Source organism: Tachysurus fulvidraco, chromosome 15, assembly GCF_022655615.1.
Source record: "Tachysurus fulvidraco isolate hzauxx_2018 chromosome 15, HZAU_PFXX_2.0, whole genome shotgun sequence".
In the NCBI taxonomy this organism is placed as follows: domain Eukaryota; kingdom Metazoa; phylum Chordata; class Actinopteri; order Siluriformes; family Bagridae; genus Tachysurus; species Tachysurus fulvidraco.
This window is the reverse complement of record NC_062532.1, coordinates 18299763-18405553: the sequence shown is the minus strand read 5'-3', so window position 1 is coordinate 18405553 and position 105791 is coordinate 18299763. Positions and strand designations below refer to the sequence as shown.

General features: G+C 38.6%; 2 protein-coding genes across 13 annotated transcripts in view; both read right to left on the bottom strand.

The window, feature by feature from the left end:
* The window catches only part of plcd3a (phospholipase C, delta 3a), a 34343-nt gene extending 18175 nt beyond the window's left edge, over window positions 1-16168 (bottom strand). Inside the window, exons 1-2 of the mRNA XM_027161074.2 lie at window positions 15686-16168; window positions 5024-5191 (exon numbers count right to left, since the gene is read on the bottom strand). Of these exons, the coding sequence (XP_027016875.2) occupies window positions 5024-5191; window positions 15686-15773 (256 nt within the window). The 5' untranslated portion in view covers window positions 15774-16168. The remainder of the gene's footprint in view (window positions 1-5023; window positions 5192-15685) is intronic.
* A 4842-nt stretch (window positions 16169-21010) lies between these two features.
* On the bottom strand, window positions 21011-91361 carry arhgap23a (Rho GTPase activating protein 23a). 12 transcript variants are annotated; one of them, XM_047800700.1, is made up of 25 exons: window positions 77946-78067; window positions 77761-77846; window positions 51308-51505; window positions 47278-47302; window positions 45952-46044; window positions 44761-44839; window positions 44414-44468; window positions 39921-41484; window positions 31343-31501; window positions 30797-30908; window positions 30444-30483; window positions 30002-30139; window positions 29378-29686; window positions 29160-29221; window positions 28737-28849; window positions 28510-28628; window positions 28207-28359; window positions 27868-27946; window positions 27702-27775; window positions 27329-27418; window positions 27109-27234; window positions 26958-26999; window positions 25927-26020; window positions 24426-24457; window positions 21011-24084 (listed from the first exon to the last, which is right to left on the bottom strand). In XM_047800700.1, the coding sequence occupies exons 2-25, from the start codon at window positions 77812-77814 to the stop codon at window positions 22588-22590; spliced, it is 5307 nt and encodes a 1768-aa protein (XP_047656656.1). In that variant the 5' UTR covers window positions 77815-77846; window positions 77946-78067; the 3' UTR covers window positions 21011-22587. The 12 variants fall into 12 exon arrangements, with proteins under 12 accessions (XP_047656656.1, XP_047656657.1, XP_047656655.1 ...); XM_047800701.1 differs by lacking the exons at window positions 77761-77846; window positions 77946-78067 and adding an exon at window positions 90959-91361; XM_047800699.1 differs by having other exon boundaries at window positions 77761-78064.
* Window positions 91362-105791: the final 14430 nt, after the last annotated feature.

The following is a 105791-nucleotide window of genomic DNA, read 5'->3' as shown; positions in this document are numbered from 1 at the left end:
CAGGGGCGGTTCTAGGATTTCATCTTTAGGGGTTTTAGCCCTTAGTGAGAATTTAAAACAAGAAGAGTTTTTTATTATATATTATATGACTACATAGTAAGCCAAAAGTTATGCTATTATTAAATGCCAAAAGTGGACACCAAAATGTTATGCATGATGTAATGATGCCAGTCTTGAATCAAATCAGTTCATGTATGTGTGCATTCTCTACGAACCGTGTGTCCAATGAATGCAGTCATTAATAAACAAATATTCACAAGACAAAGACCAAATCAATAAATGTTATTTTTATTTAGTATTGATGTTGCATTAATATTTTGTTTGTGCTATCAACTCTGGTAATAAGAATAGTGACATTTCACTGCTTTTGGTTGCCGCCGTTACAGATAAATGCCTCCAGCTCTGACTGCGCGTGCACGCTGCGTGTACCTGTGTTTCTCCGTAGAGCGTGCGGAGCGTAATGCGATCTAGGAGCAGTGATTCGCCAAACCTCCCTTATTACAGTCACACACATTTCTTATGCTTTTATTTTGTAGTAACTAGTAACGAAGATGCTTATTGGAAATATAACGGAGAAAAAGTCTACATTTTATCTAGGAAATGTAGTGGAGTGAAAGTTGACATAAATTAAAGTACAGATATGTGAAATTTTTACTTAAGTACAGTAACAAAGTATTTTAACTTCGTTACATTACAACACTGCAAAAAACACAATGTTATAATAATAAATTGGATAAAATATTTACCAATTACAAGGATAAAATAACCCAAAATAACACATTAAAAGTCAAGTAAAAGAGCATTAAGTTTTCTTCCCCAAAAGGCTTAAAAATAAAATGTATACCTGTTTTGTTGTGTTCATGTTCATCATTATATGTCTTTGACATGCCATACTCCATAATGGTGGTTAATATGAAGCTCATAAGAAAGTAGAAAGTAGAAAGAAAGTTTTCATAAATATTTCTGTTTTTGCCTACTATGGACAACTTAAATAGTAACATTAAACCCAAAGTAAACAAAATAAATGGTGATACCAAACCCATTTCTGCTCTCTGAGATGTTATTAAGCATCTAAAATAGGAAGGCATTATCCCCAACCACTACTATTGTGTGAAAGGTTATCCCAATAGTGATAAAAACATATCTCACACTGAAATCCAAAAAAAACTTGCAGCCAAAAAATATTTCGTTTATTTATCTTTTTGGAAGATGTCCCACAATGTAGTTGAATTTGACATAGGAGCCTATAGAAGAGTTTCTAATAGCATTGTATCTGAGGCTACAAGAAAAAAAATGTATTCAGTTTAAGTAAATACAGCCGCTAGCGACCACCATGAGGTCGATCTGTCAGCTCCATGCGGATGACACGTCATGATCAATCCTTCACGTGGTCAGTGCTGCAGAAAAGAAGTATTGGCTAACACATGTGAAATGACTGGGTAATGCTTGTCGGATCTGGTTTTCATTATGTCAGCGTAGTCAAAATCACCTGACTGCTGTGAAACGAATTCTGTAAACCACCCAAATAGAGTCTATCAGTTAAATACCTAGCCTTGTTTAACCCCTTATTTCACAGCATGATTCACAGGGTTGCATAAATGCAGTGGATTAAAATTAGAACTTGGAAAACCATCTGACCCCATCGTTCCATCCTAGGTGATGCAGACGTGTGTTGGGTTGCTATGAACTGGCAATGAGGTCAGATAAAAGTATGAAAAGCATGTGTGTGTGTGTGTGTGTGTGTGTGTGTGTGTGTGTGTGTGTGTGTGTGTGTGTGTGTGTGTGTGTGTTTGTGTGTGTGTGTGTGTGTCTGTGTGTCTGTGCAAAAGCCATCGGTATAATGTTACTCCTAACTTGTATATTTATTTTCATGCATTAGACGCCTCTAGATGTTTCAAGATTATCTACAGCAGAAGAGGAATTCTCTAATTAGTAATGACAAGGCCTTCACCCATCCTGTGTGTGTGTGGGCGTGTGTGTGTGTGTGTGTGTGTGTGTGTGTGTGTGTGTGTGTGTGTGTGTAAGAGACATAGAGATAGAGAGAGAGAGAGAGAGAGAGAGAGAGAGAGAGATATTGCCAAAACAAACAAACAAAGATCCTGTCTAAGAACGACTATGTCTATGATCTATAGTTTTTTTTTGCTTTACTTTTTTCCAAACCACAAGCTGTTCTCAGAATTTTATTTCCACAGTGTATGGTGCACAGCTGAAAGCTGTGGGTGAGAAGGTCTGATCTATGCCATACTGTAGCATTCCTGTGCTCATGTGAGGCGGCCTTCTTTACATGACTTGTAGAAGGTATTCGGGTTTTTCCTCTCTCTAATAATCACCTGAGTAAATAAGCTAACAAAAGACACTCAGAGCAATCGACTTAGAAAATCTGTGTAATCAAACTAACCACTGCTTTATACAATACTTTATACAATACCTGACTATATTTAGACGGCTTATCAGTCTGAGTAGAATTACAGCTAGATTTAATCATTTCAGTGTTTTTCTGGAAACACCTTTTTTGCCTTCCTATTTTCCCCAAATTTGGACACCTGCCAAGTCTTACTCCAGCAGTTAAGTATTTAAATGTCATGCAAATACACTGTGACACTGTTAGTGGTTGTGAGTTCATATCCTGGTAGCACCAAAGCTTCCACAATGGAGAACTTCATAAAAAATATTAACCTTCGATTGCTCAGTTGTTGTGTTGTCTATCCTGATTGTAACCTCATGCCATCTTTATACCCTTCTCTTAAACAGTTACTGCAATCTATAGTGATAGCTTTCAGCATGTTTCATATTATTAGCCCAAAATAGTGATTGTTCTGACAAACAAACAGATGCTTTGTAAACAAGCAGCAATATAGCAAAAACATGAGTCAGAGTAATAATATAACTTTTTATTTCAAATAATGGTCACTTATCACGTATAGCTTTTTAATGGCTCTTTTCAAACAGGTGAAAATATATAAATTTGCACCAAAATAATCATTGTCAAATCCAACATGTCTAATTAATAATTAGCCTAATATTAGCTAGTCATTAAGTGACACTGGCCACAGACTTACCCAGCATTGTCCACAAGTTTAAACATCAAAACGTCCTAATAGCAGCTAGTTTTCTTGATAAATTAGCCACCACTTTAGTACAATAACTGAACTAACATTAGCTAGTTTGATTTTAGCTAGTTTATAAGCTAATAACTTTACACAGCATAAAAGTTATCCCTGTATTAGCAAATGTTTTCTAAAAACATTAACCACTGGTTTAGCACAAACAAACATCTGGTTTATTAGCAGTATTGGTCACAGGTTTACACATCATAATAGCCAGCCCATTATTATTTACTTTTCTAGCAACATTGACTAATAGTGTACCTAGCATAATAATTAACCTAGTGTAAGCTACCGTGCTGGCCAAATTGGCTAATCATTTTATTGACATAATCGTTAGCAATGTTAACTATTCCTGTCAAACTGACTATTGGTTTACTCAATATATTATGCTAATAGATTTTTAGCTGGCTACCATTTACATGACATAATTTTTCTAGTGATATAAACAGTAGCCAAGCAAACCAAACTAGCTAGCTAATTTATAGCTAATTTTTTTGACAGGTAGCAGTCAAATGAAATTAGGTCTCTGGCAACAGGAAACTAATTGATTCTGTACCAGTTATGTTGCTCTGCAGCCAAACCTTTGCAGCTTTTTGTCAAGATTATTAATCAGGGCTAAGTTTGAAAATGTTTCACAGCTCGGGATCATCATGTACACTAGCCATCAAACTGATGCTCTTCTCTTCACAGTTCATTGGTTACTCTGAAGACGTGAGATATGTGAGATATCTACTCTTATATATTTATGGTATTAGCAAAATATTATAAGTTCAAAATATTGCTTGTTTGCTTTTCGTGGGCTGTTGAAAGACATTGTTATATAATCTGTGTGTTATAGAATTTTCCTTCAGTCTTAGAGCTTATGATGTGGCACTACAGTGTGGTTCAAAAAACTCATAATGTGTCTATTACATTCTCCATACACAGGACTTCATCTCTCTAGGTTTATTCGATCTAAAGTGTGCATAACTCTGTAAAGTAAATAAGAACCACTCAGTCCTGTTTACCGCACAAACCTAAGCCCTAATTTACTACACAAAGCTCCAAAAGGATTCCTAACATCAAAACATTTCCTCTCTGGTTTTAGCGAAATGGAACAAAGCATCAATACAACAGGATGAGATGGACAGTAAACAGTGATCATTATCTGCAGGCAAATGTAGGAATGTAATTATATTTTTCATGGTTAATAAAACACTTTATAATGTGATATCATAGATCTAATGGATTATAGGGAAGGGAAGGGGCAGCTTAGTGACTAAGCCGTTGGATTACTGATCTGATCACGAGTTCAGATCCTGTTAACACTGGGTGCTTAAGCAAGACATTTCACCCTTGTTTATATAAATATGATAAATGTGAGTCTTTCTGGATAAGGCCATATCGATTTACACTTATTGTGGAGCAATCGAACAAGTATTTAATGTGTTAAACACCCTGTGTGATATTTTGTTTTCAGTTAGTATACTTTCACTTTCAGAATTTTGAGGAGGTTTGAGATAAGCCAGAAACAAACCCAGTCAAACACAGTATGTTGGAATGAAGTCTGAATGCCTCCTTCATCTGATAAGAAAGTTTTTTGTTTCCTTACTGCGTGAATGTAAATTCCACTCTCCAGCTCTGAAATGTCGCTTTCTCTCTCAAACATTACAAGCCAAGAATGTAAAAACAGTCACACAACGACACGGCTCATTTTCCACTGTGGATGTATGTACAGGCATGTGTGTGTATGGTGTGTGTATGTATGCATGCATGAGCGTGTGTGTATATGTGTGTATGTATGAGTGTGTGTGCATGTGTGCGCACGTGCATAAGTGCATGTGAGTGTATGTGTGTGTGTGTGTGTGTGTGTGTGTGTGTGTGTGTGTGTGTGTGTGTGTTTGTGTGTGTGTGTGTGTGCGTGTGTGTACACTCACATAACTGGCGTCTCTTGTCATTGTGGAGGGTCTTGCTGGACTCACACCACACAGTCACACAGTCCTCCAGTAGCCGGAAGCTGCGGTGTTTCTGCCAGCGTGGGGAGCGCACCTTCACCATCCTGGAACCCTTCAGCATCACACGCACGTCCTCATCTTCCAGCAGGTCTGCAGACAGACCACACATACAAAGAAACTTTGAGGAAAGAATCTATGGCAAATAAACCTTAAATCTTGAAAAAAATGTGTCTAATAAATCTTTGTGCCTAAAAAACCTTTAACATTTTTTCCCCACACTTTTGTATGATTTTTTGGCAAATCCTGTGGCTCCTGTGAGCATTAACAAAACCGATAAAGTGCAAATAATAATAATAATAATAATAATAATAATAATAATAATAAAAGAACATTAATTGAGTTAAATTGTAGGTTGAACTTAGGGGATGGGGGGGGGGGGCTTGATATGTACAGCTTCAGAACGATTAACACAACCAAAAATGAACAAATATTTTAAAGCCCACATTTTCATTTCCCACAATTTGTCATTATTACACAAAAAAAGAACCTTGTGGTTACTTCTTCTGATAAACTGTCTTTCTAAGTTTCACCATAAACTGTCTTTCTTACAGGAGACAATACCACACACACACACACACACACACACACACACACACACACACACACACACACACACACACACACACACACACACACTCCTCCTTTCCCAACAGGGACCTGCAATTATGTGCTGCTGTGTCAGTAATTAGTGCTCTTCCTAACACTGACTCATACACTATTACCACAGTACTAACAGCTGGGTTTCTAAACAGACGCACATATTAGTAGGAGTACGATCAAGTCAGTGGTCAGCATGGGTGCTTTAATAGGACTGAGATGAGGTATAAGTCAAAATATGGGTGTGTGGTGTGTGTCAAAAGAAAATAAAACAATCCTATAAGAAAAGAGTGAAATAGAGGTTTAACAATAAAGTGAAATAAAAAGAACACATATCCTTTGTGTGTGTGTGTGTGTGTGAGTGAGTGAGAGAGAGAAAGAGATAGAGAGAGAGAGAGAGAGAGAGAGAGAGAGGGAGAGATAGAGAGAGAGAGAGAGAGAGAGAGAGAGAGAGAGAGACAGAGAGAGAGAGAGAGACTATAATTAGATTTCCAGTGGTCTAAAAATAACTACTATTTGTCAGAGGAGAAAAGGTGTGTGTGTGTGTGTGTGTGTGTGTGTGTGTGTGTGTGTGTGTGTGTGTGTGTGTGTGTATGTGGGTTTGAAAAGTTGTCACATTAGTATTGTAGTTATGTGTAAAGAAAAGAAACTTCTATTCAGTACGGGAAGACAAGGAGACGGACTGCGCCTGGCAGGTCAAGTGGAACTTCCATTAGTTCTCCGAGACAGGAAGACTACACTGTGATTGATGGATTAGATACAGTGATGACTTTCACAGAAAAGTGAATTCTGCCTGATTCTGTCAGAGCAAAATCAAATCAAATCAATTTGGTTAATTTTCTTGTAGATATAAAATTGCTAGCTCCGCCCCTTATCTGTAACTACGGTAACATCTCATATGATTTGAGTCATGTGATTTGGTTAAGGGTTGCAATGGCTTGGAACAGTGTAAAAAAAACAACAACAGACATACAGTAAAGAAAAACAGCAAAATGAATTACATACATGCTGATTGGAAAGATATATTTCAGATCACATAAACACAATTCTAAATTCAAAGTCACTGGAAAAAGCCTTTTCTCTCTTTCTGATCAAACGCTGGTCATTCTTGCATGAAGCCGTGGGATATACTGAATAAACCGAAGAAAAAAAAGAACTTCTTTTGCTGTTATTTATGCTGTTATAAAGATGATTAATAAAGAAAAAGAAATAAAATCCTTGGACCACATGTGAAATCATGAGCCACGGGATGCACATCGCTATCCTGTCCTGCTCGGTTTAGAGTCCGTTCACTGGTGCGTGTCAGCTCTATAAGGCTGATTTAGAAAGGTTTTTTCATGCTACAAAGGCAGGAGGAGACATGGCGTTAAAACCTCCCAGATGCTGCTGTAGACATTGGATCAGCCATCCATCTATCCATCCATCATTAAGCTCAAAGGAGTCTCTGAGTCTTGCTGAACACTCTTGCTTATAAGAATCCATAAACTGTAAGTCTATATTTATGGATTTATTAAGAAAGTGCACTCCTTAACTGACCAGAGATGCCTCTCAAATTCTTTGCTTCTCATTCTTTGGTGTGGAAAACAGTGTTTTGCTTCTCAAAACAGTGTGGAAAACATGGCACATGGCAAGATGTAGTGCATAATTAATACCCAGTTGATTGTATAAACCCCATAAAAAATGAACTGTGGACTTTTACATTCTTTGGTCGCTGCAGCTTTTACCAAACTGACAAGTAAGAACTTTGTGTCCACAGACACAAATCAGTAGGGAAAAAAAAAGTTTAAATAGAACATTTACCAAAATCACCATCATCACCATTTGTCATTTCAATTCTGTGTAAAATGTTAGTGATTAAATGGAAGCTTTACCACTCTACACACACTAAACTGCATAAATACTTAATTACAGTGTAATAATACAGTGCAGGGAACAGAGTATACCAATTGAGACACATCTCCTGGACTCTGGGACTGGATATACAAAAGTTCCTGGATACCAAAAAGCGTTTGCTGACTTCTTTCTCCCACTCCATCTGTCTACTCACATCACAGTCTTCTCCCTCATCCTGACTCAGCAGTGGTGTGGGTTTCATTTCAGCATTGGAGGGATATTTTTAACCAGTTTATACTGCGTTAAAAATGTGTAGGGAATTGAATATACCAAATAATTCTACACTGAACAGAGAGCACATAATTGTTGAATATGTTTATTACCAATACTACTAAGAGAATTAATTTGAATTATAATGGGGCATCAAGGTAGTGTTGTTAGCCATCAAATGTAATACAACCTTTGCACCAAATTCAACTTAATGAGCCATTAACAAATGGGGGATATTCACACATAGAGACCACTTTAACTACAAAATAAATTCCAATGATCCCGTGAGTACGGCTTTATTTCAAGAACGTTATTTTGATTTTTAAAACAATAGATTTTGGAGCCACAGAGATTTTCATTCCTAAACACAAAGAACAGGCATTTGGGACACACATGGCCTGAGCTGGCTTTAGTGCTTTCACTCCTACATATAATATCTTTAATAATGCAGGTTGTTATTACCACCAGTATAACACAATAAAAATAAAAATCATAGACACCCTGGCTAAGCTTCACAGAAGCCCAAAAGCCACTTTGAGAACTGCTGCTTTAGGAGACATGAGGTTATAGGTTTTATTGCAAAAGAACTTAGAAAGCTATCAGTAAACTGCATTTTCAAGATGTTCAAACTGTCAAAGAAATCAAGATGAGGGGAACAATCAAGACGGAAAATGCAGTAAAACACTCAGGAAACTGTCTCCATCTGAGGGACAACTGTTAAAGGTCATTCCTTATGGGATGGAAAGAAATCTTGACAAATCCTTGCTGAGCATCTGGTGGATTCATCTGGCACCAATGGTCATGCAGCTAAAAGTTCACTTTCTTCAGAAAGTGGCAGAAAGTCTTATGGAACCGCAATGTGCGGTTTTGGACTCACAGAGCGACGTGTATTTCAGGAAAAAGAACTGAACAAAGTACGACGTAAAGTCTATTGTCATTTTGTCAGATTTCTGTGAAGCAGTGAGGAAAATTCAAGAGTTCAGTTTTGATGATTCATCGTGCTGTACCTCTGGGAAAATAAACAAGTAGTTAAAAACACAGTTTTAACTGAGTACTGACTTCCAGAAAACGCTGCAATCACAATTAAGATCTGGGGTGGACGTCTATTTGGAGATTAGACAACTGCAGTATCAAATCAGCTACTTCGGACCACTGACATAAACGTAACAGACACTTGATTTTATCATTTACAACGTAAACACAGGCAAAGTCAAATGAGCTCCATTATGTTTGGAAGTAATTACTGCAAGGATGCGGATATCAAAGTCTGAAAATCTGTATTAGTGTCAGATATCAGACAACATTTGAAATATTTTCTAATCTAAACCACTGATGTGTTTTATTTTGATTATGAGCCATTATATTGACTGCTTTACAGATGGCTAAACGTGAACAAGTGACAAGAACTATTACAGCAATTAACACATAATCAAGTGAAATACATCATCAGTCGTATAGAAAAAAAAAACATAAATGCCTCCAGAAATTTAACCATAATCTTTGTGTAATAGCAATGGACATGACAGTATGGCAACAGCAGGTAACCTTTAATGGTTAAACATCAGTTAATAGTTATGCCTATAAATAATGTGCAACAATTTCAAGAGAGGTTATATTTTGTTTCATAGTAGTGCTTCATGTTACCTAGTTCACTAGTGCGACTGCCTGAATAGATAAAGACTTCTCTGTAAAATGTGCTTTAAATATATTTTTATCAGGAGGGCTAATATTTAGGGTAATAAATTCCACACTATTTTGTTTCAAGATCTAATAAAACTTCTTCATTCCATTCTTATTGTCAATTCAACAAACAAAATGTAAAATACTTACAAAAATGGCTTATTTCACATTCTGTCTTTTCTGTCTTCTCTTAGTGAAGACAGATATGCAGACAAATATGCTGAAAGACAGCACAGAAAGCATTGCCTTCTGGTTATTTAGTGCAGATGTGAAAAGCAGCTCCTCAGGCAGTCTGAGCTAAAGGGCAGTGAATATAAACATGCCTCGCCTCTCATGTCTATAACAAAGCAGCAGAGAAGAATGAGACAGCGGGAAAAGACCCAGAGTTAAGGATTAAGGACAAGAGTGCGATAGGTGGACAGGTATGAAGCTGAGTCTGAAAAAGAAAGGAAAGGCTCTCTGAAGTCATGAAATCCTAAACTAACAAAAGTACAGAAAAAGATCACACTAAACACAAATTCTCTTAATGTAAATCTAATGATAGTTGTTTTGGACATACTACATAATAAAAATTTGCACCATAAATTACAGCATACAGTACGTTACAGTAACTCCATGCGTCACAGATGCAGCGGATAGAGAATTAAAAAAAGTGCTGAACTATTTCTGTGAAAGATTGCAAGAAAAGAAAGAGATGCACACGGAGGTCCTCGTCTCTCTCAGCACTGTTGGAAAACAGCCAGTGGTATCTCAGAGAAATTGGCACTCACCACAGAAACCACAGAATGGACTCGAATAACGTTTCCCGGACATCTAGGCCATCGCATGTGTGTAGCATATGAGCTTGTGTGTTTGTGGTTAAGAAGTTCTTACTTGGCATGCTTTGTTACATTAAGGCAGTTTGTCTGATTAATGAAAACAGAAAGTGCCAAATAAAAGGCAGAAAGACTGAGAGAGAGCAAGAGAGAGAGAGAAAAAAAGACAGACAGACAGTCAGAGAGAGAGAGAGAAAGATAGTTTGTGCTCTAGCCAGAAGTTGTTCCTAGCTTCACCAGAGTAACCGCTCTATTCAGTGTGAACATTCAAGCAATAGAGATCTTCATTTCTAGTCTGTGGATGATCTCTCCTCTCCCTCGCTCTTGCTCTCTCTCTCTCTCCCTCTCTCTCTCTCTCTCTCTCTCTTCATCCTTGAAATGTTATATTTCACTACAGCGACATTATGTCATACTTCTAAAAAGAGCAACTTGCATAATCACTTAATGCCATGTTCCACATTGTAGCAACAGAAACATAACTAAGAGGCTTTAAACTCCCAGAACTCAGAAAAAAACAACGACACATCTATGAGTACATCTAGAGTAAAAGACCACAATCGCCATTCACTTGAATTGCACTACACTGAATGATTGTCAGCTTGAATGCAAGTGCAATTTTAACAAAACCAGAAAAGTTTGTTTCTGGAATCGAATTTTATCACTGAATCTGGTGTTAATTCCACGGATGGAAAAAAAAAATAAAAGCTTCAATGATACCAATAAATATGATGATATCACATAAAGCAAATATGCACATGATATGCACAGATGAATTCTTTTTTTTTTTTTTTTTTTTTTACAGTCAAAGTGTTCGTAGGCTGCAAAAAACGTTTGTGCTCCCCATCATACTAAACTCCTCCACAAGAAAAAAAAGAGAAGTCTGGAGAAAGCTGAAAAGGTTAATCAACAAAAGAAAGGCAGTGTTTAGCTTATTCCTTTGTTTCACAGACCCCAATGAAAAATTCAGCAGATCTTGATCATGGGTTAGAGTTTTACAGTTAGAGCCAAAAATATATATATCATCTGATGAGATGATCTATATATATATCAGATATATATATATATCAGAACAATGGGATTGAAATTCCGATTTCCCGATTCTCTGATGGTCAGAGGTGATAAACAGAAGAAAAGAACTATAATAAGTTCGAATAAAATCCTGTTACATTTATGGGTAGGAATTTTGTGTCTCAGACAATACAAATCAATACAAATCATGCGATCCAGGTGAACTAATCGTAAACTGAAAAAATCTATCATATAGCATTATTTTATATTATGTACTATATTATTAATATAAATATATGAATTTTAAATATAAAGGGTTTTTAAGGAATTAACAGAGCATCTGCTTTTTTTGCAATTTGGGACAAACACTAAAAACGACACTGAATTTGCCTGCCATGAGACAGCATTTCTCCCTCCAACCAGTTTAAAAACACCAGAAATAAGATGGGAGAATTCATGACCATTCATTAGGATCTCTTCCTGACAATCTTCTTTTAAACTATGAATTTAATGTCTCTGTTCCTCACCCTCGTGTGGCTCATTTAGTTCCTGGACGTTGTTCTTCTGAGACAGAAAACAGGTCATTAATGCTAAAAATAAGGACAGTTCACTTGTAACCAGATACAGCTGCGGAAATGTGTGGTAATTCTTGTTGTTGTTTTTTTATGTTAATCATATAAAAAAAACACTACTGCAAATAAACAGGTGAAAAAGATAATTTCCTAAATTAAATACATTTCCTGTGTGCTGTGTTCTGTGTGCTGGATATAATCCCATCCTCGTTGCTGATCTGTGTTAAGGCATGTGCTAAATGGGAGCTGTGTTAAATGGGAACTCTATTATCTGGTGGCCCATTTAAGTTGAAATGATGTATGTTGAGTTTCGGCCTCAGAGGTTGCCAGGTTTTTAAAAAAGAAAACTCTAGCAGTATGGATTTCTCAACTGTATTTAGAAAAAAAGTTATACCTATATAGATAAGACCTATATTTTTTAACATTTAAAACCTTGATCTGTTAACAAAGTCTAAAAAGTGCTTATAAATGAGTAGAAAAAAGAGTAAAAATTGAAATCTGAGTAAGCAGCTTGCATGTTATAATGCAATACAGTTTATAAGTTTCTGTCATAAATACAGCAACCAATATTAGCCTGAAAATGGGGCATGCTGTGAGAATTACATTCATTTGATTCTTATGTTTTATTGTAAACGTGTCTAAATGCGTCTTGAAAATCAGTCTATGTATTTAATTTGAAGACTGATAGTAAGAGTAGCGATACTGTTGTGATTTCCTGATTTGAACTTCTGATGATGTGTTTTAAAATTAAAAACACATTGTGATAAATCACAATCACTCTGATGTGGAAATTTGTCAGTGCCGGGACTTAAAGTAGGCTTTAAAACAAAAGCTAGCAGGCAGAGTTGCCTAATCACAGGTTTCACAATTGGTTTAATAATCTATTGGAATAATGCATGCTGGGTATAATAGAAGCATGAATTATCTTTTATGGATAAAACCATAACAACACATTATATTGGATTCTGTTAAAATGTTGAGGCAGAGAGAAAATACATACTATGTATAACGTACATCAGATGCTGTTTTCTACTGACACTTTTCGAGTCAGTGAGCTACTAATCGTGGTGGGTGGCTGAAGAGCTCAGAAGTGAAGAGAGTGATTGAGAGAGAGAGAGAGAGAGAGAGAGAGAGAGAGAGAGAGAGAGAGAGAGAGAGAGAGAGAGAGAGAGAGAGAAACAGAGACAGAGAGACAGAGAGGGAGGTCAAAGTGAAAAGGGCAAAAAACGTAGGAGTAAATGAGCTGTGAGTTAGAATGAGAGATGAGGGATTGAAAGGTTCGAGAGGGTGTAAGCGTCACACATACGTGACCACACACACACAAACAGAAAAAAACAGTGCCAAATATCGTGACATTAGATGACCACAGCCACAGCCCACAAATACTCAGTGCAGGAGAAGTGGAAGAAAGTGGAAATTAAAACCTACACTGAAAGCTACACTGTACAAATAAGGCTTAAATTAAATACATAAAACATGACAGTAAAGAACTTTAAACTATATTTACATAGTAAAGTACACTAATATTTTAAATACTGTAGTATGTCACATTACTCAGTGTCTTCTGAGTAAGAATACAAGTAAAATAACGGGAGGGTATGAGATTCAACGATCTAACCTGGGCAGGTCATCAGTGCTGGGATCTGAATCCTTCAGTCTTCAGGTCTGTAACTCAAACCCTTAACTACTGAGCCACAACAAATGCAACAACAAGACAACACCGATTCATACAATCTTTTGGCGTAATTGATTCAGGGACTGAAGTGGTTAAATCAATGGGAACTAAGAGCACTTATTGTTATGATTCAGCAGTTATGGCTTTGAGTCTTATTTCAAAAGATTGTGAGTACAAATCCCTACCAAAATTCCTTGGTTGAATTCCTGAGTAAGACCTTTGGCATTCTCAGTTGTATCCTCCCTCAGCCAAATGAGTAAAATATATATCAGATGATATTAATTGTTTATACAAGGGCGTTGCTCATTAACGTCATTTTTATTGCACTCAACACAAGACTCTTTTAATTGTCAATTTTATTATCATCTGCACTATAGACAGAAATATTATGTATTATTATTGTACATATTATGCATCGGTCAGAATAAAAGGGCAATTTTTTAGGAGAGTTTAAACAAAACTCTTTAAACTCCACAACTTTGTTAGGAATATTTGTTTATAAACCTGGGTCAGGATCCGGATCACCAGAACATATTGGGAGCTTTTATTCCAGATATTAACTAAATAAGTAACACATGGGCAGACAAACAAATCAGCAACTCTGAAACATACTTTGTCTTTCCACTTCACCTTCTCCATCTTAGCTAATCCATCTCTATTCAGTTATTAAGCTACTTCCACTTTACTTAATGTAATATCACCAAACCAAATACCTGTGGTGTCATCTATATTATTACAGTTACATAAAATCCAAAGTGATTAAACACTACAATCTCTGGGTTGCCATGTTAGCTTGGTAAATCTTATTAAAACTGCTTTAAATAAACAGATAAAATTGAAAATTTTGCGATCTGTTTGCTGTGTAAGTTGACATACAGGAGTGTTTAACCACATTACGTACAACTATGAAATAAAGCAAACATTCAAAAAAGATAGTGTTTCCCATGATCTCATACTGTTAGGGTAATGGTGTTTCAAATCTTGTCTAAATAGAAGAAAATTATACGTGTTTTGTCTTGACACTTTATTACTTTTAACATTTACCTGTGTGCTTAGAACTACATCATTTTAACACAGACTAGGAATGCTCTTGTCTTTTAATTTTTTTTTTTTTTTCAATTAAGATGCCAAAATTTTTCAACCCACACTTTAAGCTTCAGTGGAGGTTAATGATGGGTTTGAAATTATTACATCCTATCAGAAGACTCACATATATTGACATGTCTGCACTTCAGTATGTCAGCTTGTGCATTATATGTTGTGTATGTACAATGTTGTGAGTTCAAATCTCAATACGACCAAGCTCTCTTGGGTAAGACATTCACCTGCTCGGGTGTATCATGTCTCAGTCGTAAGTCACTTTGGACAAAAGCATCAGAAAAAAATAATAATATAAAGACATTAAAACACGCTTCTGTGGTTTGTCTAATACTGTAAATTAATTTATTCCAACTATATAGATGCTCTGAAAAAAAAGGAAAAATATTTCTTTCTAATCACCAAGTAAAAGTTGTGTTAAAACTTAAAAACAATTACAGAAATGAATCAAGAAAATTATGATTATTATAAATTTGAATCAATAAATCAATTATTATTAATAAAATATATATATATAAATATTTTCTAATAAAAAAATTAATACATTTAAAAAAAGATGCAAAATCTAATTTATATTTTAAATATTTTTAAAATACTACTAAAGTGATTTGCTTGTAATGCTGATACTGAAAATTGTCTTTCTTCAGCAAACACAAATAAAAGGGACTATGACAGATTCTGAACTTGTTTGGTCACAAATTGATTCAAATATACTAAATCGTATCGTATCGTATCGTATGCAATGATATCTACAATTATCGAACCGTTGGCTTCAGACTCGTGCGACTTCATAGCAGATTAATTTGTATGATTAAATTCTGAATCGTACCGTTATGAATCTGAATCGTTTCGTATCGAATCGTAGCAGTTACGAACCCTGAATATTACAACTTAATGTAGAGAATAAAACTGCTAATGAACACTGCACACGTATGAGGTATTCTACCGGACTCAAACGCGTAGCCATGGCGACCCGTTTTTTTGTGACGTTTGATTGTTGTGTATAGCTGTTGCTTTCGAAACTTTTTCTGCTTACCGAGTCTCCTCAGAGGATCCGAGCTCTTCGACTCGGCTTTGGGCTGTTCGTTCTGCGACTCCGCTGCTTTCTTGCTCCGCCCAAGCATGCTTCTTCTGTCCGAGCTGCTTCAGTCGCGTCTTTACGAGTTTACTGTCACGGCGACTCTGTTTTCTAAAACTACTGTAGTCTCTGCGAAATCACTGCGCCCTGTCTGGGGTTGCCAGATAGAACAGATTTCTCCAGGAGATAACTTAAATACACCATAGAATTAAACTCTACTGCAGAATAACTAATAACGGTGTATATGTGGGGGAAAATGACTTAAAGTACAAACTCAGAAAAAATAACGTTACTAGTTTAAGTTTGGATCCATCTCTTTTTTAGGGCCCGGGTGAAAAGTTTAATCCCAGTGAAGATACAGTCCTGATAAATCCTTGCTTCAGTGCTGAACAACTCTTGTTCTTAAAGAGTCGGCTGACTGCAGTTTCTAAAAGCGCTCCGAAACATGAGTCCAGAGCAGGGGTTGCCAGATACAACCCCAGAGCAAGGGTTGCCAGATAAAACGAGATGTCGTGCTTGGATATAAATATTCGCTCCGTGTTGTTGTTCATTCATTTATAGTAACCTGTTTAACCTGAACAAATCCACCCCGAAACCATCTGCTGGAAGTCTCTCTCTCTCTCTCTCTCTCTCTCTCTCTCTCTCTCTCTCTCTCTCTCTCTCTCTCTGCTCACATAGAGAATATTAAATAGATATTAAATATTAAATAGAGAATATTAAAACCATACAGTTAAAAAACTAATCTGGACCCAGCAAACTTACCCAACTACTGCCATATTTCCAACCTGCCATTTGTATCGAATATTTTGAAAAAGGCTGTGTACTCTCAGCTGCAGTCATTCACTTCTTCGATATTTTTCAATCTGGCTTCCACCAACAGCATAGCACGGAGACCGCTCTAGTAAAGGTTGTTAATGATCTTTTACTCACTGGAGACTCAGATAGTCTCTCTATACTTCTGTTATTAGACCTCAGTTCTGCATTTGATACTGTCTGTCATAAGATATTAGCTACTTTCCCGCTTAGCGGAATTTGGCATATCAGGCTCTGCACTATCCTGGTTTTCCTCTTATCTCACGGGCAGGCAATATCACATCTCCATACATAATTCCAAATCTCCTACTGTCTTACTCAAACAGGGTATCCCACAGGGCTCCGTTCTTGGCCCACCACTATTCATTCTGTACATTCAGCGGCTTGGCAACATCATTCGTCGACATGGTTTTAGTTATCATTGTTATGCTGATGATATTCAGTTATATACTGGCCTGTCAACCAGATTCTGTTAATGTAAACCAGATTCTGTTCATGTAAAATCCTCACTGGCTTCTAGGATTTCATCTGTAGGGGGCTTAGCCCTCAGTGAGAGTTTAAAACAAGAAGAGTTATTATGACTACATAGTTAAGCCCAAAATTATGGTATTATTTAAAATGGCAGAAGTGGACACCAAAATTTTATGCATGATGTAATGATGCCAGTCTCGAATCAAATCAGTTAATGTATGTATACATTCTCTACGCACAGTGTGTCCAATGAATGCAGTCATTAATAAAAAAAAAATTCACACAAGACAAGACCAAATCACTAAATGTTATTTTTATTTAGTATTGAATGGATTGTTTGCATTAATATTTTGTTTGTGCTATCAACTCTGGTAATACGAATAGTGAAATTTCACTGCTTTCGGTTGCCGTCTTTGCGTCTTTCCGCCGATTAACGTTATGGATAAAAGCCTCCAGCTCTGACTGCGCGTGCACGCTGAGCGTACCTGTGCTTCTCCGTTCAAATAAAGCAGACAGCTGAAGACGCACTTTTGAAAGACTACAACGCACGCGCGTAAAAGAAAAGTAAAAAAAAAAAAATCGCTCTTGGATCAAACTTATAAATAATTTTCTTTCCCATCGACGACATGTCCTGCATTTTAACCCTAAAAAAAAAAGGTCTATAAAACGTCTTTTTTTCATTTACAACGCATTGCCAAACTGTGACCTTTTATCTGCAGAAATGATGCCGAAACAATAGTACATGCTCTGATTACGTCCCGCCTCGATTACTGCAATTCACTCTTTTCTGGTCTATCAGCTCACTCAATCTCACGTTTACAATACATACAAAACTCGGCTGCCAGAATGTTAACCTCCAATAAAAAATCTGCCCACATCACCTCTATAATATTTGATCTTCAATGGCTGCCAGTCTCATCTCGCATGAAATATAAAATCATACTGCTCACATATAAGGCACTAAACTCTGCCTAAACATATAAGTCACTAACACTCCCCCCCCCCCCCCACACACACACACACACACACACACAATCTTCCCGATATTTCATCCTATGTACCTTCACGATCACTCCGGTCTTCAAATTCTGAACTTCTTTGTATTCCTAGATACCGTTTATCCTCTGTGGGTGGCAGATCCTTTTCTGTCATTGCTCAAACACTATGGAACTCCCTACCCATTGCACTAAGAACCATCACCACTATGTATCGTGTACTATGTAGAGTCCTATCTCTTGTATGTTTTTGTGTATAGTCCTGTCTTCTGTTATCTCATGCAGCTGCATGTGATCCTTCGTCATGGGCAAATTTCCGACGAATATGTACAGTATATGTATGTTACACTATATTTAATTTGTCTTGAAATACTGTACCTTGTAAAACGTCCTTGTGCTTGGGAAAGGCGCTATATAAATTAAACATATTATTATTATTATTATTATTATTATTATTATTATTATTATTATTATTATTATTATTATTATTATTATGTCAAAACACACAATTCCACATTTATTCTTCTGTAGCCCTTTTTTGTATCAAGTTCTGCATTTATTTATTTGTATGTTATACATTTTATACATATATGCATTTATATATTTTGTATATTATATCGTCTGACATTTTATTAGCCCTATTCATTTCAGTCCTTCGTTTGTTTGTTTTTCAAAAGCACGGATCTCTTGATTGTCTGCATGTGTAGATGGTTTCTTCCTAATTCTAATGTTTCTAGGTACTAGGTGTGAGTGAATGTGTGCATGGACAAGAAATCAATCCAATCTGGCAACCCAAGTCTATAAAAGATCCTCCATCTAAGTGATGAAAATCACAGCAATGTGTGTCTGAGCGTCTAAGCTCCAAGGCGTTCAGTTTGTATCTTATTTTTATTTCTGTACAGTCACCTGCTTAATCAACTACAAACATATCCAAACATGTACATTTTATTTTTTACTAGCACAAAGAGATAAATTGTGCAATAATGCACCACTTTGAAATGATTGTTAATCATTGTTTTCAATTTTTAAGTTTTAGGTTTTTGTTGATTTACGAGTGATGTGGATAAAAATGGAACATTTTTTCTTGGTGCGCCTCCTGCTGGTGACATGAAGAATCACAGCTAGCGGTTACTTTATAAATTGGTTTTGATGACCTCATTAAAACAGGGAGACATAATATAAATTAAATTACTGGAGATGCCTCTAAATGATAAATTATATATTCGTTTTTAATTACAATGTGAGAAAAGACAGATCATTTTAAAAATTAGTTTGTGCAATAATTACAGTGCTATTACAAGTTTTCTCAGTTGCTGTCACCAGAATTCTTTTATTTTTTTCATACATCATCAAATGTGTGCATTTTGCTGTGTGTACATGTATTTTTTCCCTCACTGCACTGTTGAAAGCCAAGAAAAACACTAATTTCCTATAATTTAATTATAGACACGTCACATTAATTAAATATTATAATGTCTTGTGTTTAATCATTTAATATCTTTAAGTAGGTGCTTTCTTTTCTTTCTTTCTTTCTTTCTTTCTTTCTTTCTTTCTTTCTTTCTTTCTTTCTTTCTTTCTTTCTTTCAGTTTGTGCTCCTCTATGTGAGTGTTTATGCCACAGTTATTCATCACATATACTAATAAACATTTTTTTAGTATTTAGTATTATATTGCTTTTGCTATAATTTCTTTTCTTGTGTCTATAAGAGGAAATTTTAACCCTCTTATCTCTACCTTGGAAACTTGGCACAATTTCATAATTTTATTTCGTATTTACGTTTTTTCATTAGTTATTTAAATGTATGTTTTTGTTTGCTAATAACTGTTTAAGTTAACTTATCAACATATTACACTGCCAAGAGCCATTTGTAAAAACTACTCATATATAACAATATAATAATAAAAAAGCAGGCCTAATTGCTTAATTGCAATAATTTTACGAGGTAAAATCTGATTGGCTTATAGAACAATAATGTAATTTGTAATTCTTTGTTTGATTGCTTTTTGAGTGTTTTAGTTAGCATCCGATTAATTTAAAAGATGCATTTCCCCATGAGAGGAAAGGCGGGAGGATGGACGGGGAAAAAAACCAGATAGGATTTAATAATTTTATGGTGGAGTTTACATAGCATTTGTAAAAAAGTAAAAAAAAAAAAGAAATATATATATATATATTTCTATAACATTAGATCATTAGAACATTATATATATATATATATATATATATATATATATATATATATATATATATATATATATTAATATTTCTTAATTAGTTTTTGCATTTACATAGTTTTTCATAGTCATATTAAGCTCATTTATCAATATCATTTAATAATAATTATAATATATAGTTAAAGTATTTAATTAAGTTAGTTAATTAATTGTTAGAAGGGACAGTGGCTTAGTGGTTGGCACATTTTCCCCACACCTCTGGGGTTAGGGGTTCACCCCGTGCCTCTGGGGTTTTCTTCCCTTGTCCAAAGTCATGCATTTGTGGCTTACTGGCGTCTTTAAATTGTCCATGCTGTATTGCTGTATTGCTGTATGTGTGTGTGTGTGTGTTTGAGATTGTTCCCTGCAATGTATTCATTGCGCCTAGACTCCAGGCTTCCCATGATCCTGTGCAGGATAAGGAGGACATAAGGAGGACAGAAAATGCAAGGGTGAGTAAGTTAATAATTTCTATAAAATGTAACTCCACACACTTTGCTAAGAATAGATAAGTAGAGCATCATTTAATAATATATCTTTATATCTGTATCTATATCTGTGTTCTACATATAGACTGGATTGTTGAGCCATCCGGTGTTGTAGGTGTGGGACAAATGATTTTAATCACCTGCCTTATTTTTGGATAAATCTTTAAGCATCAATAATAAAAAAAATAGCCCAATTTGCTCAAATGAGCCCAAGTGCGGAATCACCCATATGGCCTCATTTGTACAGTGAAATATTGCAAGAAACACTAATGAAATAAATAATGCAAGCCAACACGACAACGCACTGCAATGCCCAGCAAGAAGGAATTTATTATAGCATGTGACAGGCCATTGGACAGACACTCTTCTGCAGGTTAAAGTTCTTTTCTTTGCATTGAGGTGTATGAAGTTCTGCATAGTACTGGTAAGTCACAGAGAAAAGGCCATTTATGAGGAAATAAACAACAGTCTATCGGAGGTTTAGTTCTGTTTTTGTTTCTTTTAAAACAATTAACACCCCAAACGAAAGTACTTATTATATTCATACAAAATATATAATATATATTTTATATATACTGTATACAAAACAAAAAAAAACATTAAAGAAACCATTTCAAGTAAAATCTTAAAAGAAATGATCACGCACCTATGTGCGATTTTGTAAACCATATATAAAAACAAATTAAAAACAAATATGATATTATATGCATATTTACAAGATTAACTTAGCAAGGCTTTGTACAAATGTTACAAAATAGCTGAACGCACTTACACACTATACACAAACCGTTTCAGACAAAATTACACAGATGAAGAAATGCTTAGAATGAGTGTGTGTGTGTTAACAAAGGGACATGAGCAAGGTTAGGGGTCCGTTTCAACACATCTGACGTTGGCAATCACTGCCTCACTAATACTGCATTAATACTTTGCTGAAGTCTATACTTGAGTATAGATGATGAAGAAAAGTGTTTTTTCTGTCAATGTTTGTGTACCACTTATAATTGTCCCAGGATCTTTGATGAGGCAGCATCGTCATGGTTAACAAGACAAAGGAAAGGTAAAAGCGGGTGAATTAAATACACTCCATTGGACACGGTGAGATAATGAGGACACATCTTAAGGGAACACACAGTAAAGCACCGAAACACACAATGACCCCAATGTAAGTGTGTGGCAAGATCCCTGGCAGTTCTTTAAAATGTTATGTGGAGACCCTGCTGCTCTCTGGCCCTTTTGTCACACAATGATAAAAGAGTACTCAAATGACTGAAGGAAAGAGAATAAAAACTTTGGCAACGGTTAAAAACTAGCCCTGTGCCATGCAAGCAGAGCAGCTATGAATGGGGGGAAAAAAAAGAAGAAGAAAAAAACACAGTTAGCGAACCCGTTCATTGATACCCCTCTTCCATCAACAAGGTGCCGGATCCTGAGTGGGTGTAGAATAGTTTGGAAAAATGCTTTTGGGCTATGGATTTCATCACTCAAGTTATTTTCATGGCCACAAGACATGAACAGATGAATTTTTTTAAAAAAGTTTCTACTGTGACTCAGTGGTTCAATGAGGAAACAACTGTTTCACTGGAAATTACATTTGACTAAATAGTAGCTACATTGATAATGCCAGCAATGCTGCACAATCATCACTCAGACTATGTTGCTAAAGGTAAGTTATCTTGGGGTAATTATGGTCTGTGATGATGCCTCTGTGCTCTGTATTCACAGACTTTGACACAACAAGGTGTAATATGTAAATATTACTTCTTATACCAGTGGAAATAGAGAGGCTGTTTAAAAAAAAGGTTCCCAGGCTCCTATATCGAGCACCGTGTTAATGGAAAATGGGGTATTGAATCTAATTACTCTGATTCAAATGCTGTCACAAGCATTCGTGGAACTGAGAGGTAGGTGGGGCCCGACATAATGAAGAGGCGTCAGCTGAGGAGCGCTGAGGAACGGGGGTGGGCTTCTCCCCCAGACGTCGGATTAGAACAGAAGGTTTTGGGGGCGGGGCTGGGGGTTTGTTGTTGTTAACAGCAATGGGGACTTGAGAGCTCTTTTGGGAAGAGTCAGTAGGCGAGACCACAACTGTGTGTCTCCTCCAGGCCCGCCTCCGCCGGCATGTCTCAGGCGAGAGAGGTTTCCTCAGCCCCACAGAACGTATGTCCTCTGCTGAGCCGAGCAGACGTGCACGCACCTGCTCTGCCAGAGATGCCTGATTTGTGGCACCAGAGGTAGAGCCTAAGGTAGAGGGCGGAGCTAATAGGTGACTACTGGATGGGGTCAGTTTGGTTGAATGAGAAGTGGAAGAATCCAGGAGGCTGGTTCTTGTTCGCCCTTTGTTAGACTGCGATTCCTCCTCACTGGGTGAAGCACTACGGACTTCTAAAAGATCTAGTGAACGAGCTTTGGCCTTTTCTGTTTTTAGGCGGCGGCGTGCTAAAGTATCACACTGAATTAGGCGATGGGAGTTGAAGGAGGGTCGGTTTTGGAGGCGTTGGGAGGCAGTTGAGGAGGAAGTGGAGGGAGTGGAGGAGCGTGCTGCACTTTCAGTTCCTCTTTCGACAAGTTCAGGGTTCGGATTTTTGCAGGGAGCAGAATGAGACGCTGGCGTGGTTGTGGGGGTGGGAGCAGGAGTGAGAATAGGAATAGGTACAGAGGCTTTGTAGTGTGTGTACAGGAAGCTGCGTGGTACAGGTGGCTCTGCTGAGGTGTACATATTCGATGGAGGTGGCGTACGTTTTTCAGGACGCTCCTGCGTCAGAGACCGCGAGGCAAAGCCACTTTCATTGTCCGTCTCACTCACCAGCTCGCTATGCTCATCATCTGCATCGTCACCCCGCCCCTCAGAGGCTAAACTCCGACCCAGCGTAGAGAGAGTAGAGTAACCCGAGACAATAGAACGTGCGTCATCCCCTCTCCAGCTGCGACCTTTTGTTTCAGACCTCTGGTCCTCTTCCTCACTAAGGATAACAGAATGTGCTTCTTCCTCACAAGGCATTCTAGGTTTCTCCTTGCCTGGGGAAGCCACAGTCACTTCCACATTCTCTTCGTCATCATCTTCCGCTTCCTCATCTTCATCCTCTTCTGCCTCTGCACGTGGAGCCATGTCAGATTCACACTGCTCTGTCTCCTTTCCCTCCCCCTCTCCCTCCACCGTAAGACTGACTCTGATTGGCTCTTGTTCAGAGTCATCGTCAGTGCTGCTGCCCAGGAGGCGGGCGGTTGGTCGTTTTCTACGCCTCCGAGTCACAGCAGACATGATGGCAAGCGTCGTCAGGAAGTCCTTGGCTGTGAGGTCACGTTTTGACCCTCCAGAGCCCTGAGCAATGACAGAGGTCTGACCTTCATTACAGGATATAAGCAACTGTAGTGCCTATTAGACATAATGTTGAATATAGCTAAACGTCAACAACAATAAGACATTACTGTTAATAAACAAATTAACTGTATCCACATTCTGTAAAGTCATATGAACCTATAGTGCTTACTTCCTTCTAATGAATATTTCACTTCACTACTATATCTTCTAAGTAAACAAAAAATGTATGCAATTTTCTACATCTACATCTACATCTGTGCTCCAATAAGTGGCTTGCAGTACCTTACCTCTACCAGAGAGGTCTCCAAATCCCTAAATTCTCAAATAGCACATATACAGCAGCTAGAAACCAAACATTACAAGCTTTTGAACCGCAACACTTAGTCAATCCTTACCTTTGATTTTGCTGAGTCACTGTTGGTTGAGTCTAAAGTAACAATAAAACAGAAAAAGAAAAAAGAAAAGAGAAAGAAGCCAAGATGAATAAGTATATGGACGTGATTCTAAAAAAATGAGAGGCACAGAGGCATTAAGACATCAAGAGGCGATCGTCTCGCAAGAGGCGATGGTCTTTTGGATCGCAAATCTGAATTTTTGGCCTTAATTTGTTTTTTAAAGAACTCTCTCATGCCTTCTAGACTCTGTGACTGTCATTCAATATGAAGCACCCCAACAAGAGACAATGTTCACACAAGATTCAGGCCAAGCAACATGTGCATGAAAAACGGTTATTGATTGTCTAGAAGTGATGCTCAAATGTGAACAGGGTCTCCAAATCTGCAGCGTTAAAGAGGATCCACACACATGGTTGACATCACGTCACATACTGATGACATTGACTCATCAAAGAAGCCACGTAAGAGACAAGAGCAGGAAAAGGCAGAAGGGCAGGTAGGACGATTTCAAAGACATGGAGGGTGAAAACATTGTGCTGACACATACCAACACCCAGCCATAATCAGAATCTCTCTCTCTCTCTCTCTCTCTCTCTCACTCTCTCTCTCTCTCTCTCTCTCTCTCTCTCTCTCACACACACACACACACACACACACACAGGCTTTTAAGCATTCACTCACGCTCTCTCACACACACAGATGCACACACGCACACAGGGTATGGCAGGCGAAACCCATCCTACCGCAGTGGCTGCTCCACAGGCTCAGCTATGAGAGGGATGCAGAAATGTACAGAGAGAGAAAAAGGAGGAGGAATACAGAAAGAAAAGGAAAAAAAGATGAAAAAAAAAGAAAATGGAAAAGTGCAGAACACTCAACATGCAAGAAATCTGTGTACTTTTTTGCACTTGGTTATATTTACTAGGGGGTGTCCAATCTTATCCAAAAATGGCCAGCGTGGGTACAAGGTTTCATTTCAGCCAAGCAGAAGCCACAGCTCATAGTATAAAGAAAGCCAAGATTGACTAAAAATACTGGTGGAATTTTGATTGGAATGAAAACTGTAACCAAATCGGCCCTTTGTGGATAAGATTGGACACCTCGGATCTATACACATATTTGTAACCATTTCTACTGAATGTAGTGGCTTTTTATGGGAACACCACTGACAACAGTGTTATGACAGAAATATCACCACAGTTCTTCATTTCTATAATGTATCACTGTATATAGGTTTGCTTACAAAATGGCAACAGTACAATAGTGTGGCCCTTTAGTTTGATTCGCTTTATTTCCGTCTACAAAAATGTAACATCTTAATTTAACGCTAATCATTTTAAACATTTAGAAAACAATACAAAATTTGAACAACAAAAAATCCGAGAAATTCTTGAATGCAGCATTAGCCATTTAAAAAAGACTAAAACAAGTTCAGTGCCATTAGTAATTTAAAATCCTTAAACTTCTAATCAGACAACGTACAAGATTTGAAGTCTCTCACCTGAGATCTCGCCCAGTAGTCCAGCTCGGCCAATGTTGGATAAAAGGTGGTCTATATTGGGGGCAGGCTGAACGTCCTCTGTGTCCACCGGTGTCTGACAGAATGCAAAGAAAGAAAAGAAAAGAAAGAAAGAATATCTTCAATACACAGTAATTCAAGGGCTTTCGAACAAAACAGAAGTTATACTGATCACAGGCTTTCTTATCAAATTAAATACAGTTAAATCACAGCGCCACTGAATTCTTGAATTAGAATTCAAAAAGTTCATAGTTTTATCACAGGTTTATATTATTGTACAAGGTTTTCCAGCATGGGAACGGTTTGGGAACAGAGGAATTTTGGTTTTAACAGTAAATTGACAAGAGGAAAGAGAAATAAAGACACTGTTGTGAGAACCGCTGTGTATAATACATGCAATAATGTAAGTATAACAGAAATTATTTAAATATAACTATAAATATAAATTTCTTCATCCATATTTTCATATTTTATTTTGTTTTTATTATTATATAGTTTTCTTATATAGTTTATACTTTTTATTATTTTATTTTTTGCCTTTTTTTTTATACTTTTTTTTATATTTCTTATTCTTATACCAGACAGTTGCATAAAGCATTTCACTGCATATTGTACCCTGTATGTATGTGTATGTGACAAATTTTTTTTTATTTGATTTGATTATGCTACACAGAGTCAGGGGTAGTTTAGGAAACACCCTGGAGGTAGGAAACACCCTGGATGGGGTGCCAACCCATCACAGGGCACACATTCTCACACTACGGCCACACGTTTTTTAGAGATGTCAATCAGTCTACAGTGCATGTCTTTGTACTGGGGTGGAATCTGAAGGAAACCCCTGAAGCACACGGAGAACATGCAAACTCCTATATGGAGGCGGGAATCAAACCTGTGATAATATTTCGCATTTATCGAAGTTACACAGAATTATCATGTAGTATGAAAAACAAAAGACAAATTTTAAATTAGAGTAATGAGTTAGAATCAAAGTTATCATTGAATCTGTACTGTACCTTTTCATCCTTGTCGTGTTCCTCACTGAAGAACCAGGCATACTGCATGGAGCAGTGAGAGAAAAAAATTTATTGTATTTGAATACTAAGTAAAAAAACTAAAGTAAAGAAAGTTTTTTTAGTGGCGGTGTTTAGCATGAGAAAGCTTTACATGCTGGATAAGAGTTTCGATGATTTTGTAGCGGTCAGGCATGTGGGTGACCATGTCCGTCATATTGTCTTCTGATGTTCTCACAAGAGTGGGTCCAAATACTAGTGCCAAGTTACGAGGCTCCATCTACACACAAACACACAATACATAAAAATACAGGTAAATCTACCACTACTACAAAATAGGCTATATATGCATTAGATAGTTAAATAGAACTGACCTTATTCTTCTCTGAGTGATTGGCTACAGTCTTCAGATGACCAATTAGAAACTTCAGAGTGTGGAAGTAATAATCTGGTAAATCATGGATCTGTAGAGAAAGTGACAGGAAAAAAAATAAAGTGAAATTGTTTTGGTATGAGAGGAATAAAAACTCACTGATCACCAGGGCCACATAATACCAGCCTGGTGTTTTCCAAGTTTTATTACTTACATTGATAGAAACAAACAAGAAAAAGAGATCGAACAGGAAGGAATGAAGTTCTGTTGGTGTGTGTGTGTGTGTGTGTGTGTGTGTGTGTGTGTGTGTGTGTGTGTGTGTGTGTGTGTGTGTGTGTGTGTGTGTGAATACACCGGTAAAGATACATTCGTACCAGTTTCTTCAAGGTCTTCAGCCTGTCACTGGGATTCTCCAAACGATTGGCATCGATGAAGTCGTTATATTTGTCTACCAGAGAAAATGAAAATAAATGACCATGAGAGAAAAAAAACAAATGTGAACAGTCATGGCAGAACGATAAGATTCACAACAAGTCTCACCGTCGGTAAAGAGGGGTTCTGGGAGCTTTCGGAAGAAGGATTTGAGCAGGCTGCTCACCACGTTCAGGTCTTGCCACCGCTGGATCACACAAAAGATACGCAGGATAAATAATAATATATATCATGAAGATTTATACACTGATGCTGATGTTAAATAAATGTAGGGCTTATTAAAAATGTACACGTATCATATTAGTTCATATCCGTGTATGAATGTTGAGAGCCAAAAAATATTGTTGTTTCAATAATTTCAGGTGATTTATGTCTTATGCGGTGAAAATAATAAAAAAAAATTTTTATAGGCGTGTGTGCGTGTATGCGCACGTGTGTGTAACTCGCCTCCTCCGTGGTGTTAATGTCACAGCCCTTGTTGAGTTGATCCTGCAGACAGGACACCACAGCGTTGTTTCCTGGCACTCTGTAGATTCCCGTGTACTCCAAACCCATCTCCTCCACCAAGCCACAGCAGATCTCAACAATCAGTGGAACAAACTACACACACACACACACACACACACACACACACACACACACACACACACACACACACACACACACACACAAACATAGTGCTACTAAGCCAGAAGAGTCTTTCTAATTATTCTTTAAGGAAGTGATTAACACCAGCGTTCACATTCAGACCTTGTTATTGCAAGCAGGTTGGCAATCCTCCAATCGGACTCCGAACGCTTTCGGGTCCGCCTTCTTCGCTTTCTTCATGAAGTTGATGCCCCATGGAGATTTGGGAGGACTGCTCTCCTCTGAGAGTGGCAAGAAAATGATAATAAATGAAAGTGAAGAAAGAGAAAAGATAGAATGTGTGATATTAGAGCTGGGCTCTTGGCTGAGTGTTTGTGAGACAGGCTGACCTTTGGCTTCGTGTTTGGGGGAGCGCGGGGGTGCACCACTGTTTTCAGCTTTGGTGAGCAAGAAAGTCATGCGTGGCACTCGGGGAGATGAGTCAGGCTTATTACCTGTCGGACTAAATTGAGACACAGAGAGATGACAACAATAAAGAGAAGGTTTATTAAGCTTATATAATAAACAGTTCATCACAAAATCAACATCAAACATAAAAACTGCACAAAATTACATTATAACTCATTTAATAGTAATAAACATGAATAATATCCTCTTTGTATGGTTTAAATACACAGAATTGTAGCTTTACACAGAAAAGTGCATTGTGTCATATTGTTTTAGAAGGACAACTCAAAGCCGTGTGACTTCTAAATGGAAAGTTGTCATGTTTGTTTATTCAAAATATATCACTTCCTTTTAGTTCCACTTACCTCTGCTTCCTGTAGTCATTCAGTTTCTTACTGATGAGAGCTTGTCGAGAGAAACCCAACTCCTACCACACACACACACACACACACACACACACACACTGTCCATCAGATTCACATATCGAAACCAAAACTGCTAAAAAGTCTAAATTAAAAGTATTTCGCTTTTTTTTTTTTTTTTTTTTTAACACTTTCTTTTTACTATTAAGTTTTCCCCTCACCTCGCTGTCAGTCTTGCTGCTTTCCCGGATCACTCTGATCCACTCCAGCATGTCATCTCTGTCCTCAGCCTGCAGCAGGTACTCGCAGAAGTCCTGTGTGGTCAGTCGCAGCGCGTTCTTGCGCTTCGTCTCGCTGTACGCGATGTCCACCAGGCAGCCGCGGATGCTGATCGGTTGCTCGTCTTCAGATCCGCCTCCCAGGGCGGCACCTTTCAGCAGCGCCTCCCTCTTGTCTTTGTAGAGGTAAAGTGCACCGAAGCGCAGCACTGAAAAAACCCGCCTCCAGGGACGAATGGCACTGCCAACCTTCTGAAACGTGAAGAGAGAGAGAGATGGTAAAGCAATAATAAAACACAGTAATAAGTGAAAAAAGAAATAGAGAGTAGACAGTGAAAAAGACGTAAAGCATATAATAACAATAATAATAATCATAATAATAATAATAATAATTACCAGTAAAAGACACATAAATGTGAGATTTAATGATCACCGTGTTTCAACACTGATTTATGAACAGATTAGCTGCTCTTTGAGTCGCTTTTTTATAATGAATGTCATTCAAGTCACATATTTTTTCACAGGAGCACTCCTGTGATAACATTGTGTATGATTGTCCTGTCTCACCTTGCCCTTCTCAGTATGGATCTGTTTGTAGTGCAGCCATCCTTCTTTCCTCACGTCACTGTAGCTGATGCTGCCCAGCTCCGAGGCAGAATGGCGCTTAGAGCGAGCTTCATCAGCCACTGTCAAGCTGTCCAGAGACTACACACACACAGACACACACAGACACACACACACACGTTAAACAGAATAAAATATATAATAACATATCTCTAAACAAAAACAGAAATTCTGGAATTTGTTTGCTTAATATCCTTTTGCTTAAACCTGCACAGGTTTTCCATTCTGCCAGTAAAATGGAAAGCGATATATAGGATGTGATATACATGAAAATTGTCTATATTATGGAGCTTACATTCGCCTCTTTTTAAAAGTTGATTACACAAACAGTTTGCGGGAGGATTAGAGGCATTTTCTGCCATAAAAACAAACTACCAGCACTTACCCCATCACCGAAGAAGCTTTTAACTCTCTTTGGCAACCTCCTGAAAGGAATCAAATACACCATATGAGTCAGTAGGCAGGGAGAGGTTTCATCCTTCAGCATCAATAAATGCAGGAGATATATTTATGAAACAAATGAATACACACAACATTTATGAATAAACACTGTAAGCAAAGTTTAAGAAAAATCCTCTTAATAATTTGTTTCAGTTCTAGTCGAGTTCCTGCAGCAATACATTTATAGATACAGATATAGATATAGGAATCAACTCTGATCAGCAGCTGTAATGTTTACAATGAATAATAAGTCGGACTTTTAGGCATGAATCAAAAATTAATTCCTAAAAGACTTACGAGAAGACACGCCCGTCGTCTCTGAGGGTGTGAAGTCCATCGTCACATGACTTGGAGCGCTCAGTAGTGATGGCCAACAGATAAGATGAGCGGCGGCTGGACTTGATGCTGCCTGCTCAGAAAGGCGAGAAGAGAAAATGAGCTGATTGTACATGCATGCATGAGGACTAATGGAATAGCATGAGACATTGGGAAAGTGTTAAGGGGCAGGAAAAGACAGCAAGGAAGAGATGAGAGAATAGCGAGTGGGGTGAGCAGGGGATCTTTAGGAGGGATGCAGGACGGATAGAGGGACACTGTTTCCGGAAGTTCTGCTGAAGATCGTTCAGTCCTGTCGCGGTTCAATCGTGCAGGAGAGCATGCAGACGCAGGCTATGATCTCTGTCTCATGTTCTAATACATGCACGAGTTTATATGTGAACGAAAGTAGCAGAGGGATCTGCTGTATGTGTGGAAAAAACCTCAGATGTACATGAGAAATGTGTGTCTGAGCATGCATTTCTCTCTCTCTCGCTCGGTCTCTTTTTATTTCAGTGCGAGACTCACTGCAGTCATGGGAGGAGAGGCGGCTGAGGGGGAAGGTGAAGGTTGGGGAGGCGGGGCTGGTCCCCACAGCGGGGACGGATTTAAGGCCGCCACTGGACACGACGGATGAGGCAGGGACGTGACACGCCCGCAGATCTGCGCTCGGGCTGGTTGGCTCATCTGTGGGAGGAGCAAAAGGACAGAAAAAAGAAGGGAAGAGAGATTGGAAAAAAGACAAGGAAGGGAAGATGAGGGATACAGAGGAAAGTGGAGAGGAATAGAAGGAAAGGAAATGATTAGAAAACAGGAAAGAGCAGGGATGAGCAGAGAGAAATGAGAAGGCACAAGGTTAAAGGAAAAGCAAAAATACAGTATTGCTTGGTTAATTCATCAAACACACAGGCTTTTCTCTCTCCACAGAATCACGATACGACCGAACACGTCGTTTTGCATAAGTGAAACAAGCCGCTGGAAAACAAACCTCAGACCTCAGACAGAAAGGACGAAGGTTCGGAAATGGAAAGAATTCAAACCTGAAGAACATTTTAAAACAAATATTCCAAACTCTCATCCATCACAAAGAAAGAAAAAAAAAGATATAAAATATCTCAGCTCTGATCATACCTGGATCGTTGTCCTCCATAAGAAAAGTGATCAAAGTGGAAATGAGACATGTGAGGCGTGTGTGGACTAAAAACAGTTTCAGTTCTTTTAGGAACCTGTGAATGTGTGTTTGTGCAGGTTTCTATCCAGTGCTTCAGCAGCGTTTGTCTAGGTATAGATAAAGTCATAGTGCATGTAATGGGAGGAGACATGAGCATGCCATTTTCACTAAAATTATCTGTAGGGATTGTTTTAATACCCAATAAACCTGCTAAGTATAAGCATTGAGTGGAAACATCTGTACAGCTTTACCTTTATTAAAAATGTACACCCTCTAAATAAACATGCCATTTAAATATGTTTACTGTATATATAACTTTATTTATATGCCATTATTAAGTGTGAATATATTATTGCTTGTAAACTAATTTAGAATTTCATATTCTTAGTGATTTATATGTCAAAATATACTATAAGTCATCAGTAAATCTGCTAACAAGCTAGATTCAAAGGATCTTTGGTTAAAGATTCCAGATCCAATCCAATTCTATTCAAATATCAGTAATTCAAACTGTACAGTTTGTCACAGAAGTGATAAACATTTAATTCATCCATAAATTTATATTTAAAGTTACTTTTATTCTTTAACACTCGATTATTAAATCACTGCTCCATGACACTACCTAATGCTATGAAATTAATTCAGAAGCAACAATTCAGAATGTATTTCTGTATATACTGACAATGTCCTCTTACAATTTCACTAAACGCTTCTGCTTTCGGTTCCCCCCTGACCTTCACAGCAGCAGAAACAAGCGCTCTGTGTTAATTATTTATCTCTCTCTGTACATTTTCTTCTCAGCACCAGACCTGAGAAGCTGTGAAGCTCCTAGTACTAGAAATCAGTCACATCCATAACACTGCAATACTAGCCTCAGCCACAAGATGTCAGCAGAATGCACTGCTACAAAAGCCAAGAAAAGATGGTGTTTTCTAATGAAGCTTAAATTTTATTCGAACCTTTTCTCTCTTTATCTCTTTACATATATAAATCTACATTGGCTAATCATCCAGTTTTACAAAATCCTGTACCAACTAATCCTTTTCACTAACCTTGTTTTGCCCTGGTTCCTTTTTTCATAATTTCCAACTGTCTCAGCTTTCTAATCCAACATACAGCCGTTTTCCTCACGTCCCTTCTTGTCATTGTCAGCAGGTGTACGTTAACTCATCTCATCTCCACCAAAACTTCACCTTGTTGTTGTCTTTAATCCCTAATTGTATCCTTGTTATTCTCATTCTACATTTCTGTTCCCATTCTCTTTCTTCCATACCAGCACAGAGTTAACCGTTCTCTCATACTGATTTCTGGAGGTGGATGAGAAACCAGAGAGAGAGAGTGAGAGAGCGAGAGACAGAGAGAGAGAGAGAGAGAGAGAGAAAGCACAAACATTCCCAATCACTCACTCTCTCAAACACACATACATACACTTTCTCAGAGAGAGAGAGAGAGAGAGAGAGAGAGAGAGAGAGAGAGAGAGAGAGAGAGAGAGAGAGAGAGAGAGAGAGAGAGAGAGAGCAGGGGCGGAACATTCCCAATCTGGGATGCAGAATCTGGACTGGGCCTGTTTTCCAGCCACTGGCAGAAATAGCTGCACTGTGGGTTTAACAAAGGCACTTATTACTGCCGGCCGAGCTCACACACAAAAAAGCAGCATCATTAACATACAGAACATACCCTTTTCCAATGAATGCTGTGCATTCGCTGTATAGACATATACAGATGTATAAACCCTGGTTGGGTTTCTATTTTAACTGCTGCTCAGTACTGCAAAACAAAAAGAGAACTCAATTTCCAACCTGTTTTTCCATTGACTATAATTTTAGTGTACAAGCAGTTTCCATGGCGAATCATTTCAAAACGTTTCCATGGACCGAGATCAGAACACAAACCTCATAATATATCCAGGGCAGTTCCTGAAGTAGCCAGTAAATATCTTTACACCCGAGCCTCTGCTAAAGTCTCGTCTCTGATTGGTCAGTAAACGCTGCTTAATTTCCAATCTATGTTAATGCTCTCGATCTCGTATGTTACTGTTGTGCAAATTGCGTAGGGAAAACCCAGTGTAAAATTTAAAAATGTGTGGATTTATTTATCGTTTATGGAAGGAGTTAAGTTCAGAAATAACTTGATTCAGGGACATTCCACAGCATTAAATATAACTAGAATTGTTAGCCTGATGGCAAATTTTCTGTTGTAAAATGAATAACAATTTATAAAATAATTGACTTATTTGATTATAGGAGTGTTACCAATGATTTAGCTTTGTAGCAGGTCATACCAACTGAGTAAAAGAAGCTCAAAGTAATCATGGTTTCTGCCTAATGCCACATGGATACCACAAATATGACAAAAATAATTTCAGCTTATATTGCTGAAAGTGTAGTTGTAATGGTTCTATTTAAATGTTTTATGTATTTTTGAATGTATTTTATGTATTTACTGACTGGGTTTATCACCCTTAAGTGCATTTTGAGGAAACATTTTCTTTTCTTTTCGCTTCTTTCTTATCTGTATAATCAAAAGAATGCTTCTGAGTGTTGAACAGAGATTAAGTTGAAAAAATGGAGTTTTGCTTTAACGTCTACATGCCGCCATGGCCAGGCAGATATAGACACTTCCTACAAGCAAGAAGTAAGAAGACGCCATACATAAAGGAACATTCTGGAAGCTGGAATCAGATGAGAAAGAGCAAAGGGGTGATCTCAGAGAGGGAAATTGAGACAGGAAGTACAGAAGAACAAGGGGACATCACAAGCTTCTGAGAGATGTTCACAGGTCCTGCTGTTGTGTGTGTGTGTCTGTGTGTGTGTGCATGAAGACCCCCTTCTCTTTGCACACATGACACAATGGTACCATTGAGGGTAGAAAGAGCTGAGTGTGCTGATTGTGTCCGATTAAGCATGTGTCTCACCCCCTCACTCCAAAACCCCTCAGTTCCCTTATCCCCTTTTTTTCTTCCCTTCCGAATCTCTTGCATCTGTGCCACTCCACTATGGTACCCCTGAAAGAACCAAATCCAAAAGCCATGCCTAAGCTCCATAATAATTCAAGACCAATTTAATAATATTGCTTCTTTTGTATAGTAAATCTGTGGTACAACATGTATTGATGACCACTTGCATTACACATGAATCAGGCTGAAAGCTGAAAGACTTTGTTGTAAAAATACTGTTTTGCATGATATTGGTTTGAACATAATTCAAGTGTAAATTCTCATGGAGGTTATGTTCATAGTTCTGGATCTAGTCACCAATGATGTAGTGTAGTTTTCATTAGCTTTGCCAAAGAATGTCTACTTTCACAACCTGGAACCATGGTTTAGTTTGGCTCAGCAGCAATTGTGGAATGCTCTGCTGTTAATGCCAAAGAAATGACTGGATAAATATTATATTAAAGAAGTTAACAATCTCTAAAACTTATGTCTCTAAAACTTATGTCTCTAAAACTAAAAAAAAAAAAAAGGCTGAATCTGAGTTCAAATCCTGATGATTGTACAGCTATCTGTGGTTTAGCAGCCAAGAGAAAAACACTCGTCAAAAACTTTGGTTGGGAAAGATGGCATACACTGTCACATCCTTGTCAATCACAGCAATGTTAGTGTTAGCAATGTTAATTGTGGGCATCTTTGAGCTCACTTATATCATGAATGGAAATGTGTTACGCTGATTCGTGACACAGAATGAGCAGCAGTGGTTAACTTGCTTGCTTCATGTTTGTTGGAAGCATGTGTTTAACTCGACGCTTCCTGATTTGCTGATTTGATGCTTTCATATATACCACTTGCTGTAATATGCTAGATATTTATCTGCACTTTTGCATGGCTGCTACATTTTGCACTTTTGATAGATGCCAAACTGCATTTTGTTGCTGTGTACCTGTACAATGCAATGACAATAAAGTTCTTCTATCTATCTATCTATCTATCTATCTATCTATCTATCTATCTATCTATCTATCTATCTATCTATCTATCTATCTATCTATCTATCTATCTATCTATCTATCTATCTATCTATCTATCTATCTATCTATCTATCTATCTATCTATCTATCTATAGCTGACTTATTATACATACGAGCTGGCTAGTGGATTGAAATTAGCCAAAGATGACGGATGACCAAATTAGGGAGAGAATATGGGGAAAAGTTTCCTCCTATCCTTGTATTCAGAAGCAGGAAGACATGTAATCATTCCAAAAACCAATTCCACTTAATGCTGTATACTGAGATCCCATAATATGGCTGATTTTTAAAGCAACAATGCATATTCTTTATTGATCAGAAACCAAAAAAGATTGTAGAGAACACTGGAGACTGGAATCCAATGTTTATGGACAAACAAGTAAATTGACTCTGAGTGCTTTATATACTTTATATTCCATCATGCTTAAAAGACTTTCAGGGTTAGTGTCATTAGCAGCGTATACAGAGTTTCTTAACCTGAGGGTCGAGTCCGCCGGTTGTAAGAGTACCACTAAAATGCTTTAGTCTGCTGAAATTCACCACCTGGAAACCACAGAAGATGTCTATCAACAGACAAACACCATCAGCTGTTGCAACACAACAAAGTCCGACAGCTGACTTGAGGTAACACACTGAGTCATCTTTAAGAAGCCCGGAAAGACCATGACATATTTTTAACCCAAAAAAGGTGTTGCATTGGGAAACAGTACTGTACTGTAAAGTATTCCTGGGTCTGAAGTGTGTATTCTTACAGATGTATTTTTAGCTTCAGAGTCATGACTTCTACAAGACTGAATGATGAGACACTGAGATCATGCCTACACTGTTTATTACTCATGACCCATAGCCACGTGACACAATAAGCTTCTCAGAAGAAGATACAGACACTGGACAGAAAAAAATGACAAGACTTTTGTTTGAAATGGCGCCAACTAAATACAGCTGTCAGTCTGTGAAGGAGACAGTCATGTATTTTATGGACATAATTAGAATCCATAGTGAAATGGAGAGATTTGGTTCAGAAAAGTATCGCCTATGTGTCTAGTAATGATAAAAGAATTAACATGTTGAAACTCTTATTCACAAAGTCTAAAGGACATAATAATCTTTAAAGGTTGACTGTGGGTCAGGCCATATTTGTGACAGACTGAGGCCACTCTAACTTCACAGACCAGGCCAGAAAACATAGAACAATAGTTTGACGTCCATTTAACTGGCCTGATGACCTTTGTGCTCTGGGTCAGAACCAGACACCATGGGCCTGATTTATCTGCTAACAAAACAATCTAAATACACGTGACTGTTCGACGGAAGCTGCTCAGGCTGTCCTTCTGTCACTTCACGTTTTTTTGTGAACTGTTTCATTCAAAACCACAGCAAAGGCTCCAACTGAAGGTCGCTGACGAAATGCACAAAAGTTCTGAGTCAGTATTAATGAAATAACTCACCACACCCAGAGGGAGTGCTTATTTCTTTTCAGTTGCTTCTATTATACATGGGTCAGTTAACATTTCATAATAAAAAAGGAAACCAGAAAGCCAGGGATCATCTCAGTTCAGAATAGCCAATCAAGTGAAAATAATATACCATTCACCAGTGTTAGTGTGTGTGAGTGCTGTACAAGAAGAAATCACAAAAACAAAACAAAATGGAACATGATCCGCTTGTCACGTGGTTTCATGCTAAACTCACACTCATATGGATTCCCTTATGACTCTGTGTTTCTGACCCATTAATGACTTTTAAAAACCCGGGCACAGATTATACACACCCTCACATACACACGTTTCTGTGCACTTTCAGTTCATTTTAACACTGCATGGTGTGTAACAAATTAACCATTTGTGTTTTAGGAAGGTGCCTTATTCTAATCGCATGAAATATTCTGGTGTACCTTAACTATTAACTATTTCTAGAAATAAATCTGACAGCTTGTCCAACATTTTGTAAATGTGGTATACCTACTCTAATGCCTATAGACGCTAACAAAAACAGCTTACTAACACTGACATGAATCCACATACTGCTTTGAAGCCTGTTATTTACATACAGAGTAAAGCAATGGTTCACCGTTTTTACATATTCTAAAAGATAAACTTCACTTGCTGTCTCATGGAGAAAATTCTTCCTCTGAGCGTAACACACAACCAAAAGCAATATAAATGGATGCAAAACACTGTTTCCCAACTGCCCAAAGTTCTGATTAGCTTGTAGGTGTGTATTCTGTCATTTCATTTTCGGTGCCCAAGCATGTTATGGCTTGCGAACGTGAAAGCATGTAGATGTTTGTACATTATTTATGTAACCAGCCTTCTAACCTCAGTTACATGTCCTTCACCAAGTGCACACATGCACACACACACACACACACACACAAACAAAACAAACACACACTAGAATTGAAATTGTGAAATAAATAAATAAAAGCATGGGTTTTAGTAGTCACTGCTCTCTCTAGTTTGTGCAGATGTGTTTTTAGTCATTACCAGCAGTGTAACTATTGCTGCTGGGCATTCTAGGCTTTCATACAGACTTGTGTGGAATTGAGGGTGTGTTGTATGCAAAACAGGTTGTACCTCTGTCAGGTTTAAACTCTTTACTCAACTGTACACTTTTCTTTCCCAGGTTTTACCCCAGCTGGGTCTTAGCAAGAGTCACACGGTGCTCGAAAAAGGAAGAGACATTTTACAACAAGCGATTTAGATAGCATGGCCAGTACGTGTATGTGTATGTGTGTGTTTGGGTGTACATGTGTGTGAGATGGAATGTGTCTATACACTGCTTTTATCTCCTTTGCTTGGCATGCTTAGCATTTTGTCGGCCATTTTATTTCAAAATCTCCTTTTGCTTTTGCTCTCTTCCCCAGTAGCAGACAAGCTGGGACATGAACACTGGAGGCTTCAGGACAAAACTTACACACAAACAAACACACTCACACACACACATATATTATTCTGTCCCTCTCTCATTTCACATGCTTTGATTGATCAGCCAAATAAAAGGACTATTAATAAAGACTGCCTCACAAGTTCCTGATAAGGAAGCAGAATTCCTTAATTGTTGATTCAGACACAGCTAGTTAACAGCATCTAAAAATCGTCAATGGTCCACATATTACTGAAGCAAACATGCCTACACACACATACAAATACATCAGACAGAGGAAATGAAGGGCAATGCATGTGGGATTGCAAGCCCTTATGACAGACAGTCCAACATTCCTGTCAGTTTATTAAGCATCTGGCCACTTCATACTCTTGCTTCCTTAACAACTAGTCTATGTGCCAGAGAAATGCATTTATTTTTATTATAATAGTCTTATTGTTTGCATCTTATAGCCTCACAAGCCAAGACTTCTAGCTTTCAGTAAAGAGTCTGATATGTTTTGTCATTAAATAAGGCTAAGACATATACTTTTAAACATGTTCAGATATAGCTTTTTCCAAATAACTTTTAAACACAGGATAGCTTAAACTTTTTTTCAACCTATAATCTATTATCTTGTTTTGAAAGATCACTGAGTCACCAAAGTGTTACCTGGTTTGTTTTGACACCTGAAAAACGGCGTACAGAACAGTGAACATGCGGAAGTGTGGAGAGCTATTCAGATGGCAATCTTCAATATCCTGAAACTTGTGACTAATGTAAAAAGAATATCAGATGCTACAGAGCCATGGGCAGAATATTCAAGGTTAAGTCTGACACATCTGACATGCAACAAAAGCACACCAAAACAACATACGCTGCAAAACCATCAAAAGTAAAATATTGTAAGAAATCTCAAAAATAATCAATTAACAGTGAACCAGCTTGCAATAGTTATAGGTAATAGAGATACTGAATGGACTGAATACAACATAACAGTATTAAGAAAACAGAGAAAACAGAGAAAAAGAAACAGCCAAATTAGCAAAAATGGAGGATGACTTTAAGCAGAAAGGCAGCACCCAAGGAAGAAGAGAAGCTCACCAATGAAGGGGATAGAGGCCAGCGAGTCATCCTCCACAGAGAGTGGTGCAAGATTACCGTTCGCATGCCGGTGGGAGGAAGAACCCTCTGACTTCAAAAGGGCTTCCTCAGGGTCCGAGGTAAAAAGTAGAGGGTCACTTCCGTCAAGTGCCAGGGGGAGTCGGTGGACATGGCCAGCCCTTCGGCCCATGCGTGGCTTTTGCCTAAGCACCACCTCTTGGACCTGCAATTGTGTCTCCTGCTCTACCTTCCCACTCTCTCTTTCATGGTTAGTTGGACGATGAGTTCCATCCTGTCCTTCACCAGATGTTGAGCAAGCAGCAGGGGCAACTGATGGAGCAGGAGATGGAGCCATGCCCTCAGGAAGACTGGTCCAGCTGAGGCGTGGCCCCGTGTAGGATGGGTCCCGGAATGACTGAGCATGCTGTAGGATCCGTCCACTTTTGCGGTTAAAAGAGGGACTGTAACTGCGGTAGCCGATCTGCTCCTGGTCCACACTCTGGCACGAGGTCAAACGACGACTTTGTGGTGGATGTTGTGATGAATAAATTGGATTTTGCTTTGGGGGGTGTTGTTTCTGTTGGGGAGGGTGTTGCTGACAACGGTGCTGCTCTGAAGATTTGGATTGGTGTTGGCGGTGAACTTGAATAAGACGCGTACTAGGTGTCTGTGAAGGATTAAAATGGCTTCCCTGCTCCTGGGGCTGTTGCTGCCGCCAGGCTTGGCCTTCATGGCGTGGTGAGAGCGGGCAAAGTACCTGGTCTAGGGCCTCTAATGAGCGACCCGAGTGTCCATAGCGACTGCGTAGAAGGTTCTCGGACTGAGAACGGTTCTGGCAGACAGAAGGCAAAACTTGCATCCAGTGAGGATGCTGCCCAGAGTGCAGCAATGTGTCCTGAGAGGCACTCTGGGGAAAATCAGTCCTATGTGTCCGTCTGCTTCGGCTTAGCTCTGCCAGGCGGTCCTGAGAGAAACTGCGTTGTCGCTGGTTTAGAGAGCGGACATTTAAGCGCTCCCGTTCCCGTTCCCGCTCCCGTTCTGACACCTGGTTGTAGTACCAATTAGAGAGGGCTTGTTGGGTGCGTTCACTGCTTCTTGAACTTGACACTGGTGCAGGTTTTGGCGGGCTACCCCATGACAAGTTTTCTTTGCTGCTGTTCCCATGCTGAGCTTGGTTTGGTGGACTTGTAGAAAATGAGGAAGAGAATGAACGTCCTCTCTGAGTCATACCATACCGGATTTCCTCAGTGCGATGGGCAGGACTGCTATGGTTGACACCCCCGGCTTCATGGCCCTCTGATGCCCAGGCCATACTGGTGGTGGTAGGTGCACTTGTCCGGTTGTCAAGTGGTGGGGAAGGGCTGGAGGCAGAGCCGTGCCAGCGGCTCCAGTTGTCCAGCTGGTTCTGTCCCATGTTGGGAGACCGGGGAGAGATGGGGCAGGGGGGGTGGCTTGGATAAGGCTGGGAACGTGGTGGGTAGCACAGAGGGGGCGGTGGTGGAAGATTTTGGGCCCCTCCTGTAAATGGTGCGTTCCCTTTCAGGTAGGCATCATGAGAGTAAGCCTGTGATAGAAAGTGAAAAAAAAAATATATTAGAAAACGAGTTATAAAATGTTACAGTTTATAAGACTGGAAGTTTGGGTTGTTTGATGAGATCACAGACCCTGAGTTGTATGAACAGGGCCATGCCATATAAGGCATGTCTCAATTAGCAATAAATCTCAACACAAACTATCAGACAAAACACTTCTACTTCTCACCTATTCACACAAAATACCCTAAATACTATGTTACAGAACACACATGGTGGAACCTATTTAAGTGTTTTTCACTTTAAAAGTAGCACACCCATCTTTTTACTGGTTTTGCATCTAAAAAATGTTGTTTGTGTTGTTAACATGCAATACGATCAATAAAACAGGCACAACTCCTCAAAAAAGGCAATAAAGTCAAAGTAAGCCAAATTTCACAATCGAATTGTACATGCAGTATTGACTTCTTCAGACAACATCCAGATAAACTAAGCTGGAATTGGTTGTTATTTTCAATGCGATCAATATGGTAACTTGTCCCATAGCTCGGCATTGCACATTGTCAATAGAGACAAATGCATGAGAAGCAGAAAGGCTCATGTCAACAAATCACATGAAAATATCTCACCACAAAGAAAAACATACAGCTGAAGGTTATACTAGTGTTCCTAACCAACAATACTTTTATGCATATGAAGGAGAGGAAGCTAAAAAAATTCAGTCACACACTATTTACAAAAAAACCACAAAACAGTTCAGCCAGCTACAAGAACAACTACCAAAAAAGCATTATTAATATTATAATAACACAATAATATTACAATAAAATCAATACAAAACTGAATATTTCATGCATATTTATGCACACAGATAGCCGAGGGCGTGTAAACGAACCAAATCTCACTCACGGAGTGGGAAGAAAAATTCCCATAGGTTTATTTTAGTATCCTGAGAGCACCTCAGTTTCTTACTCACTCCTCTTGTGCTGAGCTTGTACTTCTCTATTTCACCTTTATTGCTGTCCTTTTCCTGGTCGTTGATGAACTCTTTTTGAACACTGCCCCTTTTTCTCTAGGCTGTTTCTCATTCAGTGTTTCTTTGCTATCTGGTATGGTTAGTTGAGAAGAACCCAACCCAGCACTTCAGAACTCCCTCCCTTCCTCATCTCTCTCTCTCTCTCTCTCTCTCTCCCTCCCTTACTCTCTCTCTCTCTCTCTCTCCACCCTTTGAGAGTGTGGGAGTGGCCACACAACTGATGATGTCATCTCTGGAATGCAGATGATGCGGGTGTAAGGAGGGGCGTCTGGCGCAGCGAAAGAGAGCAACAGATAGAGAACGAGTGATATGAATACATGAAAAGAGATGAGTGAAATAACCATTTCTACAATAAGTAGATAAAGTGTGTATCTAATGTGTTCTAAATGGAACAAAGTGTGTAGGCTGTGTGGGTGCATGTGTGTGTGTGTGTTTCAGCCTCTCTGCACGGAGTGCTCTTGCATGTCTGATCATGTAAACGACAAGGTAATTAAGGACCGATACGATAATGGGAACTCTGGCAGGTCCGAGTGTGTGCTGTTCGAGAGGAATGTGTTTTGGTGTGTAAGCATTTGTCTTGTGACAGTTTAGTAATCACTGAAGAAACAGACAAATCTGAAATGCTGAAGTAATCTAAAGTAATCAGATGAATCACTGAAAGACTCTATATTTATATCAGCATCGTCCATTTCGAGAGAAAGTCTGACATTCAACAAGTAGCTGTAACTCTCAAAGAGGCTTTTCTTTTCTTATCTTTTATACATCAGCGCATTCTAAAATGCACACTCACTCACATACGCACGCACACACATGTGTGTCCTTTACATGTGTGTGGGTGTGTCAAATAATGTGTGTATTAGTGCTGACAAATTGCTTTAAAAGTCGGCTATGTATTTTGCTCTTTATTAAGTGTAGGCCGTACAGCCCATAAACATATTTTTATTTTGAGATTCTTTTTTTTTACTATAATTATACACTCATTCTTGTTTTCATTATTTGAAATGATTTCTTCAGAAATGATTCACCCTTGTAATACACATTTATTCCTGTCTTTCTTTGTTGTTTCTTAATGATTTACATTTTTAGTATTATTATTATTACTTTTTAAATGATTCCATATTATGTCCATATTTTATTCTAATTAATTTTAATATCTTTTTTTTTCATATGCTTATTAGCCTTGATTTTTATTCCAAACATCAATGTTAAATTATTGATATTAGTACTTGTAATAAATATAATAAATCTTTCCTGAGGAAGTGGGATCTTAAAAAGGCCCCTGGCTACAACAAATTTAAGAAATACTGCTATAGACCACTGAAATATAGTGTAAAGTGTGCTGCTTAGCAAAGCAGAAAAAATTATAAAATTATATATATATCTATATATATATATATATATATATCTATCTATATATCTATCTATATATATATCTATATATACACACACACACACACACACACACACACACACACACACACACACACACACACACACACAAACAAATAAAAATAATTGCAAACTTGTTTCAGGTTCTTAATAATTTGTTAGTTTGTTTGTTTATTTATTTATTATTTTTTCATTTCCCCACAGAAATGCTTTTTTGCTGCAGATTTTGCATCACAGCAGGGACAATCCTCCAGTTCTCTGTAAACTATTTATGCTTCCTGCTTGAGGATTAAAACAGCTAACTGCAGACTGCACTGTAAGCCTGAGAAAACATCCTTTGATTCAGTCTCAACGTTGTCGTTCTGATAGATTTACGTTAGGTGACTGCATGTAGAATAGGGGTTTCTTCATATTTGAATGTGGATTTTTAAAATCTTAAGTAACATTTCAATATTCAAATGTTTTAACCTCCCTAGTGTGTACATATTTTGTGTGTATGTGTGTGTGTGTCTGTGTGTGTGTGATGTTACACTTACCAGCTGCAGTACATCCTCATCCTTTGGCATTATAGAGAGCTCCAACACACTCTCACTAGAGAAAGAGAAAAAAATGTGAACTATTAATAAGAACATATTAACATTATATAACGTTAAGCACAGATATGAGCTTAGATCACGTCAAGGTTGTGCCAAATGTCTATTGTACATGGACCCAGCTAGGACATGACCATTTTACAATCTATTCCCATATTCAACTGTTATATCATGATTTGTGATGAAGTATGATTGCTGCAACATCTATCAAAGTTTCAATCAAAGTCTACAGATAAAATATAAAGCTATAGAAACATCATTCATTAGCAATCGTTACAATCACGACTCACCTGTTTTGAATTAGTGCTATCACCTGGGAGTATGTCTTGCCCAACACACTCTCCCCATTCACCTTTACTAATCTGTCACCTACAACACACACACACACACACACACACACACACACACACACACACACACACACACACACACACACACACAAACAGCATTCATTAGTCTTAAAGAGAAGAAAAATCAGCAGGTCAACTTTTACATATCTTCAACAAAATTGTGATTTTTTTCAGACAGTAAAAAGTTGGTATCGATATTATTAGACAAATAAAAATAAAGATACGAATTAAGCAAGCCACACATGACTCCATCTCTGTAGGCACCATTTCTGAAAGCTCGCTTGGATAGAATACTTAGTAAATTAAAATAAAGTTTTCCTTAAAAATCCTAAAGCTTTAACGAATGAAACATGAACATGAAAAAAAATAACAAATGATCACTTTAACAAAATGAAATCGTTTGTTTAGATTTCCTCTTTAGATTTTTAAATTCCTAGTAAATTTTCCTCTTTCCGATATAATGATTGTTATGTTTGATACAGCTATAGACGGACCACCGAGGCGCAACCGTGTACGTCTTCGACCATGTGGTGTTAAAATCCATACTCTCAGCACAGTAATTTCAGGCACTTTAAACATCTAACCCTATACCAGGAAGCCAGGAAGATGTCCCTTAATGCAGTGGTCAACTTCAGGTCAACCACAGGTCAATAACAAGAGCGAGACAGAATGTCCTGAGGTTGAGGGTTGCACTAATGTCCTTTTCTACATAAACTCTAAGAGGTCTGGGCTCGCTTTTGACCCTTTATAGTACCTCAGTTGAACTGTAGTATTTTGAATTCAAAAGTATTTTAGTGTTTTTCAGAACTGATTCACTTTCAGAAATGATTCAGCATTAAGATAAGATCTTTTATGTAAGAACTGTATGCTATGCGGCTTTCTCAAGTTTCACTGCAGATTAGACATGCGACTCATATGTACACATACTTGTTAGTGTTTATGCTTCAACATGCATGCATTTATTTATAGATTTAACACAAAGTGACGACACTGTGTCATCTCTCCGTTTCATAGCATGCAAATGCCAACAGGTCAATCACATGCAATGTAACACAAGATGATTTCCATGGCAACAAACCCAGACTTGAACTTTCTGCCCACATTCGCTGTGTCTTTGGTTTTCTTTCTCACCTGTGCATAGACCAGCCTGGTGAGCAGGACCTTTCTCCCTCACGTTCTTAACAAATATGGTGTCCATTGGTTCCAGCCGACTTCGCTGTAGACCTGTGTTAACGCACACACACACACACACACACACACACACACACACACACACACACACACACACACACACACACACCAAATCATTATAGCATCAGTCAAGACTAGGGCTGGATAGATTCCAATTTCCACACCTTTTTTTTGGTAATCATTGCCAGTGATACTGATTAGTATTATTATAGTTATTATAGTATTATTTAGTACTGTTAGTGCCTCTGTTGTTAGCAATAAACTATATTGCTCTTATTTAATTGTATCTATTTATTTTTGAGTTTAAATAAGATTGCTTAGTTTTATATACTTGTAGAGTGACCTTGGGTGTTTAGAATGTGCTGTAAATATGGAACAATAAAAACACACAAATAAAGGACACGCTGAGTTGTATGATTAACACATTGCAGTATTTATGCACTATATTTAATAAAGACCATGATTGCAATTGACCTGAATGAGCAGAGTAGTATCAAGACTACCCTCATGCTCAAAACAGCTACCTTCATGCTCTTTATTAAAGATATTTTTTAAACGGTAACAGATGTTTCCTCAGGTGACTTGTATTGAAGGAAGACGCTACATCCTGTACATCAGCACATGCTAAGCTTACATCACATCTGTCTGTTCTGATGAAAAATGTTATTTTTATTTTATTTTATTATTTTTTTGCGAATTCAAATATGAGTAAAAGATGGAACTGAAAACTGAAACCAGTACTGGTGTTGGTGCCTTAATCAAACCACATGTAATGTGTCTTGTAAAATTAAAAACAGGAACCAAAGTCATACAGTTGAATTAGGTTAAATAGGATATCTGGTCTAAGAACTTCATGTCATGAAAAATTCATGTCCTGCATTAAATGCTGATGATTTCTTGTATTCACCTCTGTATCATATATATGATACAGAGGTGAATATGATATGATATGATTTCGTCCTTCCTTGCTTTCTTTCTACTCCTCCAAATTTGTAAACACAGCGCTGTCTACAAAAACTACACACATGCCACACCAAAATACATTTTTTTGACCGCTAGAGCCCTCTAGTGGACAACCGATGCCTTGACAAGACAAAGTTTTTTCCCCCAAGAGAATTGGCTGGAACTCTTCATAAAACTTCTCCCATAACATAAACAGACAGGATTATACAAAAGCTAAATATTCCCCCAATCAGTCAGCCACCTAAGGTCACCCACCTTAAATATGTAGCTATAATAAAAATGAATAGACAAAACATGACTTACCCTTTCCATTTCCATTTTCATCATCCTGTTAAAAAAAGAACATAGTCTAAATATTCAGCTGAGACACAGAACCATAATGTTATGAGTATGCAATGAGCAATCTTTCTAGAAAAACCCACTGTCATCAAAACGAAATGAAGCAGAGGTGAATAACATGGTTTAGCATTTCCCCATTGTTTGACGAATAAAGGAATATCTTATCTTATTATTCTAATATGTGCGTGCACTCACACACACACACACACACACACACACACACACACACACACACACACACACACACACACACACACACACACACACACACACACACACACACACACACAATATTTTTTAAGGAAGTAAGTGACACTGTTAACCAAAAAACTGGTATTGTTTTAAGAAGCATTAGGTTGTTGTTTTTTGGTTTGTTTTTTTTAGAAATCCTAATAAAAAAGTAACACTGCTGGTTCAGTTTTCAACATGAAAACGAAATAATTTTTTTATTATTAAATATGAATATAAAAATCGAAAAACTGAAAAAAGTCAAAAACATCAGGTCCATCATAATGCCCAATTAGAGTAAACAGGCCGAAACGTTTTAGCCATTTTTAATATAATGAGGGCGCTGTAGTGTCTTTACGTTTACACTAGAGGGCAGCATTGGTCAAGCATGCTGAAGCAAACGTGATGTTCAGTTAATGATAATGTTATCTGAGTATCTGACAGCTATATCACACTAAGATCCTGGCTAACAAACACAAATTAACAGCTTCTCAATCAGTAGGTCAAATCAGTTAAGACACACACACACACACACACACATACACACACACAGACATACACAGACATACACAGACATACACACACACACACACACACACACACACACACACACACACACACACACACACACACACACACACACACACACACAGGATGCTGACCAGGCAGTTTGAGGTGAGTGTACATCGCTGACAGAGCTCATTCTACACAAACTCACACAATACTGAGGCTTTAGCACTCAGGATGCAGATTGTACATCCAAATACACGCCTTACCTAATACACAGTGCACTATTGAAAGAGATTTGCAGTCAAGTACTTCAGACAGCATGATTCCACATGGGTAAACACACCTATCAGTGGTCTTAGAACTATTTTAATGAGTGATATTTGTTTAAATGTTTAAGGATCTCAACCAGACTTCTTATCTTCAGCTCAGTTTTTGATCCAACATGGGATCCAGAGCACCATTATTACAGATACTCATCAGTTCTGATGTTTGCTGATGCAGTTAAGCAGTTAATGTATACTGGAAATAGACGAGGTGCATTTAAGCTGAAGGACTTACAGAGACATGATTGCGTTTCTGAAAAACATCTGTAATGTATTAATGAGTGGTCTCGAATATATACGTTTGTGCATGAAATTTGGCATTGGCAACACATGTACTTTGATAATTATAGGTAATCGAGAATTGGGAAATGTTCACACTTCTACCCTGAGTTCTCAATTATTAACAGACAAACTGGCAGACATCTAATCCTAATAACAGAAATTAACCTAGTCCTTAATAAATAATATACGATTAAAAGCCATGAACAACTGCTCTCTTTTTCTTTCAGGTCATCCTGACTCCTGCAGGTATCCTGTATGTATGCAGTAACACTAGATCTAGCTGGAACTAGACCAACTTTCTGGGACGTTTTAAAGCTGTATATCAGGAACCAGCTTGCCTCATTCTTAAGAGGGAACAATCAGTTTTATTTCCTAGCAAAGACAATCATATGACACCGAACAAAAGACAACAAACTGGAGTGGGTCGGGACTTGGTACAGCTCGACCCTGTGTCTGTATGTGTGGTACCAGTCAAACACAACACAGGCCTTTTCACTGAGGGGGAAAAACTGGATCTACTCAGGAACAGCACACACAGGGATAATAATAGGACTTTGTTTCACTGTGCGCACACACACACACACACACACACACACACACAAACATCTGCAGCTTGTTATCATCACCTCACACAGCAGGAGACACACTGTTTTAAATTTATGCTGACACAGTACCATATTATACACCCAGATAACTGGACAATCAGCTTTTATAAGTCTAATGTTTATTAAGAATAAAATGACACGTATCATCCTTAGAAAGTTTGTTATACTGTTAGAGAAATCATCTGGAAAGCCATGGCACTACAGAGGTATCTGTAAAGCAATGAACCTTTTTAAGCTGCATCTTTACAATTACTGCAATGTCAGGATTCTTTCTTCTCATCCTTTTATTCCTCACTTCCTCCATTTTACTTTCACGTCCCCACTTAATTATTCTTCCTTTCTTTCTCTTTTTGCTTATTTGTCCTAAAATATTGCACTCACAACTATAGTATATTAGCAATGTACCTCTACCTATTCACTTAGTAACCGTATTTTGTTCTATGTATGATAATAAAGCTTGAGTTGAGTTGAGCAATAGAACACTACTCATTGTTTTTTGCTGACAACCAACCACCTAAATAACTAACCAATAATTCAAACAAATGAACCAGACTAACTGACCAAGCTAATAATCAGACCCAAAGCTATCAACTGATAGTAACCATCTTAAAACAGTGAATCTTTCCATGTTACCACAACAATAACTAAGCAAAGCAACCAAACATACATCAATTAAACAAAAGAAATAAATGAACAAAACAAACCAACCCAAATTCAAACCACCATCAATAAACAGCCAGTTACTGTGTTAAATCAAGTCAGGGGCGGTTCTAGCCCTTTTTTAGGGTGGCTTCAGCCCCCTGTCTGTAATCTCAGCCACCCTAAAACTATAAGCATAATTTTTACTTTCATAAATAAACAATAAAAATTATGTTAAAATGCAGGACATGTTGTCGATGGGAAAGAAAATTATTTATCAGTTTGATCCAAGAGCGATTTTTTTTTACTTTGCTTTTACGCACGCATGTTGTAGTCTTTCAAAAGTACATCTTCAGCTGTCTGCTTTATATGAACGGAGAAGCACAGGTACGCGCAGCGTGCATGCGCAGTCAGAGCTGGAGGCGTTTATCTATAACGTTAATCGGCGGAAAGACGCAAAGACGACAACCAAAAGCAGTGAAATTTCACTATTCTTATTACCAGAGTTGTCATATAATATATAATATAAAACTCTTCTTGTTTTAAATTCTCACTGAGGGCTAAGCCCCCCTAAAGATGAAATCCTAGAACCGCCCCTGACTCAAGAACCTAGCAAAGCTCACATTCTCCTACTGGTAGATCCGGACTAACAGACTAACTTTGGATGAAGTCACAAGAAACTCATCATTACCTTTTCTTCTTTTATTTTGCACTAATTTAGACATACTGTTGTGTAGTGTAGTTTAATATTATTTTAATTTCCTTAAGCAATACTGACTAAACATTTATATTGGTTTTGTTACTAAATACTATATATCACTAATATATATCATATACAATAATATCATTAATATCCTTTTACGCAACATAATGTATCTACATTTGATATCTGTAACCCCTATGGGTTCAAGCCCTTAAGTGTTTTATGTTATTTGACAAGTTGTTTTAAATGAAAATAAGCCGCACTTGTTTTCTATTCAATTTTCTTTCTAATTTGGATAATTATCAGTCGTATCTGATATCCGATTACACCAGGTTATTGCCCAGCTCTAGTGCTCACTGTACAAACCTGTCTTGTGGTTTCCCCCAGTTCCAGGTTCATATATTTATCTTTCCAGATTCTTTAAAACCTTAATTGTTTGGGTTGAGCTAAGGTTGCAATACCTCCTAATGCTTCCTGTCAGCTTCCACCAACTTGCTCTTATGATTCCTGGAAATCTCAAAAGCCACTATGATGATTATTTCTAGACCCACATCAGTGATGGTAACACTAAAAGCATGTCAGACACTAAGAATCCACAGAGTGTGACTAATGCCATAACAAACCATACTCGCATTTTGTCTATGTAAACATTGGCTTTTATTTCCTAGTTGCTATGAGGGTGTTTACGGTAATTGGCAGTTTACCTTCAGGCTAGTGTGCAAGGCCGACTCAGGCGGATATACAATGAAGTGGCGCAGTGTGAAGCCGAAGCCCTGTGAGTTCTTATGGAGCACAAGCGTCCGTGGGCCCTGCCAGGACAAACCCCTGCCCTCAGCTCCGCCCCCCAGGACCGGCCGAGGGTTTTCGCTGGACGACGGGATACCATCTCTTCGCCCCTTTGTCTAGAACAAACAAAAAAACAGAAATGATGATCTGGTAAACAAACAAGCACTCACATACCAGGGATCAAGTTGTTCCATCTAATCCGGAGATAAGATTTTTCTCATGAAAGTTATTCGGGGTCAAGAACAGCTTTATGAAAATGGAAAACATGGAAAAAAGGGAGGGTCTAAAAACTGTTTGAGGGATTTTTTTTAGGTGTACTTTACAATGCAAAACATTTCCAGAGTGACTTAACAGTTATAAAAGAAATATGGTGGTTCTAAGGCTGTACATCAGTGTTTCTAAAAGCTTTTGTAGTTAGCAATGCTTTTAACCGTAAAATAAACCGCACAGACACCCTGAGTACATATTTATTTAACTAAGAGTATTGAACTATTCAAACATTAAACTCATTCCTCATTCTTTAAATGACTACAGTAACCTTTTGGCTATTTTTCTGGAGACACATTTTTTATTCCTGATCTTACTTCTAAGTCAAATAAAGTTATCACCGATTCCCCGTTTGTGTTTTTGTTTCTGTTTTGGTTCTGTCTCTGTCCCCTGTTCGTCCATGTGCTTGCTACCTTATTGTGTTCAGCTGTTCGATGTTTCAGTGTTTCCTAATGTTGACCTTGCGCATATATTTTCCTTTTCAAATGACAGACTAAGCCGAATTGATTTTGTAATTAAACAGTTCGAGTAATCAAAATAATAACTCTGAAAACTAAATAGAAAATATCATAGCTATGTATTATTAGATTAATAATTATTAATTATCTGCCCCCTTAGTTACTGTCACTTTAATCAAACCACTCATCCATAATTTGGAACCACTCATCCATAATGAGATTTTAAAAAAAAGAGCTTGAAAATAAACTCCAAACCTGGTAATGAATAAAATAATTCCCTAAAATAATTTCTGTTTGTCTAGTAAACATGTCCGATTTCAGCTGTGAATACTATTTCTCAGACACACACAAGAAGCACTATTCTCTAGGACTGTCCCAGCACTATTCTCTAGGACTGTCCCACATCTGTCAATCAATTAGCCGGCAACACCTGAGCAAACAGTGGAGGAAGAAGAGGTGGAGGAAGGGTCAGGGATATTCTCAACATCTCCACGAAGCACACTTTTTGCTGCCAACCAGACACTGTTCCTTTGGGAATAACTGCTCGAAAACAGCTTGGGAAAAATGTCTGGAATCGCAAACAGGCTCTAAGGAAAACAACAGGAAAATCCTTGATTTCTGTCTATAGTTTATTCGGGATCAGAAAAAAGCTCTGAGTGTGTAGGAGTGTAACACAGAGCTGCTTATGAAGCACATGGAGCACACGGGGCTTCTGGCGTAACATAAAAATCTAGCTAATTGTATAGAATTAAGCTAAAATTATGCTGTAAGCATGCCTGTATTCCATGGAGAAAATAAAAACACACACACACACACACACACACACACGCACGCACGCACACACACACAGCAGAGCCATGTGCTACTTTTTGTGCATGGTGTAAGCGCTTGTCTCGCTATATATAGGATAATATGATGAATGTTGCTATGGTTCTGTAAGTGGGCACAAAATCCCCTTTCCCTACCACACAAAAACAAGAAGTCAGGGCTTGGTTTTTTTTGGCAGGAAGTGTGGTGAGATGAAGAATTTTGCCCCATCTGTTCAATTGAAATGTACACAGGCAGAAGAGCTGAACAAATAGCGACTTGAGAAAGATTTTTTTTGGTACTTTACTGTAAGTGAAACACCCTTCCTGTGTTCCTGCACTGAGCAGTGACTTATACACCTTGACACACATCCATGACACACACCATCTCTTTCCTTTCGCATTTCTCTCCATCTCTATCATTTATTCGCTCTGATCTCACTCCCTTTTGCTTGCCTCTGGTTCACTCGCATAGTCAAGCAAATGATGTCATCCTGTTTTTCCATTCCAAAATTCCCTGAGTTCTTTCTAACCTTTCAAACTGGCATGGCTCTAGGTGCTGAAAGCAAGGAACAGAAAGTGATACAAAGCATTACAAGTAAGAGCAAAAAGAGCTTGACTAGGACGAGGGCTGAGCGATGCAATACGATATCAATACTGCAATATATTATCATCATAAACATTTCCTAGGTGAATTTCCTTTCAGTGCAAAGAAATTCTTCAATGTTGGAGGTTGAGGTCAGAGCACAGGGTCAGCTATTAGACAGCACCATGGGAGCAGAGAAGGTTAAGGGTCTTGCTCAAAGGGCCCAACAGTGGCAGTTTGGCAGTGCTGGGGCATGAACCCTGATCTTCTGATCAACATCCCAGAGCCTTAACCACTTGAACTACCAGTGCCCACCTGATATTGCAAACAATTATATAAAAATATGCTTTTCTGTGAATATCTCACATGTAATTATTAATTTTGTAGCCCCAACCACAGTCTCAGGCTCCCCCATGGTTTACAAATCTTTTCTAGACACAGGTTTCAGAATCTTGAAGGCTGCACTTTTATGTGTACACACGTCCTTCAACACAACAGTGTCCAATGACAAAACAACAAAAAGTACAAAACTCTTCTAAAAATTCCTCGAATCTGGATCGTAAGACTTGTACTGGCCAACTTTGAGCAGCTGATTGACATGACATATTTACAGAGATCGGTCAAAAAGCACTGATTAAACATTTAATCTAAATAAGAAATAACATTAAATACAGCTATAAATGGATAGAAGTGTGAAGCTTTGTCTAAACTCTTTTTACCAGAGGATAAAAAAAATGGAATTTGCATCTGTTTGGTTGTGTCCGTGTTCAGCATCGGATGTCTTATAAAACTCATATAAAAGTATACACTCAGGGATTTAAGAATTGGAAGATTTTTTTAATAAGTCTTTCTGTTTTTATCTAGTCTACAAGAGGCAAAATATTCATAGAAAAGTTTTTTCCCCACACAAATGCTTCTATCTTCAAAGTAAATGGTGATCGATCCCATTTCTGCTCTCTGAGATGCCCCAAGTGTTTATTCATAATCATCTAAAATTTGATGGCTTTATCTTCCAAAAAAGGGAAAACGAGTCCTGACGCAATTTATTGAAAATAAATTGAAAATGTCCCATAAGTCGATATTCAGGGTACTGAGTAAATAAAAAAAAAACTGTAATCTTCACATTTCTGTGGTATAAAAGGAACAAAGCTCATAACAGTGTACTGGTACATATTCAACAACAAGGTAGTTAGAAGACCATTCAGTCTTTTATTATTTCTTAGAACAGCACACCTCTAAATGTTTTATTCCAAGTGTTTATAGTGTATTATATATAAAATAAAAAATACTGTTGGAACTGTAGACTTTTACAAGGTGGTTTTAAGCATTTAGAATTTTGTCAAAATCTCAATTATCACAATATGTGTTTTGCCATCTTATTCACCACTAGTAAATCCTGTGATATATAATACATATTGTATTATGAACGTTTTAAAGATTGCCTTATGAATTGCTTGCCATATCACCCACCCGTAACATGGACATGATGGTTTAACGAGATACAAAGGTAGAGAAAGATAGAAAGAAGTGAAGAGAGAAGCATGAATCGATGAATGACGTAGCAAACAATAACGGTGAATTCCAGAGATCTCACTGCTAGGTCTGGGCATGCTCAGATAAGACGATATACAAGTGAGCACTTTAAAAGAGAGCAAAAGACAGAGAGAGTTCAGCATGCTGGAGCATGCCAAGTTTCGACCACAAGGTTCCTCCCGTCGCTGAGAATACCAAAGCCATGTTATTACCCCAAAAAACACACACATACACACACATAACCCTAGAGGCTCAAAAACTGCTCCTATCCTGTCCCCCTCCAGCAACATTTATCCATTCAAGTCCTTCCTTAATCCTAATGTTCCTAACAATGTTTTCAACCTGCTAAATGTTCCAGGTGGAGCATGAGTATGTGTGTGGGATGTGAGCGGGTTCCTCACCTTTTGCAAAATGACGCTGTTCTCGTTATCCTTTCCGAGCACTACCAATACCAATTCCAATACCGACGGATTTGCTCACAATCTTACAGGAAAGTGACATCATTTATTTCTGACACCGATGATGAATCAGACAATACCGCAACTGTTTTTTTTGCACTGTGTATAAGTTCATAACACTGCTGTGGTATTAAAGGATCATTGCGGTTGAGATGGCTTTCACCTCGACGGAGTTCATGCCGTCTTTCTGCAATCGCCTGGGGCATGTTGCGGCCTGTAGCTCATCCATAACCTGCAAATTGTGATTATATTGCTACACATTGTGGAGGAAATTAAATTCTAATCTAATGCCATAAATTATATTGTAAGGTTATATTGACAGCTTGAGGTCACACTGCAGCCTGGAGACTCTGAACTAGCCATGACTTCAGATCCCTCCCTACACACACACACACACACACACACACACACACACACACACACACACACACACACACACACACACACACACACACTACATAGGCTTTCATACACACAGACATCACACAAACACACACGACTCAAAAGATCCCTACATCATTTAAACCAGCAACTCCAAAAAAATGTGTTTTATTCACTTGTAAGTAGGCATGGAAGCATGAAGATCCAAGATTGCACATCAACCTGTTTTTCTGTTCTAACAGTTAAGCACAAGACTGTTAAACTGGGTTTTCCACTTGTCCATCACTGTTTGCCCTGCAGAACTTAAATAATGAAAATAAAAGTGCCAAGTGAAGGCGCAATGATGAAACAGTTTTCACACATATGTACAGGGATGTTAGCAATTAAACAAACAAAGACATTTCCTGTGCACTTTTGGTGCTTGGACCCCTAAAACCATGGCATTACACCATTGTGTATTGTTAAAACAAAAGCATTAGGTGTCTGTATGTGCAGCTGTACGTCTGGTGATGATAAGTCTTTCTCAAAAACCTTACTGCCTGCTCACACTCAATGAAATAAAACATGGCATCCCCCTTGATTTTAAACTAATCTAAGAACTCAGCTATAGCTTTATTCATTCCAGCTTCCGAGACTTCTCCACTGATGATGATTTTAAAAACAGAATGGAAAAAAGAGTACGTCATTTTGGTTTCACCATTTTGGGACTCTGCAGAGAGCTTTGGTCAGAGGAAATCATAAAATCCATGCAGATTTGGGTACAGAAGGAACTTGATATCGGTACAACCATAAGGACAAAACCCAGGGTCCAGATAGTAGCTCTACATCATTTTACTAACACTAGTACTAAATAAACAATGTTTGTTTTGTCTACACAGGCTTTGTGTTTGTATGTGTACCAGCTGTGTTTAGAGTCGTGAAGCTGATTCGCTCATATACTACCTTGTCCTGCATTCCATACACATAGTGTACATTTTTGTCTTACTATACATGTCAGGATCTTCCAATGCAGGACATTATTGACATGCTACACCTAAATTTAATCCTAACCTTACCTCAGTCAACAGCAAAGCTTTAAATAAAAGTTTTTGTACAAAGAAACTGGAGTTTTAATAGAGGGGTCCAGCCGAATGTCCTCACAAGGTCATTAGAAGCCTTCAGTTTTTCTTTTCAGTTACTAATTAGACTCTTCAACCCATCATTTGGGTTGCCAGATTGGAATGTTCAATATATAAATCTAAAGCATAACTTATTAGATGTGGTCCTTTGTTAATATCTGGCAGTCGTACAAATTAAGGTTTCCGACATCGTCATCTGTCATAACGTTTAGCTCAGATAATTCTAATCATAGTAGCTTCCAACACTTTTTCAATGGATAAAAATACAACAACCAAATACTTGCGTAAAAATGTCAGTTCTGAAACTTACGTTTCAATTTCATTTTTAAATTTAAGCAGGCTGATTGGTGACACAATAGTCCACAGTGTTTGTTACAGCTTACAAACCTGTGATCTGGTGAACCATTTATCATCATTCTAGTACTACTAATAATAATGATAATAATAATATATTATGATCCAGAATACTTACTTGAGAGCATAATTAGAAAATTCATTTCCAGAATCATCTGGAAGCTGATACAATCCTAAATGCTTATGAAATATACTGCGGAATACTGAACCTAATCCAGATTACATACTAAACACAATCTAAAATACTTACCAAATTCAGGTTCAGGAATAATTACTAAATATGATCCAAAATACAGGCTAAATACAATCTTGATATACTTACTAAATACCAAATCTGGAATGTTTGTGAAATACAATTTTTACTAAATATGTGGAATACATACTTAATAGTTTAACTTACATAAGAGTAGACACTACGATCTGAAAACTTTAATAAATATGGAATTCCAGTGCACAAATACAGAATAAATTGATTTAGGATATGATTGAAACACTATACATACCTAACTTCCATAACTTTCAACCAACATTTTCCAGTTTAGTATCAATGAAACAGTTCAATGCAAACCATCAGTACTGAGTGAGAATAAGTACACAATAAACTGAACTTTCAGCTCATTCATTTATTCATTCATTCAAATGATCTCTGCTTAGTTGGTGCAAGTGTGTATGAATGAAGAGTAAACTACTATAATTGAGCGTGCGCACACACACAAACACACACATACACACACACACACACGGCTTACCCTGTTTCCGCACAAGTCTGTTCTGGGTTGAGTCGGTGCAGACTCAATGCTGGGAGTGTGGGTGATGAGCAAGTTGTCCCGAAACACGGCCACCCAGATGCAGCGTGGCTCGGGGGCACTACAGTCCACCCCCACCACGTCCCAAAAGCTCCACTCTCTAGCACTCGGTCTTGGACATGCAGCGACAGCAGGCATTATCACGGGCAATACATCCGTTGCCAACATCGCATAGATACACACGTAAAGCTATTCACACACACACACTCACTCACACACACGATTGCACAAGGACGGGCTTGCCGAAGCGTCAGTCACTCAGAGATCATCTCAGACTTCCAGACTGAGCAATAAAGAAAATGAAACGGTTTAAAAAGCCAAAAGCATCACTGAAGAAAGGAGAAAATTCCAAACTCTTGAACTCGTTCCATGATATTCCATGGTTTTCCTCGATGGGAGTCTCTCAACATTCCACGGTTAATCCAACAAGTTCCATGTCACGCCTGCAGACTCACACACAAACACCAGACATAGACCGGTGTGCTCTGAATGTTGTGGCACATCCGGAGATGAAAGCAGATCCCGTCTGCAGATCAGAGACTCCCGGCTGGCAGACGGCGTGCATGCGGGTGCGAACGTGTGTGTGTGTGTGTGTGTGTGTGGCATGTGGTGAGATAGTAAATCCAAAAGAGCCGGTCAGCAGCTGGAAAAGCTGGCCATCCAAGTTAAATGAAATGAATCAAACTAACTGTCTGTATTAGGATAGCATCACACGCTGACTGCCTTTCTCTCTCTCTCTCTCTCTCTCTCTCTCTCTCTCTCTCTCTCTCTCACATTCTTTGTTTCATTCTTTTTCCTCGCACTCGTCCCTTGAGTCTTCTGAACCTCCTCTTTCCTTCTCTCCTGCCACACTGAGTCACTCAGTCAGCTCACTGTGTCAATGCAGGACCGACCCCCCCCCCTTTCTCTCTCTCGCTCAGTGTGTAATCACTCCTTTTTCCACATTGCAGAAAAACTCAAAGCTGCTAATTAAACACCAAACTGTAAAGAAATGCAGTCTGACGTCTGAGCCAGCGTCTGAGCGGCAGCTGACCGCTCTGTGTGTGTGTGTGTGTGTGTGTGTGTGGGAAAATAGACAGCGTGGCACAGCTGCTATCCCTACACTTCAAAACTTCACTAAGAAGCTAGTGAAGACAAACAGGGCTAGGCAATGTGATGTCATAATCTTCATACTGAAGTCATTACTCAGAGCAGCAAGTCGCTGAACATGTTATACGCTGATTTTTTTTCTGTTAAAATACACAGCAATGCCTTTCTGCATCATAGTTTTTTTTAGAAAATGTGTCTTGAGTTACTAAACGATTCTTAAAAAACAATTATTAGAGTATGATGACAGATTAACAGCCAGGGCTCTCAGGCTACTCAACAAACTGACAAAAATGAATGAGTCTATAGTTTCACCCTGAATCACATGCTAGCAGGAATTCTTCAATGACACTGTGTTGCATAAAAGTATCACATTACATCGTTTTATTACCAACATTAATACTTTCATTCAATTTTCTTTTCGTCAGTTTGTAGATACTAAACACACACGAGGATATCTGTTTGGAAGGAGTCTCCGGTGGCAATGCATGGTAACATAAACATATATAGTAGGTAACTTTAGGTTTTCCACCACAGTGAATTCTTCAGGATTTTTTTTTGTCTTATTCATATTAAAAGAGAGAGAAAATAAAGTCTGGTGAAGGAATAACTCTTTTGATCTGCTATAACGTAAGCAAAGCTTTGTTTTGCTGATGTTCCTCTACAGTAAATGTAGCTATAAACGGATAAAAACTACGATGTGTCATTCTATATAAGTATATAATTGTCAGATTTGACAAATTGTTGTGATGAAACACTTTAATAATTAAATGATCGACTTCAGGTGGTAACAGTGAGTGTTCATCGTTGGTAACCAGCTCATTGTTGATTATTTATCTGGCGTGTTTTATTCTGTAGTTCAATGCAGCAAGTGATATCAGCAAGAAAAATAATTGTTACATACAAAGAAATCCTGTCTAGGTTATCCCCCAGGTCAGGTGAAGACCCCACGTCCTTAACATTCAGCACTATTGTTTCATTTGTGAATCTCATAATGCCTTATTTATTTCAACAGACATTCCTGAAAGCACATCTCACTTTCTTTCCTCTCTACAAGTCTCTGTCTCAGCGCGTTCCTTGTGCAAAAAAAGACGAGGGGAAAACGAGGAAGACCTGCCAGGTAAGCAAACACAGATGCAGCCGCAGACAGACACCGAAACGAAAGAAGAAGAAAAAAAAAATACAAGAGAAAGAGAAAAAGGCACGTTACAAAAAACCTCCCACAAAGAAATGGTACAACTAAACACATCCTTACAGCTGCTCACTCTGCTAGCCAACAGCTGCAGCAGACCATCTCACAGGTTTTACACACACACACACACACACACACACACACACACACACACACACACACACACACACACGTCTAAACACACACAAGTCTATAGAAAGACACATGTACACACAGACAAAGAGGTTTGTGGAAAATCTCACCAAACCGCCACGTCTCAGGTGTGTGTGTGTGTGTGTGTGTGTGTGTGTGTGTGTGTGTGTGTGTGTGTGTGTGTGTGTGTGTGTGTGTGTGTTTGTGAGAGAGTGAGAGACAGACAGGAAGGTGGCCATGGCAGAGCTCCAGTGCCTCTAGAGAAGGCAGACAGGTTTCACCGGCCGCACAACTGGACAAGCGGCAACACGAAAACAGCCGAGCCGGAAAAATGTTTAATAAAAAACGGAAATCAACGGTAACGTCATACAGTGTGTCTCTGTCTCACAGACACACACACACACAAACACACACACACTTTCTGTATTGTTATTTCTATCATACAGCATTCACGTTTCAGAAACACACTGATGGCAGACACAATAGTCTCTGAGAACATAGCCGTAGAAGCATGACTGCAAATCAAAGGAATGTTCGGGGGGAAAAACACTGAGTTATTTAACTGATATTTATTTATTCTAGTTCAGTTCTTTCCAGAAGATTTAAACATTATTTATAAAGCATAATTTCCCTATGAGAAAAAAAATGAAGCTGAACCATTAAACAGACACAGTGTCACACACATACATGCACACACAGGTATACATGCACACACTCATACACACACAGGCACACACACATATGTGCACACACCTTCATACACACCCATACACACACGTTGAAATCCTCACAATCCTAGTTAGAATGAAGCCTGACCCCTGCTGGAGAGTGTACTCATTTCTCTCTCTCTCTCTCTCTCTCTCTCTCTCTCTCTCTCTCTCTCTCTCTCTCTCTCTCTCTCTCTCTCTCTCTCTCTCTCACACACACACACATAAATGGACACACACACACACAAGACTTATCGCTCTCATGGTTCCTCACATTTAATTTGTAATCCTCAGCGAGCAACAATACACACACCCAAGCCCGAGCTGGGTTCAAGAACCAGAAATGTCTCCGTTAACATGGAAACGCTAAAACAGCAGCATTACAGTAAACACAATGACCATAATTCAAAACATAGCGCTTTTTGTAACAAAGCTTAAAATGATCGGAACTTACCAGAACAATACATATGAACAACTAGGGGGTAGTTGTGGCCTAATGGTTAGAGAGTTTGACTCCTTAACTCTAAGGTTGTGGGTTCGAGTCTCGGGCACCAAACGAACACAAATGCTCCCCGGGCGCCGCAGCATAAATGGCTATAAATGCTCCGGGTATTTGCTCACGGTGTGTGTGTTCACTTCTGTGTGTGTGCACTTTGGATGGGATAAATGCAGAGAATGAATTCTGAGTATGGGTCAGCATACTTAGCTGTATGTCACGTCACTTTCACTATATATTTCCTTCTGGTCAATACTGGCAATAATTAAATACCAAACAAAAAAAAATGTCTAAAAAAGTACCTACATTACCTACAATTCCTTTCAAGGATCTCTTTGTGAAAAAAAAAATAATAATTTACAGATATTGCTGAATGAAACACAAACTGTCGATAAAATTTCAAGCAACAACACAATCTTTTAGTTTGTTTGTCAATAACTCAAATGTTAAAAAGTATGGAAACAGTTTTTGAAATAAAAATGGACCACAATTCCAACAAATATTAGAAGGAACACAGACTGTAGCGACATGAGCAAAACGAGGCCCAGTGATGGCTGTGAATGGAAGGTGAAGTAACAGAGCCTGTTAGGTAAAGGAGTGAGTTTTTACACCTGCGTGTTGTTAACGAGAAGATGATTTAACTGCTGTTGTTCTTTCTGGTGACAGGGAGCTGGCACTGCACAAAGTTAAGTAGCTGGTCACTGTGTGTTTATCAGCTGGGGTGTCAAGTGCTTTATTTTGGCACAAGCCAGGCTTAAGCCAGGCTCTCTCTCTCTCTCTCTCTCTCTCTCTCTCTCTCTCTCTCTCTCACACACACACACACACACACACTTGATCTGTTTCTCTATCGCTCTCATTCTTAAGCTTGCATTTGCTCATTACACTTTTAGGCTGCAGTTTAAAAAGTTAAATTCCTGACATTTGCTGATACACTGACAAAACACTACACAGAAACAGACTTCCTGCAAACCTGCACCCGGTGCTACACATGATGAATAACAAATCATTAAACTCGTGCTCATTTCCTCTTAAGTCTAGCATTTGTTTTTGCTCGGTTTTGTCCTTGCACTGCATTAAAACTCACCTTGGATTAAAAAAAAAAGCATGACCACTTCACCTCAAGATGTGCTGCTTCCTCAAAAAGGATCTACCTGCACTTCAGCCAAATAAAGTCACAGGCAGGTAGAAAAATGATCGGAGGTGCTTGATTTCTACAAGTAGCTTAAAATATCTTGCTGGGAAAAAAAAGGAGGAAAGAACAGAAGGTACAAATTATCAAGTTAAATGTTGAGAAAGAGAGAAGGCAGAGGAGAAGAAAAGTCTATGATCTAAAGCAGAAACCAAAGAGCTTCCAGATGGGGCATGCACTCAACACACCCCACAGTACAACAAGCTACACAACACACACATAAGCGAAAAAGTGATTATCAACAAGCACTATTGTATCATTACTACTCTTTTTTTTTCTTTTTTTTTTTGAGCCAGAGAGTTGAATTTGACTGTGGAAAAAGACATCCCATAATTCTGTTTGGGTAAGGTGAGTTTTTAAAAATAAAAGCATAATTCAGAAAAAAAAGTTATCTAACTATGCTCCACATAATAATATCTGCCCCAATCAGGCATCCCAAAGTAATTCCTCTCTTTTATTTGCATACGTTTTCATTTGAAGAAGTAACAGAAAAGGATGAGCAGAGTACAGATGCAGAACTGACTGAAAAAGTCAATGCTAATGTTCTCCACACGGCCTAGGAGTGTATTCCAGCCCGGGTTTGCACAGGGTGGAGTCACACTGCACTGATTACATTTTATAAACGATCATTTCTTGTTTTCTGCATAACTGCATGTGCATGCATGCGTGTCTGTGCCGATGATGTCATTCTGTTCTGGAGTGCTATCACGATTGTGATCTAAACACATCCATACTGGGTTAGCCACGAATTCCACGTGGACGCAGAAGCCGCCAACTCTCTGTGGCTTTGTTTGTTTTAAATACATTTTAACCACTTGCAACTACAAAACCAAAGAAATGTGACAACGTAGGATCTACGACTGAATAAACCACTGGATCTTCTCCATAACCACGCGAGAGGGGCTTTTTAAAAATTCAGACTGGCTTTAATTCTGCAGAGTAAAACTACATCTGTGTCTCAATGCATGTAGCATAATACCTACATCCAGTGCTGGAGATGTTTTTTTTTCTTGTTTATTTCTTCTCTGCCCCTTCTTCTTTAACTCATGTGACACTGCCACCTACTGCTCATGTCTGCATAAAGAATGTTGGCAGACACGTGTGCAAACGTCTACGTGCGACACCTGCACATATTTACACAGACACAGAACAATAAATCCGTGAAAATAATCTGGAAATTACATCCTTGATAATTACATCCTCTCGGCTGAAATGAATTCTGAAACTTCATTATAAATTAGAGCTTTAAAGATGAAATTGGAAAATAGCTGAAGCTCTCCGCTAGACAGGCATTACAGTATATTCCCTTCACATAGCCTTCTGATTTCTCCTTTACTGATCTTCTCTACTTCTTTTTTTCTATTAATCACTCCATTTTCTCCCTCTGTACAGATTTTTCACCGTCTGTCCTGCTCCCGCTTGGCTTCTGTGTAATTAGCAGCATTTAAATTATAACGTTGGGCTGCAGAGATGACGTTCTTCTTTCCTTATTTGTGTTCGGGACTGTGGTGGCTGGAATGCTTGTCTTTCGAGAATGATGTGAGGCAACAGCTAAAGAGCCAAAGAAAAGAGGGTAAAAAGAAAAAAAAATGAAATGGAAGAAGAATTCTGAAGTTGAAAGGCAGTTTGGGAAAGCCCAAAGCCTTCTTTGGTCAGTCAGACCACCAAAGTTTCCAGTGGATATGAAAAGAGTGCAAAATTACTTCATATATATATATCACACACACACACACACATACACACACACAATTCTAGCCTAATCTTGTGATCCCTCTTCCCAAATCATTAGCATGACCTTGACAGAGATATAAATCATGAACATGTCTATTTACATCCTAGCCACGGAGTTCACTTTAGGTGGTGAAAAGAGATAAGTCCATCTAAGAGAACGCTTCCTTACTGAGCCATAGCCGTTACACACACAAACACACATACAGAGTATATAAATATATAAAAGCACTGGGAATGTTTTGGAACCACAGCCATAACCATCAGTTCATCTCTACAGTTTCCTGTTGATACTGATTACTGAACAGAGAAAACCTTGTGTGTGTGTGTGTGTGTTTGTGTTTGTGTGTGTGTGTGTGTGTGTGTTTGTGTGTGTGTGTGTGTGTGTGTGTGTGTGTGTGTGTGTGTGTGTGTGTGTGTGCGCAGCATCCTTGAATACTAACCCGTGGTTGAACCAAGTCATAAGACATACAAACTTGTCGCATGAACAAATGATTAGGCTTGTTTCCTGCTCTCCATACCACACACACACACACACACACACACACACACACACACACACACACACACACACACACACTTCTCAGAAGATTTTTACTGTATCTTAATTACTCTACTAAAAATCACAATACTATGTAACTAGCTATGACCTAACGTGAGGATATTTGAGAGGATTGTTAACACTTTCTTATAAAAATTACTTTATCTTTACTGCTGATGCTAGTTAGCTAACATAAGATGATTATTTTCAGTCATACTCATTAATGATCATAATGCCGCTAGCTGGCTAATTATTCTTAACTTGAGAGCTCTTCTGGGACAATTCTTCATATTTATATTCATCACTACACAAACTATACATCACATAGTGTTTATGGCTAATGTTAGCTACCTAGCTAACATGAGCTGACAGGGTATCTGAGGAAATGTTTAACATATTTATGTTTTTTCCAGAAGCTAATAACACCTAACAACATGAAGGAAATGTAGATATATTCAACAATCGTTAATTTCTAGGAGCTCATTTAAACTACCTTGACAGTATCTCAGAGAGAATTTTAGTCATATTCAATAATTGTCCAGGAGCTAACAAAAAACAAAAACAAAAAACTTCACAGGATTTATAAAGAAACTTTAGTAATATTAAAGCTTACACAAAATAAACTGACAAGATTTCTGAGGAAATTTTAGTCATATTAAGGCTAACAAAAAAAAAAAAAAAACCTGACAAAATTTCAGAGGAAATTCTAATCGTATTCATTAATCTTTAATGTCCAGAAGCTAAAAAGATGAACCCTGGCTTTTTAGGGAATTTGTTACTGTCTGTTAACTTTTATTGTTATTGATCTAAGCTGACAAAAATATCCAAATGAAATCGTAAAAATAAATTTTTCGCTTAGAAATCGATGTTTGCTAGGTTAGTTAACGTGTTTGTTTTCCCTTGAGGCTCATTAAAGACAGTCTACGATTTCAAGCAGAGGTTAAAAAGTCATTCATTATTTATTATTTTTATATATTATGACCTCACTGGTCACAGCAAAGCACATCACTCACAGTCAAAAAAAAAAACATTTAGGTGAAAAGTTCAAGTGTGTGGAGTGTTTATCAGACTGTGTGACTAGTAGCATTATTATAACCTGATGCAAAACCCACAAAGACAGGAAATGCAAAAAACCCTCAGATCTCGATCCTATCACAATTTTACGGTCTGTGGAGAGCTGCAGGTGAAGATATCATTCATGCAGGCTCAGAGCAGACAGAGGCAGACTCGTAGCATGACGTATAGCTTATGGCTACGTCATAGGGTCTTGTGATAAAGTAGATGTGGAATGATATGGCAAAGTATATTATATATGTGGCACACAACATGATATACAACACGAAGGACAATAAATTCAACATTTTTATTGAAAAGATATTCTAAAAATTGTTTGAAAGAGAAACAAGAGGGGGGAAAAGTTAGTGTTGAATCTGGTTCTTGTTACTCTAAGTAACAATGGAGTGGGTTATGCTTTCAGAAAACAGAATGTCAGTTTAATAAACAAAGCTGGCAGGACTGCGAGAAATAGAGAGAGAGAAAGAGAGAGAGAGAGAGAGAGAGAGAGAGAGAGAGAGAGAGAGAGAGAGAGAGAGAGAGAGAGAGAGAGGGAGAGTGAGAGAGAAAAGAGAGAGAAGCCCTTTTACTTGACCAAATAAGGCAGAAGCTTGAAAGACCATAACAGAGAGGAGGAAAAATGCTAAAGGGGTCACCACAATGAGACAAAAAAAAAGTTTAGAAAGTACCCGGAATTATGAAGCATACGCATAAACACTGCACACAATAAACACACAAGGGGACAAGATGGAGGGAAAGAACAAACTCTGATAACGAAGGCTCACGTGCAAGTAAACAAAAGCAGAACCGAAGGCTGGTGTTCTGAAAGAGGAAAAAAACTTGGAGGGATAAGAAAGAGATGAGAATAGAGATGGAGAGTGATAACTGTAGTCCTCCCTGCCCCCAGGAGACTTCGCTCTCTGCCCAGCCCAGTTATCAGTGTATCAGCCTGCCTGGACAAGATCCTGCACACACCCGCTCTAATCGTTATACACACACATCAATGTGTTCATAACTAAAAGCATCAATAATGGAAATTTTGTATGTTTTAGTATTCTCTGTTCTAGTATTCTTAAAATTGCAGCCATGGTTTTAATTTGGGGTTTTTTCTGACACACACGGAGCAGTACGTCAGGTCTGGAGAGCACCACATGCTGGGAAGATATGAAGCGTGGCTGTGTTTTCAGCCATTTCAGGTAACACTCCCAAGCTGTGAGATTATTTCACTTCCTTCCCTTCAGTTCCCCACGGATCCTAACAGGCTCTATGTAAAAAAAATATGCAGCGTCAGAGTGCTTTATGTAATCTAAGGAAGGAGTTGAGTTCACTTATACCACACTGCTGTTGAATTCTTTAAATTGATTAGAGAATAGTTGCAGATTTACAGCATATCACAGGATTTTCTCTGATATGGCAAGAACTCGCACGGGTGACGTTCAACGACAAATAGATTAAAAACGTGTAGCTGCAACAAAAACGTTTTCTGTTTGTAACTGTATGTCTTTCAAAATAAGACATTTCTGTCCACAATGAAGGAAGAGTTCGTTGTTCTTCTGTAATATAAGAACTACATATCTTTGACTTATTAACTAAGTGGTAACAGGAACTAACTTTTTGTATGACTGTTAATTATTTATTTATATAACAATATTAAATGTAAATGTATACTGATTTTTAAAAAAGTGCTCTTTGTTAATTAATGAAAAAAACAATAAATAATAAAAAACGACAAATTGCTCTGCTTAGATGTGCTTTAAGATTCTGTTTGTCTTACACCAAACTGTTAATTATTTTCCCATAACAAGAAGTTCCTTTTATAACCAAATATGTATGCAAAAAGACACGATAACACACATAGACATACACACAGATCATTAAACACACATGCACACACACATGCATGCAAATCAGTCCAACTGACTGAGAGAGAAGAGACCAATGATTAGAGCATGCTAACTGAAACTAAAAGAGCTTCACATTCACACATGCAATATCCACAGACATCCAGCACACAGACGAAGAGTGTGAAGGTAAGGAAGTGTATTTTATCTCTTCTCTACTTTCAGGATATGTACAGCATGTCGGTTCTGATCCCTGTACTGCACAACACAAAATACCACTTCTGTTTGTCCCTTAGCCCTAGCTTCCAAAATACTTCCTTCCCTCTCTCTCCCACGTTCCAGCTATCTCTCCGTTCCTGTTTTGGGCTCCTCTTCTGCAACTCGGAGAAATTCTTCCACAGTGGGTTGACTGGCATCTTGGTCTTTTAAAAAAATCTGCCCACTGCCATCCACTCAGAATCCTGACCTCATTTACTCTCTGAATACACAAAGTTATACATGAGTTGCATTAAAATGAGCCATAAAAGTCAGTAACCTAAATTACATCAAAATATTTATGTAAAGAAAGTTATTCATATTGAGATCTGCACTATGCAGATACGTAAGTGGATTTCCTGGGTTAAAATGACATGTGCGGCTCACAGCATCCGCACCGGCCAGATTTTTGTGTAGTCACATGGCTGCATAAATTATAGAAGCCTTTATTTTGTCACATATACATTACAGCACAGCGCAGTGAATTCACATATCCTGACTTTGGAGGTTGGGATCAGAGCACAGGGTCAGCCAAGATACAGCACCCCTGGCGCAGAGAGGCAGTTGTAATGCGGCACAAGGTCCAAGCAAGCAGAACACCGCTTCCTCCCTGAATTGCTTCATTTTTGTATGACAGACAGTCTGTAGTGTGTTAATCCACTTATTTTGCAGTGAATTGCCAACGATTACAATGTGTAATCTATTAATGAATGCAATTTCTCACGTTTTTATTGTTTATAGTTACAAGAGTTATTGTTGGATATCTGATGCTTAATATAATCTTGTCTCTTGCCTGAGAGACAAGATAGTTTCTGTTATAACCTGCATTACATCTGTAATAAACAGTCATTACCATACCAGCTTCTTTCTCTTGCTCAATACCTGATCTATTTCTCTATCTGTCATTCTCTCTCTCTCACACACACACACTCACACACACAATAACACACACTCTGTAACTGTAAAATGGAGAAAACTGAAAGATTAACAGAAATTATGAATCATTACATCCAAGACTCAAACACGTCTCCTCGCAAAAAAATTCTCAATATAAACGTTTATATGAATGATGTCATGACTAAACAACAAACACGTACATCTCCTTAGTATTACTCTGACAGTATGCAAATCATCATGTATAAACGGTTACTATAGAAACAGTTGCATAATAAAGAACAAGCGCATGCATGTTAAAGCTGGAACTGCTTTAGGCTGTTATACGAAAATAATCCACATCATCTGACCAACCATATTTCAGCATTTAACTGTGCTGCATTATAGCGTAATGTATAAAGTAATTTTATAAGTAATTTTTCTTAGTGGAACAGCAAATTATTAAACATGTGATGTAATTCTTTAATAAACATAATAGTGTTAGTTTTGGCAAAGTGCTGTGGAATAGGAGGAATAAAATATTACATTTTATAATATTACAATATATCACAGCAACCAAGTCTTTGATTGTTTTCCTATAACAGCTCACTACATCACATTTCTGTTTCTTGGCATAACCAACACATAGTTTTTATGTGGGTTGTCAAAGTAGGATTGTCAAAGTCTTCCACAAATCCGCAAGGTGAAGTGGTGCTCTCTGTTACAGTATATGTTCGACTTTTGGATAACAGACGTTTCTGGGAAATAAGAGAGCTCGAGTAATGTAACAGAGATCAGACAGAGAAGAGAACAGAGAGCCAAATGGATGGATCAGCAAGAGGATCAATAAGCAGCCATTATCTGTGTATGTTTCCATTCCTCTGGGATAACCGCCTAAGACCAACGCCCCAGCAGAAATGGACAAGACCTCACATCCCTTCTGCCCCTTGAAGCTTACAGAGATCTGTTCATCATCACGCATTGCGGATACAATATGTGTTGAAAGAACTAAACAAACAATAATTACAATTCGGGTTGTAGGTTTGGTTTTAGGATTCAACTAAATCCTTTGAAAGCTAATTATTTCTGTATTCCTATGCATTTTGATATTTTGCTGTTTATCTACCAGCTTTATATGTAACTCATTCCATTGTAGAAGTGGGTGTAGATTGTTGATTCATATCACAGCGCTATGCATTACTCTGGATGGATTTTTATCATCAACCCAGATTAGAATGATGATGAGCATGGCTCAGAGGTCTGTGTTTCCGAAGGCCGTGTTTAATGATAAAAGTTTATATGCTGTCATTAGTTAATCCCCAAAAATTTAATTAGAGTACTTTGTAAAATGTACAACGGCGATAGAGACGATATCCATCCATCCATCCATCCATCCATCCATCCATCCATCCATCCATCCATCCATCCATCCATTCATTATCTCTAGTGTGGGATACTACCCAAGCTCACAAGAAACCTGGAGCTTAACCCAGGGAGTTAGGGTACAAGATAGGGGACACCCTGGACTGAGTACCAACCCATCACAATCCACATTTACACACTATGGACAATATAGAGATGCCAATCAGCCTAAAACGCATGTCTTTGGACTGGAGAAGCACAGGAAGAACATGCAAACAGAGCAAAAGCATGAATCAAATTCACCAAACCTGGAGGTGTGAGACAACTGTGCAAACCATTAAGCAGCAGGTTTCTATGCAAAAATGATTTTGGGACATGACTGGTTGCCTTCCTTCCTTCCTGGATTTTGACCATATATTCTCAAACATTTATCATGTCTTACTTATACGTATTCATGCATATCATATATCATTCACTGGATTGTGTTTTGCAAAGATCAAATCACACAAAGCATCGGCTATACAGTCTCTACCTTTCCCTTTTGAAGCCCTTTGTTCAGAAACTCTTCAGAAACACATGACTCATATATGAACCAGACTTATTTTTAAACTAATGATCTAGAGTCAACCGAATGTGGAATTTTACATCAGAGCTCATTTTTTCACATGCCTTCTCCATTTCAGCCTCACTGCTTTCTGAAACGATGATGCAGTTTGAAAAGTATACAGAGTCTGACTGAGAGAGAGAGAGAGAGAGAGAGAGAGAGAGAGAGAGAGAGAGAGAGAGAGAGAGAGAGAGAGAGAGAGAGAGAGAAAGAGACGCTTTAGGGATTTTTAGTTCTGATGTTTAGCAGTGTCTCTGCTCTGCAGTAAAGCTTCACTGATCCAAATCAGAGCAGTGATACGAGCAAACAAATTGAAACAGCGTGTGTCAGGGAAATGTTGGGAGAGAACGCTGTAACTGGACTGATCTGGTCAATGTAACAGTAACAATTTTTTTCTACAACATCTGCTATCGGTTAAACATTCCTTAGAACAAATGATATTTTAAAGAGGGTTTAAACTAGCTGTAATGTAGCCAATTCTGAGGTGCACAAACTCCTTAGTCAAGTTAGTAAAAGAGAAAAAACCCATCTAAGCAAAACTCTGGGACGTTTAAAATAAAGCTACATCTTCATCCCTCAAGTGTTAGCTAAGATGATAACAAACTTTAACGATACAAGCTAGCTGTGTATTCTTACACATAACATTCCCTTTTTAATCCTTGCATTTTGGTGCGAATGACCAGCTTGTTTTTCGTTCAATGTAAATCACAAAATTGCACTAATATCCGTATGTATTTATAGTTTTCATTGGTATCAAGACCTCAGACATGACTCTGGATTTAAGCAAAATAGAAAAGTTTGTCTAAAACATACTTCTCTGTTACACTCAAGGGCGTCTATTTGGGTAGGGACGGTAGGGACATTGTCCCTAGCAATAATTCGACCAAGCCTATATATATTTATACATAACCACTGATATCCGTCTGTGTCTTGTGCTTTTTTACTTATTTCATTTAACATTTATCCAGGAATCATTAAATAAGATTAAAATATTTTACAACAGCGTCTGTAAAAAAATAGCGCAACTAGTGGAACACAAACGGTTAACAGATTTACCCCCTGCAATGAATCCCGCTTCTGTAACTCACCTCTCTAAAATGATTGGCCTTTGCCCTTTTTGAGTCCCGCCTCTCTAACCCATGTCGCTGTTTGATTGGCTTTGTCTTTCTCGCTAATGTGTTGAGGTCGGCTGCAGCTATATTCCGTTGTATGAAGCAATATGCAACGTGATTATGCAGGTTATGGTACCGGTATGTGAGGAAGAAAGTATTCTTATAACAACAGTTTTATGCACAAAATACGGGGAATGTTGTCCCCACCAATGTCAAATAAATTATGTCCCCACCAATGTCAAAATCAAACTTTCGCCATTGATTACACTCTCATCACTCACTCATTTTCTACCGCTTTATCCGATTCTCTGTTACAGTACATATGATTCTGTACTTGTACTTAAAAGTACACAATGTTGGATCGAGCGAGGACAATGTACAGATGTGAGATGGTTCAAAGAAACGGAAGTTCACCTCCTGCCTTGAAGATAAGCTTTGGTTCAAGTCAGAACAACTTTAATTTTTTCATGACTTGAATTTAACTTCATGTTTTCATGTTTTCCAGAAAAGAAGAACTAAGTTGGAAGAACCCATAAAACTGATGTACTTTCATAACCAATCTATGACCAAGAATAACTTTTCCAGCATAAACTCTGAGCTACCCTTAAGACCTAAGTCACCAACTTAAAGGTTAGATATTTAGTTAGTTTTTTTTTTTTTAGCTAGCCTGCTGTTAGCAAGGACTGTCATACCTTACATTTCAAGCTCACTTGGACATTGCTTGAGTGCCAAATTGAGGCATGGCTAAAAATGACTGACAAGAAGACAGTCCAACCACAAACAAACATTCTGGACTGACTGTTAAGTCATCAATGTGTAATACACTTGTTATTATTTTTCTTTCATTTCTACATATTTTTTCCACATTATTTGTAAGAGTAAGAAATGAAGCACGGTCCTTTAATTAGGCAACACCTTCAAAGTTTTCATCTGTCATGAATACAAAGTAGAAAGTCAAATATCTTAGATAAGAATATTTTTCAACCAGTTCCAGTGGTCAAAACTTTGGCACAGCGTCACTGCCTAAACCACAGTGTTCCATCATAACAAGGCTGAATCATATAAAATCAATTCACTGGCTAACTCAAATGCACTGAATTATTGTGCATACATCAAGATCTGTATAATATAAATCTCAGGAGAAATCCATTCAGCTAGCCAGATCTCACAGCTCTTCCTCCATTTCTTTTTATAAAACAGTTACTGGATTTGCTGCTAAAAGTGTGATCTGCTAAAAAAAAAAAGGTGTGTCCCTTTTTACAAAAAGAGACAAGTCAGCCTCTGACCTGATATTCATATGACACTATTAAATGTTAAATACACATACGGTCTCAACTGCAAGCAAGAAGGTGTGAACTAATTTGCTTAAGTTGGTTAGCAACTCTGGGCTATTTTAGTGGGAATGTCAATTTAAACAATTTGAATTTTTCTTTAATGATAGTTTCCTATTCTAAATCATGTGCTGAATATGAGTGCATAAACTCATTGTAGTAAATTAAACAATAAACTTAAAGAATAACTCTTTGCAAGATTTGAACACTGGGTAAAAACTGGTATAAAGTGGCTGGATGCGGGGGGGGTGTAAAATTATGATAAATTAACTAGAGCAAAGTGTAAGTTTAAACATAAATACTTTGTATAATTTTGCTTTGACACAAGATTTTTCAATTTTCCTAAAGACTACTGTCTAAGCTCCATTAGTACAGTACAGTAAAAGAAGGTCATCTGCATATGGAAACTTGATTGGCTCTGATGCTTTATGATGTAATAAAACTCAACTCTCACATCTTCAATAACAACTTAAGACTTTCTTTCTTCAGAAAACTCTTTTTGACCCCAGTACAAAAGCAAATTAATCTGCAAAAATGTGTTATTAAGGTTTAAGTAATTTAAACATCTTGTTTTGTGAAATTTGTAGAATTTAAATAACTGATTATGTATTTTGACAATATTAGCTAGAATATCTCACTGACTCAATATCTTAGTTACTAGGAGAAGCACTCCTTCTCCTAGTCTCTCATTCTGTGCCCGTTTTCACTCCGTCCTAACATGTGAGCTGCGATTCATTTCCAACACAGCCCATAGCTGTCCTGTCCAGACCTCTGTTTCATCTCATCCGTCTAAACTTCCTCTTTCTTTTCCTCTGCCTGCATGTCTCGCTATCCACTAAAAGCAGCTCAGTATTAAAATAAAAATCATTTCATTGTCATTCACAGTATGAAGCCTATGAATCTACCATCTTTTACAGGTCTTCTTTTAATTGAAGCTCGAACACACATACAGTACAGTACGAAACAGATTTGTACACTTGACACCAGTTTTGTTTCTTTCTCTCTTTCTGTAACCCTTTTTTTGAGTTAATTGGTTTAATAAGTTACCATTAGTGATAGAAAGGAGAAAGACAAAGACTGAGAAAAATAGAGACACTGAGACAGAGAGAGAAAGAGAGAGGGGGGGGGGGAGTGGGAGGTGGAGGGGGGCAGAGAGAGACTCACATTGTAATGCACACCCCACAAAAATAATTCAAAATTTATTAAAAATCAGTTTGAGTCACTTCATCCTTTGGGAGAAAATCTTTCCATTACAACCTTCTACCTTAACCAATTTTCAAGCCCCTCTCTCCCTTCCTCTGATTAGCTCAGGGGCCTTCACTTAGACCCATGTGATGCTTAATACCATTAATGCACATACCATTTCTGAACACATTCACGCTCCCAGTCACAAGGACTTGAGTAATGTATCACTGCACTAACAGCCGCAAATGTGATTTTCCAGCTCTGGAATCACAGAATGGAAGCATGTGGAACATTAGTTTTCCGGTGTGCACTAAAAGCGACGGCTATGCTTTAGGTCATGTACAGCAAAAGCCTCGCATTACTCTGACCTCATCTTTATAAGAGTTCAATTACTGAGAAATTAATCCACCGTGCATCGACAGCTTCCTGAAAAGCTTTACTGAAAGAGAAACGCTCAAACTGCTGAAGCCGAGGATGTAACTACAAACTCCAAACTGCTGACTCTGCCTTGTGTTTGTACTGAGTCTGTTATTTTTTAAAGCCTTACTGAAAAAGCAGCGTCGGCCTTGGGGTATATTTTCAGGTCAACTTTTAATAAATTGTCATGAGATCAGTTTATTTGCAACAACAGACTGTAGCTGTTAGCTGTACAGAAAGCTTGCTCCAGGTTCGGAAGAATAAAAATAAATCCCTTCAAATACTGAAAGGAACCAGGCCTCATAAGGCAAACTGGGAATATACTGGAAATTCAGAAGGCAAAAATAGTTGAAGTGTAGAAACTTCATTTAAAAAAAATTCAAAGAAAGAAAACACCCTGAGATACTACAGAAACTACAGCATACAGAAGGACTGTCGTGTACTGTATGAGGTTCAGTTTTTGCAATTTTTACCCCTGATTACTCGGTGCATATCCTTATGTGGTGCTCTGGTCTAATAAGAGGATATGACAATGCTTCAAAGTTCCTGTTTGAAGAAAAAAGGCCAAAAAGGTGCCCTGCTCCCTATTCCCTGCAAAGTTGTAAGGACAAGTGAATATATTTAAAAGAAAAAAGCACAAATAACATCTTTTACCCCCAAGATGAGAGCAGAACATCAAATCTGATAGCTAAAACATAACTAGCAGCTTGCTGACTTTTTTGAGGTCACAAACATGGCATGTTACTTCAGAAACTACGTCCTTTCATATGTTATTACATGTTAGCTACCACTCTTCAGCCTAATGGGTTACATTTCTGAGAAAAATAAACACTGTCCACTCCTGACAGTTATCAGGAAGCCGCCATAAACAGACAAACACACTCCTTTTCTCATGCCTGCAAATGCACAATTGCTTAGGAAATGATTTTTGTGATTTATAAATCACGTGTGACACAAAGGGGGAAAACGGCTCACTAGAAATGTGGAGAAAAGTTAAATAAAAAAAAGAAGAAGAATTTATCAGTTGCAGGTGAAGTGATGTGACATCACAGCAATATCCAGATGCTGACAAACATGTGGTGTCTATTTGGGGTCAGTGACTCCCTTTAACTGTTAAATAAAGAAGGCTGAGGACTCGAGAAGAGTGAGCAAGAGTGAGAGAGAGAGAGAGAGAGAGAGAGAGAGAGAGAGAGAGAGAGAGAGAGAGAGAGAGAGCAGAGAAATATCTATCTACAGTACAGACTTTTTTATCCTCTAGGGATAAACCAAGCTGAACTGAATATGATTTAAAACCAAAGATCGACATATATTCCAATCCAGATACTGTATGCATGACCAAGAGCTTACTGCAACTTCAGAGATTTCATCTGAAGGTTCATCTCTGTGAACGAGGCATAGATTCCATAACTGTGTAGCCTACCCCTAAAATTCCCCCTGGCACAATAACACTGTAACTGTTATTAATCATTCATTTATTCCTTTACTCTTTTCAGTGAATCACTTTATCCTGCATAGGGTTGGAGTGGAGTTTTCTGGAGCCAAGCCCAGGAACACTAAGTACAAGGTGGGAACACACCCTTGCTGGGATACCAGCGCATCGCAGGGCACCATGCCCAAGCAGACATTATCACACTCATTCATACCTAGGGGCAATTTAACATAGCCCATCAACCTACTCACAAGGAAACCGGAGAACCTGTTGGAAAGCAACACAGACATGTTGAGAACACGCATAACTCCAAACAGACAGTAACCTGAACTAAGGATCAAAACTGTGAGGTTGTAAAACAGATCCTGCACCACCATGATCATTGTTATGATTATGTCGTAACGTAGGAGAAGAACGCACACCTCTTTTGGATCAATAACGCACACCGTTCGTTGTTACCACTAGTTTGTAACAGTGTAACACCTCAGTGCATCAGTGTGACAGAGCGCGCACTTGGCATGCGGCCATCCAAACGCAACTAAACTGCGGGACGCGCTTTCGCTGCAAGCAGGACTGCGTTTTATGTCGACACACTGTTTAGTGCTGTAGTCTGCAATTTGGGACGTTACCAATACTCCAATACTCCTGATTACCGGTATCTGAGACGTTCCAGGCTACACACACACACACGCACACACACACACACTAACATGCGGAGCAGCTGCGCAATCGATTAAACCGATTTAAGTGATGAGGAGGTGCCGTAAATCAGCGCCAAAATAAGTGCAGGAAAGGCGAATGGCGCTAAATGAAGCCAAGCTGTTCTCTAAACCCTGTAAGCGTGCGCGCACATACACACACGCACACACACACATACACACACACATACACACACGCATACACATACACACACACACACGCACACCATGGCGATTTAATCCGCTTAGGAAGAAATCACGCTCTACAACCAAAGCGCAACCTCTTTTCTTAAAAAAAGAAAAAAAACAAACTCTAAATCTCTCTGAAACTCAAACCCTGTATGATGAAAATCCACATGATTGAAGAACTTACTTCGCTTTCTGAACACGGCGGAATTCCAACAAGACAAAACGCCACTCCATTCATTGGACAGCTGGATTCCGGGAGGATCTGTTAAACTGAGAAGGCGCGGTATGTAAAATAAACAGCGTTAATGTTGAACCGCAACAACAACCAGGTTTATAGGTCCGCATTCAGCTCTGCGTCGCGGTCCTCACTTTTCCGTTGTTTGGTTTGTTGGCGCCCGGGTCTGTCCCTCCCTCCTCCCCTCTGCTCCACAGCTCAACTCTGAACAAGCATGAGGAAACTCCTAGGCTCAAATCTGCGCAGAAATAAAAGCCCCCCATCCGTTTTTACGTCCTCTTTCGGCTTGCCGTAGTTCAGTTGTCCTGAGTGAGAGCAGAGCGCACGCAGCTCCCCTTAGCGGTATCACCAGAACAGTGCACACATTCACGCGTTCACTTCAGAGGGTCCCAGGGCCTGTTCACACCTTTCACTAACATCCGACTCCAATGCACATCTAAACACATTTCTGTTCCGCCGTTCACACACTGGCATCATGAACAAGTCTCAAGGGATCATACATTGTTTCCTCAGGAGGAATCGTGCCATGGACATTTATTACATCTGTCTTCTGCTGGGAGTTTTTGTTAGGCTAAAATGTCCTTCGAAACTTAATGCGTTGATCACACATATAGCAGTGATTTGTATTGAAAGTGATATGAGCAACTGAAAATAGATGTCTGTTTGTCCGGTGATGTGACAGAAATTTTGTAAAAATGCAAATATGGAGTGAATTCTTGCAGTGGCTACCAATAGGTGTGAAAATAGAATAGCGAATGTGATAAACATACAGAGTTTTATAAAAAATGTTGCATCGAAAAACGTATGGAAAAACACAATGGCCATTCGAAGTAATTTAATTAATAGTGGAATGCTGCCATGGCAACCGGTAGACTGGTGATTTCATAGTGTGATAAAATCGCTGCATTTGAGAATGTAGCGTAACTCAGGCAGCTCATGTACTTTTGATCAGATCATCCAGGATGCATGTTAATGCCAGATGTGAACTGAGGTTCATACTGTTTCCATTCCAGAGACCCATTTCTCTGTAAACTTTTAGCTGTTTAATTTGTTTTAGTTTTTATTCCTGAAATGTCCTGAAAGGTCCATCATTATTTATAGCACTACTGCTCCACCATGCCCCCCCTTGCCAATTTTCCACCCAGTATATTCACACCAATTCCCACCCACTAGCTACCCCTCCCCTATCTCACACAACCACTGCATCTGTTCCATCTGCTGATCAAGCTATATATATAGTTTAAAACATTTTGCAAATTAATACCTGCGTGTGTTTGTTTTCAGTCCAAATGTACAGAATACTAGTTCTACAGCTCTGCCCATAGGTGTTGTAGTTTGAATCAGATTCTCTTCTGTTTTAGAAATGTGGAGTCTTTTCTACTTGGAACCAAAAAAAAACACCACTACCAAAAATTTCTTTCTAGCCCAGGCTGCATCTTCTAGCAACCTATCAATGAAAGTCATGTCAGGTGATTATACCCTCATGACTGACACTCACGGATTTGGGTTGATTTTTTTTCACGCCTCTCCAAAGAAGAAGGCGCAAAGTACAAATTACACAAACTTGTATGTTTGAACAAAGCTCTTACTCTGTTATGCCGTGTTTGTTATTCAGAAGAAGTTACAAATCACAAATATATCTTCCTTTAAGTGTGTGTAATAATTTAGCCTACATTATTCATATTACCTTGATATTTGTTATCAAAGACATCTGATATGATGCATCGCTTAGTCATAATAGCGTCTTTGTCGAGCCATAGATAGATTTTATGGCTCCACTCTAATCTCACAACAGCCATCACTGTGATGTTAAACTAAGTGTGTTTATTAGCTGGAAAGGAAAACAAGAACAGTTTGGGCTCAAGTGATTTATATGCTTTAATTTCAGTGCACATGCACTATTCAGAAGGCAAAAAGCCTCAGTTTGTGGCTGTGAAACACAAAGAGCTCTTTGTGCCTGGATAAAGAGGTAGGTAGGGAGTAAATATATAACAGTGGAGCGCAAAAAGGGAAAGGGTGAAAAGCAAAGGGGGTGCAGAACTGTAAAGAGAGAAGGACAGACCTCATTATTTCCATTTTGAGTCACACTGCAGTGATGTGGTGAAAATGCTGCACAGATTTGCACACACCCAGGAGATTCTCTAAGCCATTGACACAAGCCCCCAAATAAGTATCTTAACGACTGCAACACATACGATTATTTTACACCACATAATCTTTGAAAATAAGGAACAATCACCCTAAGGTCAAGTTTGAAATAATAATAATGATCTATTTACAACAGTTATTATTAGCCTGTTTGACCACACCTGTATTGAACAGGTTTAATCTAACTTATATAACAAAAAAAATTATTTCTTTTATTATTTATCTATAGATAATGTCCATCTGTTGATAAAAATAGAAAATATACTCCTGTCACACTTAATAAATAAATAAAAAATAAATCTCTGCTGAAGGGCTCGTGGGAATTTACCTGAATAAAAGTTACAAAAATGTAAATAATGTATTTGATGTAAATAAAAAAATAGCATTTAGTATATATGTATATATAGCATTTAGGTTTGAACTGAAGATAAAGATTAGATAATGTGTTAACTGTTTTAAAACTGTTTTTCATGCTGACATTTAAATTTTTATAAAGCTGCCTATATGCATGGCCTTCATACCAGCAGTAGCACAAACAATGCAAACTTTAAACAAACAGCTGATCAATCTTTCCCGGCAAGACTGTAAATGACGGTAAGGCAGCAGCGATTAATGTTGCTCAAGTTCTAGCAATCTTAGTCTTATCAGTTTAACACTGGAAAACAAAACAGTGGCAGACTTTAGAATAAAAGTCTAACCATAATTATACTATTTGCATTCCATGTGGGTATTACAGCACAATATACCCTACTTATCACAATTACAGCCCTTTCTAGGAACGGTTTAGGATTATGCATAATCTGTGTTATGGCGGCAAAAACATTTTGAATGGATTGTTTCTCTTTTTTTCATTTTAATTCGTCGTCTTTTTTTTGTGCGGTGTTTTCCAGGTGACTGGCTACCATTGAGGGATTATTATTATTTTGGTTGGCTGAATGGTTTATATGAGGCAAATAAATGGATACATGTACCTACTATCAGAGCACATGAAGCCCAAAATCCTCCAGGGTATAAGTTTACAGACAAAACTGGTGGTAATAATTATAATAAAAATCTATTAGACTAATTGATCTGGGTGTGTCTTGACTGGATTGTACTAAATTTAATGCATTAAATGAAATTAATTGTGGAAGCATGTGATGGGGAAAGCAGGGGGAGAAGAGCAGTGAATGAACTGCAGACAGATAAACAGTGAAAGGGAGAGAGAGAGAGAGAGAGAGAGAGAGAGAGAGAGAGAGAGAGAGAGAGAGAGAGAAGGGGGATTATGTAGTGGTGAACGTGGCATTCAAGGCCTTTACTCACAAGCTTTACTCAGCCCATGTGCTTCCCATTAGACAAGGAGAGAGATAAGAGCGAAAACAAGGCAAGGAGAACAAGAGATGTCCACAAACATCTGCTTGGCCCATGTCTTTTCTGGAAGTGGTAGCTTAGTGGTTAAGGTGTTGGACTACTGTTCAAAAGGTTGTGAGTTCGGAGAAAATCCCAGTTCCACCAAGCTGCCACTCCTGGGCCCCTGAGCAAGGCCCTTACCCCTCAGTGGCTCAGCTGTATAAATTATATAAATTTATTCATACGTTGCTCTTGATAAAGGTGTCAACCAAATGCCATAAACGTAAATGTTGAAGCTGGATGAAAGCCGGTGATGTCTGAATGTGGTGACATGTTCATTACACATGAACTACATTTCATGTACTTCATGCAATTCTTGCTTTCAAGGGAACTAATGGACTGCCAAAAGAGAACAGAGTCAGAGAATAAGAGAAAAAATAGCAAACTCTTTAAACGAGTAGTCCTCACACAGTACAGGAAGGAACCAGGAAATGTGTTAAAAGTATTAAAGTAATACAGGGAAAGTGTTACAAGACTGCATAAGCATGCATTTACATTTGTGTATTCCATTCTTAGTCCTCTTTCTACATCCTCTCCATTTAATATAATACAACTATCTCAATTTCTTACTTAAACATGTCAAATTTAAGACATGCTGATTCATAGCGTAATTCCTGTGCTGTTTCTCTAGAAGCTTTATTTACTCTGCTGCAAATTTTAGTCCCTTTCATAAGACCAATAGAGAAATAGAGATATACAGACAGGTGACATTTTATAAGCAAAACATCTAATTAACCAAGTGGAGACAAGTGCAGATGCTTCTTGACAGAAAATAAAGAGACTAATATGCCACGTTGTGTCATGAAAAATATAAAATGCTGAAAAAGCGCAAGATGGAAAAATAAAAGATTAAGGAAGACAGAAAATAATGTGATATGTAAGTAAGAATACAAGAGCAGCTGTTCTGGATGTGAGCAGATATTCAGCAGGATCTGTAAGATGGAGCACATTTAAACACCTTGTGCTGTTTTTTCATTAATTTTTCACCATCTATAAAAAAAAAGTGTTCAGTCGTATTTGATTAAAATACTGTAGCTATACAGTACAGGATTACTCTAATCAGTGTGAAGGAAAATCTGTTTATTTCATTTTTGATTTATGAATATCAATAAGCATGTGTTCCAAAATGAATATTTGTGGTAAAACAGTGATGATTTCATTAATTAGTAAAATAAATAATTAATATTTAAGCCACAGATTTCACACACACACACACACACACACACACACACACACACACACACACACACACACACACACACACACACACACACACACACACACACACACAAAACAGGGTGTTTAGGCATGTGAGAGAGTTTCAGTGATGGAGAACACGTTAAGGTCAAAATTGAATGACTGACAGATACTGAAAAAAAGGCATGAGTTGTAGTTTAGTGTGTGTGTGTGTGTGTGTGTGTGTGTGTGTGTGTGTGTGTGTGTGTGTGTGTGTGTGTGTGTGTGTGTGTGTGTGTGTGTGTGTGCGCGTGCGTGCGTGCGTGCGTTCCGTGTAACATATGTGACATAAAAGGAACGGTGATTGCTCAAGTGGTTAAGGCTCTGGGATGTTTATCGTTTAAGGGTTTAAGCTCCAGCACTGCCAAGCGGCCACTGTTGGGCAATTCAGTAAGGACCTTAACCCTCACTGCTCCAGGGTGCTGTATCATAGCTGCCCCTGGGCTCTGATTCAGATCTTCAAAAGTAATGTATATGTGGTTTCGATGTCTCTAATTTCATTCATAAAACAGAAAGTTACACCAGAACTCCATAATGTTATAAAAGTCATAATGTTCAGTTCAAAAGGATTTGTGATGGGGACACACATTTTTCCTATTTGACAAACAAATTCCTATTATTCTTAATCCTATATTCTGATTATATATATATATATATATATATATATATATATATATATATATATATATATATATATATATATATATATAAATATGTGCTCTAGAAAAAATGTGGGTAGTGTATATATAATGTATATTAGTACAATATTATAGTAATATTAGTACAATTCCAGATGAAACTGGTGTGAGTGATTAGCGCATTTGTGTCTAGAATGGACTAAAGAGATCATTAGGAATTAGGATAGTGAAAAACCCTCCTGTCCCTCCACCTTATTGGATACAACCTGCTATAAATCTCTACTGCCCTTTATCACCCCTACTGACAGCTGTGAACAGCAGGAACACTGTAAACACACACTGACCTTGTTGTTGAGATTATTTAAAGCCCTCTGCCTTACCATAGTTGAAAAACATTTGTATCTGTCCTAAATCTCTAAAAGTACGTTCAAACACCTCACTATCCAATACTAATGAATAACACCTACAGTAATTCGTCAGTCTGCATAGACAGTTAATCAAGAGTAAATTGTAAGGCTCAGGAGTAACATCTAACTGAGATTCGATTTGAGAGATAATGTCACTGTTATTAATGTATTATGATGTATTACATTAGTTTCTCATGACATAAATGTGAACAGTGAAGTTCACTCACTCACTCACTCACTCACTCATTTTCTACCGCTTTATCCGAACTACCTCGGGTCACGGGGAGCCTGTGCCTATCTCAGGCGTCATCGGGGCATCAAGGCATGAAGTTCAATATGTTGTTCAAAGTGTTGTCAGGACACATTCATGTGTTCAGTCCATTTCCCAAAAGTCCCCAAAAAGTTTTGGATATGCGCATCAGGTATCATGACATCATTTCTGTCATTCTCATTTTCACAGACAGTAACCCAAACTTGTGTTCCCTGGAGCGCTGAAGTGATAGCTCCAGCCACTGTGCCAGCATGCAGCCCATCCAAGTACCTAATAACAAGAAAATGGTATCACAGGATCTTGAAAGGGTGAAGAACTTCCAAAAAGCTGCACAAAACATTTGTTTGAAAAAAATATGTAACACTCATGCATCCGGGATGGGCCTCGAACACGGCCTGAGTAGAAGTTAGGAAACAGGAGGTGACATGTTGGCTTCGTGTTAGCCAAAGGAAGCACTTATGTGATAGGAAAAAAATTCTATATCTTTAACTAGGCAAAAAATTTTAATGTGCCATTATTGGACAATGTTTCTGATATTCTGTGATCCCAGTAAACAGCTGAGAGTCACGTCTATCAAAGCTCTGACGTAAATTATGTTAAGGTTAAATATGTGCTGTGGCTTACAGGTTCCTCTTTGGGTTCCTGTACCCAAGAGGAGACATGTACATGTGGCATGCGTTTGATCCTATAGTTTGTTTCCTGTTCTTGCTATGCACACATTTCCCATATCCTCTTGCTTAAAGAGGTTCACACAACAAATACCACCATTTCTTCCCTGTTTACATCACTGCCTTTTACATCACTGCTAAGAGACAAGAAGGAAGGCAACTGACCTCGAACAGCCTGCTGGAAAATTCACACCAGGCACCACATTCTCATTAAACTCATCATGTCCTAGTATCAGTAATGATTTATTTACCAAGATCATGAGAAAAACTGAGCAAAAATGATATCTGCAGTGATAATGCTAGTTTTTTTGCTGTTGGGAGTCAAAGTTCATGTCGCATCACATGGCATTTCCACTCCTGTGAAAAATAAATGGCAGATATCTACCAGGAAATGCCAGTCAGACATCCTCATTTCCTGTAGACTCCAGACACCAGACACCAATCAGAGTGGATCAGACGCCGACAAGAGGCTGTTAAAGAAATCACAAGCTGTAATCTAATCTATATAACATATGTGGGCTATGCATGTAGCCTGTAGAAGGAACTGTACTAAATGCAATCTCCAGACATAAGGTTCCAAACTGGACACAACAAAGAACTGAAAATTTTTTATAGAATGCAGAATTACAGGAAATATCGACTGTTTTTCTGTTCCTTTGTCTCATGTGTAAAAATGTGATGGCTGAATATTTCCCTGTTTTTTTTTTATTTACAGTCTTTATAAATTTGTAAATTGGATCATTTATGTGATTAATCCATTTTTATATACAGTACATCATGAAGATGCGTTCATAAAAATGTTATAGCACACATTTAAATGTTCACATTTCTAAATGCTTACATCTTTGTGTCAGGCCTCATTTTACACATGCATCATATAATTCACATTATTTTGCATATTGAGCTTTTGTATATATTAACACAAAAGATCTCAGGATCCTGGAACCAAAAGTGTATAAAATATAGCACAGATGCAGAGTTGTGCAACTGAACCTAGGGTAAGATGATACGATAATAGCGGCAATGCAGTGAAAGAAAAGATCTAGTTCAACAAGATAAACAGACAGAAATAGGTAAAAAGAAATCAGGACATAAAATGCCTATTAAATAAATACGACCTGACATTCTGTGAGTAAATGCTGAATGAACATCACAGAGACATACACACCTAAAAATCATCTACTAAAAAAAATAATAAACTAAAAAAAATTAATTGGATAATAATAGTGACATGAGTGACAGTTACACAAACTCCCTCCGACAGTAAACATCGATCAGCCGCGGCTATCACGTGCACGTCATTAGTTCAAAATAATTAAGTAGGTATTATTGCATGATTATTAATGTTACTGTTATTATAAATCAAACTATATGAAAAGCCAAGTCTTAGACTGAGCCCCATGTGCACAACCAGTTGTGAGTTATATCCTATACTGTATATATAAGGTCCAGTAAAGACACGTCCCACATCCAGGGACTCCAGATTCCAGAAATTACCTAACAACTGATAAGTCATATGTGAGCGGGTCCAGAAGAAGTACAAATACATGTCCAGATACCCTTCAGGACATCAATTACACTTTAGAGAGGAAGATAAATGCGTCTATGTTTTAGTTTCCAGTGGATCATTTGATAATTAGGATTTTTTTCAGAACATACCAAAAGCTTTAGAAATGAAAGCCTTCCACAAATTTTTTTTTTTCCACAATTCACAAATACAATTGTTGGAGTGTTAAAACAATGTGAGTTTGGCTGAAATGTTGCTTTAAATAATGAAACATTAATATCTACCGAGAGTTTGCATGTGTATACAAAATGCAAATAGTAAAAAAGAAAAAAGAAAATTCATTCACCAAGGCAGTCTCGAATCAGTATACCGATTTGCATGGCTCCTGTCTGTGCCCAGATTTAAGCAAGAACACTTCATTACCATAAACTATTTCTTTACTATAAAAGACAGCCTTCTGAGAGTCTGCAGTAGAAACCAGCAGCCTCTGTTATGGTCCTGATCAAGGAGATGATTTTTACACACATTTATTTATATACACCACACAAACACACAGCCAAGACGTACAGTATGTTTCATTACCAAGTGTGAATAAACAGAAAAGATGCTCTAAAGACAACAACTATGACTACCACCTACACAACAGCTGCAAGGCTCGACTATTTGCTTTATTCACGCTAGTTATAATTTGTAAAAGCCCTTTTAGAAGCACAAGATTAGACAAGTTGAGTCTTGCTGAACCATCAGCTATGGGACAGAATATAAAGTGCTGCTCCTATTTAATAAAAATCTGAATGGATGTTAGAATTGAACTGGGTTTTTTTTCTGTTTACATTCTGCCAAGTCGCCCCTTCTGCTTGGTGTTTCTATACCTGGAAGTGCGGCATACTGTAGCTCAGTATTTTTGTTTTATCTTAACTGTAGCTAGTCAGGCTTTTTTTAACTGTTGCAGACAGAAATGTTTGATTTTGCTGCAGCTTTTTTCTCCAAAATTCTGAAAGATATTTGTGCTTTTTTTTTACTTGATTTGGTGAAATTGAAAGCACAGGGTTCTCCTACCAGTGATGTTATCAGTTTCTAAGACAGCTGCAGGAATGAAAGAAGCCTTTGGCTTAATGCATGTTGTGATAAAGTCTCACATGTCTTGCCCTGAGTTCGTAGAAAAACTGCAATTTTGAAAAATAGCAAGCTTCTCAGAATACCCTGAAGTTTGTTTGAATTTTATGTTATTATCTGCAATTAGCAAAATCCTGGACTGACTAACAAGTAGAACTGAAAACAACACAAATAATTTACTAAATAGTCCTGGGTTTGGACTATGGCTTTCTGTCCATGTAAGAACATACTGTAGATATTGTAAAGTCTTCCAAGAATTTCATTTGACTGGACAGCTTAATTAATCTTAATAAATCTAACCATACATTATTACATGCTAAACATTCTTTTTCCGGCATAATACTATTGTAGATATGTCAGTCAACACACCCTTGACCTTTCAACTCTTCACCTCTTGCTTTTTGAGGGGATAGGCAGACAACAGAGGCAGTACACTCTGTGTGTGTGTAATGAGTATTGATTTCCTGCCTGTTTGAGATTTGTCAGTAAGTAGAACACACACACACACACACACACACACACACACACACACACACACACACACACACACACACACACACACACACACACACACACACACACACACACACACACACACAGAAAAGTTGATTCTGTCATTCACTAGTAGCACAGCCGATATTTGTGCACACTAATGCATTATATAATCAGTTTCTTTTTATTCACCCATTGAGTCACTGCTCCTTTATTACAGAATGTGTGTGTGTATGATCAGAATGTGTGTGTGTGCACATGTATACAATATCCTGGGTTTAAACACTTGCACCTCTCTGTATATCTTTCGTGCTCTTCTGAAGGTCAGGCCCAGCAATTTCTGTGAAGGAAGAGAGTCAGCAAAACAGACACTGCTTCGGGAAACTTGGAAGAAGTCCATGCACACAGACACACGCTCATATAGAACAAAAATGAGTTTGCTGCTGATGAAATGGCTGAAATGGCTGAATTATGCTGATCTTCTTCCTGGTACTGTACATTCACTGTATAAGGTACTGTGAGGTGCTGTTGAACTTCTGCAGCAATACTGAGATGATTGAGAGGAACCTTAGAGATCTGTACCACTGAGAAGGGTATTGTAGTAATGTGCACTTGTTTTGAGAGTTCAGCATGGAAAGCCAATTCTGGTTTGTTTAAATTGTGTATTATACGTGACTTGTTTTATTTTATGAAGCAGTTTCTGATGCTTAACTGGATGTCAGAAATATTGCAAATTGGTTAAGTAAGAAATAACACACCTGGGGATGTGATGTGGCCCAATACAAAATAATCAGTAAACAATTTGAATAATACATTCAAATATGTTCTGCACATTGCTCAAAATTTATATGATATCCTTATTAAAAATATGTATGCTTGAGCATTGTGAGAATGTGAATGTGAAATCCAATATTATTTGATGTTTTAGATTAAAATTTGAATATCACGGCTCTACTGCTGAGCTTTACATATCCACATGCTTGCTCCAAATGCCCTAAAGGTTTAAAGGGCTCACGTCATAAGTCACAAGAACAGATCCCCCAACAGCAGGTCTCACACGGACTCACAATCAGACACACAATTCACATAATGACAATGACATCAGTGTTATTCCTGGGAGCTAATGTTATCCTAACAAAGCTGTCGTGGATGTGATGGTCCCATGGTGAAGGATACCATGAATAATTTATTACCAGGGGAATACAGCAGGGGGAAAATCATTCAGCATGTGATCTGATATAACAGAGAAATAGAAAAAAGAGGGAAGGACAGGCACAGAAGGACCCAGGGAATAATAAGGAGAGTGCTGCTGACTAGCAGTACGACAGATGGAGGCATGCAGAAGAGGAAGGGGAATAAATGAAATGAGACCCAAAAAACATTCACAGGAAACTGCATAGTCATGGCCTCAGCAGCACACAGACATTTTGCTGAAAAATACTGGGATATATCCTAAAGAACATTATGCACTGGGACATGCAGCTACATGAACGTTGGCATCTTTGGTTGCTTTGTTATTATCACTGGGTATTCATGCTTAATTGAATTAAACTAAGTGAAAGAAAAATTCTTTTCCCGCTCAGGCTTGCTCCCAGAAACTCTGCCAACCCACTTCACATGCGATATCCCGAGCACTGACAATGAACTGTGCCCTGTTCAAGACAGGAAGGCAATTTTCTTAGTAATTGATTGGATGTGGTACTCAAATAATTTTCAAGGGTCAAAACACTCCTCAGCAGGCCTTATCAACATCCAAATCTGAACAATATGACCTGGATTGAGATTCCAGTTGTGGACTCACAACTTAGACCCATGACTCAGTATCTACAGTGACACTTCACTCACTGTCTTGGTAACCTAGACTTTACAACTAAGTACATTCATCTCTATAGCTCATCTCTTACTCTAATGATTGGCACCATTGACTGGGACTCTTTGGTTTGGAATTCTGGACTATATTTCAACTTTATAGCTTTGGTATCTAATTCAGATTCTACAGTTTGGAACCTCTGACTCTGAACCAGGCACTAGATACTCTAGGGTCAGACTCTACAGCTTGCTACCATGTAGCTTGCTGCCCAAATCTCAAAATAAGGCAGGGGACTCTTGATTCAACTCAACATATTGGTACCTTTGATTCAGACTCCACAGATCGGTACTGCTGACTCATAAATTCTAGCTTGAAAACTGTAAGTAATCCATTCTTAAACCAGAATATTCCTTCAGACCATGTACATGAATCAACAGACTCTGGAATTGACTCTTTGATAGCCTCAACGGGGTTTGGGATTATGAACTTAATGCAGCTACAGCTTGGCACTCTGTTACTCTACTAGTTGACTTGGGGGGAAGGAGTTGCATCTCAGTGATTTAAAAGGCAGTTTGTGAGTTCGCCTCCCAGCACTACCAAGCTCCAATGGTTAGGTCTTAGTGACTTAGTGATACACTTGTATCCTGAATGAGCTTCTTTAGATAAAAAAAAATGCATTAGCCAAATCAGGAAATGTAAACTATGGAGGGACAAAGAAGATGTCTCACATTCAACATTGCCAATGAAAATACTAAGGGGGACAAATAACCAATTAAGTTATTAACTAGATAGGCCACAGATATTCACTTACAAAGACTGTGTTCTTTATTTCCTGCTGTAGTTCTATATAGTGCCATTGCTCTAACATGTTTTGATATTGGAAAGTTTAATTTATATTCAGTCACCTAGCTAGAAAACTGAAAAATATGGATTCTAAGCAAAGTTAATAACAGAGGTTTATGATTTCATTAGATAGCAAATAGTCCTTCAGTCTAATTGTTTTGTCATTAAGTATAAGGATAAATGACAAGTTATTTAGGACTATAACTGTAACAACTTTTGATCAAATCACTGAAAGAACCTTTAAAACCTGCCACAATTGTGTACAAAGAAATAATGGAAAATATCTAAGTCTGTAATCTTAACTCTGTCTGACTTTGCTTTTCTACACAATGACATCATTACGTCACACTATTACATGTCACCAGTGAGCTTGCAGCATGATGTAACATATTCACACAGTGAGAAATTTTAGCCAGGCAATAGTGTGAGCAAAGAGAAAATCCTGCTGTTTTTTGCAGGAATGTGTGAAATGATTTAATGTGTGCATCCAAGTCTCTCTGCATCCTAGTGGCATGATAGTTAAGTTGTTGTTTTTTTTGTTTTGTTTTTTTTGGAAATGAAAGTCTGTACACAATGTTTTTGTGTGTGTGCATGTAGATGTGTGTTTTTTCTTTTGCCTTACCTGCTCCATGCTTCAGCGGTCCTCCTCCTGTCTCCTGATCCTGTTCATCATTGTCTTCAAGCTCCTGTAATCCCAAGGTTGCGTTCCTAATTCCAAAATGCAAAAGTACCTCCACAGGTCTCCACACACCTCCGAGGTTTTGAGCGGGCATCAAGATGTGCACCTTAAGAGACACAGTCTATCCTACTATCCCCTAGTCAGTCACACCCTTCATCCTCCATCTTCATAAATCTCTTTCTCTGTCTCCTGTTAATTCCTGTGCAAGCAATAAACAATAGGTTTATACAATTGTGTTTATAATATCACCTGCTTCCCACTCTCTCTCTCTGGTTCCTTTTCAGCACAGATAGCAGACTCACTCTTTCTCTCTCACACACTAAATACAAGTCATACTCTCCGTTCCTGCTCTGTTCTCTCTCACACACTGGCTCTTTGCCTTTTCTCTCCTCCCTAATTCACCCCTCCCTGTTTTCTTCCCTCCACCTCCTCCTTCTCCCTCCCGTCCCCCTTTGTGTGTATACATTGTGAGGCAGACAGGAGAGGACAGGAAGAAGGGGGTTGGGCAGAGAGATGCCATGAGACAGCTGCTTGGCTCCATGCTTCAGCTCAAACCTCCGTTGTTACTGACAACCGCTGCCATGGAGCACAGGATTCAGGATGAAATGGCATAAAGCCATTGGTTGGCTGGATAACCATGGTGCATGTAGGGACCTGTAGTTCACAGAGCAAAGTGAGACGAAAAGATTACAGAGTGAGTGAGAGTGTTTGCATGTGTTTGGAAGTTTCAGGGTTCCCTGGGCCCCTGAAAGGAATGTGAATATTCCATAGTTAGCCGCAGATGAGCTAAAGCCCTAAAGCATCCAACTGAACATTAATTCCAACCTTCAAGTACACCAGCTTTCAATATATGGCTTATGTCAAGACAAAACTTCAGAATTCCAGATTAAATTACCACTGATTTTGTTATTGCTACTTACTTACTTATACACACTAGTACAACATACTTCCAACCTTAGAGTACAACAGGTAAACCAGAAAAATTACCACAATTTCCCACAACATTATTTTTAACGCATATTGTGTGTTTTAATGCTTAAATTCTAGGCCATAGTTTCAACAATGTAATATTTAATGCTCATTTTTAAAACCATTTCAGTCATATCACCTAGCTCAAAAGCCACACCCACTCCTGCTTTAGTAATTATTAATTTGAAATCTAAATTTAAACAAATAAAGTTAATAATGACTAAAAAAATATTAAGTGGCTGATGTTTAATAAATCCAAAATTATGCAGAAGCTTGGCAAGTTTTTTCTTAATTCAAAATAAGATACAATTCCAGATAAATTAATAAACCGGTTTATCGAGCACTTGTTGAGACACTGTTTATTTAAAAGACCAAAATGAAGCAATATCTGTTAATATTCACTGATAAAGCCAAAATTATAAATCAACAGTTTAATATACACTAATTAGAAACAATAACATTCAGCAGCTCTTTATTGATTTATCCATTAATAAATGTAAATGAATCAGCAGCTACTCTGATTCATTTACATTTATTAATGGATAAAACAATAAAGAAATATATACATAGATTATCCAGCAGTTGATGTTCACTAATAAACCTAAAATGAAACTAATATATAGTCATGATCTAATCTATTTAAAATGATCCAGAAGCAGCTGTTGATGTAAAAAAAAAAAAAAATCTGCAAGGCATAAATAATAACTTTCCTCACTTTCCATGCTTGCTAAAATAAGCTACATAACTTTCTAACTATATAATTCCCATTAAGTGTCATCAAACTAAATCAGACTAACAAAGTTGATTATTTCAGAGCACCTCAATTTTTTTCTACTTGTCAGATGTTGGCTAAGGCGTTAGCTTGTTAGTTTAACACGTTACTCAGAAAATATTGACATTTTATGAGTTTTCAGGCAGAATTTTAAGACTGTCCGGCAGATGGCAGCAGAATCCAACTGGCTCATAATTAGCTAGTAATTACATATGTGATTTCTCAAAAAATTGCTCCCTCCTATGTTTTGCTTCTTTTCATGAGCCTAAGGCATGTCATTTAAATAATTAACATATAATAACAATTAATTTTTAAAACGAAATTAAAACTTCCTCAATGTGCCAGACACAGTTTTTCAGTTTTAACTCAGTACAATGGAAAGTATGTAATTGCCTTGAAGTTAACAACGGGGTTAACTATCATGGGTAAACAATGTAATAATATAGTACTATATATAATATAGTAATATTTAATGTTTAATATATAATGTTTATAGTAAAAGGTAATATATAATAATAGCTTGTACATTATAGCTCATTTTCAGATGACTGGTTAAGGAATTAACCCTAAATTAAGGCCTAAATGTGGTATTAGATGTAACATCTAAAAGTGGTTATAAATATTGCTTCTACTCTTTAACTTCAGACATTTCAAACAGTACAGGTTTAGACATGCTAATTTCTTCCTCTTAAGCAAAATAACCACTGAACACATGATAGATGCCTATTGGATGCTAGCTGCAGAAACATGCAGATTTTGAGGTATTCCTAATAAAGAGGACAATGAGTGTATAGTGATCTTTTCACTATTTTAATATTATAGCAAATATGAAAAATATGCTCTTACAGTGAAACATTATATACTGTACATATATGTAATGACGAGGAGGCATACAGCTGGGGATCCATTTGCAGCAGTAGTTTATTGAAAATAAACACAGGTCGGAGTCAAACAGGCAGGGGTCAGAACCGGCAAAACACGATATCAGACAGTGAGCAGAATCAGAGTCGGGGACAGGCAAAAGGTCGGGGCAGGTGGCAAACAATCAGAAAGTCAGGAGGAGAGAGCAGAAGTAATAAACGGAAAACAGAATACAGGAAACGCTCAAAATGACTGCAGAAATACAAGTCGAGACCTCACACAGGTATGGAGTTGAAGTGTGGTATTTATGTGAATGGGAAATGAGAAACAGGTGGTGGTGTAATCATGAGGCGAGGTGGCTGATGGGAAGTGTAGTGCGGAAACGTGCTATTACTCAGGAGACACGTCTCTAGGGCGACACTCCCGCGGTGGTTCGTTGCTCATGACAGAGCCCCCCGTGAGAGGCGGTATGAGACGGGGTTAATACTTCTGAGGACTTGGAACAGGCTCACGTACCTGGGACTGAGCTTACGGCAGGGTAGGCGGAGCCGGATGTTGCGAGTCGAGAGCCAAACCCACTGGCCGGGTTGGTACTCAGCGTGTTCCCGGCGGTGTCTGTCAGCCTGGGCTTTTTGCGTTCGGACGGCTCTCCGTAGCTGTCGGTGGGCCGCGGCCCACGTTTCTTCGCTCCATTGAAACCAGTCATTAACGGCTGGTAGGTCGGTGGACGTGTCGGACCAGGGGAACAAGGGAGGTTGGTACCCGAGGACGCACTGAAAGGGTGTCAGGCCGGTGGTGGGTTTAATGAGAGAGTTTTGTGCGTATTCAGCCCACATCAGATACCGGCTCCACTCGTTCTGACTGTGGTGACAGTATGTTCGGAGAAAACGGACGATCTCCTGGTTGAGGTGCTCCGTCTGACCGTTAGATTGGGGGTGGTACCCTGAAGTGAGACTGATGTTAATATCGAGTCGCCTGAAGAAGGCCTTCCAGACCCGTGAGGTGAACTGAGGACCTCGGTCTGAGACGATGTCTTTTGGAAGGCCATAAAAGCGGAAAACTTGGTTACATAGCATCTCCGCGGTCTCGAAGGCGCTGGGAAGTTTGGTTACGCCGCGCAGCCATGCACGCCGCGCAGCCATGAACATACTTGCGTGTGACGGCCACCAGAACTCATTCTGGACCAGGTGGGTTGTTGCGGATATGCTGGGGTGGCCGGAGGCCAGACTCGTGTGTAGTAAGGTCAGGAGCGAAGTGCGCAGGTGCTCCGGCACGTACGTTTTGCCGGCTCGGTACTCGATCGGTGGATGCGTTTGGGCATTGGAGTCGGTGATCTCGGTCATAATGTCCCACTGAATAGGTGCTATGATGCGAGTCTCGGGTAGGATCGGCTCGGTGGGGTTGTGTTGGGCCGACTCTCGGTGCATGCGTGATAGAGCGTCGGCTTTGACGTTCTTACTCCCCGGTCAGTACGTCACGGTGAACTGGAACCGGGTGAAGAACATAGCCCACCGGGTCTGGCGTGTATTCATGCATTTGGCAGAACGCAGGTACTCCAGGTTACGGTGATCCGTGAGGACAGTGAATGGGTGTTGTGTGCCTTCCAACCAATGTCGCCACTCCTTAAATGCTGCTTTCATTGCCAGAAGTTCGCGATCTCCCACGTCGTAGTTCCGTTCTGCAGGGGTCAGTTTACGGGAAAAGTAGGTGCATGGGAACATTTTGTCGATGGGTCCCTGACGCTGGGAAAGGATGGCGCCGATTCCCGTGTTGGAGGCGTCCACCTCGACAGTGAACGGCCGGTTCGGATCAGGGTGGTGGAGGATCGGGGCTGAGGTGAAGCTCTCCTTTAGCTGGTTGAATGCCAAGTGCGCCTCCGGCGACCAGGTGAGCTGAGCAGATACTTGTCGTGTCATCGAGGTGAGGGGCGCCGCGATGGTACTGAAGCCACAGATAAAGCAGCGGTAGAAATTGGCGAACCCTAGGAAGCTTTGTAGCTCTTTGATAGTCCGTGGTTTGGGCCACCGCAGCACCGCTTGCACTTTTGTGTCATCCATGGCGACCCCCTCTGCCGAGATGATGTACCCCAGGAAGGACGTTGCGGTCTGATGAAACTCGCACTTCTCTGCCTTTGCGTACAACTGGTGCTGGATGAGACGCTGCAATACTGCCCTTACGTGTTTGATGTGTTCCTCTCTGCTTTTCGAGTAGATGAGAATGTCGTCGATGTAAACGATTACCCAGCGGTTGAGCATGTCCCGGAACACATCGTTAATGAAAGATTGGAAGACCGCTGGACTGTTCGATAGGCCGAACGGCATGACCAAATATTTGTAGTGGCCTGATTGGGTCGATAAGGCGGTTTTCCACTCGTCTCCCTGTCTGATGCGGATGAGGTTATACGCACAGCGGAGGTCAAGCTTAGTGAAGTACCGCGCGCGGCGGAGTTGTTCCAGAGCTGACGGCACGAGCGGCAGAGGGTACCGAAACTTCACGGTTATGTCGTTGAGGGCTCTGTAGTCAATGCAGGGTCGGAGCCCCCCGTCTTTTTTTTTTATGAAGAAGAACCCCGATGACGCCGGGGACACGGAAGTGCGAATGAACCCCTTCTTTTGTTCTTCCTGGATATATTCGTTCATGGTCGCAGACTCCGTTTGTGAGAGGGGAAAAATTCTCCCTCTGGGTGGTGTAGCTCCTGGCAGTAGGTCGATGGTGCAGTCACAGGCGCGATGTGGAGGTAGCTCCGTGGCCTTGACTTTACTTGAAATTACCAAACTCCATTTGGGCCCGGCGGTGTGTGGCACAAGCGCTGCCCCAGCCGGTGATGCACAGATCAGGAGATGGTCGGGCTGTGGAGTCAAAGCCATGGTAGGCCGAGAATGAGGGCGTGCCGGGGGGAGTGGATGATGTGGAAGAAGAGACGCTCCTGATGCTGGTCCCCCACCTTCAGGATGAGATTTCTGGTGAGGTGTGTGATGCGTCCTTCTTTTAACGGTCATCCGTCTATCGCATCCACTGCTAAGGGAAACACAGAAGGGATCACCGGAACGTTATGAGCATGAACAAATTCCCAAGACATGAAATTACCGGCTGCACCCGAGTCAATAAGTGCAAGGACTTCCACGCTCTCCCCGTGAATCTCGAGCTGCACACTGACTTGGGCGCAGCTCGACGATCGGGGGGTGACGGAGCGTTGACTCACCAGGTTATCTCGTCGTCGCGGTGGCCGGGTTGGGCAGGTTGGCAGTCGGTGTCCCGGTTCGCCGCAGTAGAGGCAGAGGCGGAGGCGGAAGCGGCGCTCTCGTTCCTCCGGCGTGAGGTGTGTGTAGTCGACCTGCACGGGGTCGGGGTATTCGGTGCGTGCAGGGTGTGTGACGGTGCGTGGAGGGGTTCGGGCTCGCCGAGAGCGCATGAGATTGTCCATTTGGATGGAGAGATTCACGAACTCAGATAGGCGGAAAACATCTTGTTTTTGTGGATTGACACGGTATGGATGCTGCTTAATAGGTGCAGAGTCACCTACATCAATGTCGTGTGTGAGGACAGTAGTTTGGTGGGGAACATCAGAAAACAAGCTGGGGTACTTGCCTATTAATTCAACTACATTGGTACGTTGGTTCTGGGGCAAGTGAGCAAGATATGAGTCCAAGTTACTCAGCACTGCAGAATTGTTTAGACGCGTCCCGGATATTCGGTCCTTATGAACATCTAGATTATCCTGCAGGGGACAATATGTAGTGGAGAGTGTGGTAGCAGTAACTGCAGATGCAATATCAGACACAGGGGTTTCTTTTGTAGCTTCCTTTGTGACATAAGCCTTCAGCATATTCACATGACACACTCGACTTTTTCTCCTCCGATCTGGAGTAGAGATTACATAATCAGTGTCCGTAAATTTTCTTTCAACTGCATACGGGCCAGTGAATTTAGCCTGCAATGCTGTTCCTGGAACAGGAAGCAAGACTAAAACTAAATCGCCAGATTGGAAAATGCGCTTGACACATGCCTTGTCATATCGTAACTTCATCTTGGACTGTGCGGTTAACATATGAGCTTTTGCTAAATCACAAGCTTTATGGAGACGCTCACGGAAAGCACATACATAGTCCAACACATTACTAGACACTGGATTTTTCGCCAACATCTGCTCACTTAGCAGTTTCAACAGCCACTGAACAGTGTGCCCAAAAACAAGTTCAGCAGGGCTGAAACCCAATGCCTCCTGCACAGTCTCTCTAACGGCAAACATTAATAATGGCAAACCCTCAACCCAGTCTCTACCAGTGCTTAGGCAATATGCACGTAGCATGGACTTCAGGGTTTGGTGAAAACGCTCCAGCGCACCCTGGGACTCTGGATGGTATGCACTGGATAATCTATGGCCAACTCCCAACTCCTTCAACACTTGAGCAAACACTTTTGAAGTGAAGTTAGTACCTCTGTCCGTTTGGATGACCTTAGGTAACCCAAACATTGAGCAGAACTTAACTACCTCCTTCACTATCGCCGGGGCTCTAAGAGTACGGAGAGGAACAGCTTCTGGAAACCTGGTAGCAGCACACATCAAAGTCAAAATATATTGGTGTCCTGATCTAGATTTCGGTAGTGGCACAACACAATCCAAAATTAAACGTTCAAACGGCTCTCCCACCACTGGAATTGGATGGAGGGGAGCAGAAGGTATGATCTGATTAGGCTTACCCACCAGTTGGCAAACATGACAACACTTGCAGAATTTGGAAACGCTAGACTTCAATCCAGGCCAAAAGTAGTATCTGGAAATTCGCTTGTAAGTTTTATTAACCCCAAGATGGCCAGAGAGAGGATGTTCATGGGCAAGCTGTAATACCTGAGAACGAAAATTAGAGGGCACAACAATTTGGTAGACGGTTAAAGCCTCATCAACATTACGTGGCTTCCAACGACGCATGAGAACATTATCTTCCCAAATAAAAGCTATCCTAGCATTTCTAGAGTCATCTAGCTGAACAGCAGCGTCAACACAGTGTGCTAATGATTGGTCAGATCTTTGAGCAGCGATTAAATTCTCTCTATCAAACTTCAGAGCTGTTGCACCCACCTCTGAGCTCACCAAATCACTAGGAGCAAACTGCGGTGTAATTGATATTTGATCCTTCCCTCATCCCGACAGGCCAGTTCAGCTTGGAGGCTTGGATTTAAACCCTTGCGGTAGAGCAGTCGCAGTGGGTGTTCCTCCCAGCCTGCTTCGGCGGTGAGAGTGCGAAACGCTAGTGCATACTCCGCCGTGGTGCGATCGCCCTGCGACACGGCCAGCAGGCGCTCCTCCGCGCTCTCCCCAGAGGCGGAGTGGTCAAAGACCGTACGGAACTGGGTGAGGAAAGCCGCGAACGAGGGGAAGGCGTTCTCTCTCCACACCGCGGTGGCCCAATCCAATGCCTTACCCGTGAGTAGGGAGCATACGAAGGCTATACGGCTGTCTTCTGTAGCGTACAGGGTTGGTTGCTGCGCAACGAACAGCGAGCACTGCATCAGAAAGCTCCGGCAACCTCCGGGTTCACCGCTAAACTTTTCCGGGAAAGCGAGACAGGGTCCGGTGGCAGCAGGAGCGGGATACGGTGCGGCCCGGGGAGCCAATGCTGGTGTTGGGGGAGTCGGTGCGGCGGCGGCTCCTTGTAGCTTTTGTTGCGCCGCGGCAAGCTCCTGTGTGAGCTGAGTGAGGCGTGTCAGCTGCTGGTGATGACCAGCGAGCTGCTGGGCCTGGCCGGTGATCTGAGTGGCGAGCTGAGCGACGGCTGCTGGATCCTCGGGTGGCGAGGTCTTCTGTAATGACGAGGAGGCATACGGCTGGGGATCCATTTGCAGCAATAGTTTATTGAAAATAAACACAGGTCGAAGTCAAACAGGCAGGGGTCAGAACCGGCAAAACACGATATCAGACAGTGAGCAGAATCAGAGTCGGGGACAGGCAAAAGGTCGGGGCAGGCAGCAAACAATCAGAAAGTCAGGAAGAGAGAGCAGAAGTAATAACCGGAAAACAGAATACAGGAAACGCTCAGAATGACTGCAGAAATCCAAGTCGAGACCTTGCACAGGTATGGAGTTGAAGCGTGGTATTTATGTGAATGGGAAATGAGAAACAGGTGGTGGTGTAATCAGGAGGCGAGGTGGCTGATGGGAAGTGTAGTGCGGAAGCCTGCTAGTACTCAGGAGACGCGTCTCTAGGGCGACGCTCCCGCGGTGGTTCGTTGCTCATGACAATATATATCTAGGAGCAGATCTGACATCCCACTGAAGATCTTTTTTTGCCCACTGTCTCTGGGATAGGTTCTTGGAATAAAGTTGTTTCTGAATTTTAGACTGGAGAAAACACACACACACACACACACACACACACACACACACACACAAACACACACATACACACACATATGAGTCACAAAAAAGAAATGTAATGCTTAATAGCAGCAAGTTACATGTTTGAAAAAACAACTGAACTTAAGTGGCACATGATTTACTTTCATAACCTGAGGTATAAAAAGTATTTTTAGATATCAGCAAGGTGCAGTAATGAGTCCAACACCACTGTCGCTGTGACAATAAATTCATGTATTGGTCTGGAAATATGCTCAAAATTTTTAAATGACATTTAAGGTATATATATATATATATGTGTGTAAAATTTCTTGAAGCCATTCATCCATTTTCTGTAGTGGACACCTTGGATATCATCAATATATCAATAAACCCAACCCACAATCACACACACCCTCACACTACAGAGAAATTTTTGAGATGTCAATCCATTGATAATATTGTACCATTAAAGTAAAAAAAAAAAATTATATCACAGGATGATATCAGAGGATATCAACATCTCAACCAGAGACAAAATTTGTATGGATATAGCTAGGAATTAGTTTAACATGAATCACAAGCAAAGCAGATGACTGCTCAGTTTATCCTTCAAACCGTGGACACACAATATTGTGTCAGGGACGTGCTTTGAATTAAGAAAAAAAATTATTATTTTATTAATTTGGCGAATCAACCTATCATGCATGTCTTTGGACTGGGGGAGGAAACCCTCGAGGCACAGGGAGAACATGCAAACTCCACACATACAAGGCGGAGGCGGGAATCGAACCCCCAACCCTGGAGGTGTGAGGCAAACGTGCTAACCACTAAGCCACCATGCCCCCCTAAATTCTGACATAAGGGAATAAAGGTTGGAAAGAAGAGGTGCAAGAACAGAGCCCTGATGGGGGAATGAGTCACTAATACCTACCACATTCCCATGTACATGCTCCACTAAACACCTCATTCACACTCATGTCTCAGTCTTATATACTGTATATCTGTAACATGCAGCAAATATAATGTTAGGATGTGTTTTCTGATATTATTAGAGTCAAATCATTTAGTTTTAATAAACTACACATAACATGGTGCGTTGTTGACGTTAATAAGACAAAAAAAAGCTGTGTAGGCAACCTCACAGTGCTTTCATCATACACAGTGCTGTTTATTGTATACAATGGAAAATAAAGGATTAATTAAGCCAGTACTATAATGTGTCCCTTTTCCTACAAGGGATTTTTTTTCCATGTCACTGTCACCTCTGGTTTGTTTTAAAATGTGTTATTTTAAGCCCCAAGAAGAACAACAATGAGGACTTAACAACTCACAAGATTTGAAAGTTTTAAACACATTAAACTCAAAATAGAAAGAATAGACATATACATAACTCTACATGTATAGATTTCTGTACAGATTAAGTGTATGAAAAATATTACAGATTACTTGGCAGGTTTAAATATGTGTGTTGTGGTAAACAGTTGTTGTAACACTATGTAAAAAAAATGTTGTGCAATACGGGAATTCAAAATCAATAGACGTGTCCATCATCTACAACGTTTCCTGACATCGGTGCCGACATTCATTGTAGATGTCATTGTCAGGAATCAGTGGGCAAAAATGACTTCCTGCATCTTTTTCTGTTTAAACATTTCACATAGTTTGGTCTCAGTTCCATTCCAGTGAATCTCTTTGAACTTTTTCTTTTAAGTTAAAGAAATATGAGAAATATTACTTAGAAATGTAACATTTGCTTTTCCTGTTTAACCCTAACCTAATAAATAGCCTAACTTAGCCTTAACCGAATAAATGTGACCCAGATTTTGAAGTGCGTTGTACCAAAGTATGCACTTTGTATAGAATTACAGCTTTCATTTCCTGATATTTGCATCTAGACTTGTTAAGAAAAACATTGAACATTGCACCTTTTGTTCGAACCCAACTGTTTTGAAAAGATCAAAACAGGTAACGGGGTAATGAGAGACAAGTGTCTCTCATTGACCAGGTGTGTTTTGTTAGATTATTTGTTTAATCAATCCTGAATATGCACTTGTGGTTTCTGCTTGGTTTCACCTGTGAATGCTAGATTTGTTGTTAAAATCAATAAACCAACATGAAGACCAGAAACCTGCTAATGGGAGAAAAGCAAGCCACTCTATTGTCTCATATGCATCTTCTTGATCTCCTTTCTGATTAAAGTTTGTTAAATTGCTATTCCAGCATTACATTATATTAAGCATTGAAACACTATGTGTTTTTGTGTGGGTGTGTTGTGTTGAATGGCGTGATGTTACATGTCTCCTCAGTATTGTTCTTTAACTTTCTTTAACAAAGAACATAAAGAAAATATTAGATTAAATATAATGTTAAATATCTCCTGATGTTTTAATATGATAAACAATGCACCTGTGCATTACCTCACAGAGCTCTTGTTTGATTCTACCTGATTAGGATTTGTCAGCAAAACAAGTAGTAAACAAATTCATGGTAAATGTTATAAAGGAGTGGAAATGATATGCATATAAAATCAGTGGTTTATATATAGTTTTTGCCCTTAAACTGCAGCTCTGCAGCTTAGTTGAACATAATGGATGAGTCAGAGGAGGTGAAAGAAGATATGAGCATGTTTTGCCAAGTCATACTGACAAAACCAGCGAAACATGCCTCATAAGTCAACACAGCTTAATAAAGGTTTCATGTGGAAAACCCCATTGTTTCTTATCGGATTAGAAAGAAATGTACTCTTAGAAAACCGGTTTGAAATTCTGTGTGCTTGGAAAATGTTTGTAAGTATTTTATGGGCTTAGAAAACTAGTACAAAAGGTGTATGTGTATGTGTTAAATCCACTGACATTAAATTTGTTGGTTTTACAGAGAACATAAAACAAGGTAATGTGATTCTGTGAATCAGTGAACTATGAGAAATGAATAGTAACCCATGCAACCTGTTTAATTTTTTTGACAATGAGTCTTCTGATTATGAAAGAAGAAGATGATGATGATGATGATGATGATGATGATGATGATACATGCCTTTTATTTTACTTGTCACTTAAACAAAATATGATGAAATTAAACAAATAAAATCATAATCATAAAATTCAAACAAACACAAAACAGGGACAAGGACTTGACAAACGGCACAACAAAGATGACAAATACAACAAGGATTCGGCTAAATACACATGACAATTAACACGTGAGGAACAGAGGCAGGGAGGAAGAGACAAGGGCGAGGCAGACATTTGGCCAAAGTCCGGGCTGGATCCTGACAGTATCCACTTTATTTCTATATATTTTATCGTTTGTGTTGTACGACTATGTTCATCTGCTCATGAAACCTAATTTAGCCAGTGGGGATTAATAAAATATCTATCTATCTATCTATCTATCTATCTATCTATCTATCTATCTATCTATCTATCTATCTATCTATCTATCTATCTATCTATCTATCTATCTATCTATCTATCTATCTAAAGCAGTCTAGTACAAAGCATAAAAGTGCTAGCTAAACAAGGGCCTGGGTAACAATGAATGTGTTAAGCTTATTATTTTAAAAAGATCTTAGTTTAACCACAAAATAAAAGTCTTTTTTCCTTTTATTTTAATTTAATTTCATTCATTGGATTTTAACTACAACTCTGCAGTAAGTTAAAGTTAAAATGAACAAACAGCCAAAGTACAATACAAATACTTACAATTTAAAAAGCTTAGCTTTGTGCTATGAATTTTTATATTAATATTTTACTTACAGTAAAATAAATAATAAATACACAATAATAAATAATAATAACTACTAGTGACAATTTTACACTACGTTGTGTAATAATACACTATGTTTTCAATTATTTATATAATTGTTACATTTTGTTTGTTGGTTATTATGGCTAGAATTCTAGTTTATTTTCTTTTTTATTTTCTTTATATTTTATATGTACTATTACATGCAGTTAACCAATAAGATAAATGTTCAGGGTGTGTTTAGTGTGTCATTACAAGAATTTATTTTCATGTTCATTAATTAATTTAATGTTCATGTTCATTTTTATTAATTTCTACAATATTGTTATTTATGGAAAAATATATACAGTAAATGCAAAAATATACATTATATAATGCATATACCAACAAAATAGCTTTCAAATCTGGATTAATTTGAATGTTTTTAATTAAAGAAATAATAATAATAATAATAATAATAATAACAATAATAATAATAATAAGAAGAAGAAGAAGAAGAAGAAGAAGAAGAAGAAGAAGAAGAAGAAGAAATAATTTAACAGCAATAATGTGGTAATATTTTACAGAAATCCATTTCTGTTGTGACTTATAAGCAGGTTTTTAGGGCAATTTCCTGTCATCAATGTAGCTGGTATTTTAATCTATCTAGCAAGTTAAGGTCTAACTGTATACATTAGATATGAAAAGTTTACAGCCTCTGTAGGAATTGCAGGTTTCTGTATGTTTAAATCAAATCCAAAATAAATCATGTCCAATATTTTGTTATAAATAATGTGATACAGGTAGCAAAAAAAAAAAAACAAGTGAAAATTAGAGAAAAAAGTTAAATATTACAATTACTGGTTACTGTACTGTACACATCCTTAAATAATCAAACATCTGACTGTGCTCAGAATGAACCAATCACATTCCGTATCATTTTCAAAAGTATTTATCATATCATACACCTGTCAGTCAGTGAAGTGAAGCGAAGCAATTAATTCTAAATAAAATCTGTTTCTTCTGAAGTTTATAAAGCACGTATGAGATCTCACTGTCAATCAAAGGATAGGTATAAAAGAGTTTCTAAAACTTTAGAACCATGAACCATGGAGACACAAGAGAAGATATTTGAGCACCACTGTAGCATTTACAAGAACAGGAAATGCCTTCAAAGTTGAATGAACAAGAAAGAACAAGAAAAAACATTTCAGGAACATTAAAAGATTTGCAGAAATCTCAAAATGTACTGGTCCTTTATGTGACAACAATCTCTTGTACTCTAGTGTGTTATATAGTTCTACTTTTTGTTTGTTGTTGTGATAGTTCCTGTTCTGACTTGTGTCTATTTCTGATTCTGAGTTTTCCCTTACATGTTGCTGTGTTTCACTCTTGGTATATATTCATATAAATTAATCACTAAATATTGTTCACTGCTTCACTGGCAGTAATGGTGCGGCTGCCCTTTTCTTTAGGAGTGGGTTTCTTTTTCCCCAAGTTTTTTTTTTGGGTAGGGAGTCAAGAAGGTCATACTGTACTTTTCTTTTTTTTCTTTCAGGTAAGAATACTGTATTTACTTAACTATTAGACGCTTTTGTTTATTATTTTGGCTATTATTATGTTTTTTTCTCCCAGTCATGTTAAGCAATATTATTTCTTTAAACATCTTAATTGAGTAATTACCTAAAATCTTTCCATGATTTCATTATACGGCAAACGGTTAGAGATGTTCACTCCATTCGGGCATTTAAAGAGAAAATGCCAACTCCATGTGGTTTTTGAAGAAAACAACCTCCTAATCAATACACAATTGTAAGACTGTATACGACTGTACAGAGGACATCATTTATAATAACACTCTCCGGTGATGAAAACAATTTATAATCATGTCAACCAAATAAGGATGAGGTTCTCTTTTGAGTCTGGTTTCTTTCTTAACAGAGTCGCCCCAGTCACCTCAGGCATGTTTATTGGGTATAAATACAAATATTTATCTAATATTTATCTTGAAATTTTGTATAATATTAATATTTGCATAATAATAATGTTCTGTAAAGCAGCTTTGAGACAGCTTTGTTAAAACTGCTATTCAAATAAAATTGCATTGAATTAAAG

Bases quoted from the DNA above. Each gene is read 5' to 3' on its own strand.
- arhgap23a (XM_047800695.1), bottom strand. From the start codon at position 58,324: ATGTTGGCAACGGATGTATTGCCCGTGATAATGCCTGCTGTCGCTGCA. The intron at 28,850-29,159 runs GTAAGTGGAACT...GTCTCAATTTAG, and splicing joins AATGACTACAGGAAGCAGAG to TCCGACAGGTAATAAGCCTG. The intron at 28,360-28,509 runs GTCTGAATGTGA...GTGTGTGTGTAG, and splicing joins AACCTGCTTGCAATAACAAG to TTTGTTCCACTGATTGTTGA.